This window comes from Oncorhynchus gorbuscha, linkage group LG08 (genome assembly GCF_021184085.1).
Source record: "Oncorhynchus gorbuscha isolate QuinsamMale2020 ecotype Even-year linkage group LG08, OgorEven_v1.0, whole genome shotgun sequence".
Lineage (NCBI taxonomy): Eukaryota > Metazoa > Chordata > Actinopteri > Salmoniformes > Salmonidae > Oncorhynchus > Oncorhynchus gorbuscha.
Window position 1 is genome coordinate 40,776,681 of NC_060180.1, and position 144,179 is coordinate 40,920,859.

At 44.3% G+C, this 144,179-nt stretch overlaps 4 protein-coding genes across 10 annotated transcripts in view; 3 read left to right on the plus strand and 1 right to left on the minus strand.

The window, feature by feature from the left end:
* The first annotated feature begins 3,452 nt into the window (after window positions 1-3,452).
* On the plus strand, window positions 3,453-73,215 carry LOC124041659 (calmodulin-regulated spectrin-associated protein 2-like). 5 transcript variants are annotated; one of them, XM_046359490.1, is made up of 23 exons: window positions 3,453-3,836; window positions 3,997-4,160; window positions 18,992-19,251; window positions 40,762-40,944; window positions 41,886-41,975; window positions 46,354-46,386; window positions 47,707-47,848; window positions 52,102-52,241; window positions 59,405-59,495; window positions 59,651-59,738; window positions 59,891-59,913; window positions 60,051-60,411; window positions 60,542-61,178; window positions 61,361-61,501; window positions 61,849-62,077; window positions 62,336-62,516; window positions 62,737-63,400; window positions 64,536-64,672; window positions 64,882-65,090; window positions 66,864-66,957; window positions 70,444-70,583; window positions 70,747-70,865; window positions 70,967-73,215. In XM_046359490.1, the coding sequence occupies exons 2-23, from the start codon at window positions 4,022-4,024 to the stop codon at window positions 71,267-71,269; spliced, it is 4,404 nt and encodes a 1,467-aa protein (XP_046215446.1). In that variant the 5' UTR covers window positions 3,453-3,836; window positions 3,997-4,021; the 3' UTR covers window positions 71,270-73,215. The 5 variants fall into 5 exon arrangements, with proteins under 5 accessions (XP_046215446.1, XP_046215445.1, XP_046215447.1 ...); XM_046359489.1 differs by having other exon boundaries at window positions 3,453-4,160; XM_046359491.1 differs by having other exon boundaries at window positions 3,453-4,160; window positions 70,459-70,583.
* Window positions 73,216-74,831: 1,616 nt separating this feature from the next.
* LOC124041660 (WD repeat-containing protein 47-like) lies at window positions 74,832-95,496 on the plus strand. Of its 3 annotated transcripts, none has more exons than XM_046359496.1 (17): window positions 74,832-75,148; window positions 76,978-77,147; window positions 78,133-78,216; window positions 78,579-78,663; window positions 79,694-79,825; window positions 82,407-82,583; window positions 82,749-83,251; window positions 84,993-85,101; window positions 88,049-88,242; window positions 90,043-90,312; window positions 90,438-90,504; window positions 91,315-91,484; window positions 91,599-91,771; window positions 92,006-92,176; window positions 92,298-92,429; window positions 92,557-92,775; window positions 93,103-95,496. In XM_046359496.1, exons 2-17 carry the CDS (start codon window positions 76,990-76,992, stop codon window positions 93,243-93,245), a joined length of 2,787 nt encoding a protein of 928 aa, XP_046215452.1. In that variant the 5' UTR covers window positions 74,832-75,148; window positions 76,978-76,989; the 3' UTR covers window positions 93,246-95,496. The 3 variants fall into 3 exon arrangements, with proteins under 3 accessions (XP_046215452.1, XP_046215453.1, XP_046215451.1); XM_046359497.1 differs by lacking the exon at window positions 74,832-75,148 and adding an exon at window positions 75,381-75,581; XM_046359495.1 differs by lacking the exon at window positions 74,832-75,148 and adding an exon at window positions 75,704-76,635.
* A 4,562-nt stretch (window positions 95,497-100,058) lies between these two features.
* LOC124041662 (G-protein-signaling modulator 2-like) lies at window positions 100,059-125,060 on the minus strand. Its single transcript, XM_046359499.1, is given in 14 exon segments — window positions 100,059-101,166; window positions 101,312-101,514; window positions 101,589-101,748; window positions 102,170-102,349; window positions 102,589-102,801; window positions 102,925-103,189; window positions 103,538-103,653; window positions 104,195-104,318; window positions 106,041-106,087; window positions 106,089-106,181; window positions 106,311-106,446; window positions 107,933-108,154; window positions 121,104-121,414; window positions 124,864-125,060. Coding segments are annotated over 13 exon segments (2,007 nt in total). The 5' UTR covers window positions 121,169-121,414; window positions 124,864-125,060; the 3' UTR covers window positions 100,059-100,983.
* A 220-nt stretch (window positions 125,061-125,280) lies between these two features.
* Window positions 125,281-144,179, plus strand: part of LOC124041661 — a 19,089-nt gene continuing 190 nt past the window's right edge. The window contains exons 1-21 of the mRNA XM_046359498.1: window positions 125,281-125,830; window positions 126,458-126,848; window positions 127,034-128,409; window positions 128,499-128,573; window positions 128,721-128,838; window positions 129,206-129,342; window positions 129,435-129,494; window positions 129,670-129,803; window positions 130,148-130,331; window positions 132,104-132,288; window positions 137,953-138,117; window positions 138,452-138,584; window positions 138,711-138,805; window positions 138,896-139,209; window positions 139,325-139,451; window positions 140,308-140,555; window positions 142,536-142,679; window positions 143,001-143,099; window positions 143,235-143,352; window positions 143,537-143,699; window positions 144,006-144,179. The exon at window positions 144,006-144,179 is cut by the window's right edge and continues 190 nt beyond it. Of these exons, the coding sequence (XP_046215454.1) occupies window positions 126,629-126,848; window positions 127,034-128,409; window positions 128,499-128,573; window positions 128,721-128,838; window positions 129,206-129,342; window positions 129,435-129,494; window positions 129,670-129,803; window positions 130,148-130,331; window positions 132,104-132,288; window positions 137,953-138,117; window positions 138,452-138,584; window positions 138,711-138,805; window positions 138,896-139,209; window positions 139,325-139,451; window positions 140,308-140,555; window positions 142,536-142,679; window positions 143,001-143,099; window positions 143,235-143,352; window positions 143,537-143,699; window positions 144,006-144,176 (4,266 nt within the window). The 5' untranslated portion in view covers window positions 125,281-125,830; window positions 126,458-126,628 and the 3' untranslated portion in view covers window positions 144,177-144,179. The remainder of the gene's footprint in view (window positions 125,831-126,457; window positions 126,849-127,033; window positions 128,410-128,498; window positions 128,574-128,720; window positions 128,839-129,205; window positions 129,343-129,434; window positions 129,495-129,669; window positions 129,804-130,147; window positions 130,332-132,103; window positions 132,289-137,952; window positions 138,118-138,451; window positions 138,585-138,710; window positions 138,806-138,895; window positions 139,210-139,324; window positions 139,452-140,307; window positions 140,556-142,535; window positions 142,680-143,000; window positions 143,100-143,234; window positions 143,353-143,536; window positions 143,700-144,005) is intronic.

A 144,179-nucleotide genomic window follows, 5' to 3' on the forward strand; every position in this document is an offset into this window, starting at 1 on the left:
TAAACCGTAGACACTGCAGCCCAAAGCTCAGTGAAACCAAGGTAAACAGTAGACACTGCAGCCCAAAGCTCAGTGAAACCAAGGTAAACTGTAGACACTGCAGCCCAAAGCTCAGTGAAACCAAGGTAAACCGTAGACACTGCAGCCCAAAGCTCGGTGAAACCAAGGTAAACCGTAGACACTGCCCCTGAACAGGCAGTTAACCCACTGTTCCTAGGCCGTCATTGAAAATAAGAATTTGTTCTTAACTGACTTGCCTAGTTAAATAAAGGTAAAAATTAAAATAAACTGGAGCCCAAAGCTCAGTGAAACCAAGGTAAACTGTAGACACTGCAGCCCAAAGCTCAGTGAAACCAAGGTAACTGTAGACACTGGAGCCCAAAGCTCAGTGAAACCAAGGTAAACCGTAGACACTGGAGCCCAAAGCTCAGTGAAACCAAGGTAAACCGTAGACACTGGGGCCCAAAGCTCAGTGAAACCAAGGTAAACCGTAGACACTGGGGCCCAAAGCTCAGTGAAACCAAGGTAAACCGTAGACACTGCAGCCCAAAGCTCAGTGAAACCAAGGTAAACCGTAAACACTGCAGTCCAAAGCTCAGTGAAACCAGGATAAACCGTAGACACTGCAGCCCAAAGCTCAGTGAAACCAAGGTAAACCGTAGACACTGGAGCCCAAAGCTCAGTGAAACCAAGGTAAACCGTAGACACTGCAGCCCAAAGCTCAGTGAAACCAAGGTCAACCGTAGACACTGCAGCCCAAAGCTCGGTGAAACCAAGGTAAACCGTAGACACTGGAGCCCAAAGCTCAGTGAAACCAAGGTAAACCGTAGACACTGCAGTCCAAAGCTCAGTGAAACCAAGGTAAACCGTAGACACTGCAGCCCAAAGCTCGGTGAAACCAAGGTAAACCGTAGACACTGCAGCCCAAAGCTCAGTGAAACCAAGATAAACTGTAGACACTGCAGCCCAAAGCTCAGTGAAACCAAGGTAAACCGTAGACACTGCAGCCCAAAGCTCAGTGAAACCAAGGTAAACCGTAGACACTGGAGCCCAAAGCTCAGTGAAACCAAGGTAAACCGTAGACACTGCAGCCCAAAGCTCAGTGAAACCAAGGTAAACCGTAGACACTGCAGCCCAAAGCTCAGTGAAACCAAGGTAAACCGTAGACACTGGAGCCCAAAGCTCAGTGAAACCAAGGTAAACCGTAGACACTGCAGCCCAAAGCTCAGTGAAACCAAGGTAAACAGTAGACACTGCAGCCCAAAGCTCAGTGAAACCAAGGTAAACTGTAGACACTGCAGCCCAAAGCTCAGTGAAACCAAGGTAAACCGTAGACACTGCAGCCCAAAGCTCGGTGAAACCAAGGTAAACCGTAGACACTGCCCCTGAACAGGCAGTTAACCCACTGTTCCTAGGCCGTCATTGAAAATAAGAATTTGTTCTTAACTGACTTGCCTAGTTAAATAAAGGTAAAAATTAAAATAAACTGGAGCCCAAAGCTCAGTGAAACCAAGGTAAACTGTAGACACTGCAGCCCAAAGCTCAGTGAAACCAAGGTAACTGTAGACACTGGAGCCCAAAGCTCAGTGAAACCAAGGTAAACCGTAGACACTGGAGCCCAAAGCTCAGTGAAACCAAGGTAAACCGTAGACACTGCAGCCCAAAGCTCAGTGAAACCAAGGTAAACCGTAGACACTGGGGCCCAAAGCTCAGTGAAACCAAGGTAAACCGTAGACACTGGGGCCCAAAGCTCAGTGAAACCAAGGTAAACCGTAGACACTGCAGCCCAAAGCTCAGTGAAACCAAGGTAAACCGTAAACACTGCAGTCCAAAGCTCAGTGAAACCAGGATAAACCGTAGACACTGCAGCCCAAAGCTCAGTGAAACCAAGGTAAACCGTAGACACTGGAGCCCAAAGCTCAGTGAAACCAAGGTAAACCGTAGACACTGCAGCCCAAAGCTCGGTGAAACCAAGGTAAACCGTAGACACTGGAGCCCAAAGCTCAGTGAAACCAAGGTAAACCGTAGACACTGCAGTCCAAAGCTCAGTGAAACCAAGGTAAACCGTAGACACTGCAGCCCAAAGCTCGGTGAAACCAAGGTAAACCGTAGACACTGGAGCCCAAAGCTCAGTGAAACCAAGGTGAACCGTAGACACTGGAGCCCAAAGCTCAGTGAAACCAAGGTAAAATGCACTAACTGACACGTGTGATGGCAGTTACTGCCTTTTTCTTTGGTTTCACTGTAACTTCTTGCATTTACTGAGTGGTGCAGTGGTCTAAGGCACCTCATCTCAGTGTCACTACAGACCCAGGTTCGATTCCAGGCTGTATCACAACTGGCCATGATTGGGAGTCCCATAGGGCGGCATACAATTGACCCAGCGTTGGCCGGGGTAGGCCGTCATTGCAAGTAGGAATCTGTTATTAACTGACTTGCAGAGTTAAATAAAACAATATATAATAATAACACAACACAATGACATTTGTCCACATGATAAAGCATGTATTTAATGTCAATAACTCCTTTTTGACCAAACCAGTTACTGCTCTTTTGCTTGGTAGGGCAGTGCAGTGGTCCTGTGTGGCTCAGTTGGTAGAGCATGGTGCTTGCAAAGCCAGGGTTGTGGGTTTGATTCCCATGGGGGACCAGTATGCAAATGAGGGACCAGTACTCTGGAACAGAGCATCTACTAAAATGGACTATATGTATAGGACAGATGTTGAACTTAAAAGGCAGTGTGTCTTAAAGAAAGAACCCCTTCCTGTCTGAAATGCCTATTGTTTTAACTGTCTTCACCCAAAGCCTTCTCTGCCCTGAACCCAAACCACTGATTCAGGATCAGAACACCTCAAACCTCTCATGTTCTGCTTGCCACATCTCCGACCAGAATCGCCAGTCCTATTCCCAGGGTTTTTAAAAAGATATGTTATCGTGATGAGACTAACATAAGAAAACGTATGCATGCTTTGGATAAAAGTGTCTTCTAAATGGCATATATTATTAGTATAGTAGCAAAAGGTTAAATAAAGATTAGAGATTATAATTTCACAGCACTGAGATTCAACCTACTTTGATTAATACAGTATACCACCCTATATGTCCTCTTTAGGTCATCACACAGTTATTGTAAATAATCCAAGCTCCTAATCACATGGGTTATACGACCAAAAGTAACCATGCTGGCAAACACGTTTCATTCAATGCAGCATAACTACGTCAAAGGTAATTGTTGTAGTAGAAATTTTGGGACATACTGAGCGTAGACCTAGTGGCATTCCAAGTGCAGAGGAAACACGTCAGGCGGGAATTTCACAAGATACTTGATACACTGTATCCACCACTGTATCCACCACTGTATCCAACAGTGTATCCTGCACTGTATCCAGCACTGTGTCTGTGGAACTTCTGGGTGGACCGCTGTGGAACTTCTGGGTGGACCGCGCAGGCGCTCTGGGGGCGCTCGCCTCTGAGGCCAGTGCGGCAGGAAAAGCGCAGGGGAGACGCCGCCGTGATCGAGGGAGAGGAAAAACTAAAAACAGTTATGAAGAACAATTCTGGACAAGGACAACCTTTTCCGTTTACTTATACCCTATAATTCAACTGTTCCAGCGAATAGAATTCGGGCAAATGCGCGACCCGTTTCGTAGATAAACATAGCCACGGTATGCTTGGCAACCCTGAAGATAATGTCAGGGAATCAATGGATGAAAATCCCCAAAACTACTGCAGTTGCCTGGCTGGAATTCTCGTCTCGTACTGAGAGTATCGGACACTTGGAAATAAAAACGGTGAACGTATAAGGACCACGGGAAGGAGCCACAACATATCTGAGTGTGGGTAATTATAACGGTGTCCAGTCGGTATTTGGCTTGATAACGCATTTAAAGTTTGAACGGAAAGAACGGTTTTGCTGCATCGAATTCCTTTGGACGGGATGTCATCTGCCGCCGGTAGAATTCCACGAGCTAACCGACCATCTCCCTCTCTGTAAAGGAGGCCGAGCGCGCCAGCGGTGAAGATGAGCGGTGCGGCAGATACCAAGGGGTTGAGGCGGACCTTTATCGTGCCCTCGATCAAGGCTTTTGATCACTATGATTTCACAAGGGCCAAAATATACTGTAGTTTGACATGGCTTGTGGCCAAAGCCTTCGGCTCAGGTAGGTGGCGCCCTTTTTTTCTTCTGAATATTGGGGTGGAAATGTGTCAAATGTGATGCAACATTTGGACAAATTGTGTCAGTGCGCGCATCTTCAGAGGGTTTATCATAATTAACCTCGGTATTTCCGATGGGCCAAGAGAGCATGTCTTATCTGTGTTAAGAATGTGTTATTTGGCCTCAATATAGCCTTGTTGAAACATCATCTTCACCCCGAGCGACAATTAAACATGCTAATTAGTCATTGTATTAGTCCCACCAGGGCTCTCTAATTGACGGTCTGTGTCCGAGGAGAAGTGCAGGGGATGGACAGACTAACTGTTGCACGTTTGTCCAATATCTCCGGTTTTTCTGTTATGAACACGACAGAGGACGCTGTTGCTGTTGTTGATCATGTACTTATTCTCCCATCTGCATTGATGTCTGTGGCATTTGATTGATCAGTAACTGCAGCTGGTTCCTGATGTTCACAGTAATGGCCATATACAGGTTGATGGAACATCTAAACAGTATTGTAATCTGGGTGGTTTGATCCCTGAATGCTGATTGTCTGAACGCCGTGGTATATCAGACTGTATAGCATGGGTATGACAAACAAACTTTTTACTATTCTAATTACGTTGTTAACCAGTTTATAATAGCAATAAGGCACCTCGGGGGGTTCGGGTATATGGCCAATATACCACGGCTACGGGCTGTATCCAGGCTCTCCGTGATGCGTCGTGCGTAAGAACATCCCTTAGCAGTTGTACATTTATTGGCCACATACATGGTTAGAGCGTTGGACTAGTAACCGCAAGGTTGCAAGATCAAATACCCGACAAGGTACAAATCTGTCGTTCTACCCCAGAACAAGGCAGTTGACCCACTGTTCCTAGGCCATCGTTGAAAATACGAATTTGTTTTTAACTGACTTGCCTTGTTAAATAAATATACCTCAGGCCTTATTGGATCATTCCATGTGACTTGACAATAACACAGTTGTTACTTCACCGGGTGGTTGAAATTAGAATGTGAACAGAAAACATTCAGAGTAGAGTTTCTGGATGACAGGCAACACTTAGCCTATATTAAAATCTGCTACCAGTGTAGCTGGGGGGAGGCTTGGGCTTGGCCTTGGCCAGTAGGCAGCAGCAGTCCTATGAAGTCAGTCATTCCAGCTGGCTTTGGGCTTGGAGGTTGACTGACTCCAGCTCTCTACGGAAGTTTTTTAATGAGGCTACACTCTTAACTACCATCTGCTCGATCTGTGTATGGTAATAATGGACAGAGAGAGGGGGGGTTATGCTGCAGCTAGCCTTGGGAGCCAAGGATTCTCACGTTCAATGGCCACAGACACTATGCTAAGCACATAGACGAGGTAGCTCCTCCTATAGTTTCCAGCATGTACGCTTTTCTCAAGTGTATAAAATGGTGGAAAGCCATGTCCACTGCTCCCCTCCCCTCACTACTCTGTCATAGAGAACTGCAGGCTATTAGCATACCAGGACTGGGTTCTTTTCCTGTCCCTCCTGGTGACACACATTACTGCTTCCTTCCAGCACCATGAGAACAGTGGCCCAATTCATCAACCAAGTCTTAGTTTACACACAAAGCCACGTTTGGTCTACTTACTATGGTTCTGACAGTAGTTTGACCCACGTAATGCAGACAATTCCAAAAACAATCTCTCCCATTCAAAATGCATGCTGATCACTGCTGTAGATCAACTGAAATATAGCCTAGACACAGGAAAGGACTATAAGCGTGACCATAAGAGCATGTACGGACACATACACACTCACTAGATGTTTTCCTCTATTATGACACATTTTGACCAAAGGCATCTGTGTTTTCTGCTTTCCTGTCTGGTACTGGATCCCTGACTAGGTCCCAATGCTCTCTCTCGCTCGCCCGCTATCTCTTTCTCATCTCGCTCTCTCTTTGCAACAAGATCTCACGGTCTAACTTCAGTGTTCAACGTTTGTCGGGGGGGGGGGGGTCTAAACCGCTTTGTGAGCAGCTGTTGTATTTGGTGCTCTCCTCAGACCCTACTCTTCTCTCCTGTCTCTGTAACATCTGTGGTGTGTTGACGTCGTGGAGACCCAGTCTAGAGTGGCAGCATTTGTCTCAGTTACATCACAATGCAGGGGCCTCCGGGCTGGAGACTGGGCCCAATGGAAGGACCAACAGAAGATGCTTCAGCTTTACATACTGGCTCTGAGCACTAATGTTAATTAGACTAGTAACGTGTGAATTCATTAGCCACAATCAATGTGAGTGACAACATTTCTGGTATACTTTGGTCTGACTTAATTGATGTTCGTACTGCATTGGAAAATAAGTAGTCCAACATGAATTGGCATAGTGAGCAACTGAACAAAAATGTTACCTCTGAAAACCACTGCTAAAATATATCTAGTTATTTCTCAGCGAAGTAACCCAGTGTTTTGAATCAGACATTATCAACTGCCGATATAGGCTACACAGGTTTCTAAGAAAGTAATAACAGACAAGTAATGTTGCTGACTGGTGTACATTCTTTAATGTTCCCTCCCTGTGCTGTGCTCCGATTGGACGACTCCTGTGGTCGGCACGGTAACGGTCGGTATTCCAGGTCTCGTGTTTGGACTTCCTGCGACAGCTACTTCCTGTCTATTTCCTGTTTGATGGCAGACACAAAGGAGATGGGTTTTCCTTGACGCGGCAGCGTTTGATGAACCTGGGGAAAACGAAAGCCCACTTACTCTGTGAAGGTTGTATCTGCACTCCACACTGTTAAAAAGAAGGGTGCTTTGTTGGTCTTATAGAACATTTTTGAGGGCCATATGAACCAAGCCATAGAACCCCCTGTTTGGTTCTTTATAGCAACATTTCTTCTAGCAGCACTTACATGGCAAGACTCTGTTAACATTGTACAGCATAAGGTACCGTCCAGATAAAGATGTGTAGTAGACTGTGTTACTACTGTATTTGGCATTGGTGCTGTTTTAGGAGGCTATGTGAGGTCATAGGAGCTTTTGTCCACCCTCTCAGGGTTATGAGGGGATGTTATAGTGGGGACAGTATAGGGACTTTATAGTGGGGACAGACCGTTATTGTGACTAGCTGCTGAAGTGACTGGCTGTTAAGTGGGTGTTGGAATGGTAAACACCCGCCATTGTCGGAAATAGCCCACTTTCGTCTCTGTGGGTAACAACACACTTTCCAAATTAGCTTCTGAACCCTGCTTGGAAGAAATGTAATCTGCTGATAGAGGATGAAGAGTCCTCACTTATGTCGGAAATGATACACTATAACCTATACCTCCTGTAAAAATACATTGTACACGTCTGCCTTTCCTACAAGTAGGCCACAGTGTCCGCTGTAAATCCCGATCCTTTTCGCCAGCCCACCATCCAGGCCGAGTAGCCCACGTCTTCGGAAGTGTCTGCCTGCCTAGCTCTCTGACCTCTCCATTCACTAGGCTAATAGCACTCTCGCTTTACCAAGTCGTACAGTATGATCACGATACTTACATTTACATTTACATTTAAGTCATTTAGCAGACGCTCTTATCCAGAGCGACTTACAAATTGGTGCATTCACCTTATGACATCCAGTGGAACAGCCACTTTACAATAGTGCATCTAAATATTTTAAGGGGGGGGTGAGAAGGATTACTTTATCCTATCCTAGGTATTCCTTAAAGAGGTGGGGTTTCAGGTGTCTCCGGAAGGTGGTGATTGACTCCGCTGTCCTGGCGTCGTGAGGGAGTTTGTTCCACCATTGGGGAGCCAGAGCAGCGAACAGTTTTGACTGGGCTGAGCGGGAACTGTACTTCCTCAGTGGTAGGGAGGCGAGCAGGCCAGAGGTGGATGAACGCAGTGCCCTTATTTGGGTGTAGGGCCTGATCAGAGCCTGGAGGTACTGAGGTGCCTTTCCCCTCACAGCTCCGTAGGCAAGCACCATGGTCTTGTAGCGGATGCGAGCTTCAACTGGAAGCCAGTGGAGAGAGCGGAGGAGCGGGGTGACGTGAGAGAACTTGGGAAGGTTGAACACTAGACGGGCTGCGGCGTTCTGGATGAGTTGTAGGGGTTTAATGGCACAGGCAGGGAGCCCAGCCAACAGCGAGTTGCAGTAATCCAGACGGGAGATGACAAGTGCCTGGATTAGGACCTGCGCCGCTTCCTGTGTGAGGCAGGGTCGTACTCTGCGGATGTTGTAGAGCATGAACCTACAGGAACGGGCCACCGCCTTGATGTTATTTGAGAACGACAGGGTGTTGTCCAGGATCACGCCAAGGTTCTTAGCGCTCTGGGAGGAGGACACAATGGAGTTGTCAACCGTGATGGCGAGATCATGGAACGGGCAGTCCTTCCCCGGGAGGAAGAGCAGCTCCGTCTTGCAGAAGTTCAGCTTGAGGTGGTGATCCGTCATCCACACTGATATGTCTGCCAGACATGCAGAGATGCGATTCGCCACCTGGTCATCAGAAGGGAGAAAGGAGAAGATTAATTGTGTGTCGTCTGCATAGCAATGATAGGAGAGACCATGTGAGGTTATGACAGAGCCAAGTGACTTGGTGTATAGTGAGAATAGGAGAGGGCCTAGAACAGAGCCCTGGGGGACACCAGTGGTGAGAGCGCGTGGTGAGGAGACAGATTCTCGCCACGCCACCTGGTAGGAGCGACCTGTCAGGTAGGACGCAATCCAAGAGTGGGCCGCGCCGGAGATGCCCAACTCGGAGAGGGTGGAGAGGAGGATCTGATGGTTCACAGTATCGAAGGCAGCCGATAGGTCTAGAAGGATGAGAGCAGAGGAGAGAGAGTTAGCTTTAGCGGTGCGGAGCGCCTCCGTGATACAGAGAAGAGCAGTCTCAGTTGAATGACTAGTCTTGAAACCTGACTGATTTGGATCAAGAAGGTCATTCTGAGAGAGATAGCGGGAGAGCTGACCAAGGACGGCACGTTCAAGAGTTTTGGAGAGAAAAGAAAGAAGGGATACTGGTCTGTAGTTGTTGACATCGGAGGGATCGAGTGTAGGTTTTTTCAGAAGGGGTGCAACTCTCGCTCTCTTGAAGACGGAAGGGACGTAGCCAGCGGTCAGGGATAAGTTGATGAGCGAGGTGAGGTAAGGGAGAAGGTCTCCGGAAATGGTCTGGAGAAGAGAGGAGGGGATAGGGTCGAGCGGGCAGGTTGTTGGGCGGCCGGCCGTCACAAGACGCGAGATTTCATCTGGAGAGAGAGGGAGAAAGAGGTCAGAGCACAGGGTAGGGCAGTGTGAGCAGAACCAGTGGTGTCGTTTGACTTAGCAAACGAGGATCGGATGTCGTCGACCTTCTTTTCAAAATGGTTGACGAAGTCATCTGCAGAGAGGGAGGAGGGGGGAGGAGGATTCAGGAGGGAGGAGAAGGTGGCAAAGAGCTTCCTAGGGTTAGAGGCAGATGCTTGGAATTTAGAGTGGTAGAAAGTGGCTTTAGCAGCAGAGACAGAGGAGGAAAATGTAGAGAGGAGGGAGTGAAAGGATACCAGGTCCGCAGGGAGGCGAGTTTTCCTCCATTTCCGCTCGGCTGCCCGGAGCCCTGTTCTGTGAGCTCGCAATGAGTCGTCAAGCCACGGAGCGGGAGGGGAGGACCGAGCCGGCCTGGAAGATAGGGGACATAGAGAGTCAAAGGATGCAGAAAGGGAGGAGAGGAGGGTTGAGGAGGCAGAATCAGGAGATAGGTTGGAGAAGGTTTGAGCAGAGGGAAGAGATGATAGGATGGAAGAGGAGAGAGTAGCGGGGGAGAGAGAGCGAAGGTGGGGACGGCGCGATACCATCCGAGTAGGGGCAGTGTGGGAAGTGTTGGATGAGAGCGAGAGGGAAAAGGATACAAGGTAGTGGTCGGAGACTTGGAGGGGAGTCGCAATGAGGTTAGTGGAAAAACAGCATCTAGTAAAGATGAGGTCGAGCGTATTGCCTGCCTTGTGAGTAGGGGGGGAAGGTGAGAGGGTGAGGTCAAAAGAGGAGAGGAGTGGAAAGAAGGAGGCAGAGAGGAATGAGTCAAAGGTAGACGTGGGGAGGTTAAAGTCGCCCAGAACTGTGAGAGGTGAGCCGTCCTCAGGAAAGTAGCTTATCAAGGCATCAAGCTCATTGATGAACTCTCCGAGGGGACCTGGAGGGCGATAAATGATAAGGATGTTAAGCTTGAAGGGGCTGGTAACTGTGACAGCATGAAATTCAAAGGAGGCGATAGACAGATGGGTAAGGGGAGAAAGAGAGAATGACCACTTGGGAGAGATAAGGATCCCGATGCCACCACCCCGCTGACCAGAAGCTCTCGGGGTGTGCGAGAACACGTGGGCGGACGAAGAGAGAGCAGTAGGAGTAGCAGTGTTATCTGTGGTGATCCATGTTTCTGTCAGTGCTAAGAAGTCGAGGGACTGGAGGGAGGCATAGGCTGAGATGAACTCTGCCTTGTTGGCTGCAGATCAGCAGTTCCAGAGGCTACCGGAGACCTGGAACTCCACGTGGGTCGTGCGCGCTGGGACCACCAGATTAGGGTGGCAGCGGCCACGCGGTGTGGAGCGTTTGTATGGTCTGTGCAGAGAGGAGAGAACAGGGATAGACAGACACATAGTTGACAGGCTACAGAAGAGGCTACGCTAATGCAAGGAGATTGGAATGACAAGTGGACTACACGTCTCAAATGTTCAGAAAGTTAAGCTTACGTAGCAAGAATCTTATTGACTAAAATGATTAAAATGATACAGTACTGCTGAAGTAGGCTAGCTGGCAGTGGCTGCGTTGTTGACTTTGTAGGCTAGCTGGCAGTGGCTGCGTTGTTGACACTACACTAATCAAGTCGTTCCGTTGAGTGTAATAGTTTCTACAGTGCTGCTATTCGGGGCTAGCTGGCTAGCTAGCAGTGTTGATTACGTTACGTTGCGTTAAAAGAACGACAATAGCTGGCTAGCTAACCTAGAAAATCGCTCTAGACTACACAATTATCTTTGATACACAGACGGCTATGTAGCTAGCTATGTAGCTAGCTACGATCAAACAAATCAAACCGTTGTGCTGTAATGAAATGAAATGAAAAATGTGATACTACCTGTGGAGCGAAGCGGAATGCGACCGGGTTGTTGAGTGCGGAAGTTCTATTCAGTAGATGTTGGCTAGCTGTTGGCTAGCTAGCAGTGTCTCCTACGTTAAGGACGACAAATAGCTGGCTAGCTAACCTCGGTAAATTAAGATAATCACTCTAAGATTACACGCTCTAAACTACACAATTATATTGGATACGAAGACAGCAAAGACAACTATGTAGCTAGCTAACACTACACTAATCAAGTCGTTCAGTTGAGTGTAATAGTTTCTACAGTGCTGCTATTCGGTAGACGGTGGACGTATGCTAGCTGGCTAGCTGCTGGGCAGATAGCAGTGTAGACTACGTTAGGACGACGAAATACGAAGTTGCAATAGAAGTGCTGACTGTTTCACTTTGTTGTCCTCTTTCTTTTCCTTTTTCTTCTGTCCTTCTTTTGTCCTTATTTTGTCTTCCTTTCTTCTGTTAACTAGATATTTTTTGTTGTTATTCTTTGTACTTAGGTGTCCAGATGCAGTGCTATTCTATATGTATCACGATTTATCACGATTGATACTTGGAGTCATAGAATCGATATAATATCGTAAAAATGGTATTGTGAATACATTGCAGAATACATTTTCAATCGGGCAAAACCAAATTAAGTCTATTGGACTAACCTTAATCGGTCGCCCCAGTGTGAGTTAACCTACGCTGCCTCAAACCAAGGCTGCCTGCTAATTATCTACAGGCTATGTTTCAACTTGTCCATTTCAAAGGATTTTTTAACAAGTTTTATTTTCTAACAACAGTTTGAATTGAGGTGTGCTCTGCCTCCTCATTAATTCACAAAGAAGAAGCCCATTTCCCTGTGGCGGACAATTTATGTTTGAGGCTTTTCCCCAGATCAAGTATGCAGGCATTTGCACATCCCCAGTCAGAAAATAACTTTTTGCCCCCAGTACATTTTTCGGCTGGCACCCGCATTGCCTTCAATGTTGTTTTCCTTACTAATAATAACTTTGGACGTGTGAGTTCCTATCAAAGTAAGTGCCTTATTACGTTATCATTATAGTTTCTGTATGTCGTGTTATCGTTTCTACTGTAGCACACAGTATGTAAGTACAGTGCATTCGGATAGTATTCAGACCCCTTGACCTTTTCCACATTTTGTTAAGTTACAGACTTATTCTAATTTTTTATTTATTTTTATACCCATCAATCTACTACACACAATACACCAGAATGACAAAGCAAAAAAAGGTTTTTAGTTTTTAAAAACAAATGTATAAAAAAATAAATGAATAATAACACATTAACATAAGTATTCAGACCCTTTATTTAGTACTTTGTTGAAGCACCTTTGGCAGCATTTACAGCCTTAAGTCTTCTGGGTATGACGCTACAAGTTTGGCACACCTGCATTTGGGGAGTCTCTCCCATTCTTCTCTGCAGATCCTCTCAAGCTCTGTCAGGTGGAGGGGGAGCGTTTCTGCACAGCTATTTTCAGGTCTCTCCAGAGATGTTAGATCGGGTTCAAGTCCGGGCTCTGCCTGAGTCACTCAAGGACATTCAGGGACTTGTCCCGATGCCACTCCTGCATTGTCTTGGCTGTGTGCTTAGGGTCGTTGTCCTGTTAGAAGGTGAGCCTTCGCCCCAGTCTGAGGTCCTGAGTGCTCTGGAGCAGGTTTTCATTTAAAGATCTCTCTGTACTATTCTCCGTTTATCTTTCCCTCGATCCTGACTAGTCTCTCAGTCCCTGCTGCTGAAAAACATCTCTACAGCCTGATGCTGCCACCACCATGCTTCACTGTAGGGATGGTGTCAGGTTTTCTCCAGATGTGATGCTTGGCATTCAGGCCAAAGATTTCAATCTTGGTTTCATCAGACCAGAGAATCTTGTTTCTCATGGTCTGAGAGTAATTTAGGTGCCTTTTGGCAAACTCCAAGCAGGCTGTCATGTGCGTTTTACTGAGGAGTGGCTTCCGTCTGGCCACTCTACCATAAAGGCCTGATTGGTGGTGCTGTAGAGATAGTTGTCCTTCTGGAAGGTTCTCCCATCTCCACAGAGGAACACTGGAGCTCTGTCAGAGTGACCATCAGGTTCTTGGTTGCCTCCCTGACCAAGGCTCTTCTTCCCATATTGCTTCATTTGGCTGGGCGTCCAGTTCTAGGAAGAGTCTCGGTGGTTCCAAACTTCTTCCATTTCAGAATGATGGAGTCCACTGTGTTCTTAGAGACCTTCAATGCTGCAGAAAGGTTTTGGTACCCTTCCCCAGATCTGTGCCTCGACACAATCCTGTCTTGGAGCTCTACGGACAATTCATTCGACCTTGGTTTTTGCTCTGACATGCACTGTCAACTGTGGGACTTATATAGACAGGTGTATGCCTTTCCAAATCATGTCCAATCAATTGAATTTACCACAGGTGGACTTCAATCAAGTTGTAGAAAACATCTCAAGGATGATCAATGGAAACAGGATGCACCTGAGCTCCAATTTCGAGTCTCATAGCAAAGGGTCTAAATACTTATGTAAATAAGGCATCTCAGATTTTTTTTAAATATCACAAAAATGTCTGAACTTGTTTTCACTTAGTCATTGTGGGATATTGTGTGCAGATTGAGGATAAAAAATGATTTAATCTATTTTAGAATAAGGCTGGAATGTAACAAAATGTGGAAAAAGTCAAGGGGTCTGAATACTTTCTCTGAATGCACTGTATGGGGCATAATGTATTTACTGTTTTATTCGCATGTTTTCGATTGTAATGATGTGTGTAAAATATATTTTGTAAGGTTATACTAATTATGATGAGCTAAAGTTAAGCTAAATGCCAGCTATGTGTGGCGCCATGTTTGTTGACATCATACAATGCATTCTGGTTGTCACGTAAACGTCTGTCAGACCAAAGATGTTATAACAAACAAAGTGAAGGGATGGTTCAATCGACTGATTTAGATTGTAACTATCATTACTCGGTGTTGCCCGAGTATCAGGGGTTTTATTTAGCTTATAAACTTCCGCTGTGTTTGCCCCCCCATCACAGTAATATTTCCTGCATCATAACCCCCCACGATACCTTCCTACCCCCCCATGGACTTGAAATCCCCCACAAATGAAATAACCCCCCCCTTTCCAAGCCCACCTAAAATAGTTTCATCCAAATCTGGCAACCCTGTTTAGCTTTCGCGCTAACGGTTAGGCTAGGCAGTAGGCTTGTATTTGGTGTGATGATCTGCGAGGTGATAGCATTTTATTTGCTTTGTGATTAGTCAAAAACTGTCAATTACTAGTTAAGTTAAGCGATCCGGTTATTGTATATACTGTAACAAGTACATAGAAGATTTGTAAAATTCTGAAAAGTGGCCAAACTAAGTTCATATTTTTCGGGAAATGGGCACAGCCATCTTTTACTTTATTTATTTGTGTTTTATAGTGAATGGAATTGTGGGATTAGGGAGTTATCGCTTGTCAAACATAAACAAACATGGCTGCCATCATAAAGAATGTAGCTGTTGTTAGCTTAGCTGACACGCGTCTCTTTTCTGAACAATAAAAGGTGAAATTGAGAAATAAAGTTGTATAGACCGTACAAACAATTGTTTAGGCGCTTTTCAGACAACAATGCTGTTTAGACACGTTTGTTACATCAAATGTTCTGTTACTACTGTTTCAATCACATATTTGCGATGGTACGCTGTAGGTGTAACAGTATAATTTTAAACCGTCCCCTCGCCCATACCCGGGCGCGAACCAGGGACCTTCTGCACACATCAACAACAGTCACCCACGAAGCATCGTTACCCATCGCTCCACAAAAGCCACGGCCCTTGCAGAGCAAGGGGAACTACTACTTCAAGGTCTCAGAGCAAGTGACGTAACCGTTTGAAATGCTATTTAGCGCACACCGCTAACTAAGCTAGCCGTTTCACATCCGTTACATAGGGACCACTCAGAAATGATCAGAAATATGTAATAATACACGTTTAAGATGCCTGCCCTGTCTCCTGTTTCCCCCTGTTTGTGCCTGTGATTCACAGCCATGGCGAGGGGAAATGACCTCACGCACACCAGGTATGCACACACACAATCACACCACACACGCCCTCATTACCCCATATGCACCCTTTCAACTAGGGATGGTGGGAAATCGATACAGTTACAGACAATATTATATCGATTAGTCAAAAAATTATAATAACATATATATATATAATATATATTTTTCTCGCTAGGTAGCGTTAGCTAGCGCTAGTTTGGCTGTAGCTGTGTCAAAATGCTGGTATTTTTCATCCTATAGCTCATTCTTCGTCTTTTTAAAGTGGAACTGACAGAGTTTTAATTACTTTGCAGTTATGAAAGAAACAGTCATAATATCAGTAAAACATCAAATTCCAAATTGATGCAACAAAACCAACATTATAAGAGGTTTTAAAAATATATGTTCTATTTGACTCAACATTCCATGGTGTACACAAAGGTATTGTTGCCAGAGTACATGGATGCGGTTCAATGCATGACTGATATAATTCACCAATACATTTCTTGATAGTCCAAAAAGCATTGCTATGAGGTTGTAAATCACAGCTGGCCTGGTACATTGTTGCTGCCTCCATTCAGGGTGCACTGTTTCAGTGTCAATGGCTCAATATTTTGGACAAAATGGACAAATTTAACTAAGACTGGAAATGTGAATACAAGGGCAAAGATCACAAGTCAGTCATAGCGTAGCTAATAGGCTAGCACATCTATTTATGTAGCAAGTTAAAAACATGGACCCTAACGATAGCTAGCTAGCTGCTAGGAGGATGTCATTCATGTCATTGGAGTGGGTGAGTGACTGACTTTTTCCCCTAATATTGTTTTTTGGTGGCTATACTTTACACAGCTAGAGATGCAGTGTCATTTCCAGCTCAGCCCAGTCAAAACTGTTCGCTGCTCTGGCCCCCCCAATGGTGGAACAAATTCCCTCACGACGCCAGGACAGCGGAGTCAATCACCACCTTCCGGAGACACCTGAAACCCCACCTCTTTAAGGAATACCTAGGATAGGATAAGTAATCCCTCTCACCCCCCCCCCCCCCCTTTAAGATTTAGATGCACTATTGTAAAGTGACTGTTCCACTGGATGTCATAAGGTGAATGCACCAATTTGTAAGTCGCTCTGGATAAGAGCGTCTGCTAAATGACTTAAATGTAAATGTAATGTAAATGTTAGCTAGCAAGAACCTGAACGACTGTTATCCAGTTAGCATATGGCTAACTGGATAACACAAATTCACTCTCGCTATCTACTCCAATTTCAGAGTACTCTCATCTGAGTGTGCCAGAGCGCAGAATAACTGATGAATTTACTAACGTAACACCCACTGAATATGACTGACCGGTGTCAGTTAACGTAGGCAAAGAAAGTAATAGTTAGTCACAAACGATCTAGATAACATGTAAACAGCCTAACCAGCTCTGCTAGGGCGAGTAAAATGGTCAGAGTGGGGTGTTCTCTCATTTGTGTCTGGAAGTAGCTAGCCAATTAGCTTTGGGTGCTTGGTGGGGACAAGCATGCATTGTTGGCAGGCAAGCTGCAGAAGGACGAGGAGGCTACAATTCCCCATCGTTTATCAGTGCAATTTTGACGGCCAACAAATTGAAAAAGTTTGAGAGGGTTTACCTGCCTGTAAACACACAGTCCAGTTCAAAGTGAATGATGGCAGGTCCTACTGCCTGTAAACACACAGTCCAGTTCAAAGTGAATGATGACAGGCCCTACTGCCTGTAAACACACAGTCCAGTTCAAAGTGGAATGATGGCAGGCCTGTGTGGCAAATAAAGGCCTACTGTATCTCTGACTGGCTTTGGTGCACCGGTCTGCATCGACTCTGGTCCTGGACAAGACAGATGGTTCAGGTTTTATTTAATGCAGTTAATTGTCCAAACGCACAGCTGCTTCCCCAGTCTGTATTGCTATAGAGTTTTCACAAATGCCTTAGTACAGTGTACGTCATTCCCAAACATTCTATGAATTGATGAAAATGTCTAAATACTTGCTTGACAGAAAATGTTTTTAAAAGTCATATTCTTCCTGGGGGTGTATATATATATATGAATTAAATAATAATATTTAATTTAGCTACAATGCTGTCTGTTTCACTTTAAATAGTGAGAATGTTTTCAGCACTTATTTCCATGACTGATCAAAACAAATGTTCTCTGCAGAAAATGTGTCTCTCATCAAGGCTATATATTTGGAACGTGAAATCGCAATAGAATTGCAGTATCGAATCGTAATACATATAGAATCATGAGAATCGCAATACATATTGTATCGGCACCCAAGTATGGTGATAAAATAGCATGGTAAGGTCCCTGGCAATTCCCAGCCCAACTTTCAACCCCTTCCGTCCCTTTCTCAGCCTCAAAAACACTCTCGGGACCCCTTGACACATCATGTGATGGCACACACCAGAGAAGAGCAGAAAGTGGTGTACTCTTTGCCCCTGAGTGCAGACAAGTCTGGTGTGTGTGTGTGTGTGTGTGTGTGTGTGTGTGTGTGTGTGTGTGTGTGTGTGTGTGTGTGTGTGTGTGTGTGTGTGTGTGTGTGTGTGTGTGTGTGTGTGTGTGTGTGTGTGTGTGTGTGTGTGTGTGTGTGTGTGTGTGTGTGGCTATTTTGAAGATAAAGATCAAGTAAATCAGATTTAGCATGTGAGTCAACAGACAAAGAATAACCTCTCTCTCTGTCTCACACACACCATTCCTGTACCATACCGGTGTATACGTTATATGTTACCGTCAGTGCACACAAAGGGTGCTATTTCTTTACAAATGTAACAAATAAATAGAATAAAAAAACTCAATCTTGATCCAGGAGGTTGATTGTCTCTGCTGTAAGCAAGAAGCCACTTAGCTAGAGCAAATGAGATGCGTAGCTAGAGCCCTCTGCTGGAGATAAACGATATACCGCCCAAGCCTAATGTATACACACACACACACACACACACACACACACACACACACACACACACACACACACACACACACACACACACACACACACACACACACACACACACACACACACTCTTAAGCACGCCGTCAATGGAGAAGGTCTAAGATCCGTGTGTGAGAGAAGCATGTGTGCAATGGGAGAGTGGGGCTCGCACAGGCCCGCCTGTTGCCATCATGGTGGACTCATTCTGCAGGGGCCAGTACAGTCATGTCAGTTATTGTTTCACCAAAGTAACCTGTTTCCTCTCTCCACGGACAGCCCAAAATGAGCTGACTATAATGTTACTTATGTAGCCCACCCATCCTCACGTCCTCCCAGAGAAACTCTGTTTATCATATGTCCACACTAACCCGTAGCTAGAGCTGGGCGACATGGACAAAAATCCATATCGAGATAAATTGCCTGAATTGATACGATAGCAATAAATAGAATGAGAAGTTTACAAGGTTAATGTGCACCACAATTTAAAAAAAGTGTCCTTTAAACTACTACTACTAGTCTGATGGTTGTAGCAATCAATTGTCCCATTAACAATCACCCATATTAGCAAACTTCTTTCAAACTTGACATTTCTCTAGTATAGGCTACTTATCATAATGCCTATGATAAGTGATTGGTATGGTGTTGATAATGTGTTGATAATTTGGGGTTTATCATCCCAGCTCTACCTGTACCCGATCCCTCCACAGACACATCCCCAGATGACAGTTATCATATCCCAAACTAATCCGGCCCCCTCTTTCAGAGAACCTATGTTCATCGTATCACCACACTAACCCCTCTTCTCTCCCTTCACAGATGCGGTCCCGGAGGAGCTGGTGGACCCTTTCTACAGGGACCAGTACAGTCAGGAGCACCTGAAGCCCCCGGTGGCATGCCTGCTGCTGTCTGCAGAACTCTACTGCCGGGCGGGGAGCCTCATCCTCCGCAGCGATGCTGTCAAACCTCTGCTGGGACACAACGCCATCATCCAGGCCCTGGCACAGAAGGGACTGTACGTCACTGACCAGGACCGACTGGTCACAGAGAGGGACCTGACCAGCACACCCATACACATGGTGAGGATGAAGAGCTGTCTGGACACACACACACACACACATACACATTTACACACACACACACATACACACACACACACACACACACACACACACACACACACACACACACACACACACACACACACACACACACACACACACACACACACACACACACACACACACACACACACACACACACACACACATGCAGACATACAGATTGTAAAGAGTAATATTAGGGTTTGTGCGCTTCCTTCTCCTTCTCTCTTTTTACTCACTCACTCACTCACTCACTCATCCTCTGTCTCTTTGTGTGTGCTCTAAGGTAGGGCTCTGTGAGTACAGTATTCTCAGCGGTGTCTCTTGGAAAGGACACAAACAAGCCTAATGACAGGTTTCCAAGATAAACCACTTACAGACAGACAGACAGACGGTACTGTTATGTCACACAGTACAAGGTAAAAATGCCTTTCTTCTAAAAAGTTGTTTTGATGTGTAAAGGAAAGGCTTAAAAGTCAGCCCTTTTAAATCTACAGTCCTTTTCAATTGATCGTCTGTTGAAGAATGTATTATAGCTAGATATGAGGGGAATGCCGTGAGCTTCCCGAGAGGGAATGAGTCAACAGTTACGAAATAGTTATTCTAATCCAATACTGTGTGGCTGAGGATCATGAGTTCAGAGACTGAACATAGCTGCTGACGAAATGGGAACCTGCGTTGCAGTTCTCTCTCTCTCTCTCTCTCTCTCTCTCTCTGTCTCTGTCGCTCTCTTTCTGGGAGAATTGGAATCTGCTGTGGCACACAGGCTCTTTCCTTCCCTAATCTCGCTCTCCTTCCCTCCATATCTCACCATCAGTTATTTCTGTCCTTCTCAATCTCTCTTCTTTTCTTTCTATCTCTTCAACATCACTTTCTTGCTCACTCCCTTGGTCTTTCATTCTTTCTCTCTCTCTCCCCCGTCTTTCTCTCCCCCCTCCCTCTCTCTGGCCGTGTCTAGACTTGACAGTTAATTAATGCAGTATTGTATTATGATCATGAAGGTCTGATCATGGAATTTCAAATACATCATGTGTCTACACCCATTTTTTGTGACCCCCACCCAAAATCTAATGACACAAATTGTTATTAAAAAAATTACATCAACAAATAACCTTAAATGTATTTAATTTTAGTCTCTTATCGAAAAGAAAATAAACCAATAAATACATTTACTCAATCAAAATGTTTTTTCAAGTTATCTTTCTCCAAACGTTTGTATATTGATCCCATACAATAATCAGTAATCTTTTAAAAAGTATGAATAGTTTAACAACTTGATGGCAGAGCATGTTTTGAGACCCACCTTTCTAGCAAAAAAGATAATATATTTTTTTGTGGGGATGCCTGTTTTGCATGTTATTTTGTCATTAATACGTGTCACATATCAGTTTGCAAACAATGTAAAAAATATTTGACAAAATTTTAGTTAATTAAGTCGCATACAAACGTTGTCTCTTTTTTGCTTTCTTGCATAAGGCAGCTCCAAAATGCAGGTGTTTTAGCCTACTGCAGCTCAGTCCTTTCTGTGGTGGTGGGGCAGCCAGTGGAAAAGACAGAGCGTAGGGGGTTCTCTAGTTGCGCCGTGATTGGCTCAGTATTCTGTCACTCATGGGGACACTACGTCACCTCCAAATGTAAGGGTAGAGCTCGAAAATGCAAGCCCCTTGGGTGCTGCCATAGAGTTACATTAGAAGTGCCTATCCAAGATGGCTCAAGGTCATTGGCCACAGATAAAATTACATTAAATCACGTTATATCTACAGCAGCTTTCATTGAACTGATCATGTCAACGTCATACTTTCAACATCTTAGCTAGCATGCAAGCAGTCATCATCCTGAATCAAGTCGACAATCTACTGGCAAATCCTTTTTAATCCTTGTCATATGAAGAGAAATTATAGATAAAACGTATCGGTGCTCATCGGCCATTGGACATAAACATTACACAAAAAGTTGGAAGTCGCAAATTCAACAATGAGTGGTTTTGAAGGAATCAGTGGCTAACTGCAAGCATTGCAAAGCAATCACTAGACTGCTATTCATTGGAGTGAGTGTGTGGTCCCAATTCTGGGTTAAAGCGTTTCAAAGATTAACATTCAACATTGGCCATAGTGTCAAGCCATCATGATTTATGCCGCGCTCAAAACAACTGGAAACTCAGAACTGGGAAATCTGATTTCAATGGGTTCAAGACAACTGGGAACTTGGGAAAAAACTAGCTCCGACTGGGAAAATACATTTTGAACGGTCATCCAACTCGGAATTGCAAGTCGGGAACTCTGGCCTCTTTCTAGAGCTCCAACCTGAAGAACCCTGACGTCATCATGATTCGACCTTGTATTTTTCCAAGTTGCCAGTTGTCTTGAAAGCACCATAAATCCAGAGAATACCAGACTTTGATGACAAAGTTTGATGACAAAATTTGCCCACGAAGGACTGCCACGCCACCTTTCTGTTCAAGTGAGTACAGCACAACAAGGTGAGCCCAAAAATGTATTGTATGCTGTTGCATAAATTATGTAATATGCCAGGGATATATGTAAGCTGTAGCTAAGAAAGTAATACTGTATGTTGTGTGTTGTTCACACAACATACAGTATTACAGAACATACAGCTGTTCACCTCCTAATAAGCTCACCCTAATAATTTGGTCCCGTTTCCCCTCCTAATTTTGCCTACTGTTCTGACTTGGTGGTGCACATGTAGTCTATAGTCTGTTTTAGAGAAATGTTATCATCAAATATTGTAAGAGCTTTCATTGTCTGCTTATATGCCCCCTTTATTAATCTTACAGTTCTGACTTGGTAGATAATACTGTAAGAACAGCCCATGTTCTGAATTCTGTTGCTGTACATTTCAAAAGGACTGAACAAATAGTTTTATTGACTACGTCCGTCCTAGCTCACTTAATCGAAATTATGGATTGCCTCTTATCTGCTCATCGTCCCCTTATGCCATAGTTTGTACATCTCAATTGTCAGTAGAAACCACATTTGTTTAAACAAGTCAGCCATATAAGCTATGTGGCAGTGGTATGGTGTTGGGACTGCTGTTGGGACTCTGCTGCTTTAAGTAGGCCCTAACAGTGTGTGGTAAAGTGTTGGGACTCTGCTGTTTTATCTAGGCCCTAACAGTGTGTGGTAAGGTGTTGGGTCTCTGCTGCTTTATCTAGGCCCTAACAGTGTGTGGTAAAGTGTTGGGACTCTGCTGTTTTATCTAGGCCCTAACAGTGTGTAGTAAAGTGTTGGGACTCTGCTGCTTTATCTAGGCCCTAACAGTGTGTGGTAAGGTGTTGGGTCTCTGCTGTTTTATCTAGGCCCTAACAGTTGTGGTAAGGTGTTGGGACTCTGCTGTTTTATCTAGGCCCTAAAAACAATGTTTTTTTGTTTGCCCCACCAAGATTTACATTCTAAAATTGCCACTGTTTATAACATTTAAAAAAAATAGGTTATGCAGGCTATAGCGAAGAAATAGGCCACTTGTCATGGCCTTGCTGTGGGCTGCCCAGTCAGCTCTTTACTGTGTGGTGCCAGTCAACGATGGCTGTCAATCATCTTCGATATCCTATACTATCGGTATATTGCCCAACCCTATAGCTAACTAGCCAGCTAACCTACTGATGTAGCTAGCCAGCAAGCTAACAAGCAAAGCGAAAGGGATTGCAAATGGATTAGCATAACTCTATTTTTCTAACTATTAGCTAGCTTTTATGAGGCCAGCAAACACGTTCCCCACACGCTAGTTGGAATTTCCTTCAACGTTTTTATAAAAAGGTGCCTCTTGGTCCCAAAACACATGTTTTCCCGGAGACTTGTTGGCGGAGTACTGATGACTTCGCCCACTGTATGACCTTTTGGTAGCTTAATTGCATCAAGACTGAGGATAAATTTGCACACAATGCGTACCTGACCACCTTCTGTGGTGGTCAGCCGAATGTGAACACAATCAGACCACAAAGCAACTTTTGTGCGTCTAGACCCGTCTTTTCAATGCGATCTTATATATTCTGATAGCAGAAGTTGCATGTAAGTGTCAAGTGTAGACACGGCCTCTGTCTCTAACACACATGTCTAGAGGACAACACAAAGTCACTAGTTCACTATGTTGAGGATTTGATCAATTGAAGTAGTCGCTCAAGTGTGATGAGGGGGCGAGATGGAGGGGGGACTCTTAGTTTGACCTATTCCTATGGTATCCAAGGACAGCGTGGGTCTCTCTCTTTCTGTGTGTGTGTGTGTGTGTGTGTGTGTGTGTGTGTGTGTGTGTGTGTGTGTGTGTGTGTGTGTGTGTGTGTGTGTGTGTGTGTGTGTGTGTGTGTGTGTGTGTGTGTGTGTGTGTGTGTGTGTGTGTGTGTGTGTGTGCTTGCGTGTGTGTATAGGTGGTGATCTGATTAAGCAGGCAGCTTTAGTCGATATGTTTAAGCAGACAAATGGAGCCTATACTGTATGTGTAAAGCGGGTGTAAACAGGAAATGACCTTCATCGGCAACAAAGCCTACAGCCAGTTAATTTACTAGCCTGTAGATCTTTCCTGACACACGCAGGGACTGACACACACAGATACAGTATATCGTATACACCCCCATTGTCCGTTACAAAATGCACAACCTCTTCAGTATAGGTGGGTTCCCCATAGGAGTTGAGAGTGTGTACGTGTCGACTCAGCAGTCTGTGAAGTTTAGTGCAGATACATTCGCCCAGAGAATTTCTGTATTGGGTTTATGGAGCATATGAGGAGAAATTATGACCTCAATGTTTTTTTCACGCACCGCTACTTGGCACAGGTCCATGTCGGAATGCGGGATGACAGTATGTCAAAGAGGAGGACAGCAGGAGGAGGAGCGGAGAGAGGGAGCACGTGGCAGACTGTCAGGGGATGAATAGAGAGGGGGAGTGAAGGAATGGAGGGGTAGAGGGGCTGTCTCTTGGCTGGGGTCCAGGGAGGAAGGAGGGAAGGACTGTGCTTGAAGAGAGAGGGCGAGGAAGGGGGATTGTGGAGGTCTGTCAGATGAAAGGAAAAGAGGAGTGGTTTGAGGAGTAAGGGCTACTACTTGGTTAGGCTCCAGGTAGAGGAGGGAGGGAGGGAGGGAGGGAGGGAGGGAGGGAGGGAGGGAGGGAGGGAGGGAGGGAGGGAGGGGGAGGGAGGGAGGGAGGGAGGGAGGGAGGGAGGGAGGGAGGGAGGGAGGGAGGGAATATAATGTCATCAGAGGATATAATATACTGTATCTGTATATGGGGGTGAGAGGACAGGTCGAGTATGACAGTGTGTTGGAAGTAGATCGGAGAGGGGATTACATCTGTGCTCCAGAGAAGGAGAGGAAATGGGGAATGGGTATGTGACCATCTGTGATGGGTGGGGGGGGGGAGAATAGGGGGTTGTAGAGTAGAAGAGAGGATAGTGTAAAGGGGGATGGAAGAGTGGAGAAGGGGAATACGTGCTGGTGCTCCACTGCAGTAGGATAGAGGGTGTGGTCTCAGACCAAGTCTAGGCACGTATATGGCAGCCTTTATACACAAACACATGTACACACACCCACACCACTTCCTCTCTCTCTTTCTCTCTCTCTCTCTCTCTCTCTCTCTCTCTCTCTCTCTCTCTCTCTCTCTCTCTCTCTCTCTCTCTCTCTCTCTCTCTCTCTCAGCTGCTTTACCTCTTTCTGCCCATCTGCCTCTCTTCCCCATGTATTTCTCCCTCTCCTTTCCCATCTCTCCTTCCCTTCCCTTCCCTTCCCTTCTCTCTCTCTCTCTCTCTCTCTCTCTCTCTCTCTCTCTCTCTCTCTCTCTCGGCCTCTGTCTGAGACACAGGGTGTTTCTCAATATGCATACTACCGTGCTCCACATTCTCATGCTCCGAGAGCATTCTCCAAGGACGTTCTCTTGAGTCTGTTCTTGTGAGGATGAGAGTGTGGAGAATACATACAACCTTTAATTTGACAAGCACTCACACTCCCCCTACTGTATTACCTCACGCTGCATCTCCCCCTACTGTATTACCTCACGGTGCATCTCCCCCTACTGTATTACCTCACGCTGCATCTCCCCCTACTGTATTACCTCACGCTGCATCTCCCCCTTACTGTATTACCTCACTCTGCATCTCCCTCTACTGTATTACCTCACGCTGCATCACCCCTTACTATATTACCTCACTCTGCATCTCCCTCTACTGTATTACCTCACAGTGCATCTCCCCGTACTGTATAACCTCACACTGCATCTCCCCCTACTGTATTACCTCACGCTGCATCTCCCCCTACTGTATTACCTCACGCTGCATCTCCCCTTACTGTATTACCTCACTCTGTATCTCCCCCTACTGTATTACCTCACGCTGCACCTCCCCTACTGTATTACCTTACGCTGCATCTCCCCCTACTGTATTACCTCACGCTGCATCTCCCCCTACTGTATTACCTCACGTTGCATCTTCCCCTACTGTATAACCTCACGCTGCATCTCTCCCTACTGTATTACCTCACGCTGCATCGCCCCCTACTGTATTACCTCACGCTGCATCTCCCCCTACTGTATTACCTCACGGTGCATCTCCCCCTACTGTATTACCTCACGCTGCATCTCCCCATACTGTATTACCTCACAGTGCATCTCCCCCTACTGTATTACCTCACGCTGCATCTCCCCCTACTGTATTACCTCACGCTGCATCTCCCCCTACTGTATTACCTCACGCTGCATCACCCCTTACTGTATTACCTCACTCTGCATCTCCCTCTACTGTATTACCTCACAGTGCATCTCCCCGTACTATATTACCTCACTCTGCATATCCCCCTACTGTATTACCTCACGCTGCATCTCCCCCTACTGTATTACCTCACGCTGCATCTCCCCCTACTGTATTACCTCACGCTGCATCTCCCCCTACTGTATTACCTCACGCTGCATCTCCCCCTACTGTATTACCTCACACTGCATCTCCCCCTTGTTGGCAATCACAGAGGTCAGACATTTCTTGTAGTTTGTACACACCTCAGGAGGGATTTTGTCCCACTCGTAGTGTGTTACTGGCTAGGCCACTCCAGGACCTTAATGTGCTTCTTCTTCAGCCACTCCTTTGTTGTCTTGGCCGTGAGTTTTGGGTCCTTGTCATGCTGGAATACCCATCCATGACCCATTTTCAATGCCCTGGCTGAGGGAAGGAGGTTTTCACCCAAGATTTGACAGTACATGGCCCCGTCCATCGTCCCTTTGATGCGGTGAAGTTGTCCTGTCCCCTTAGCAGAAAAACACCCCCAGTGCCAAATGTTTCCAACTCCATGATTGACGGTGGGGATGGTGTTCTTGGGATCATATGCAGCATTCCTCCTCCTCCAAACACGGCAAGTTGAGTTGATGCCAAAGAGCTCCATTTTGGTCTCATCTGACCACAACACTTTCATCCAGTTGTCCTCTGAATCATTCAGATGTTCATTGGCAAACTTCAGACGGGCATGTATATGTGCTTTCTTGAGCAGGGGGACCTTGTGAGGCGCTGCAGGATTTCAGTCCTTCACGGCGTAGTGTGTTACCAATTGTTTTCTTGGTGACTATGGTCCCAGCTGCCTTGAGATCATTGACAAGATCCTCCCCTGTAGTTTTGAGCTGATTCCTCACCGTTCTCATGATCATTGCAACTCCACGAGGTGAGATCTTGCATGGAGCCCCAGGCCGAGGGAGATTGACAGTTCTTTTGTGTTTCTTCCATTGCAAATAATCGCACCAACTGTTGTCACCTTCTCACCAAGCTGCTTGGCGGTGGTCTTGTAGCCCATTCCAGCCTTGTTTAGGTCTACAATCTTGTCCCTGACATCCTTGGAGAGCTCTTTGGTCTTGGCCATGGTGGAGAGTTTGGAATCTGATTGATTGATTGATTGCTTCTGTGGACAGGTGTTTTTTATACAGGTAACAAGCTCCCTTTAAGAGTGTGCTTCTAATCTCAGCTCGTTACCTGTATAAAATACACCTGGGAGCCAGAAATCTTTCTGATTGAGAGGGGGTCAAATACTTATTTCCCTCATTAAAATGCAAATCAATTTATAACATTTTTGACATATTTTTCTAGATTTTTTTGTTTGTTGTTATTCTGTCTCTCAGTGTTCAAATAAATTTACCATTAAAATTATAGACTGATCATTTCTTTGTCAGTGGGCTAAATCAGCAGGGGATAAAATACTTTTTTTCCATCACTGTAGCTATATGTGAATCGCAATAATCTAGCTAGTCAGCTAGTTAAGCAGAAGTTAGTTATCCAATTATTTGTGGCTAGCTAGCTAGCTAACAGTAGTAGCTAGCCAGTTTGTCCTATTGACTTACTATGGGCTTGCAATCTACGCACACTACAGTGGGTAATGTAAGCAGGTAAACATAGCTAAATTAACACAGAATGTAATTATTAACGTTTTCAAGATAAAATATTGTAGTCAGGCAACATACTGTATGAGATGTGAATGGGCAATATTTAATTCCGAAGTTTGAGTTTTTCTCTCGCTTCAGCTCAAATAATTGATTGATTTCAAGAAATTGGTTGCCTCATATTTCTACTCCATAATTTTCATCCAAGCTTGCACCGATGCATGCTTCTAAATGTGTACGAACGGAGTACGTGTCCTAGAAGTCCCCTCCGTGCTCTGTTTCGCATACTTTGATTTGGACACAAGCTCCGGTGCTCGGAGCACTGCAGTGCTCGGAGCACTGCAGTATGCATATTGAGAAACACTGACTGTGTTCCATCCACAACCCTCTGTATGTGCTGAAAGACGTCTATGAGACCAGGGAGCAGGACTGCATAGGGAGGAAAGGAGATGCAATTGGATTTGTCTGCTGAGGCAGCGTTTTCAGTATGTGTGTGAAAAGCCATCTGTGGAATGACATTAGCATAGGAGGCGTGCATAAGTGACAGTCCCACTACTTACGAGCATAGCAATAGAATGTATAAACTGTAGGCTAAGGAACAAAGAGCATCCATCTCTCTGACCTTCATCCATCTCTGTCCTTGTGAAGTTCAGGGGCACATCTCAATAGTCTAAAGGCCCTCCTCTATTTGTCTCCTTCACCTGCGCTGATCTGAAAACCAGTAATAGGTGAAGTCATTATGTGGAAAGAATGCCTACTTTTGAATAAGCTTTGATCCTCGTCTTAGAAGTAGTGGAAACAGAGACAGAGGGTACACATTTCCAGACTTTTGAGCTGCAGCCCCCCGTGTGTCTTAAAGCTCAGAGTGAGAGCTGTAACCAGGAGAACGGATATGGCTATAGTCATAGATGCAATACAGTGCATCATATGTCACCCTGACCTCTGTGGATCTCCGCAGTTGTGGCTGTTTTTATTGTCAATATATATCTTTGTCTCTGACGGTGAATCTTTGTCTTTGACAGTGTATCTTTGTCTCTGACGGTGAATCTTTGTCTCTGAGGGTGTATCTTTGTCTCTGACGGTGTATCTTTGTCTCTGACGGTGTATCTTTGTCTCTGACGGTGTATCTTTGTCTCTGACGGTGTATCTTTGTCTCTGACGGTGTGTCTTTGTCTCTGACGGTGTATCTTTGTCTCTGACGGTGTATCTTTGTCTCTGACGGTGTGTCTTTGTCTCTGACGGTGTATCTTTGTCTCTGACGGTGTATCTTTGTCTCTGACGGTGTATCTTTGTCTCTGAGGGTGAATTTTTTTCTCTGACGGTGTGTCTTTGTCTCTGACGGTGAATCTTTGTCTCTGACGGTGTGTCTTTGTCTCTGACGGTGAATCTTTGTCTCTGACGGTGTATCTTTGTCTCTGACGGTGTATCTTTGTCTCTGACGGTGTATCTTTGTCTCTGACGGTGAATCTTTGTATCTGACGGTGAATCTTTGTATCTGACGGTGAATCTTTGCTGAGCAGACACTGGTGACTCAGGGAGCGGTAGGTGTCTGTCGGTCACTACTGGTATTATCTGTATGTTCAGCTGAAGTGGCCTTTCCTCTGAGTGTCTTTGATCAAGGGCACGCACGCACACACACACACACACGCACGCACGCACACACACACACAGCCTTAGTTGCTGAATAACAGGAAATAAAAGCTGAATGTTTGCTTTACACCACATTAATAACAGTTTTTCTTTCGTGTTGATAACCTAATGAGAGTGGATGGGGATGTCAATGTAAATATGTGTCCTCCTCATGCAATGACAATGTTTTAGCTGTGAGATGAGATGAGAGTACAGCTCCCACTATGACCAATAATATCTGTGTCGGGTCAAATCAAAGCCTTTTTAGGTGCTACTGTCACCAGTCAATGGTTTAGTGCCATTGGAGCTGACTCTGAAGACATACACACACATGGCAGATCTCTTTATGAGGGGATCTAAGGCTTTTAAGTCCATGCTTTACTATCAACACCAGCACTGTTTTTATTCCAGAGGAGATCCCAGCTACTGTAAACAGCCTAATACCCACAGTTTAAAACTCATCCCTCCTGAGCGATCTAGCATGACAGTACCATTCCTCAGCAACAATGTAAAGCCTTGAAAACAACCCTTTGAAATTGTTATTCAATAGTACAGAAAAGGTCAAATACTATAGAAGATTTTGCTGTAATATTATCATCATCATGTTGTAGCAAACAACCTTTTCAACAAGGACTCACGGTCCGGAATGGCTGTCCCTACTATTTTCATAAGGATGTGGTGAATGGAAAACAAGGACTCACGGTCCGGAATGGCTGTCCCTACTATTTTCATAAGGATGTGGTGAATGGAAAACAAGGACTCATGGTCCGGAATGGCTGTCCCTACTATTTTCATAAGGATGTGGTGAATGGAAAACAAGGACTCATGGTCCGGAATGGCTGTCCCTACTATTTTCATAAGGATGTGGTGAATGGAAAACAAGGACTCACGGTCCGGAATGGCTGTCCCTACTATTTTCATAAGGATGTGGTGAATGGAAAACAAGGACTCACGGTCCGGAATGGCTGTCCCTACTATTTTCATAAGGATGTGGTGAATGGAAAACAAGGACTCATGGTCCGGAATGGCTGTCCCTACTATTTTCATAAGGATGTGGTGAATGGAAAACAAGGACTCACGGTCCGGAATGGCTGTCCCTACTATTTTCATAAGGATGTGATGAATGGAAAACAAGGACTCATGGTCCGGAATGGCTGTCCCTACTATTTTCATAAGGATGTGGTGAATGGAAAACAAGGACTCACGGTCCGGAATGGCTGTCCCTACTATTTTCATAAGGATGTGGTGAATGGAAAACAAGGACTCATGGTCCGGAATGGCTGTCCCTACTATTTTCATAAGGATGTGGTGAATGGAAAACAAGGACTCACGGTCCGGAATGGCTGTCCCTACTATTTTCATAAGGATGTGGTGAATGGAAAACAAGGACTCATGGTCCGGAATGGCTGTCCCTACTATTTTCATAAGGATGTGGTGAATGGAAAACAAGGACTCACGGTCCGGAATGGCTGTCCCTACTATTTTCATAAGGATGTGGTGAATGGAAAACAAGGACTCATGGTCCGGAATGGCTGTCCCTACTATTTTCATAAGGATGTGGTGAATGGAAAACAAGGACTCATGGTCCGGAATGGCTGTCCCTACTATTTTCATAAGGATGTGGTGAATGGAAAAGGGAAACTCTTAGTACAACACTCCAAACTGCTAACACTTTTTAAACCTTTCACTTTGTTTGTAGACATCTTTCACCACACAACCACTGATCCAAAATAGAGGTTTACAGTGAAATATAATGAGTACATTCATTTTAACACCAAAATATAAAATAATGACATCTTCTCAATGTAGTTATTTTAACAATCAGTTAATCCAATAGCAGAAAAAGCCGACTTATTCCACATTTTGTTGTGTTACAGATGGAGTTTCAAAGAAATGAAATCATTTTATTGGTCATATACACGTGATTAGCAGATGTTATTACCGGTGGAGCGAAATGCTTGTGCTTCTAGCTCCGACAGTGCAGTAATATCTAACAAGGAATATCTGACAAATTACACAACATATACCCAATACACACATCAAAGTAGGAATGAATTAAGACTAATACATATGGAAGAGTGATGTCAGAGTGGAACGGACTAAGATACAGTAGAATAGTAGAGAATACAGAATATACATATGATGAGTAATGCCAGATATGTAAACATTATTAAGTGAATGCGATACCGTAGAATAGTGTAGAATACAGTATATACATATACAGTTGAAGTCGGAAGTTTACATACACCTTAGCCAACTACATTTAAACTGAGTTTTTCAAAATTTCTGACATTTAATCGTAGTAAAATTTCCCTGTCTTAGGTCAGTTAGAATCACCACTTTATTTTAAGAGTGTAAAATGTCAGAATAATAGTAGAGATAATGATTTATTTCAGTTTTTATTTCTTGCATCACATTCCTAGTGGGTCAGAAGTTTACATACACTCAATTAGTATTTGGTAACATTGCATTTAAATTGTTTAACTTGGGTCAAACATTTCGGTTAGTCTTCCACACGCTTCCCACAATAAGTTGGGTGAATTTTGTCCCATTCCTCCTGACAGAGCTGGTGTAACTGAGTCATTTTTGTAGGCCTCCTTGCTCGCACACACTTTTTCAGTTCTGCCAACAAATTTTCTATAGGATTGAGGTCAGGGATTTGTGATGGCCACTCCGATACCTGGACTTTGTTATCCTTAAGCCATTTTGCCACAACTTGGAAGTATGCTTGGGGCCATTGTTCATTTGGAAGACCCATTTGCGACCAAGCTTAACTTCCTGACTGATGTTTTGAGATGTTGCTTCAATATATCTACATCATTTTCCAACCTCATGATGCCATCTATTTTGTGAAGTGTACCAGTCCCTCCTGCAGCAAAGCACCCCCGCAACGTGATGCTGCCACCTCGCAACGTGATGCTGCCACCTCCGTGCTTCACGGTTGGGATGGTATTCTTCGGGTTGCAAGCCTCCCCTTTTTTCCTCCAAACATAACGATGGTCATTATGGCCAAACAGTTCTATTTTTGTTTCATCAGACCAGAAGGAAGACATTTCTCCAAAAATTACGATCTTTGTCCCAATGTGTAGTTGCAAACCGTAGTCTGGCTTTTTTATGGCGGTTTTGAAGCAGTGGCTTCTTCCTTGCTGAGCGGCCTTTCAGGTTATGTCGATATAGGACTCGTTTTACTGTGGATATAGATACTTTAGTATCCTCCAGCATCTTCACAAGGTCTTTTGCTGTTGTTCTGGGATTGATTTGTACTTTTCGCATCAAAGTACGTTCATCTCTAGGAGACATAAAGCTTCTCCTTCCTGCGCGGTATGACGGCTGCGTTGTCCCATGGTGCTTATACTTGCGTACTATTGTTTGTACAGATGAATGTGGTATCTTCAGGCGTTTGGAAATTGCTCCCAAGGTTGAACCAGACTTGTGGAGGTCTACTACTAACCCTTGGCAGATTTCTTTTGATTTTCCCATGATGTCAAGCAAAGAGGCACTGAGCTTGACGGTAGGTCTTGAAATACATCCACAGGTACACCTCCAATTGACTGAAATTATGTCAATTAGCCTCATAAGCTTCTAAAGCCATGACATCATTTTCTGGAATTTTCCAAGCTGTTTAAAGGCACAGTCGACTTAGTGTATGTGAAATAATCTGTCTGTAAATCATTTTTGGAAAAATGACTTGTGTCATGCACAAAGTAGACGTCCTAACCGACTTGCCAAAACTATAGTTTGTTAACAAGAAATTTGTGGAGTGTTTGAAAAACGAGTTTTAATGATTTCAACCCAAGTGTATGTAAACTTCTAACTTCAACTGTTTGAGATGAGTAATGCAAGATATGTAAGCATTATTAGGTCAATAAGTTATCATAGAATAGTATAGAATACAGTGTATACACATGAGATGAGTAATGCCAGATATGTGAACATTAAGTGACTAAGATACCGTAGAATACAGTATATACATATGAGATGAGTAATGCCAGATGTAAACATTATTACAGTGACTAGTGTTCCATTCCTTAAAGTGGCCAGTGATTCTATGCCTATAGGCAGCAGCCTCTAATGTGCTAGTGATGGCTGTTTAACAGTCTGATGGCCTTGAGATAGAACTGTTTTTCAGTCTCTTGGTCCCAGCTTTGATTGGTTGCAGTAACAAATTGAGATTTGTCGCTGGCCTACACACAATACCCCATAATGCCAAAGTGGAATTATGTTTTTCGAAATTGTTACAAATTAATTGAAAATGAAAAGCTGAAATGTCTTGAGTCAATAATTATTCATCCCCTTTGTTATGGACAGCCTAGATAAGTTCAGGAGTAAAAATGTCCTTAACAAGTCACATAATAAGTTGCATGGACTCACTCTGTAGTGCAATAATAGTGTTTAACATGATTTTTGAATGACTACCTCATCTCTGTATCTCACACATACAATTACCTGTCAGTCGAGCAGTGAATTTCAAACACAGATTCAACCGCTAAGACCAGGGAGGTTTTCCAATGAATCGCGAAGAAGGGCTACTACTGGTAAGATGGGTACATATTTATTTTGTTGGATGGTGTATCAATTCACCCAGTCACCACAAAGATACAGGAGTCCTTCCTAACTCAGTTGCCGGAGAGGAAGGAAACCGCGCAGGGATTCACCGTGAGGCCAATGGTGACTTTAAAACAGTTACAGAATTGAATGGCTTTGATAGGAGAAATCTGAGGATGGATCAACAACATTGTAGTTACTCCACAATAATAACCTAATTGACATAGTGAAAAACCTGTACAGAATACAAATATTCCAAAACATGCATTCGAAAGTAAAGGCACTAAAGTAAAATTGCAAAAAATGTGGGAAAGCAATTAACTTTTTGTCCTGAATACAAAGTCTTATGCTTGGGGAAAATCCAATACAACACATTACTGAGTACCACTCTCCATATTTTAAAGCATAGTGGTGGCTGCATCATGTTATGGGTATGCTTGTAATCGTTAATAAGGAATGGCAAGTTTTTCAGGATAAAAAAATCTACAGAATGGAGCACATACAAAATCCTAAAGGAAAACTTAGTTCAGTCTGCTTTCCACCAGACACTGGGAGATTAATTCAACTTTCATCAGGACACCTAAAACACAAGGCCAAATCTATACTGAAGTTGCATACCAAGAAGACAGTGACTGAGTTACAGTTTTGACTTAAATCAGCTTGAAAATCTATGGCAAGACTTGAAAATAGTTGTCTAACATGATCAACAACCAATTTGACAGAGCTTGAAGAATTTTGAATAACATAATGGGCAAATACAGTATTGTACAATCCAGGTGTGTAAAGCTCTTAGAGACTTACCCAGAAAGACTCACAGCTGTAATCGCTGCCAAAGGTGATACTAACAGGAATTAACTCAGGGGTGTGAATACTTACAGTATTATGCAAATGAGATATTTCTGTATCTGTGAAAGCATGTTTTGACTTTGTCATTATGGGGTATTGTGTAGATGGGTAAGATTTGTTTGGTTGAATCCATTTTGAATTCAGGCTGTAACACAACAAATGAATACTTCCCGAAGGTACATGTCTCAAAATGTCCCTTGGAATGTAACATGCTAGAGTGCTGTAAGTTACAATACATTACACTGTTTTCACATTAGGCAATACACGTTACTCATTAAGATGTACTGAACATCACATTTCCATCATTGCTGTCCCCTGTGTGATCAAAGGTGTGATCATTGAAGACATCTTTCACAACGTAATCAAATGAAATAAATGAAACAAACAAAGTTTAGCAGGCGCTAGTTTGTATCAAGCCTGTCAAAATCACAGTAAATATCCTCATTGTTCATGTACCTGGGGGGAACCTTTTGGCATGGTGAATCCAATCCTGACATACAGTGCCAGTCAAACGTTTGGGCACACCTACTCATTGCAGGGTTTTTCTTAATTTGTTTAAATTTTCTACATTGTAGAATAGTAGTGAAGACTGCAAAACTATGAATAACACATATGTAATCATGTAGTAACCAAAAAAGTGTTCAACAAATCAAATTATATTTTATATCTGAGATTCTTCAAAGTAGCCATCTTGATGACAGCTTTGCACACTCTTTGCATTTTCTCAACCAGCTTCATGAGTTAGTCACCTGGAATGCGTTTCAATGAAGAGGTGTGCCTTGTTAAAAGATCATTTGTGGAATTAATTAATGTGTTTGAGCCAATCAGTTGTCTTGTGACGAGGTAGGGGTGGTATACAGAAGATAGCCCTATTTGGTGAAAGACCAAGTCCATATTGTGGTAAGAACAGTTCAAATAAGCAAAGAGAAGTGACAGTCCATCATTACATTAAGAAATGAAGGTCAGGCAATCTGTAAAATGTCAAAGACTTTGAAAGTTTCTTCAAGTGCAGTTGGAAAAACCATCAAGCGCTATGATGAAACTGGCTCTCATGAGGACTGCCACAGGAAAGGAAGACCCAGAGTTACCTCTGCTGCAGAGTTCATCAGAGTTAACTGCACCTCAGATTGCAGCCCAAATAAATGCTTCACAGAGTTCAAGTAACAGACACATCTCAACAGCAACTGTTTAGAGGAGACTGCGTGAATCAGGCCTTCGTGGTCGAATTGCTGCAAAGAAACCACTACTAAAGAACACCAATAAGAAGACGAGACTAACTTGGGCCAAGAAATACGAGCAATGGATTTTAGACCAGTGGAAATCTGTCCTTTGGTCTGATGAATCCAAATTTGAGATATTTGGTTCCAACCGCTGTGTCTTTGTGAGACGCAGAGGAGGTGAACAGAGGATCTCCGCATGTGTGGTTCCCACTGTGAAGCATGGAGGAGGAGGTGTGATGGTGTGGGGGTGCTTTGCTGGTGACACTGTCAGTGTTTTATTTAGAATTCAAGGCACACTTAACCAGCATGGCTACCACAGCATTCTGCAGCGATACACCATCCCGTCAGGTTTTCACTTAGTGGGACTATCATTTGTTTTTTCAACAAGACAATGACCCAACACACCTCCAGGCTGTGTAATGGTTATTTGGACCGCAGAGTCCAAATAAGTGCTGAGCATATGTGGGAACTCCTTCAAGACTGTTGGAAAAGCATTCAGGTGAAGCTGGTTGAGAGAATGTCAAAAGTGTGCAAAGCTGTCATCAAGGCAATGGGTGGATACTTTGAAGAATCTCAATTTTATTTTGATTTGTTGAACACTTTTGTGGTTACTACATGATTCCATATGTGCTATTTCATAGTTTTGATGTCTTCACTATTATTCCACAATGTAGAAAATAGTCAAAACAAGGAAAAACCCTTGAATGAGTAGGGTCTTCTTTTAGGGCCTTCCTCTGACACCGCCTGTTGTAGAGGTCCAGGATGGCAGGCAGCTTAGCCCCAGTGATGTACTGTGCCGTACACACTACCCTCTGTAGTGCCTTACGGTCAGAGGCCAAGCAATTGCCATACCAGGCAGTGATGCAACCAATCCTCTCGATGTTGCAGCTGTAGAACCTTTTGAGGATCTCAGGACCCATGCCAAATCTTTTTTGTTTCCTGAGGGGGAGTAGGCTTTGTCGTGCCCTCTTCACGACTGTCTTGGTGTGTTTGGACCATTCTAGTTTTTTGTTGATGTGGACACCAACGAACTTGAAGCTCTCAACCTGCTCCACTACAGCCCCGTCGGTGAGAATGGGGGTGTGCTCGGTCCTCAATTTCCTGTAGTCCACAATCATCTCTATAGTCTTGGTTACGTTGAGGGATAGTTGAGGGATAGGTTGTTATTCTGGCACCACCCGGCCAGGTCTCTGACCTCCTCCCTATAGGCTGTCTCGTCGTTGTCGGTGATCAGGCCTACCACTGTTGTGTCGTCTGCAAACTTAATGATGGTGTTGGAGTTGTGCCTGGCCATGCAGTCATGGGTGAACAGGGAATACAGGAGGGGACTGAGCATGCACCCCTGTGGCGCTCCAGTGTTGAGGATCAGCGTGGCAGATGTGTTGCTGCCTACCCTCAGCACCTGGGGGCGACCCGTCAGAAAGTCCAGGATCCAGTTGCAGAGGGAGGTGTTTGGTCCCAGGATCCTTAGCTTAGTGATGAGCTTTGAGGGCACAATGGTGGTGAACGCTGAGCTGTAGTCAATGAATAGCATTCTCATTCTCTTCCTTTTGTCCAGGTGGGAAAGGGCACTGTGGAGTGCAATAGAGACTGCATCATCTGTGGATCTGTTTGGGCGGTATGCAAATTGGAGTGGGTCTAGGGTTTCTGGGACAATGGTGTTGATATGAGCCATTACCAGCCTTTCAAAGTACTTCATGGCTACAGATGTGAGTGCTACGGGTCTGTAGTCATTTAGGCAGGTTACCTTTGTGTTCTTGGGCACAGGGACTATAGTGGTCTGCTTGCAACATGTTGGTATTACAGACTCAATCAGGGACATGTTGAAAATGTCAGTGAAGACACCTGCCAGTTGGTCAGCACATGCCTGGAGCACACGTCTTTTTGATGATCTGTTTTGAATTTTGTACTAAGAGTTGTGAAAATGTACCACATACTTGCACCAAAGTGATTTTTTTTTAAACACCAGGTGCACGGCGTTTCCTCCAACACATTGGTGCGGCTGGCTTCCGGGTTAGATGCGCGATGTGTTAAGAAGCAGTGCGGCTTGATTGGGTTGTGTATCGGAGGACGCATGACTTTCAACCTTCGTCTCTCCTGAGCACGTACAGGAGTTGTAGCAATGAGACAAGATAGTAACTACTAACAATTGGATACTACGAAAAAGGGGGTAAAATAAATCAAATAAATGTAAAGAACAACTTAAAAACATTTACGATTTGTGGATTTATGTAAATAAAGTCAGTGGGTTCAGAAGGGATTAGGACTAAAATCTCACAGCTGCACTTCTAGTCTATAAGGCTATTGGTTTAAATCCAGACTGGATTTCTGGAAAGTAAAACTCTTGGACTGTCAGTCAGAACAGAAGAGCCTGACTCCCCGTACCTGCTTCGTCTCTCCAGCATCATCCCATGTGACAGAATTCAGAAGCCATCACACGAAGCATCGCTTGGCGTTCCGGTTGGTGTGGTGGCATCGGCTCTGGGTCGCCACCGATGGAAACGGGGGTGCCTAGCCAGCTCGTCGGGCTTCCACACCCTAGCTGGCGCGAGAGGTTAGGGAAACTGGTCAGAATTAAAGGAATGATGGATGGCGCTAAATACAGGGAAAATATTGAGGGAAACCTGTTTTCAGTTTTCCAAAGATTTGAGACTGGGATGGAGGTTCACCTTCCAGCAGGACAATCACCCTAAGCATACTACTAAAGCAACACTCGAGTGGTTTAAGGGGAAAGATTTAAATGTCTAGGAATGGCCTAGTCAAAGCCCCGACCTCAATCCAATTGAGAATCTGTGGTATGACTTCAAGATTTCTATACATTAGCGGAACCCATCCAACTTGAAGGAGCTGGAGTAGTTTTGCCTTGAAGAATGGGCAAAAATTGCAGTGGCTAGATGTGCCAAGCTTATAGAGACATACCCCAAGAGACTTGCAGCTGTAATAGCTGCAAAAGGTGGCTCTACAAACTATTGACTTTGGGGGGGGTGAATAGTTAAGCATGCTCAAGTTCTGTTTTTTTTGTCTTATTTCTTGTTTGTTTCACAGTAAAATATATTTTGCATCTTCAAAGTGGTAGACATGTTGTTTAAATCAAATGATACAAACCCCCCCCCCCCCCCAAAAAAAAATATATATATATATTATTATTTTTTTAATTCCAGGCTGTAAGGCAACAAAATAGGAAAAATGCCAAAGTGGGTGAAAAAAAAATCAAAAAACATAATTCCACTTTGACATTATAGGGTATTTTGTGTGGGCCAGTGAAGGAAAAAGTGAATCCGTTTGAAATTCCGTCTATAACACAACAAATGTGGACTAAGTGGAGGGATGTGAATACTTTCTGAAGGCTCTGCATTATGATGCATCAGATGAAGCAGTTCTTCATTCTTGAAAGGGTAATGTTAGAAAATGCATCCGATTTTGGATCATTTTTTGAGATACTGAAACCTATAAAATAGTAATCAGAATATCTATTTAATTTATAGCTTTCACCAAATTCAAGCTCTATGTTAAATGTGTAATGTTCCATGAGGACTTGGTCTGTAGTGACACTGTACAAAACCTACTATATTTGCTGGCAGTGGAGTAGAGGAAATGGGATGGGCTTTAAAGAACAGGGAGAGAAAGCACTGAAAGGTTGGTCAGTTGGATTCTGTCTTTCTCTGTCTCTGTCAGTCTCTCTCTTTCTCTCACCCTCTCTCTCTCTGTCAGTCTCTCTCTCTGTCAGTCTGTCTCCCCCTCTCCCTCCCTCTCTTTCTCTCTCTCTCTCTATCTCTCTGTCAGTCTCTCTCTCTCTCTCTCTCTCTCTCACTCTCTATGTCAGTCTGTCTCCCCCTCTCCCTCTCTCTCTCACTCTCTCTCTTTCTCTCTCTTTCTCTCTCTCTCTCTGTCAGTCTGTCTCCCCCTCTCCTCTCTCTGTCAGTCTCTCTCTCTCTCTCTCTCTCTCTCTCTCTCTCTCTCTCTCTCTCTCTCTCTCTCTCTCTGTCAGTCTCTCTCTCTCTCACTCTCTCTGTCAGTCTGTCTCCCCCTCTCTGTCAGTCTGTCTCCCCCTCCCCTCTCCCTCTCTCTCTCTCTCTCTCTCTCTCTCTCTCTCTCTCTCTCTCTCTCTCTCTCTCTCTCTCTCTTTGGAAACACAGGGCCACACTACGTGTAAACAGTCTCTTATATAAGCGTCTCTATGGGGTCATGAATAGAGAGGTCTGTTGTGTTTTTGTGTTTCTCTGTTTTGTTGCTTGGTGCCGTTAGTTGTGCTTCAGTAGTTTAAAGCATAGTATTTTTGGAATAACAGAGTGCCGTCTTTAATAAACTGATTGGAGAGCAGCTCTTCTTACCACAGTAGTAACCATCTGAATCCGTGTTGAACGGCAGAGCTGACCTGTGTCACACCAGGAAGTAAACACACACATTAGAAGATGTTAGAGTGGGCCAGACCCCTGAAGAGGCAGGAAGAGGAAGGGGAGGGAGAGCTGCTAGCTGTTCTGACCGCCCTGGAATGGGATTGGAAAGGCCAGCAGAATGTCATGCTTCGTACTGTTCTAGGACTAACACACACTAAGATACACATTTACACGGTTCCCCATTTAGAACTCAGAATGTCATGCTTCGTACTGTTCTAGGACTAACACACACTAAGACACACATTTACACGGTTCCCCATTTATGACATCCGTTAATGTTTTCATAAATACTGAACACGCCCGGGGTTTTTATGTGACCTGCATTTGACCTTAGATGGGAATCTATTACCTTTTTATTTTGGTGTGACTGGAAGAGGGATGTAAATGTTTTCTGTGAAACATTGATGATGGTGTCCTCTCTGAACATCCATTCTATCACCCGTCTCTGAGAAAACATGGACCAACACGGACCATTCTAACACCGTCTCCCTTCCCCAGAGTTCCCACCTGGCCCTAATAGACACTCTGATGATGGCGTACACAGTGGAGATGGTGAGTGTGGAGCGGGTGATGGCCTGCGTCCACCGCTTCTCCTCCCCTCCCAATGACCTCTCCTCCCACCCCGACGTCAGGGACCTGCCCTACGACACAGAGGACGCAGTCACCACCTGGATCAACAAGGTAGGGTACACACACGCTCGCACACACGCACACACACACACACACACACACACACACACACCATTAGTATTGATGCTAATGTTGTTAGCGTACCTCCCGTCGGCATCCTAGTAATGTCCCAGCATCCTACATCCTAAAGAGTACACACTCTGGCTCCGTGTTGTCGGCTACCATCTGAGCTTGTTGACAACATTCCTCCCTGCTGCGAGCCCAAGGCCAGACTGATACACACATGCAGACACGCATGTACACACACGTATGCTTCACACACAGATTCACACGCTTACAAATATAGTCACGGAAAAATGCACACTCATGCAGACATATGAGGATGGACGAACACACATATTGACATGAATACACATGCCCACAGATGTGGGATCTTAATTTGACTAGTTTCCTCTCAGGAGTAAGATTTAATTATTTAAAAAATATATATATATTTTTTTTTTACCGGAAATGTGTTTTGATAGGCTACCGTAGGCGACAGTTTAGGTGTCAGATCGAGTGAGAGTGAGAACTATTTTATTTCCCTCATGAAGTTTGGTTTATGTTTGTTGTACATGTACAACTTCACAACAAGGCTTAGAGCTTGAGCTCATCGTTTATGAAGTTATGAGTGGTTGCAATGTTTTCATGGGCTGAATGATGGAAGTCATAGGACTGTTTTTTAAAAACTACATTATGGTCAATTTAATCTTGCCACCAAGAATATTTAGTCTGTCACGAGAGACTGTAGTCGGTCTCTTTCTTTCTCACTTGCACACACAAAAACAAAACATCTGCATTCATTCCCCCTTATTCATTATTGGTAATGTGACCTTCATTAATATCCATTCTCTTTCTCCAATCTCTCTCTCTCTCTCTCTCTCTCTCTCTCTCTCTCTCTCTCTCTCTCTCTCTCTCTCTCTCTCTCTCTCTCACTCTCTCACTCTCATTAGGTGAATGAGCACCTCAGGGAGATTCTGGTGGAGGAGCAGAGGTTGAGAGAGAGCTCCTGCCCTGAGAGCACAGCTACTGCATCACAGAGGGTGAGTACTGACAAGCACACACACACACTGACACACACGCTCTGACTTCTCTCCCTCGTTGCCCTCTGTTGACATGGTCTGATATAACAGTCTGGACAGGGTCTCCCAGGCCCAACAGCAAGGGTCCCTCTCCAACCTCTCCAACTCCACAAGTACGAACTGAACATACAGATGCAGAATATTGTTATCTTTCCGTCTCTCTCTTGCTTTCTCTCTCTCTCTCGCTCTTGCCACTTTCACTCCTCTCTTTCTCGCTCTCGTTTTCTCTTTGACACAAACAAACACACACACATTTCCCCTGCTAACAGAAGAACAGATGAGCTCAGTGTCATGTCAGCTGTATAGAGATATTGGCAAGAGACTCTGCTGCACAACTATTAGAGAGAGAGAGAGAGAGAGAGAGAGAGAGAGAGAGAGAGAGAGAGAGAGAGAGAGAGAGAGAGAGAGAGAGAGAGAGAGAGAGAGAGAGAGAGAGAGAGAGAGAGAGAGAGAGAGAGAGAGAGAGAGAGAGAGAGAGAGAGAGAGAGAGAGAGGAGCAGAGACCCACACAACACAGAGCAAGCAAGAAAGAGAAAGGGGAGAGAGAGAGAGAGCAAAATATAGGGCAACAAATAGTGGGATAGGGGAAAAAAGTGGAACAGAGCAAGACTGGGGGCAAGACCGAGAGAGCATCAGACAGAGAGAAAGACAGAGAGAGCATCAGACAGACAGATAGAAAGACAGAGAGAGCACCAGACAGACGGAGAGAAAGACAGAGAGAGCATCAGACAGACAGAGAGAAAGACAGAGAGAGCATCAGGCAGACAGAGAGAAAGACAGAGAGAGCATCAGACAGACAGAGAGAGCATCAGACAGACAGAGAGAGCATCAGACAGACAGAAAGACAGAGAGAGCATCAGACAGACAGAGAGAAAGACAGAGAGAGCATCAGACAGACAGAGAGAAAGACAGAGAGAGCATCAGACAGACAGAGAGAAAGACAGAGAGAGCATCAGACAGACAGAGAGAAAGACAGAGAGAGCATCAGACAGACAGAGAGAAAGACAGAGAGAGCATCAGACAGACAGAGAGAAAGACAGAGAGCATCAGACAGACAGAGAGAAAGACAGAGAGAGCATCAGACAGACAGAGAGAAAGACAGAGAGAGGGCAACAGAGATCGAGTGGGACAGACTGCACTGAAGGGACATTAGTTATGTAAGGCCTATGTGACATTCTGAGTCATCCCTCTGGTCTACTGCTGACAGTACAAAGAGACACGAGAGTCCTCATCTCACCCACAGTGACCTGTGTCAAGTCACGACCCTGTCTGAGAGGTCAAAGATCAAACCTAAAATGCTCTTTAGTGGCCAGATCAAATCTCCTCATTGAAAAACAGTCAACTCACTGTGATAACAAAGAATATAATCACAAAAAAGGTGGTAACCCAGCTAGCACGTTTCCTGATTAGAAATGCGGTATTTAAAAAATACCGCATTCATTAACATCAGGTAGGGCCAATTAGGGGGCGCAGCCAACACACCTGAACACACTTAACAAGAGTGTGTTCAAGATGCTGAGAACGGAATGTATCTGTTTTAAATAACTTTCTTGGAGCATTCTTCGAATGTTACTAAAAGTAACAAAAAAAAGTTTTCATGTTTTGAGAACGAAATGTTTTAAATGTTTTAAATTTTAAAAAAATAAACATTCTCTGAACTTAAATGTTCTTGTGTTTTTTATGGAAAATGTTCCTAATATTCTCGGAACAATTTGAGAACATTAAATAAAACCAAGAGGAAACCTGTACAAAAGGTTATGGTGAAGTACTGAAATGTACTTCACCATAACAAAATGTAATTTAAATGTAACTATGTTTTAACTTTTAGTAAACATTCTTTTAAAAGAATGAAATACCAAGAAAAGTATGTTTTTTTGTTAAGTTCCTTAAATGTGTTGAGAATGTTCCAAAGCCAAACCCCGATCAGTTCATTAAGAGTTGCCTGTTTGTTCGTTCTCCTGCCAACCCCCAAAAAAACCTAATGTGAAAAAGTTGGTTTTCAGTCCGGGCCTGATATTCTAAGAGTTGATTTGGGCTGGGTCGGCCCGGGCTTATGGTTTGCGCAACATTGCAACCTACGTTTGAGATCACCGCCTGGCCGTGGCTGTGTGAGAAGCGAGCCTGTATCTCTGAATGAGAACGAGATTCACTTTATACGATCTCTCTCCCTCTCTCTGCTCTGATAGACGAGTCTACAACTCTCATCTCTCCAGCGTTGGTCATTTATTTCCTTATAGAATCAGAGCTTCAGCACCCCTGATAAATTGAAATGAATTTTCTAAAGTTATAGAATAACTACTGTCTGGTCAGAAAGAAATGAAGTAATTCAGAATAGCCTACTACACCATGAGAAGGCCTGTAATTTAGCCACAGAGGATCAAAAATGTATATTTTCTAAAGCCTGGCTGTGGATTGTGTGCAGCCCAATAACAAGGCATGGCCTACAGTTCGGAACACACTGCAAATCTGTCAGTAAACAGCATGCAGACAAAACAGGCCTTTCCCAATATTTCAGATACAATTGCGAGAAAAAACACAGGTTGGAAAGCAAATAGCTCCTGCTGAAAAGTGAAGACTAATCTGTCTGCTACCAAAATATTTGATCAACTTCCAAATATTGTTTTACAATGTAAAACAAGCGAAAGATAGGCTTTTGGCACGAACGCCATAGGCCATCACCGGCGAGTGATCTGCGCATCATTGGGTGAGTCAGTGAAACTGTAAAGCATTTGTAGGACTATAACTTCCTCCTCATATTGCAGCCTACAAAATGTGTCTCCACAAAATGTGTCTCCACAAGACACGGCCGTTTTATTGATCTCAGATGTTCAGTTTGTCAGTGTCATAGTAGCCTGTCATTTCCATCATTCTGGGCGGTATAAAAGATTCTGCCAAAGTCTCCAGTCATGTGAAATGACGCAAAACTGCATGAAATGCGTTTATAAAAGGACACATTTCCCCTGACCCTGGGCTATTAACAATGGTCCCCATGTGTGCAAGTTCTGGAAGCGCCTCTTACTGCTCTATGCAAATGCATGATATGCATGCAGTGCTTTATTATAAAGGGGATTTTTCTTTTATGCGTTCCGGTCACCCCCTCTGGCACTCACTTTTTGTTCTGGCACCTCCCGAATTTACAACTGAACCACGGCTCACACCAAGCTCAACATATGGTTCTCAGAACTTTTTCCCTGTAAAAAAATCATTTGACTTACCTGGCTAAATAAAGGGTGAACAAACAATACATTTCCTTTGATTGTTTCCTTTGGCAAATGTTGTAAGCATCTTGTGATCAGAGCTTAACTCCGCCGCACAATTACATCAGGAGCTAAATCACATCAGACGACCTTTTATCAAAAAGTTACTACTGTGCCTATGATATAATAAGAGATAGATCGTATCACACACACACACACACACACACACACACACACACACACACACACACACACACACACACACACACACACACACACACACACACACACACACACACACACACACACGCACACACGCACACACACACCGATACCTTCCGTCCCACACATACTACCCTTTTCAAAGTAAAAAATGAAGGGAGGCCTTGACGTGCTTGTTAGCCTCAGCCAGAGAAGAACTGTATGCTCCTAATAAACTGCTGGAGCACATGCTCTGTCAGAACCAACTCTCTCTATCACTGCCTTTATCAGGGTCAACACAGACAGGGCTGTCTGTTCACTGAACAGACCACACTGTAAAGAGGGGCTAGGTTCCAAATGACACCCTTTTTTACCTACATAGAGTACTACTTTTGACCTGAGCCTTTATGAGCCCTGGTCAAAAGTAGTGCAATAGATAGGGAATAGGGTGCCGTTTGGGAAGCGGACGAGGGCGTCGATTTAGTGTCACAGCTTGAATACAGACAACAATCCCTTTCTCAGACGAAAGCCTCAGACCGTCTCAATTTAAGGGCCGTGTGTGTGTGACTGTGAAGAGTCTTTGAACTTGATCTGATGACAGAGAGTGTGTTGTGAAGTGTTTGGGGGGTGGGTTCTTTCAGTTGTGAAAGGAGACACTCACAGTAGCTGCTGGGTAATTTGATATTGAGTAGGATGCATAGGGAGTCTATCAGCTGCAGCTCCATACCTCCCGTTGGTCTGGATGGAGAAGAGTCACTGTGACCACTGTGGGAAGTTAATTGACACGTGAACCAATGATTTAAATCAAATAAAAAAGTCAAAAAGACATAAACATGTCCCACAGGATGATGTGTGTGGATACAGTAGACCTGAGCCTTCCTAGGCCTAATGACTTTCCCCTCTCTTCCTCTTGTTGGCATCGTGTCCATTGTTATCTCAAGGCTCCAGACAAATGGTATTGGAGACTGGTACCTGTAAGTCCATCTATCAGCCTCTCCCTCTCCCCCATACCTTACCACTACCCTAACCCACGTGCAGCCCCTAACCCACCCCTACCCTCCAATGATGCTCCGCCCTGCTCCTTCCCTCTTACCTCCCATGTTGTGTGTTAGACCGGCTGTAAAACGTCTGTATATAGATGCTCATACTGCACCTCAATGCTAGTACAGTGCAAGCATACGTAAACAACCCACTATATCACACAAAATGCTGAATCACACACCAGACAAAACGCAACTTAAGCTCTCCTCTCTCTGTTTGAAAAATGGGACCTCTCTTTCTTCTAGTAAAGTAGAGGATGCCCGGCCTGTTCCTTTTATGAAAGGTGAGACTGGGAGCAGAGAGGGGAACCAGTTGTTGTACTGGTGTGGCACCAGTGTGTTTTATAGGCTCTGAGAGAAACAAATCTACAACTATAACGTATTCCCTCTGTCAGAACAGCTTATTAAACTGTAAATCATCACCCTGCCCGTATCCTTACCAAAATCATTAAGGGAGAAAACACAAAGTGACCCTGGATCAGATCAGCGAACCTAATCTTACCTCCATCCAGTCAACACTGCAGGACACCATAGCACAGGAGATTTATATTGGTTGGATACTGTAGCACAGGAGATTTATCTGGTCGTAACAGTTCATGTAGGAACATGAGACTAGTGTAAATCACTAGATGATATAGGGACATTCAGACTCAGTCACACCTTAGTGTAATTACGGTACACAAACTCCAAACCCAGTGGAAGTGTAGCCTTGGGGCCGACTGTTTCTTTGCATTCGACAACGATACAGGATCTTTACCGTAGAGGACAATGTCAGCCTCTCCCTCTCCCCTATAAAGATGGCGTTGGTCGATCTGTCAAAGTCTCCACAGTCTGTTTTCTTTGCATGCAGCGACACCCCACTACCTGTTTAGTTGAGTCTGAACCCTCCAATGCTTGAATAACCCCAGACTAAACTTGTGTGTGTGTGTGTGTGTGTGTGTGTGTGTGTGTGTGTGTGTGTGTGTGTGTGTGTGTGTGTGTGTGTGTGTGTGTGTGTGTGTGTGTGTGTGTGTGTGTGTGTGTGTGTGTGTGTGTGTGTGTGTGTGTGTGTGTGTGTGTGTGTGTGTGTGTGTGTGTGTGTGAGAGAGAGAGGGCGTGACTGTGCATCTATGCAAAGACAAAGACCGCTTGTGTACATTTGTGTGTGAGGAGCCCATGTATACATCCCCATACATCCCTCTCCTCGCTCTGATTGCATAGATTAACTGTATATCACTGAGCTGTAATCTCTCTCTGTTGTTGCCATGGCTGCAGGCGCGCTATAGGAGGGAGCATGAGAAGCAGAGGTCAGCTCCCTCCCTCCCCCTGGTGGACAATCTGCTAAAGGACAACACAGACGGTTGTGCCCTGGCTGCACTCGTCCACTTCTACTGCCCAACGTCTGTCAGACTGGAAGGTACCACTTCATACCTGTAGCCTTCTCTGGTTGGCCTACTTTATACTAATAGTTTGCAGTAACAGCATCTGTTATAGCTCACACTCACTCAGAATGGTAAGTACATTAGGCTGCCGTTACACAAGGGATTGACCAGAATCTGATGAGCATAGGGGCATTCATTCACAGCAAACTATATATTTTCTAGAAACATGGTAGCTACATTATGCATAAGTATTACAGAGGGACTCTTTGGGCACAGAATCATCCTCGGGCTCAACAAATGATTGTAAATGGAAACAATGACCAGTAGTATCAACAGCTATATTGTTTTAACCATTAGACATGCAGTACCAGTCCAACGTTTGGACACACCTACTTATTGCAGGGTTTTCCTTTATTTTTTACTATTTTCTACCTGGTATGATAATAGTGAAGACATCAAAACTATGAAATTATACATATGGAATCATGAAGTAACCAAAAAAGTGTTGATGACAGATTTACACACTCTTGGCATTCTCTCAACCAGCTTTGTGAGGTAGTCACCGGGAATGCATTTCAATTAACAGGTGTCCCTTGTTAAAAGTTCATTTGTGAAATTTCTTTGAGCCAATCAGTTGTGTTGTGACAAGGTAGGGTTGGTATACAGAAGATAGCCCTATTTGGTAAAATACCAAGTCCATATTATGGCAAGAACAGCTCAAATAAGCAAAGAGAAATGACAGTCTATCATTACTTTAAGACATGAAGGTCAGTCATTGCGAAAAATTTCAAGAACTTTGAATGTTTCTTCAAGTGCAGTCGCAAAAACCATCAAGCGCTATGATGAAACTGGTTCTCATGAGGACCGCCACAGGAAAGGAATACCCAGAGTTACCTCTGCTGCAGAGGATAAGTTCATTAGAGTTACCAAATTGCAGCCAAAATAAATTCTTCACAGAGTTCAATTAACAGGCTGCATCACACCCGGCCGTGATTGGGAGTCCCATAGGGTGGCGCACAATTGGCCCAGTGTCGTCCGGGTTTGGCCGGGGTAGGCTGTCATTGTAAATAAGAATTTGTTCTTAACTGACTTGCCTAGTTAAATAAAGGTAACCCCCCCCTCCCCCCCAAAAAACAGACATCTCAACATCAACTGTTCAGAGGAGACTGCGTGAATCAGGCCTCTTACACCAGGAATGCACAATCCCTCCATCGGTGCTCAGACTGTCCGCAATAGGCTGAGAGAGGCTGGACTGAGGGCTTGTAGGCCTGTTGTAAGGCAGGTCCTCGCCAGACATCAATGGCAACAACACTGCTTATGGGCACAAACCCACCGTCGCTGGACCAGACAGGACTGGCAAAAAGTGCTCTTCACTGACGAGTCACAGTTTTGTCTCACCAGGGGTGATGTTCGGATTCGCGTTTATCGTCAAAGGAATGAGCGTTACACCGAGGCCTGTACTCTGGATTGGGATCGATTTGGAGGTGGAGGGTCTGTCATGATCTGGGGCGGTGTGTCACAGCATGATAGGATTGAGCTTGTTGTCATTGCAGGCAGTCTCAACGCTGTGCGTTACAGGGAAGACATCCTCCTCCCTCATGTGGTACCCTTCCTGCAGACTCATCCTGACATGACCCTCAAGCATGACGATGCCACCAGCCATACTGCTCGTTCTGTGCATGATTTTATTTAAGACAGGAATGTCAGTGTTCTGCCATGGCCAGCGAAGAGCCCGGATCTCAATCCCATTGAGCATGTCTGTGACCTGTTGGATCGGAGGGTGAGGGCTAGGGCCATTCTCCCCAGAAATGTCCGGGAACTTGCAGGTGCCTTGGTGGAAGAGTGGGGTAACATCTATCAGCAAGAACTGGCAAATCTGGTGCAGTCCATGAGGAGAAGATGCACTGCAGTACTTAATGCAGCTGGTGGCCACACCAGATACTGACAGTTACTTTTGATTTTGACCCCGCATTATTCCATTTCTGTTAGTCACATGTCTGTGGAACTTGTTCAGTTTATGTCTCAGTTGTTGAATCTTGTTATGTTCATACAAATATGGACACATGTTAAGTTTGCTGAAAATAAACGCAGTTGACAGTGAGAGGACGTTTCTTTTTTTGCTGAGTTTATAAATATATGGATGAGCAATGTTAGAGCGGCATAGACTAAGGTACAGTAAAATGGTATAGAATACAGTATATACATATGAGATAATAATGGATGATAGTGGGGTGAACATCTATTTGGCCTTCCTGTGACATCGGGTGCTGTAGGTGACCTGGAGAGCAGATAGTTTGCCCCCGGTGATGCGTTGTGCAGACTGCACCACCCTCTGGTGAGCCCTGCGGTTGTGGGTGGTGCAGTTGCCGTACCATTTGCGGTACCAGGCTGTTTGTGTGGGTTTTAGGTGACAAGCCAAATTTCTTCAGCCTCCATTTCAGTTTCTCGGTGATGTGTACGCCTAGGAACTTAAAACTTTCCACCTTCTCCACCGCTGTCCCGTCGATGTGGATAGGGGGTGCTCCCTCTGCTGAAGTCCACGATAATCTCCTTTGTTTAGTTGACGTTGAGTGTGAGGTTATTTTCCTGGGACCACACTCCCAGAGCTCTCACCTCCTCCCTGTAGGCCGTCTCATCGTTGTTGGTAATCAAGCCTACTACTTTGTCGTCTGCAAAGGGTGGCTACTTTGAAGAATCTAAATCTAAATGAATGTAAATGTGTTCATTTGTTTAACACTTTTTTGGTTATTACATGATTCCATATGTGTTATTTCATAGTTTTGATGTCTTCACTGTTCAAACTTTTGACTGGTACTGTACATACAACTGAACAGTGATTTTTCCGACAGTTTGACCTCCCGATCCGTTCCGAGACAATGACCCCTGACCCTGATATGACTCCAACTGACAGGAATACCCCTTATCACCATGACTGCAGTCTATCAGACTAGCTTAGACTAGCTACAACACAGAATAGTTAACACACACAAATGAGCAAGAGTGTTCATCAGTTTCTTGATGACTGCACAGTCTCTTGTGTAGACTGGATGAATCTCTGTGCGTCCCAAATGGCACCCTATTCCCTTTATAGTGCACTACGTTTGACTGGGGCGCACACACACACACACACACACACACACACACACACACACACACACACACACACACACACACACACACACACACACACACACACACACACACACACATACAGAGAGAGAATAGCTTATCCACTATCCTGCCCAGTAGATATGATGTGAAAAAATGCTGTTGGGAAGAAGATTATCCCCTAGTGATGAAGTTGATGTTTACCATTTCATCAATACTGTCAAAAGGGTCCATAAGGTTCAGGTTTATTCCATGACACATGTTATTCAATGGTAATGGTGTCAATAGAAGACGCCAAGTGTAGTGGGTTTTGAATCCTGCTGGGGCTACCCATACGTACAAAAATATGTGTAAGTCTCTTTGGATAAAAGTGTCTGCTAAATATTATTATTAAAGGATTAAACCTGAGGGATTTCCATAACATGAGAGGGAGAAGGAGTCTGTTGAGACAGTACCCAGTGATCCAGCCTCCACCCACTGTTCTAAAAATGCCCCAGGGCCAGGCGAAGATGTGATTGGTCAGTAATGTGACAGCAGCACAGTCCTTTAGACAGAGGACAACCGTTGACTGTTATTTTTTAAACATAAACATTGCCACTCCCCTTCTGTGAGTGCCTAGTCATATATGGATGTCTGTGTGTGCTAGAATGAGATACTGTAAAGAAGGATTGGATAGTGAGGGAATATTCTAGAACACAGCCATTTTTAACAGTACATGTGACCCAGCTGTGACAATCGTTTCATTCAGTTCCATTTCAATGAAAGCTCCATTTGGCTCCCATTGTGGAAATGCTGTACTTCCTGAAGAATCTGGTAGACTGATGACATCACTGTCCAATCCTTCTTCAGCTCCTTCTAGTCTGCGTGGGCTCTCCCCATCATGACATCACCATCCCTGTTATTCTGTGTACTCTCCCCTGCCTTCCAACCTTGCCTCCTCAGACCATTATTCTGGCTAAACACTACAAATAATACTACGTATTTTATAAAAGGAACATTTATAATAAAATAACAATCATAAAAATAAATAAAAGGTCTGACCAGTGCACTTGTCAATTGCATAAAAAACAGAAAAGCCATTGATGCACAGCTGAAGCTTTTCAAATCCATGCGAATCCAACCCCTGAAGATGGAAACACTAACCCCGCCCCTATGCTCTCTCCTCTCCCCGCCCCTCCAGATATCTGTCTGAAGGAGACCATGTCGCTGGCTGACAGTCTGTACAACCTGCAGCTGGTGCAGGAGTTCGGTAGGGACAACCTCAACCACTGCTGCCACTTCTCCCTGGAGGACATGCTCTATGCCCACTCTTCCATCAAGGTAGGACCATGGGGAACAGAGGGGGGACTGGGGGGGGACAGGGTAGGGGCATGGGGGAATAGGAAGGGAGGGAGGCTGTGGGCGACGAGGGAAGAGGTCTGGGAGGACATGGAGGCTGTGTGGGACAGCGGTCTGGGGGACAGGAGGGGAGGCTGGGGGGGACATGGAAATGGGGTGTTGACTATGGAGGTAGAATATACATTTGAAGTCGGAAGTTTACATACACTTAGGTTGGAGTCATTAAAACTAATTTTTCAACCACTCCATAAATGTCTTGTTAACAAACTATAGTTTTGGCAGTTAGGACATCTACTTTGTGCATGAGATAAGTCATTTTTTTCCAACAATTGTTGACAGACAAATTATTACACTTATAATTCACTGTATCACAATTCCAGTGGGTCAGACGTTTACATCCACTAAGTTGACTGTGCCTTTAAACAGCTTGGAAATTTCAGATAGACTAATTGGCATCATTTGAGTCGATTGGAGGTGCACCTCTGGATGTATTTCAAGGCCGACCTTCAACCTCAGTGCCTCCTTGCTTGACATCATCGGAAAATCAAAAGAAATCATCCAAGACCTCCACAAGTCTGGTTCATCCTTGGGAGCAATTTCCAAACTGAAAAACAATAGTATGCACGTATAAACACCATGGGACCACGCAGCCGTCATACCGCTCAGGAAGGAGACTCGTTCTGTCTCCTAGAGAAAAGTGCAAATCAATCCCAGAACAACAGCAACGGACCTTGTGAAGATGCTGGAGGAAACAGGTACAAAAGTATCTATATCCACAGTAAAACGAGTCCTATATCGACAACCTGAAAGGTAGCACAGCAAGGAAGAAGCCACTGCTCCAAAACCGCCATAAAAAAAGCCAGACTACGGTTTGAAACTGCACATGGGGACAAAGATTGTACTTTTTGGAGAAATGTCCTCTAGTCTGATGAAACAAAAATAGAACTGCTTGGCCATAATGACCATCGTTATGTTTGGAGGAAAAAGGGGGAGGCTTGCAAACCGAAGAACACCATCCCAACCGTGAAGCACGGAGGTGGAAGCATCATGTTGTGGGGGTGCTTTGCTGCAGGAGGGACTGGTGCACTTCACAAAATAGATGGCATCATGAGAGCGAAAAATAATGTGGATATATTGAAGCAACATCTCAAGACATCAGTCAGGAAGTTAAAGCTTGGTCGCAAATGGTTCTTCCAAATGGACAATGACCCCAAGCATACTTCCAAAGTTGTGGCAAAATGGCTTAAGGACAACAAAGTCAAAGCATTGGAGTGACCATCACAAAGCCCTGACCTCAATCCTATAGTACATTTGTGGGCAGAACTGAAAAAGTGTGTGCGAGCAAGGAGGCCTACAAAAATGACTGTTACACCAGCTCTGTCAGGAGGAATGGGACAAAATTCACCCAACTTATTGTGGGAAGCTTGTGGAAGGCTACCCGAAACGTTTGACCCAAGTTAAACAATTTAAATGCAATGCTGCCAAATACGAATTGAGTGTATAAAACATTCTGAACCACTGGGAATGTGATGAAAGAAATACAATCTGAAATAAATCATTCTCTCTACTATTATTCTGACATTTCACATTCCTAAAAAAAAGTGATGATCTTAACTGACAGGGAATTTTTGCTAGGATTAAATGTTGACTCCAATGCTTCCCACAGTTGTATCAAGTTGACGAGCTGTCGTTTGGTTGGTGGACCATTCTTGATACACACAGGAAACTGTTGAGTGTGAAAAACCCAGCAGCGTTACAGCTCTTGACACAAACCGGTGCGCCTGGCACCTACTACCATACCCCTTTCAAAGGCACTTAAATATTTTGTCTTGCCTATTCACACTCTGAATGACACACATACAAAATCCATGTCTCAATTGTCTCAAGGCTTAAAAATCCTTCTTTAACCTGTCTCCTCCCCTTCATCTACACTGATTTGAAGTTGATTTAACACGTGGCATCAATAAGGGGTCATATCTTATTTTCAAATGGGGTAATGATGCATAGTGGGGCATAAGAGGACAGGGAGGGTAGATGTTTTAAATTACTTTTTGGAAAGAATAACTCATGAAGAATATATTAGTCATTGGTGTTCAACCGGTGTGCCTTGAGGAACTCTCAGGTGTGTGAAAATCATTAGCAAAGGAAAGTCTGATTAGGATTTATTTATAAATATATGGCTCTGGGCTTAGCTATACCACAGCCTCTGGTACTGTATGGCTCTGGGCGTAACTATACCACAGCCTCTGGTACTGTATGGCTCTAGGCTTAGCTATACCGCAGCCTCTGGTACTGTATGGCTCTAGGCTTAGCTATACCGCAGCCTCTGGTACTGTATGGCTCTAGGCTTAGCTATACCGCAGCCTCTGGTACTGTATGGCTCTGGGCTTAGCTATACCACAGCCTCTGGTAGTGTATGGCTCTAGGCTTAGCTATACCGCAGCCTCTGGTACTGTATGGCTCTAGGCTTAGCTATACCGCAGCCTCTGGTACTGTATGGCTCTGGGCTTAGCTATACCACAGCCTCTGGTACTGTTTGGCTCTGGGCTTAGCTATACCACAGCCACTGGTACTGTATGGCTCTGATCTTAGCTGAACCACAGCCCCTGGTACTGTATGGCTCTGGGCTTAGCTATACCACAGCCTCTGGTACTGTATGGCTCTGGGCTTAGCTATACCACAGCCGCTGGTACTGTATGGCTCTGGGCGTAACTATACCACAGCCTCTGGTACTGTATGGCTCTGGGCTTAGCTGAACCACAGCCCCTGGTACTGTATGGCTCTGGGCTTAGCTATACCACAGCCTCTGGTACTGTATGGCTCTGGGCTTAGCTATACCACAGCCTCTGGTACTGTATGGCTCTGGGCTTAGCTATACCACAGCCTCTGGTACTCTATGGCTCTGGGCTTAGCTATACCACAGCCTCTGGTACTGTATGGCTCTGGGCTTAGCTATACCACAGCCTCTGGTACTGTATGGCTCTGGGCTTAGCTTTACCACAGCCTCTGGTACTGTATGGCTCTGGGCTTAGCTATACCACAGCCTCTGGTACTGTATGGCTCTGGGCTTAGCTTTACCACAGCCTCTGGTACTGTATGGCTCTGGGCTTAGCTATACCACAGCCTCTGGTACTGTATGGCTCTGGGCTTAGCTATACCACAGCCTCTGGTACTGTATGGCTCTGGGCTTAGCTTTACCACAGCCTCTGGTACTGTATGGCTCTGGGCTTAGCTATACCACAGCCTCTGCCATAGAAACAAACGGAGCATGGCTTTGTGTCCGTGGTTGCACCTTTACAAGGCAGAAAACCTTGTCTGTAGCCCAAAGCGTTTTTTTACCGGAGATACATTTTCTTCTTTCTGGTGCAGATTTGCGGGACGCTTTTAAAGGGGTACACACAAATTAGTAAAACTGAAAATATTTCAAATGATCCTGTCACGTTCTGACCATCGTTCGTGTGTATTTTCCTTGTTTTAGTGTTGGTCAGGATGTGATCTGGCTGGGCATTCTATGTTGTGTATCTGGTTTGTCTATTTCTATGTTTGGCCTGATATGGTTCTCAATCAGAGGCAGGTGTTAGTCATTATCTCTGATTGGGAACCATATTTAGGTAGCCTGTTTTGTGTTGGGTTTTGTGGGTGATTGTTCCTGTCTCTGTTCCACCAGATAGGGCTGTTTTGGTTTTTTCACATTTCTTGTTTTGTAGATTGTTCATCTTTATTAAAGATGTTTACAAGTAACCACGCTACGTTTTGGTACGCCTCTCTTTCCCCAGAAGAAAATAATTACAGAACCCTATTTAATCTAATAGAAAATAGATGGTTTTCAGTATGGATCAGATGAGATGGCGGCCATTGCCACTAAATAAATGAATAGGGAAATTGTCGATGAGCTTCATTTTATATCCCATCAAGGTGTGCCGCGGTTCAAAAAAGGTTGTGAACCACTGTATTAGTGTACTGTACTCTGTGGGTAGAGGAGATTTGGGTGTGCGTGTTTGTGTAGGAGGGGTCAATTTTGTCACACTGACTGTTCTGCCAAGTCAAATGAGAGTATGAGTCAGTGTGTGTGCGTGTGTGTGTGTGTGTGTGTGCGTGCGTGCTTGTATTGGGTTATTCCAGAACAGAAGGGCCAAAGTGGGCCAAAGTCTCCCCCTCAGACAAACAGAGGCTGCTTAGAGAGAAGTGTCATGCTACTTTCTCTGTGCCTGCCTCTCCCTGCCTCTCTTGTTCTGTTGTTTTGACATTTTCTATCAAAGGAAGACAGAACTGTCAGTAAAGAACTGTTGATTCTTTGTGCTACAAAGAATACTGAATGGGGTTCTGATTTACTAATCATACACAGAATTGATCACTTAACTGAGATGTTTTCAATGTGAGGCAGGACAAAACAGATAGAAAACCATGTGATCTGGCTATAGACTCCCAGAATGCATAGCATGCAGTATAGGACAGTGGAGGTTGCTGAGGGGAGTACAGCTCATAATAATGGCTGGAATGGTATCAAACGTGTGGTTTCCATGTGGTTGATAACCATTATTAAGTTCCTATACCAGCAGCCTCCACTGGTATAGGAACATTAGTCAGAACCAATTAGGATTCTGGTCCTCCCCCTGACCGTTGGCACACTGTGTCTTTTCCATAGACTGCTTGTTGCTTGTGTGAAGCAGTGCTACTTGTGAGTGCCTCAGGCAGGGACAGAGAGTGAGAGAACGGCTCCTGAAGAGCAGCCAGAAGCTGGCATAGAGCCAACTCCCAACTGGCCAAACCTCCAGAACCCCTAACCAACCAGCCACAGTGTGTGTGTGTGTGGGCGTGTGTGAAAAGGAACACTGTTCACACCCGTTATTTGTGGAGGAGTTTGTTCTAGACTCAAAACTCGACTTGATGTCCAAGAACTATAACAATACAAAGAGAATATCCAAGCAACCATGTTGGGAATCTAATGTCCAGTCTTAGTTTTGTGGTCAATGGAGAGCATCTTTTCCGTAGAGAGAGAGAAGCCCAGTCAAAATGTGGTTTAAAAGGCTCTCAACAAATGGATGGCTCTTCTATGGAGGTCTCCAGAGTCTGTTTTTACCATTAAATCATAAAAAGCATAACATCTTATTTGGGTTACACTCTATGGGGTGTGTATTGCACACTAAACTATACCAGATGGTATTTAGTCAGTTCTTCCACTACACACTAGAAGCTGAGGTAACATAGCTATATGAGGCTGCCAATAATGCACGTATACACACACACACACACACACACACACACACACACACACACACACACACACACACACACACACACACACACACACACACACACACACACACACACACACACACACACACACACACACACACACACACACACACACAATCAGTTACCTAGCAACAAAGGCAGCTCAGAGGCAGCTTGACCTGCTATCCCTGGCCTCAGTCACAGTGTCTTCAGTAGGTACTCATACCCCTTGACTTATTTCACATTTTGTTGTGTTACAGCCTGCATTCAAAATGGATTAAATCAACAACAAGAAGTCTCTCACCCATCTACACACAGTACCCCATAATGACAAAGTGAAAACATGTTTTTAGAAATTTTAGCAAATGTATTGAACATGAAATACAGAAATATCTCATTTACATAAGTATTCACACCCCTGAGTCAATAGATGTTAGAATCACCTCTGGAATCACCTCTGGAATCACCTCTGGAATCACCTCTGGAATCACCTCTGGAATCACCTCTGGAATCACCTTTTTTAAATTCCTCAAGCTTTGTCAAGTTGGTTGTTGATCTTTGCTAGACAGCCATTTTGAAGACTTGCCATAGATTTTCAAGACGATTTAAGTCAAAACTGTGACTAGACCACTCAGGGACATTCAATGTTATCTTGGTAAGCAACTCCAGTGTATATTTGGCCATGTGTTTTTGGTTATTGTCCTGCTGAAAGGTGAATTTGTCTCCCAGTCTGGTGGAAAGTAGACCGAACAAGCTTTTCCTCCAGGATTTTGTCTGTGCTTTACCCCCTTCCGTTTCATTTTTATCCTGATAAATATGAAGAGTGGTACTCAGTAATGTGTTGTTTTGGATTTGCCCAATTGGATTTGCCCAAGAAATGTGGAAAAACAATTAACTTTTTGTCCTGAATACATAGTGTTATACTTTGTATTCAGGACAAAAAGTTAATTGTTTTTCCACATTGTTTTGCAGTATTACTTTAGTGCCTTGTGGCAAACAGGATGCATGTTTTGGACTGATTTAGTCTGTTCAGGCTTCCTTCTTTTCACTCTGTCAAATAGATTGGTATTGTGGAGCAACTACAATGTTGTTGATCCAGTCTCAGTTTTCTCCTATCACAGCCATTCAACTCTATCACTAAACGCTGTAACTATTTTAAAATCACCATTGGCCTGATAATGAAATCACTGAGCAGTTTCCGTCCTCTGAGTTAGGAAGGATGCCTGTAAGAACTTGTTCTTAACTGCTATATCTTTGTAGTGACTGGGTGTATTGACACATCATTCAAAGTGTAGTTAATAACTTCACCATGCTCAAAGGAATAGTCTATGTTTTTGTATCTATCAATAGGTGCCCTTCTTTGCGAGGCATTGGAAAACCTCCCTGGTCTTTGTGGTTGAATCTGTGTTTGAAATGCACTGCTCGACTGAGATAATATGTATGTGTGGGATACAGAGATGAGGTAGTCATTCAAAAATCATGTTAAACACTATTATTGCACTACAGAGTGAGTCCATGCAACTGTTTATATGACTTGTTAAGCAAATCTGTACTCATTAACTTATATAGGCCCATCATAACAAAGGGGTTGAATACTTATTGACTCAAGACATTTCCGATTTTCATTTCCTATTAATTTGCAAGCATTTCCGATAATCATAATTCCACTTTGACGTGATGGGCTATTGTGTGTAGGCCAGTGACACAACATCGACATTTAATCCATTTCAAATTCAGGCTGTACTACAGCAATGTGTGGGAAAAGTCCAGGGGTATGAACACTTTATGAACACTGTATTTTGCCTCCTATGTGTCTTAACAGAGGCACCTTGTGGACACATGTTTGGTATTTGGTTGTATTACATCTTCTTTGCCCTTCTCTAACTCGTGTGTGTTTTGCCCTGTTGCAGAATAACTACCTGGTGTTCATGGCAGAGCTGTTCTGGTGGTTTGAAGTGGTCAAGCCTTCGTTTGTACAGCCCAGAGTCTTTGACCCACAAGGTAAGACAAAAAGGGTGACTCTGAAGATGATGATGGGGATAATGAAGATAATCAACTGCATTGACATAGTATATTTCAGTTTTCACCAGAATTCAGACCACGTCAACTACCTTTATTGACTTGAGTATCCTGACTGATTGGTGTTTGTTTGTCAGCCTGGGATCGAGCCCCGTCAGCAAGGGCTATGGCTCCTATCTGTAGCCCAGCCAAACAGGACTTTGGGGACAACCCAGAACACAAAAGGTATGATCTAATATTGAGTGGACAAATGTACTAACCCGGAGTTATTTAATGTTCCCTTATTGAGCAAGCTTGGGAAAGGTCGAGCGTAGTTCAACTTGGCAGTTACAGGAGGCGTGATTTTGAGCTTTATCGTAATTCTCTCTCTGTCTCAGGCTTCAACCAGACTCTGCTTCAGGTAAGAACACAGGAACTACCCCTTTCCTCAGAATCACAAACACGTATCTGTCAGAAGACTTTGAACTACTATTGGTTCTCTTTGATTTAGTCTCTGTGCGTGTGGAACTAACCTTTTTTCTCCCCTGTTTCGGGCAGGTGTGATAAAGAGGACCATGTCCTATGTAGACGGCTGTGTGGGGACGTGGCCTAAGGAAAGACGGTCTAGGGGCATCTCCTTTGAGATTCCTTTGGACGGGGATCCTAACGTCCCTCCCTGTTGGGGTCCCTCACTCCGGGGCATGACCCGCTCTGCCAGCACCGAGGGCCTGGGGGTGTTCAAAGTTCACCACGCACCCCAGGGGGACATGAGGCGCCACCTCTCCTTTCAGCCGGTCAGCGTCAACGGTCCTAGCAGCACCGCAGGGCACATAACTGAGGAGGACTACAACACGGACTCACCAAACCCCCACAAAGCACTGGGGCGCGGGCAGACTCAGCCACACAAGAACCGGAACAGGTACTTATGATGGCTCTGACGGTAGGACACCTGAGTTGTGTGTACAAGGGATACATATGCTGAATATAAATATGTTACTAACTGTTAGTTTCTTTTGATAAAAGTGTTTAATAAATGTCTGTCAATCTAGATATTCCAATGGTGTTCTCAAAGAGAACGGCAATGACGGCCGCGGCCCCGTCAGCCCATCGAGCCCCCCTAGCATCGAGGAGGCTCTGAAGATTATCCACCACACAGAGAGGCCCCACGGCAGTCTGGGGCCCGGGGCCAACGGCTTCTTCCTCCACGATGGAGCTGAACCATCAGACCCAGGGGACGACCCTGATGACTACCCAGGATCGGCTAAGGCCCGGGCAGACGAGGCCGACCCCTACTCAGCCTCTACGGAGGAAGTGGACACAGGGATCCACGTGAGGTCGGAGGACATCCAGGAGAGTTTGGACGAGGACAATTCTTCCCTCAGGGACTACTCTGATATGGACCCTGACTATGAGGCTATGACCCGATCCTGTCCCTTACCAGAGGGGGATGGAGAGAGGGGGGTGAGGAGCAGCCCATACCCCAGCTCGGTGTCCCCAGCCCCTATGTCTCATGCTCCCAGCCCTGCCTCGTCCTCGGGTGGTTCTGGCGGCGGACTGGTTCGCATGACCAGCTTCGCTGAGCAGAAGTTCCGTAAACTGGAGGGGCGGAGCAGTGGAGGGACCACCCCCGAGAGCGCTGAACTCTACGTTCCCAACACGCCCCCCACACGAACTGCCACGCTCGAGGTCAGTAGAGAAACTCTCTCTCTCTCTCCATGTTAATGTCTCTTGGACTCTCGCTCTTTCTCTCCTCTCTCTCCATTGATCTTTCAACACTTTTTGGTCCTACTCCGCATTTCTCTTTTGCTTTTTCTCTTACCCCTCTCGCCCTCTTCTTCCCACCCTCTCTCTCCCTCTCTCCTTCTCAGATCTCCAGCCCCACCCACCCAGCCCAGACCCCGGCCACGCCCTCTCCCAGAGACCACACCCACCTGCTGCCGTCAGATATGGTGCACCTGAAGATGAAGCTGGAGGAGAAACGCAGAGCCATCGAGGCCCAGAAGAAGAAGGTATAGGCTTAATAACGCTTCAGAGAGCTTCTCGTCTTTGGCAGCGTCTCAAACGGCATCCTATTCCCTATTTCCATAGGGCTCTAGTCAGAAGTAGTGCACTATGTAGGGAATTGGGTGCCATATCAATGTACAATCCAAAACGAAAGAAAAATAACAAAACTCTGGTCTTCAAGCACTACTGCAGGTTTTCTAAAAGAGCCGTCCAGTCAAATTATGCCAGTTAGTAATCAAACCTAATCAAACATAAATCATTTGCACCATCATCTTGTTGGATAATTTGGTATGTTCATTGGTTCCCCCCAAAAAATTTGCTGAAATAATAAGAGATTTTTCCTCTGTTTCAGGTTGAGGCAGCGTTCACTCGGCATCGTCAGAAGATGGGCCGGACAGCCTTCCTCAACGTGGTGCGAAGGAAAGGGGTGACCCCCTCCCCCACCAGCCCCGTCCCTGGGGGCCACGACCTGGACAAGCCCTCCCCAGATCGCTTCTTCACTCCTTCGGAAAGCCTGGGCCAGGCGGAGAGGTGCAAGCCCGACGGAGCAGCACCCAAGTCCCCCTGTGAGGAGGGTGCAGGTAGTCACCACTGTAGCTTCAGATGAAACCAACCTTTGTTTTCTACTTTTGCTTCCCTACTTTTTGGAGCAAATAGCCTGGTCCCAGCTCTGTTTGTGCTGCGTTGCCAACGTTGGCTTGACAATTACCAATTAGCAAGACCGCACAAAATGATAGAGGGCCAGGCTAGGGGGCACGTGTACTGTTTTATGTGTAGTGTTTTCTGCATGTGTAATAGCCACCTTATGGACGAGAGGTGTCTGCTGTGTCACACTCCAGGTGTCGGGGTTGGAGAGGTGGACCTGGGCGAGTACACTCGCTCCATCGAGAGGCTGAACACGTCCCTGGGGTTCCTGCAGACAGAGATGCAGCGGCTGGCCCAGCAGCAGGACAGGATCATGGCCATGAGGGAACAGCAACAGGCCTGGGTCATACCTCCTCCAGCACCCTCGCCACACAGGTATGGTCATCAATATCACATAAATGTTACCCAAGACTGGCATGATAATTGATAATGCAGACTAAAAATAGGTGCGTATAATATCGGATGAAGTTAAGATATTTCACCTAAAACCATTTATCACCGTACTATTATCCCTAATTTATTGTGAGAAAAGCAGTTGTCACAACACTATTATTGCTTAGTTAGTTATCATTGTACATTTAAACTCTCTCGACAGGCAGCTCCGGGAGCTCCGCAGCAACAGTGTAACCGGCCGGGGGTCCGTGGGGTCCTTGTCCCCAATCTTGTCCTCTGCGGGTGGTTCCCCCCGCGCCGCCCACCGTTCCCCCGGCGGCCTCAAGCGCCGCCCGGCCTCCTTCCATGCCAGCACCCCTCACACCCCACGCACCCCACGCCCCACCGAGCTGAAGGTAACCCCCTTTAGACGGATGCTCAACACCCCCACGTCCGTGGACAGTCTGCCCAGGCTGAGACGCTTCTCACCCAGCCAGACCCAGGTCACCTCCTTTGCCTACCTGGGACACGATGAAGGACCTGGGGCCACTGAGGGCAAGGAGAGAGGGGCCCCAGGGGGAACAGAGGAGCCTCAAAACCAAACCAAACCACCTGAAACAGAGGTGGCGGGGATAAGGAGTGCCGGCGCTCGTCCCTCCTCGCCCACTACAGAGCCAGCCAAAGAGAGACAGATGGAGAGGAGAGATGAAGGGAAAACGGAGAAGTTGGCAGAGGTGCTGTCTCAGCCAGTGAGAGACCTGATGGAGGTGCCTCTGTCGTTGCTGAAGCCTTTGGATGGACAGGGTCTAGAGACAAGTGGAGAGGGGGAGAAAAGAGGAGAGCTATACGGAGAGGACCAGAAAATGTGCTGTGGGTTCTTCTTCAAGGTAACAATGGGCTACACTGTACATTTCAGAATTGTGAGAGGACGGTACAAGTACTGTATGTAGCATGTCATGAGAATGGTTCATTGATCCATAGGTACTGTAAGAGCAACACATGAACTATGCGAAGACTCATTAACTATGACTTCAAATGTGTCTGGGACAGTAATTGTGTGTACAGTATCTAGGATAAAGGGTGAAACAGCTCACATACTAATGCTAGAACAGTAGACTAACGAGCCATGATAGGAGAATGGAGCCAACAGAGCTACCATATGCCACTACACTGGAACATACTATCAGCGTCAACAGACACACATGTTATTATCCCAGTCAAAATATATCTGGACATGAAGCCAACACTGTACAACATTCAAATGGGTCATATACACTGAGTATACCTAACATTAGGAACACCTTCCTAATATTGTGTTGCACGATGTGTCGGAAGCGTCCCACGGGGATGCTGGCCCATGTTGACTCCAATGCACAGTGGTGTCAAGTTGGCTGGATGTTCTTTGGGAGGTGGACCATTCTTCATACACATGGGAAACTGTTGAGCGTGTAAAACCCAGCAGCGTAGAAGTTCTTAACACGAACTGGTGCACCTGACACCTACTACCACAGCCCGTTCAAAGGCATTTCAATCTTTTGTCTTGCCTATTCACCCTCTGAATGACACACGTGCACATTCCATGCCTCAATTGTCTCAAGGGTTAAAAATCCTTCTTTAACCTGTCTCCTCCCCTTCATCTACGCTGATTGAAGTGGATTTAACACGTGACATCAATAAGGGATCATATCTTTCACCTTGATTCACCTGCTCAGTGCAGGTCATGGAATGAGCAGGTGTTCTTAATGTTTGGTATACTCCTCCGCCATGAATTCCCTCTGACATAGATTTGACCAATCAGAGCTGAGGATGAGTGTTGATCTTTGAAGTGAGAGGATGTGACAGGGCTGTCTGATGTCATTTTGTCCCGCAAACTAGCCTTCATGTTGGCACCAAACGTTCCATGACAACAAGATTACAATTTCCAATCTAACGTGGCAGCCATTCAAATTCTAAACGTCAAAAACACAGTCTGCCAACCTATTTCTATATATCTGACTCCGTCTCCACCCCACACACCTCCAGGACGATGGGAAGGGAGAGGAGGACATGGCGGTGAAGAGGGCTGCTCTGCTGGAGAAGAGGGTGAGGAGAGAGAAGGAGACGCAGGAGAAGAAACAGCAGCAGGAGCTGGAGCAGGAGCAGAGGAAGGAGGAAGCACGGTCAGTCTGGACCTCAAGGGACCTGTACCTTTTCCACTGTTATGCTTGGTCTGAACACTACCAGCAGGGGCGAATCCTTACTCCCACTTCAAATTTAGTCATGCATTATTGTCAATGGGTGACTAAGTGAAAATGTGCCTCTTGGTAACTTCTCTTTGATTGGGTAATAAGTATTGAAGCTTCTCGTCTCTTCTGTCCCTCTTCCCTAGGCTGAAAGCGGAGGAGGAGCAGCAGAAGCGAGAGGACGACAAGCAGAGGAAAGATTACATAAAGAACGAGTACATGAGGAGGAAGCATTTGAAGCAGGTGGAGGATATGGATGTCAGGCCCCGCCATGGAAGTCTCAAAAAGAAGCCCCGGCCCAAATCCATGCACAGGGACGTCATGGAGTCACCCATGCCACCCGCCAGAGCCACAGGTAACACACACACTCTTAGACACACACACATACACTACACATGCTCATGTTACACATATATCAGTGGAGGCAGCTGTGGGGAGGACGGCTCATAATAATGGTCGGAACGGAGCGAATGGAACAAGCATCAAACACCTGGAAACCATGGAAACCATGAGTCTATTCCGCTCCAGACATTATCACGAGCCCGTCCTCCCCAATTAAGGTGCCACAAAACTCCTGTGACAAACATCCTCTCACTGTCTTCTGCATTTATTCTCTGCAAACTTAACATGTGTAAATATTTGTATGAACATAACAAGATTCAACAACTGAGACATAAACTGAACAAGTTCCACAGACATGTGACTAACAGAAATATAATAGTGTGTCCCTGAACAAAGGGGGGGGGTCAAAATCAAAAGTAGCAGTCAGTATCTGGTGTGGCCACCAGCTGCATTAAGTACTGCAGTACATCTCCTCCTCATGGACTGCGCCAGATTTGCCCGTTCTTGCTGTGAGATGTTACCCCACTCTTCCACCAAGGCACCTGCAAGTTCCCGGACATTTCTGGGGGGAATGGCCCTAGCCTTCACCCTCCGATCCAACAGGTCCCAGACGTGGTCAAAGGGATTGAGATCCGGGCTCTTCGCTGGCCATGGCAGAACACTGACATTCCTGCCTTGCAGGAAATCACGCACAGAACGAGCAGTATGGCTGGTGGCATTGTCATGTTGGAGGGTCATGTCAAGATGAGCCTGCAGGAAGGGTACCACATGAGGGAGGAGGTCTTCCCTGTAACGCACAGCATTGAGATTGCCTGCAATGACATCATCAGTCAGATGATGCTGTGACACACCGCCCCAGACCATGACGGACACTCCACCTCCAAATCGATCCCGCTCCAGAGTACAGGCCTCGGTGAAACACTCATTCCTTCGACAATAAACGCAAATCTACACGACCTTCACTCCTGGTGAGACAAAACCACGACTCGTCAGTGAAGAGCACTTTTTGCCAGTCCTGTCTGGTCCAGCAAAGGTGGGTTTGTGCCCAAAGACAACGTTGTTGCCGGTGATGTCTGGTGAGGACCTTCCTTAGAACAGGTCTACAAGCCCTCAATTCAGCCTCTCTCAGCTCATTACGGACAGTCTGAGCACTGATAGAGGGATTGTGCGTTCCTGGTGTAACTTGGACAGTTGTTGCCTTCCTGTACCTGTCCCGCAAGTGTGATGTTCGGATGTACTGATACTGTGCAAGTGTCGTTTACATGTGGTCTGCCACTGCAAGGACGATCAGCTGTCCGTCCTGTCTCCCTGTAGTGCTGTCTTAGGTGTCTCACATTACGGACATTGCAATTTATTGCTCTGTTCACATCTGCAGTCCTCATGCCTCCTTGCAGCATGCCTAATGCCCGTTCACACAGATGAGCAGGGACCCTAGGCATCTTTCTTTTGGTGTTTTTCCAGAGTCAGTAGAAAGGCCTCTTTAGTGTCCTACGTTTTCATAACTGTGACCTTAATTGCCTACCGTCTGTAAGCTGTTAGTGTCGTAACGGTCGTTTCACAGGTGCATGTTCATTAATTATTTATGGTTCATTGAACCAAGCATGGGAAACAGTGTTTAAACCCTTTACAATGAAGATCTGTGAAGTTTTGGGGATTTTTTGAACGACAGGGTCCTGAAAAAGGGACATTTCTTTTTTTTTGCTGAGTTTAGGCTGTTTATGTGTATTTAGTACACGCATATATTCACACACACACACTCAAACATGTCTTCTGTATTTACCCCCAGGTACTCGACCGCGTGGGTTCTCAGTCTCCAGCATGTCCCTGGCCTCCCTCAGCCTTGACAACGACAGCAACGCCGGAGATAAGAGGATCCGCAGGTGAGGCCAGAAATTACCTGATTACATATTTTCTCAATCGCGTACAAGCAATTTTTGGATCTGTGTTGAAACGTATCTATCGCAGAACAGCAATGATCAAATGCTTAAATACATTTAAAGAACTTCTGATACAAAATGTGCCTTTGTACCTGACTTGCATAGCTTAGACCGCCTTTTGAAAAACTTTAAATGCCAATGTCATCAGTGAGTACAAAATTCACTGTTAGGTGTTTTGTTCACAGAACATTAACACATTGTTTAACATTTGAAATGACCCCCATCAGTGTCATACATGTAAATGTTTTGGACATTTACATTTACATTTACATTTAAGTCATTTAGCAGATGCTCTTATCCAGAGCGACTTACAAATTGGTGCATTCACCTTATGACATGAAGTGAATGAAGTTGGGTTACTCCTCTAAGTCAACATCTCCAACATTGTGACCTTCATATAAGAGCTTTGCTTTGGTGTGGATGGAGGCATACAGTGCATTCAGAAAGAATTCAGACCCTTGACTCTTTCCACATTTTGTTATGTTACAGCCTGTATGACACTACAAGCTTGGCACACCTGTATTTGGGGAGTTTCTCTCATTCTTCTCTGCAGATCCTCTCAAGCTCTGTCAGGTTGGATGGGAAGCGTCGCTGCACAGCTATTTTCAGGTCTCTCCAGAGATGTTCGATTGGGTTTAAGTCCGGGCTCTGGCTGGGCCACTCAAGGACATTCAGAGACTTGTCCCGAAGCCACTCCTGCATTGTCTTGGCTGTGGAGGCCACTGTGTTCTTGGGGACCTTCAATGCTGCAGAGATTTTTTGGTACCCTTCCCCAGATCTGTGCCTCGACACAACCCTGTCTCTGAGCTCTACGGGACAATCCCTTCGACCTCATGGCTTGGTTTTTGCTCTAACATGCACTGTCAACTGTGGGACCTTTTATTTAGACAGGTGTGTGCCTTTCCAAAACGTGTCCAATCAATTAAATTTACCGCAGGTGGACTCCAATCAACACAGAACTAGTGTTGTTACCCTAGAGCTACAAGCATCCTGCTCTACCAACTGAGTCACCCAGGACCAGTGTTGTTAGCCTAGCGCTACAAGCACCCTGCTCTACCAACTGAGCCACACAGAACTAGTGTTGTTAGCCTAGTGCTTGTTAGCCTAGCGCTACAAGCACCCTGCTCTACCAACTGAGTCACCCAGGACGAGTGTTGTTAGCCTAGTGCTTGTTAGCCTAGCGCTACAAGCACCCTGCTCTACCAACTGAGTCACCCAGGACCAGTGTTGTTCTTCCATTGTATTCACCTTCACTTATTTCTGTTGTGGATTGTGTTTGTGCACCAATGGAAAGTCTATAAAACTATGAGCGAACCAGCCTATGTATTAAATACATGGATTTGGATTGGGATGATACTGATAAATGAATCCTTCACACTTATTTTGTGGGCTTTTTTTATATACATTTTTTTTTAAATTAGGAATCCTATTTAATTTGATATGTATGAAATTGTTTTGTGAAATATGAATAAAAGGACAGTAATTGCCCATAATTCTGCAACTTTGGATAGTTACACTTCCAATTTTGATCATCATTATATAGTGACTGCAAAGAAAGTCCCACTGGGCACAGATGTCAATTCAACATCTAGTTTGGATTTACATGTGGTTGAGTTGTCAACTAACGGGAATTCAACAACAAATGTCACCATGTCATTGGACTTAGGTTGGGTGAATAACAATTCCCTTAGGTTGATTACTTTTTGCAAATCCAATCAATTTTCCACGCTGAGTCAACATCATCACGTTGAATTTTTTTGTTGAAATGACGTGGAACCAATGTTGATTCAGCCAGTTTTTGCCCAGTGGTGTACTTGGACTGTTTTTTCTGCTTGGACTCGAGAGATAAGTATGGTAGCATTCATCTGTTTGCAGGCAGTCGTGTTCTATTGTATGTATTTGCAATTGATACGGTATAATATAGTTTTGATTCATGTATTTATGTTTCGAGAAGGTAATTATGTTTTGAAAACACATTTACTGTTTTTCAAAAGGCCACAGAGTTCTGTGTCTTGTTTTGAACTCGACAATATTGTTCCAAGAAAATACTTGTACGCGATTGAGAAAATCTGTAAAAAAGGACAAACAGTTTAGCCAACTCCTTTAGCATGACCACGTCAAAAGAGTTGACTAAAGCACAAACAGGCTGGCTACGATACAAAAAAAAGGATTTACAGAGCATCAAAAGTCTAGGTATTGCAACCAAAACGGTTTTCGCTCTCTTGATCTTCTCTCCCTCCTCGCTCTCTGTTTTTCCCCTCTGTTTTGCACGGACCTCCCGGAAGCAGTAAACTAGGCACTGTGAAGGGCCATATCTCTTTCTTTTTAAGCTCTCCCAAAGACAGAAAGGGAAGGTTAGTAACTCCCCTCCCTAGACCAGCCGAGGGCCAAGCCTTTCATCTAGACTTTCATCTCAGTGCATCACAGTCCAGATTGATCAATCAATCTGCTTTTACTTGAGGTAATATCTTTGAGAACAATTCCCTGTAGCCATACCTAACAGAATCTAAATATCCCATGTGCAGACATATATTTATGAATCATGTTTGAGCAAGCCACATACAGTACACCAACATTCATTCAGAGTATGACCTGAGACATAGAGGACACATCCATATGTTTTTAATAGATGTGTTATTTCACGGTCATGCTGTAGTGTTGGCCAATTACCTCCTTTAAAACAGACAGAGAAAATTCCGCTCAGTACCGCAGCTGCTTCTGCCTCATTTCATACATGCCCAGCCTCCTGCCTCCACTCCTGCCTCACCGACTCTGCCCTTTCTCTGCTCCGAGGCTGCTCCACGCTAGCTGCTCCATGCTAGCTGCTCTACGTTAAGCTGCTGTCCGTGGTGGTTACCTCTAGATTAGACCTGGCGTCAGAGCCATACAAGCTGCAGCAGACGGGCGCTCTCCCGTCCCAGGCACGGTAACTTCCACAGCCATGCTGGCTCACATGGAGCCACAGGCCCTTTGTTTTGTATGTAGAGACTTCAAACTAGGGTACACACTAACCCTAACCCCAATTAGGACATGAATGAGCCTGGGCCTGGGACATGAGTGTGGCTGCTGCAGTTGTATGCTTTCTTGTCACTGTACAGTTGCCTAAAGCTGCTGTTGCATACTGCAGTGTTTCTTCTCCATATCCTAGCAGCCATAATGATTGGACTGTACAATAGCTTTGCTCTACTGCACATGCCTCTGATCTGATCCAGGGACACAGAGATCACTGGGGATGATTTAATATGAGGGAACAGGGAAGGCTGCCTGGGAGAACTGTGTCCATCTCTGACCCTGTTTCTCTGTATGTGTCTGTGTATACGTGGTGTATATGTCTATGTCTGTTTTTTGTGTGAATGTGTATCTGTTATTGTGTGTGTGTCCATGCATGTGTCACTCGTACTGTATATATGTGTGTGTGTACATCCCTAGGCCAGACTCTGCTAGGCCAGACTCTGCTAGGCCAGACTCTGCGGAGGGCAATCTGTCGTCCTGCCCGTCTCATAACGGAGAGAAGGACTGGGAGAACGAGTCCACAACCTCCTCCACTCCCTCCAACCAAGAGTACACAGGTACGGACCGCTCCACTGCAATCACGGTATTCTGCTTTCAAAAGGAGACCAAACTCTTGCAGTATACCAGAGCTATGTAGCCCATGTGTAGAACAGGCTGTGTTGTGAGTGTCTGTTTGTTTGTTACTGCATTCCTTATGCTGGTATTCGCTTCTTCCCTCAGGGCCAAAGCTCTACAAGGAGCCCAGTGCTAAGTCCAACAAGCATATCATCCAGAATGCCCTGGCCCACTGCTGCCTGGCGGGCAAGGTCAACGAAGGACAGAAGAATAAGATAATAGATGTAGGTCATTTGCTGTACACAATATGTTTCTTTCTCTCTAATTTTACTTCACTCTTTTACCTCACATTTGTTCCATTCTTTTCCTCCACTATCTCTTTCAGGAAATGGAGAGGTCGGGGGCCAACAACTTCCTGGTTTTGTTCCGAGACACGGGTTGCCAGTTCCGCTCGGTGTACACCTACTGCCCTGAGACGGAGGAAATCACCAAGCTGGCGGGCATCGGGCCCAAGAGCATCACAGCCAAGATGATCGAGGGCCTGTATAAATATAACTCAGATAGGAAGCAGTTCAGCCACATCCCTGCCAAGACAATGTCAGCTAGTGTAGACGCCATCACCATCGCCGCTCACCTGTGGCAGACCAAGAAACAGGGCACGCCCAAGAAACTGGGTAGTCTCAAGTAGTCACAGCAACAACCCCTTTCATACCAAACCCAGGATATTGTTGCTAGGTGTCCTGAGTTATAGTTGAGGACTAAGGGGAGGCTTTGCGGGTGTTGTGACCTGGGATATTACAGGGTCTGCTTTGGTGTGACAGTGCTAAAGAGTACATCTTTCTAATCTTCTTTCCCATTCAGATATTTAATGAACACTTACACTTGGCATTCATCTGGCTCTGATATCTGATGTACAGTTTCATTTGATGAATATGTGGTAGGGGATTTTCTTCTAAACAGGACACTATTGACTTTATGCACAACTGGAATGTAGGGGAAAAACATCAACACAAGCCTCAAGGGACATTGTTGTTGTTATGCAAGACTGTGTGCGTGTGTGTGTGGGACCCAGAGTCATTCTAATGGTGCACATGTGTGTGTGTTCGTCAGCATGCGTGGGTGCCCATGTTCTCGTGTGCCAAAAAAAGGGGGCTGATGAAAGCCTTACTGAATCGGACCACTGAAGCACTGAATGTCATTCCTTTTGAAATAGATCGAGTGTGAGTTCCCTATGTTCATCATGTGTGGCCTTATGCTTGTTTTGTGAAAGCGCAGTGATTAGGTCATATTTAAGCGCCAATGTGATGTTTTGGTGAGTACAAGATGATATGAGAGCTTGTTGAGAGTGGCTGTGTGTGAGGCTTGCTTTTCTCTGTGGCTGAAAGATGAGACTGAGAAGGTGGGTTTACATAATGTGTCAATAGTTAAGTAGGTTGTCATAACTTCCGATAAGAACTAGATTGTAAAGTCATTGATTAAGTATAATCTAGTTCACAGGAATGTCAGCAACTGACTCTTAATTTATTGAATGTTTTTGATAAGGCTTTGGAAGTTTTTTAAAGGTCCAATGCAGATGTTTTTATCTCAATATCAAAGAATTTCTGGGTAACAATTAAGTACCGTATTGTGACTGTTTTAAATGGTCAAAAAGAAACAAAAATAGCTTATTAGCAAAGAGGAATAATTTTGCTAGGACAGTCTGGGAATGGGCTGTTATTGACAGAGAGGTTAGGAACTCTTTCTTATTGGTCTAATAACTAATTTACTGCATGGGGATGTCACTATAGAAGGCCAAATCCCCTCCCACCAAAACAGGCTGAAATTTCAGGATGGTCTTTTCAAACAGCTCTTACACTAGAAGGCCATTACCATCATTTTCACTATTTCCCAGTATTATTCCAACATCATAGTGTGGAAATATATATCAAACACAGGACAATTATGCTTTTAACTGCACTGGGACTTTAAAGGCTTTTAAAGTTTCATCAACAGAGGTGTGTACCATACTTTAAGACAATATATACTGTATAAGTTCATTTCGTTTGTATATAATGGTTATTCCATTCAAAATGAATGAGTGAAACTAGCATTTATCATTTAATATGGACGTATATAAACGTACTATACTGTATATGGGGCCTTCTATTGTTTAAAAAAGATGCAAGTGTGTGATCCCTTTTCAATGTCACTGGCAGGACAATTTCAAGCTTTAGAATAGAAGCAAGTTCCACAAATTGTGAGCCTGTGCAATTCCGAGAAAATATCTTATAAAAATCCTTGTTGGCATACAATACCAGTCAAAAGTTTGGACACACCTACTCTTTCCCACCGTGAAGTATGGAGGAGGAGGTGTGGTGGTACTTTGCTGATGACACTGTCAGTGTCCAGCATGGCTACCACAGCATTTTGCAGCGATACGCCATCCCATCGGGTTTGCTCTTAGTGGGACTATCATTTATTTTTCAAGAGGACAATAACCCAACACCCCTCCAGGCTGTGGAAGGGAAATTTGACCAAGGAGAGTGATGGAGTGCTGCACCAGATGACATGGCCTCCACAATCACCCGACCTCAACTCAATTGAGATGGCTTGGGATGAGTTGGACCGCAGAGTGAAGGAAAAGCATCCAACAAGTGCTCAGTATATGTGGGAACTCCTTCAAGACTGTTGGAAAAGCATTCCTCATGAAGCTGGTTGAGTGAATGCCAAGATTGTGCAAAGCTGTCATCGAGGCTAAGAGTGGCTACTTTGAAGAATCTTTGTTTAACAATTTTTTGATTACTACATGATTCAATATATGGTATTTCATAGTTTTGATGTCTTCACTATTATTCTACTGTAATGTAGAAAATAGTCCAAATTAAGAAAAACCCTTGAATGAGCTGTGTCCAAACTTTTGACTGGTACTGTATATGTTTGGACCTCACAGATATTCAAACGCATTTGACTTTGTGGATAGTAATCTTTACTGTTGAATTCCTATTACACTTAAAGTAGTCCACAATACCTATGTGTACATATTCAATAGAGAGTAAGGAATATAATTTCATGACTCTGTCCCACTGTAGATTGCAGTATTTGTAGTTGATTTAACTGCGTACTTACATAAATGAAGTAAAATACAGATCACAAAAAACATAAAACATAGTTTTTAGGACTTTCAAAACATCTGTTACATTATGCTTCAACATGTTACATTGTTCTAACCTTTGAAAGGAAACTGACATTTATGTTTATTTTATTTTGGAGCAAAGCAGTGTTTACGCTGTACATGTATTTTGTCGTATAAAGTATTTTTTGTAAACCATTTTGAGGTTTCATATGAGCAGCATATCTGTTGCAAAAGGAAATGTAAAACCATGAGAGGGTACAATATGTCTTGTATGAGTGACGGGCAGGAAACGGAGAGAGAAGTGATTGCAAACGGTTTCCACTGCATACTCTATTGTAGTGGATAATCAGATATGTGGGAGATACCATTCTGTGTTTTTTCCCCATCTACATCTGTTTTATTTGAACCTTGTCAATATGTTCATGTATTTGTTATTTTTTATAAATTCCTTTGAACAATATTAAAATGCAGATGTTCATCAACACCTGTGACTGGTGTTTTTGAAGCCTGGTTATCCACTTAAATCTAATTTTAGGCTGGTTCAGATTTGGATTCTTTGTTGTGCTAAATGTTCACATTCCTACAGCACAATATCCAGTTAATTACAGAACAAGTGGGTCTTGAATCTGCAACCTGAGGCCACAGGGGAAACAAACGCAGATTCTGTGCCATGAAGGTCAACACCTTATGGAAGAGGCATAGGCTTACATACAGGGATGAACATACCAGTGGTAAAATATCAAGATAAACCGTTTGTCATTTTGTTACAGAATTTCTCATAAAAATGCTGGTCCTTTGAATGCACCTTTATTAATACCACTAGGTATCACCTAATGATTGAGAAGTAATGCACTAGTCGTCCCCTCTTGCATTCAACCGGAAGGCTACCAAACAGATTTACTTCTTATCACTGTCTGTCTTAATCCTCTTAAAGCCTTTTCAGGGGGCCATGTTCTTCAAGCATTTAATCAGTTTTGAACTTTCCACTGTGATTCTGCGATTAGCCGACACGCAAACGGAACACACCATCTAGTCTGAGCAGTGAAGGCATGAGGATTAGGCCTAGCCATCCACCATCAAGTATTCTCTTGGAAGCGTCATACACCCAGACAAGTCATTATCTCATTGAAAGTGGCATAATTGGACTTTAATGACAACTTGATGCGCGTACTCAATGGATGGTAGTAGCCAGGAATGTTGATCCGTAGCCAAAAGCTGTGTGGTTTTGACTTGCAAGACAAGAGATGCTTGGAGCGCCCTTGTGAAAATGCTGGGGTGTGATTGGTGGACGAAGCGGTGCGCTTGACAAGCGAAGGGGCTGGGTAGCAGCAGCAGCGGACTCGAGGCAAGAAAGGAAGGAGAAACCAATCGAAGCAGGATCGCGGTGACAGCTACGCTTTTTCAACAACATAGAAACAAATCCAGTGTTTTCAGACCATGTCTTTTTAGACCAAGGTGCGCTTTAAATTGCATTTGGGAGCGTGTTGGTTAATTATGCGTGAGAAGTATCGCCCCACCTATCCCGCCTGTGCTGCTTGACCCGGGGGTGTATTCATTACGCCGTGTGTTGCAAAACGTTTTGCTACACAAACCGTTTACTCCAAACGCTGTTGACTTTTGTTTTTAAACGAAAGTTGTAGTTCAGTGGTGTCTCGCTTCAAAAAATAAATACGCGGCTGGAAGAAATTGTAACGCCACTTGAGAGCATGGAATAGTCAGTCAACAGATTGTACGTGCCGTTGAAGAGCGTTCGGAGCCGTTCCTGTTGCTAAACGTTTTGCGATAGAATCGACGTAATGAATACACCCTCAACCAGCCGCTCTCCTGTCGGCTGGCTATCATCTGAATCTGTTAGTGGCTTTGGGTGTCTGACTACTTACTCTTCGTGGTATGTAGCTACCAGCTAACATGGGCTGCTAGCTAGCTAGATAGATAGCTAATGTCTCTGAGACATAGCTTGTGTTGGCGTTCATTTTATAACATAGGACAAGAACAGCTTGGGGTGAAGTAGCTAGCTAGTTATCTAGCAGTTAGCTAGCTAATTTGCTGGGTTTGAACCCCACCCATAGCTGCAGTGCCTAGCTTCATAGCTAACTAGGTAGTTATAGATTGTAAATATATGTTTATTGGGACCCTTCCGTACAAGTAATACTTAACTCATCCGTTGTTTAGGTGATACGCATAGTTTATTTGCTGCTAAATTGTTGCCGTCATTGTCACCAGCAGTGCATCTGGCATGATCTGCATGCAGCTTGTTTGTTCTTTTTCTCTTCTGAATGGCCTGTTCTGTTGATTGCCAGATATCTAACCATGTTCTTTGTTGACCTCACCAAGGTCTATTTAAAAGCAGAATGATGTAACGTTAGCATCCGTATGTTTTGAGCAACCAATGCTTTGGACACCCTGTCAACAATGCAGGTTGCAGTGTAACACCAAGATAGGCTAACTAGCTATGTCAATAGTCATGCTAACACCCCATCATAATAAATACAAATGTAACCTTCTATTTAACTAGGCAAGTCAGTTAAGAACAAATTCTTATTTCCAATGACGGCCTACCGGGGAACAGTACCGTGTTCAGGGGCAGAACGAAACCCTTTCGGTTACTGGCCCAATGCTCTAGCCACTAGGCTACCTGCCGCCCCAAATGAAATGAAAATCAAAGCAATTCTAGTCCATAATGTGTTACTGTTTGTTACTACTTAATTAACAGCACAGCTGTGTGTGTGATTGGTTTAACTCTCTACTGCAGACGTTGTACGGACACTGTCCTGCTGTTACAGTAGCCAGAGAGTTGGGGCTTGATTCCATTAGGCACAACTGAGGCTTTTGTCATTTTGTCCACATTAAGCAGAGAAGTACCTATGTTTCCGGTGCTTGTTTGCAGGAAGGAATGGAAATGAATTATGCTAGACTTCTTGAAAGCCTATTCAAAAACAAAGGTCAGTTGTAACAATTGTTGGCCAAGCAAAAATATTGGGAACAAAAACATAATTGGTTGAACAGTGTGGCAATAAAGTGACATTGTTACATTAGAAATGGATTGTTTACCAGACAGACGGTCAGATGAAAATATCAGTTTTTCACAGATATAGTATCTTCAACCTAGCTTCCTTTTCCTTTGAAAACCGGATGTGGGGACCTGTTCAGAGGTTTCTTTATGCCCGCTACGTTAGGTTAACCAGACAGATACTAGGCTGCCTTTCTAGGATCACCAAGAGAGCCTCCGTTTGTGGTTTGTATACTCACTCTTGAGTTTTGTTGCTGGTCTACGTGTGTGTTAGCCCGCCGTCACCATGACAGCAGAGGAGATCATCAATGTGAAGGAGGTGGAGATCATCAAGGTGATCCTGGACTTCCTCAACTCCAGGAAACTTCACATCAGCATGCTGGCCCTGGAGAAAGAGAGCGGAGTCATCAACGGACTCTATTCTGACGACATGCTGTTCCTCAGGTACACCTGGGTCGTATTCGATAGGCACCAACAAAAACAAAACACAAGATTAAAACAGGGAGGGACTACATGGATTTATCCAACAAGGAACTTTTCAGTTTCAAAATGTTTTGCTACGGTGTGCCCTAGTGAATATGACCATGACATTACTGTTTGGGTCTTACTACATGGCTAGGTTTGGAATGACAAAGGTCTGGCTCGCCCATAGCTTATCAGGACACCTCCATAAGTGTTTGCTGCAATACAACAGTTGACAGACTAATTAGACAAGATTCCTGCAGTTCAGCATTTTCATCAACTTCATGCAGGTTATTTTTCAGTCGCCTATGAATAGATCACTGGTTGCTAAACTAATGCTGAAACACTAACAATGTTCAGAAAGTGTAGCATCATTTCCTTTGTTTTTCCAATAATGATCTAGACCTCTTCTATGCTGGATTGGAGTGGACATTTGAATGTCAGCCAGCAGTGGAGACCTCTGGCATTTCACTCAGTTTGGTGTGTGAAATGCCTGATGGGATTGGAGTTGGACCCCTTTCACACAGAGGGCCCCACTGTTACCTGGTGACCATTCACTGCCTGTCTTTCATCTGCCAATAAAAAACCAATCTGTTCTGTTACCATAAGACATGGCGTAGCAGGGAAGTCGAATAGAGAACCCTTTGTTTATTTTGTTTCTGTTGTTCTGAAATGATCTGGTTAGTGTGAATAGGCTCAGAGCACTCTAATGGGTGTTGCGATACACAAAGCAGATTTAACCTCTTTAGGAAAACAGCCTTAATTTTGGAAACAAACATATGTTGTCATCCAGAGTCACATGCATTTATTTTCCAGGCTATAGCACACAATATACAGCAGGCTTTTAAAGGACCAAAGAGTTTGGTCTGCTTTGTGTTTTCATTTTTGACATGGAAAAAACATTGCGATACTGGTATCAATCCGGGCCAATAACTGACTTGTTTGTGCATGGTTTATCTCTGTCCAGACAGCTGGTGTTGGATGGGCAGTGGGACGAGGTGCTCCAGTTCATTCAGCCGTTGGAGTGCATGGACACGTTTGACAGGAAAAGGTGAGGCATTGATACAACACTAAACTCTGTGGTCAGAAATGAATGTACGTAGTCTGACTATGCCTGACCATTTCTGCAGTTAGCAATGCTATTATTGCCTTGTCAAACAACAACAACACGTTAGGAAACTGACACCCAGGCTAGAATGTTCAGGCAGATCCTGGGCTTGAATTACTTTACTGACACATGCATATACTGTAGGATGAGACAACCCAGCACTGGGGCTATATTATATTGTTGTGTTGTGCTGTCATAGGTTCAGGCAGATCCTGGGCTTGAATTACTTATCTGACACAAGCATATACTGTAGGATGAGACAACCCAGCACTGGGGCTATATTATATTGTTGTGTGCTGTCATAGGTTCCGTTACATCGTCCTGAAGCAGAAGTTTCTGGAGGCCCTGTGTGTGAACAACGCCATGTCTGCTGAGGACGAGCCACAGCATGTGAGTCAACAGACAAAGAATAGCCCCCCCCACCCCACACACACACTTTGTTCTAGTGCCTGTCTCTGCCCTCACATTTTCCATCTCCCTGTCTTTGTTTGTCTGTTTCCTTTCCTCTGTCTTCTTCTGAATGAGCAAACAAATGAGCAATGAATCCTGAAACAGTCCCTCTTTATTTTTCCATCTAATTATTTTCTATTTGTCGCTGCTTCTTATTCTCCTAGCCCACACACATTCATCGAGCTTTCTCTACCCTTCCTATATTAGCTTAGTCACAGACAGTGTAGATGTGAATCCAGCTTGTGTAGCCTGGCTGGATTAGTCTGGGCTCCTCAAGCCAGCTGTGTCTGTGTGTATAAGTGTGTTCGGTTGTCAGCCCAGCTCTTCATGAGTTGGTGTGTAACTGTGTGTGACATATGAGTCAGATTTAGGTCTAGGTTAGATCTCGTGAACATCTCTTTTGCACAATGATTGAAAGCAGTTCAAAGCAACACGGACATTATCTTATTTCTGAAGTTTCTCCTTGGACATGATAAAGATCTAAGCCCTTCTACCCTGACATTTAGAATCCAAGGGTGGGTTGCACCAACATGGTTTAAATTAATCTAGGTTTTAAAGTGAAAATTCAATTTAGATTAGAGGAAGGATTTAATTGAACTAGGATTAATTTAAAACTAGGTTTAACATTTGGGGCAACAAGATTAATATATAAACCTTGATTTAACCCAGTTTAATAGATAATCCATGTTGGTGCAACCCAACCTAAGCCTTAGAGAGCGATAACAGGTAGCTGCTTTTCTACAGGATCTACAGACATTCTGGGTTTATATGTTCAAAACATAATTTTTCATCCCCGCTCTGTCTCTGAGGGAATGTTGAGTCTGGAGGGAATGGGAATGGTAGTGCTACATTGCCTCTAAAAATGAATAACGTGTGAGCTTAACATGAGGGAATCTGATGTGGCCCAAAATCCACTCTTTCTCTCTCTCCCCCTCTACTGCTCTCTCCTCTTCATCCCTCTCTCCCTCAGTTGGAGTTCACCATGCAGGAGGCAGTGAAGTGTCTTCATGCTCTGGAGGAGGTCTGTCCCTCTAAAGATGACTACAGCAAGCTATGTCTGCTCCTCACCCTGCCTCGTCTCACCAACCACGCTGAGTTCAAGGCATGACACATTTTTATATTTATGGCATACTATATCGTCTTATAATAAAAATATATTTATTATTATATGGCATCTGACCTTATGATTTATACTGTTATTCTAGCACAGTGATTGATTCTACAACTTACTTTTAAGAAGGTTTGGTAACAGTTTACTGAAAGCAGGTATCAAAAGGAATGGAACACTAGTCACTTAATAATGTTCACATATCTGGCATTACTCATCTCATATGTGTATACTGTATTCTATACTATTCTACTGTATCTTAGTCACTTAATAATGTTCACATATCTGGCATTACTCATCTCATATGTACAGTGGGGAGAACAAGTATTTGGTACACTGCCGATTTTGCAGGTTTTCCTACTTATAAAGCATGTAGAGGTCTGTAATTTTTATCATAGGTACACATCAACTGAGAGACAGAATCTAAAACAAAAATCCAGAAAATCACATTGTATGATTTTTAAGTAATTTGCATTTTATTGCATGACATAAGTATTTGATACATCAGAAAAGTAGAACTTAATATTTGGTACAGAAACCTTTGTTTGCAATTACAGAGATCATACATTTCCTGTAGTTCTTGACCAGGTTTGCTCACACTGCAGCAGGGATTTTGGCCCACTCCTTCATACAGACCTTCTTCAGATCCTTCAGGTTTCGGGGCTGTCACTGGGCAATACGAACTTTCAGCTCCCTCCAAATATTTTCTATTGGGTTCAGGTCTGGAGACTGGCTAGGCCACTCCAGGACCTTGAGATGCTTCTTATGGAGCCACTCCTTAGTTGCCCTGGCTGTGTGTTTCAGGTCGTTGTCATGCTGGAAGACCCAGCCACGATCCATCTTCAATGCTCTTACTGAGGGATGGAGGTTGTTGGCCAAGATCTCGCGATACATGGCCCCATCCATCCTCCCCTCAATATGGTGCAGTCGTCCTGTCCCCTTTGCAGAAAAGCATCCCCAAAGAATGATGTTTCCACCTCCATGCTTCACGGTTGGGATGGTGTTCTTGGGGTTGTACTCATCCTTTTTCTTCCTCCAAACACAGCGAGTGGAGTTTAGACCAAAAAAACTATACTTTTGTCTCATCAGACCACATGACCTTATCCCATTCCTCCTCTGGATCATCCAGATGGTCATTGGCAAACTTCAGATGGACCTGGACACGTGCTGGCTTGAGCAGGGTGACCTTGCGTGCGCTGCAGGATTTTAATCCATGACGGCGTAGTGTGTTACTAATGGTTTTCTATGAGACTGTGGTCCCAGCTCTCTTCAGGTCATTGACCAGGTCCTGCGTGTAGTTCTGGGCCGATCCCTCACCATCCTCATGATCATTGATGCCACACTAGGTGAGATCTTGCATGGAGCCCCAGACCGAGGGTGATTGAACGTCATCTAGAACTTTTTCCATTTTTTAATAACTGCGCCAACAGTTGTTGCATTCTCACCAAACTGCTTGCCTATTGTCCTGTAGCCCATCCCAGCCTTGTGCAGGTCTACAATTTTATCCCTGATGTCCTTACACAGCTCCCTGGTCTTTGCCATTGTGGAGAGGTTGGAGTCTGTTTGATTGAGTGTGTGGACAGGTGTCTTTTATACAGGTAACGAGTTCAAACAGGTGCAGTTAATACAGGTAATGAGTGGAGAACAGGAGGAATTCTCAAAGAAAAACTAACAGGTCATACGTTGTATGATTTTTAAGTAATTAATTTGCATTTGATTGCATGACATAAGTATTTGATCACCTACCAACCAGTAAGAATTCTGGCTCTCACAGACCTGTTAGTTTTTCTTTAAGAAGCCCTCCTGTTCAAGAACTACAGGAAACGTGGAATGGGCCAAAATCCCTGCTGCAGTGTGTGCAAACCTGGTCAAGAACTACAGGAAATGTATGATCTCTGTAATTGCAAACAAAGGTTTCTGTACCAAATATTACGTTCTGCTTTTCTGATGTATCAAATACTTATGTCATGCAATAAAATGCAAATTACTTAAAAATCATACAATGTGATTTTCTGGATTTTTGTTTTAGATTCCGTCTCTCACAGTTGAAGTGTACCTATGATAAAAAATTACAGACCTCTACATGCTTTGTCAGTAGGAAACACTGCCGATTTTGCAGGTTATCAAATACTTGTATATACTGTATTCTACACTATTCTACGGTATCGCATTCACTTAATAATGTTTACATATCTGGCATTACTCATCATATGTATATTCTGTATTCTCTACTATTCTACTGTATCTTAGTCCGTTCCACTCTGACATCACTCGTCCATATGTATTAGTCTTAATTCATTCCTACTTACATGTGTGTATTGGGTATATGTTGTGTAATTTGTTAGATATTCCTTGTTAGATATTACTGCACTGTCGGAGCTAGAAGCACAAGCATTTCGCTCCACCGGTAATAACATCTGCTAATCACGTGTATATGACCAATAAACTTTGATTTGAAAAGGAATTATTACATTGTTCATTGTTCTAAGCATGTATGAGCCCTTGTGGTTTATTATTCTCTCATAATGTTTGGGTTTTAGCTAAATGACTAAACAGTATAATGTTTCCCCTCCAGGACTGGAACCCCAGCACGGCGCGGGTGCACTGTTTTGAAGAGGCGTGCACCATGGTGGCAGAGTTCATCCCCGCAGACAGGAAGCTAAGCGAAGCTGGGTTCAGGGCCTCAGGGAACCGCCTCTTCCAACTCCTCATTAAAGGAGTTCTGTATGAGTGCTGCGTCGAGTTCTGCCAGGTACTTACAAAGTACCTATACCATTCTATCGATCACTTGATATTACTGTTTTAGTTTAATATGATGTTATGATTTCATTGCTTGCTTGATTATATTAATTAACCATTGATTCATGCCATGCTTGATTGGCTGATAGATTGATGGATTGACTACCTCTGTCTCCAGAGCAAGGCGACAGGCGAGGAGATTACGGAGGGCGAGGTGCTCCTGGGGGTGGACATGCTGTGTGGCAACGGCTGTGATGACCTGGACCTGTCCTTACTGTCCTGGATGCAGAACCTGTCACACAGCGTCTTCTCCTGCGCCTTCGAGCAGAAGCTGCTCCAGATCCACGTGGACCGCCTGGTCAAGCCCGCCAAGGCCGGCTACGCAGACCTCCTCACCCCGCTAATCAGCAAGCTGTCTCCCTACCCCTCCTCGCCCCTCCGCCGCCCCCAGTCCGCCGATGCCTACATGTCCCGCTCCCTGAACCCGGCCCTGGACGGGCTCTCCTATGGTCTGTCTGGCCAGGAGAAGAGGGGCCCAGGGGGGGACATGGCGGGGGGGAAGGGGGTGTCCCCCATGTCTCATTCCTTCGCTAACTACCACACGGGGGGCCAGAGTCTGAGCAGGAGTCTGATGCTGGAGAGCTCCGACTGCCACAGCATCTTTGAGGAGTCGCCTGAGAGGTGAGAGGAGGATGGGTTGGATTCATGTAGCGCTTTTCAATATGGAGGTGTAAAAGAGTTTTCCATTGTAAGTGGGGAATTTAACTCGTCTACCATTAATGTGGAGTACCCACCTGGGTGATGCGCTCTACCTAGTCATTTCCCCTCTAGAATAATCCCCAACCATTGGCTAAGTAGGCCAAGTAATTACATGAATTAACCTGTTTGATTTAGCCTAGACACTGGAGTAGACTGTTGATTAGCCTGCGTGGTAGAAAACACTTGAGACTCTACTGTTGAAGGAGAAGCTCAGTGATTATCTTGAAGTTTTCTACTGCTCAATAACACCCACTTATGTGGACGCCGTGACAGTAGGGCGTAGCTGAGTGACAGTAGGGATGATCGGAGTTGTGTCTGGTACATCTGTTTGTACTCTGCAACCCTCTCTCTGCACTTGCATTTCACTGCACCGTTTACACCTGCTGTATCCTGTGCTCGTGATGAATACACTTGGATTTGATTTTATGTCTTGCTAACTTCATTGCTGTGATTGGTGTTGGCAAGAAAGCACAAACGGATGTGGGGCTCAAATCAAATGTTATTTGTCACATGCAGGGGGCAGTGCAAATAGTCCGGGTAGCCATTTGATTAGATGTTCAGGAGTCTTATGGCTTGAGGGTAGAAGCTGTTTAGAATCCTCTTGGTCCTAGACTTGGCGCTCCGGTACTGCTTACCATGCAGTAGCAGAGAGAACAGTCTATGACTAGGGTGGCTGGAGTCTTTGACAATTTCTAGGGCCTTCCTCTGACACCGCCTGGTATAGAGGTCCTGGATGGCAAAAAGCTTGGCCCCAGTGATGTACTGGGCCGTACGCACTACACTCTGTAGTGCCTTGCGGTCGGAGGCCGAGCAGTTGCCATACCAGGCAGTGATGCATCCCGTCAGGATGCCCTCGATGGTGCAGCTGTAGAACCTTTTAAGGATCTGAGGACCCATGACAAATCTTTTCAGTCTCCTGAGGGGGAATAGGTTTTTTTGTGCCCTCTTCATGACTGTCTTGGTGTGTTTGGACCATGTTAGTTTGTTGGTGATGTGGACGCCAAGTAACTTGAAGCTCTCAACCTGCTCCACTACAGCCCAGTCGATGAGAATGGGGGTGTGCTCGGGTTTTTTTCTGTAGTCCACAATCATCTCCTTTGTCTTGATCACGTTGAGGGAGAGGTTGTTTTCCTGGCCCCACACAGCCAGGTCTCTGACCTCCCAATAGGCTGTCTTGTTGGTGATCAGGCCTACCACTGTTGTGTCAATATGGTGTTTAACACTGAGCTGTAATCAATGAATAACATTCCGCACATAGGTGTTCCTTTTGTCCAGGTGGGAAAGGACAGTGTGGAGTGCAATAGAGATTGCATCATCTGTGGTTCTGTTGGGGTGGTATGCACATTTGAGTGGGTCTTGCACCACTAGGAGCACCGCCTCTGGATGAGCGTTTTCCTGTTTGCTTATGGCGGTATACAGCTCATTGAGTGCGGTTTTAGTGGTGGTATGTAGGCAGCTACGAAAAATACAGATAAACTCTCTAGGTAGATAGTGTGGTCTACAGCTTATCATGAGATACTCTACCTCAGGTGAGCAAAACCTCGAGACTTCCTTAAAATCGTGCACCAGCTGTTGTTTACAAATATACATAGACCGCCACCCCTTGTCTTACCAGAAGCTAGTCCATAGAGCAGAAGTTAATCTCTCTGGTTCTTCTTCCTAGCTCCAGGACGGACACGCCTGTGGATAAGATGATGAGTTCGGGCACCCTGCGCCCTGAATCAGCCCCTGGAGAGGACGCCCCGTCACCAGGCTCTACAGAGAGGAACGAGGTAAAACACCTGATGGAGGAAGATGAGATGTAACCACGTCTGTCTTGCAAAATATACAGATTTCTAGAAAATACATTTGAAGTCGGAAGTTTACATAGACTTAGGTTGGGAGTCAGTAAAACTTGTTTTTCAACCCCTCCACAAATTTCTTGTTAACAAACTATAGTTTTGGCAAGTTGGTTAAGACATCTACTTTGTGCATGACACAAGTAATTTTTTCCAACAATTTTTTACAGACAGATTATTTCACTTATAATTTACGGTATCACAATTCTAGTGGGTCAGAAGTTTACATACACTAAGTTGACTGTGCCTTTAAACAGCTTGGAAAATTCCAGAAAATGATGTCATGGCTTTAGAAGTTTCTGATAGGCTAATTGACATAATTTGTCAATTGGAGGTGTACCTGTGGATGTTTTTCAAGGTTTACCTTCAAACTTAGTGCCTCTTTGCTTGACATCATGGGAAAATCAAAGAAATCAGCCAAGAACCCAGGAAAATAATTATCTGGTTCATCCTTGGGAGCAATTTCCACAAGCCTGAAGGTACCACGTAAATCTGTACAAACAATCGTACGCAAGTATAAACACCATGGGACCATGCAGCCGTCATACCGCTCAGGAAGGAGACGTGTTCTGTCGCCTAGAGATGAACGTACTTTGGTGGGAAAAGTGCAGATCAATCCCAGAACTACAGCAAAGGACCTTTGGAAGATGCTGGAGGAAACGGGTATAAAAGTATCTATATCCACAGTAAAACTTGTCCTATATCGTCATAACCTGAAAGGCCGCTCAGCAAGGAAGAAGCCACTGCTCCAAAACCACCATAAAAAAGCCAGACTACGGTTTGCAACTGCACATAGGGACAAAGATCGTACTTTCTGGAGAAATGTCCTCTGGTCTGATGAAACAAAAATAGAACTGTTTGGCCATAATTACCATCATTATGTTTGAAGGAAAAAGGGGGGAGCTTGCAAGCCGAAGAACACCATCCCAACCGTGAAGCACGTGGGTGGCAGCATCATGCTGTGGGGGGTGCCTTGCTGCAGGAGGGACTGGTGCACTTCACAAAATAGATGGCGTCATGAGGGAGGAAAATTATAATAATAATAATATATGCCATTTAGCAGACGCTTTTATCCAAAGCGACTTACAGTCACATGTGTGCATACATTCTACGTATGGGTGGTCCCGGGAATCGAACCCACTACCCTGGCGTTACAAGCGCCATGCTCTACCAACTGAGCTACAGAAGGACCATGTAGATATATTGAAGCAACATCTCAAGACATCAATCAGGAAGTTAAAGCTTGGTTGCAAATGGGTCTTCCAAATGGACAATGACCCCAAGCATACTTCCAAAGTTGTGGCAAAATGGCTTAAGGACAACAAAGTCAAGGTATTGGAGTGGCCATCACAAAACCCTGACCTCAATTCTATCCTATGGGCAGAACTGAAAAAGTGTGTGCGAGCAAGGAGGCCTACAAACCTGACTCAGTTACCCCAGCTCTGTCAGGAGGAATGGGCCAGAATTCACCCAATTTATTGTGGGAAGCTTGTGGAAGGCTACCCAAAATATTTGACCCAAGTTAAACAATTTAAAGGCAATGCTGCCAAATACTAATTGAGTGTATGTAAACTTCTGACCCACTGGGAATGTGATGGAAAAAATAAAAGCTGAAATAACTCATTCTCTCTCCTATTATTCTGACATTTCACATTCTTCAAATAAAGTGGTGATCCTAACTGACCTAAGACAGGGACTTTTTACTAGGACTAAATGTCAGGAATTGTGAAACGGAGTTTAAATGTATTTGGCTAAAGTGTATGATATCTTCTGACTTCAACTGTAAGTGCATGAGATGGAAACCATTTTTACCCAGTTCCAACAAACTCTGGAGTCTCTGCTGATGTGTATGGGTTGGGGTTGTGGAGAGGATTACTTTCAAAGATGGTGGCCTTCTCCCTCAGTCTAAATATAGGCCGGACTTAGTTGAATGTGTGTGGTATGTATGAGACTCACTGAGTCATCGACCGTCTGGGGCGTACAGGGCCTGAATTACAGCCAAGAGACATGTCACCTGGCCTGCTCTCTCTGTCTGTGTGTGTGTGTGTGTCTGGCTCACACACACACACACACACACACACACACACACACACACACACACACACACATGAGTTACAGTACAGCCCAAAGGACACTAGTCCCCTGACTCCAACTCTAGGCTTCGTGGAGATCAGACTGTGTGAATTAACAGCCCTGCCATCTGGGAGACTGATCAACAGACCAGGAGCAGAATGGGAAATCAGACTGTGTGATTTCACCTTCAGATGAGACTCTGGTTTGTGGGTCCCTCTGCCACACCGTGTGTGTGGTTATTGGATTTCACACTGGCTGTGGTCCCTGTGTCAACGAGGGATGGCAAAGCATGTCATGAACAGCTCATTTCTTGCATCTCTCTCTCTCGCTCGCTCTCGCTCTCTCTCTCGTCTGTGGCATGCTGGCCCCTGGTCAGTGTGTAAGTTAATGCCTATCAGAGGGCACAGTAGGGGAAGTAGCCTTTGACACACCGTCTTCTCCCTCTCTCTGAAGTTCCAGAGGGAAGGGGTGTGTGGTCAGTGCTGGCTTTGAATGTGAATGGCAGTATGTAAGAAGTTGGCTGTACTTCAAACTATTTCTGAATTTGGTTTAATTTAGTATGGCGTGTGTGTGTGACTACTGAGATGTTGGAATGGTTTTACCAGCAGTGTGTGTCGGTGGATGTACAGTGCGTTCAGAAAGTATTCAGACCCCTTGACTTTTTTCCACATGTTGTTACTTTACAGCCTTATTCTAAAATGGATTACAAAAAGTACTCGGCAATCTACACACAATACCACATAATGACAAAGTGAAAACAGGTGGTATGTGTGACGTTATGTTCACTGTGTGTCTCTTACCACCTCAGCTGCATGACTCGACAGAGAAGTTTGAGGAGTTTTACCGCCAGCGTCTGAGAGTGCAGCAGCACCTGGAACAGAAGCAGCAGCAGAGACAACTCTACCAGCAGATGCTTCTGGAGGGAGGGGTACAACACAGTGACCAGCCAGCCCCCGGGACAGACGCCATGCAGCACAGCCTCACTGAAACGTTCCTCAACAGGTTAGAGATTGGAATGTGGACACACACACACACACACACACACCCTGACACACACAGCACAGGACTTCAGGTCCTCAACAGGTCAGTTCACCCATCACTGCACAGCACAAAGTCTGAAACCAACATAACAAACATGAGGTTGCCTTGATTTTCTGTGGTTTGATGAGTTGCCATTTCGTCCCAAACCTTGTAATGCCTCTCCTGTTGGACTGCTCTATCTGTGGCAGACCACATTCTGTCAGACGTTAAATTATGTCATGCAGTTAGTAGTTCCTTCATGCGGTGAATGGAATATGGGTTGTTGCTAAACATATTGATTAAATCAAGCACGATTGCCTCAACCATTTGCAAAAAAACAAAACTTGGCAGATTTTAGAAGACACAGACCCCTCCCTGTACAGCCCATAGCTTCGACCTAACATGAGGCAATGGAAAGACACGTGTTAAATCACCAAAATTCAGGACAGTCTGGTTTCAGCGTGATACCAAAATATGGGAACATTTTGAATCTAGTTAAAGTAGGAAAGGACAAAGAAAGGTCCCAAGAGAACTGTGGAGACACTCAAGATGTCATTATGCCCTGACCTTATAAATAATGCAGGGGGGGTTAGATAGGGGGGAGATCAAAAGGGCTTTGTCCTACTGATGCACACCGCAGTCTAGAAGGGAGAGCATTAGTGATGGGTCGCTCGCGAACAAACAGATATTTTTGGTGATCGCCTGGAACAGAACCGCATCTGTGAAGGCACCGTTCATGAGGCTCCCTGATTTGTGTTTAAAATTAAAATAAAAAGCATCCTTTTCTTTGTTGCAAGAGATGTAATTTCGTGAGGTACAATGTATTTGAACTCCGGTATACAATCTGACATAATGTTTGGCAACCTTTTTCTGCTTACATTAGAAACGTGATATTTTTCAGTGTTTAGATTTTACATTTTTTATTAACTACTGAATGAAGAGCCGTTTTGGAGCCAAATGAACAGCTCATTTAGATGAGCGGAGCCAAAAGATTTGGACTGCCAATCACTGGAGAGCATGGCCTGACCCTATGATGTCATCTCGACTATCGTGAAACCACAGTTCAATGAGAGAATCTAGCCTCAGCCTGGATGTGACTGTTGTATTGTCCTGTTGGACAAAACTGCTGACTAAATGCTTAGAGACACACGACTTGACATACTGGTGTTTTTCTCAGTAACAGGTTGTGAAAGGGGACGTTGGTTTGTGTGTGTTGGGGGGAGGTGCTGATGGTGGTGGTGTTGTGGGTTGGTGGTGATTAATGATTGGGTGTATAGTGGAGCCTGGTACTCCAGATGGAGCAGGCTGTGCCTAGGGTTTGGGCTGGGCAGGGGGAGGCTGGAGTGGAGGAAGCCACAGGGGACCCCTCATTGTCACCCCCCGCCGCCTGCTGCTCCTCTCTTTTCTTTATGAATGGTCTTTAATGTCCTGAGGACCAGCTGCTCCTGTGGTACCTGCTCCATGTGTGTCTCTGTAGCAGAGCCAGACTCCGACTGTCATAATCCAACATATTTATAATGTCCTGAGCACCAGCTGCTCCTGTGGTACCTGCTCCGTGTGTCTCTGGAGCAGAGCCAGACTCCGACTGTCATAATCCAACATATTTATAATGTCCTGAGCACCAGCTGCTCCTGCGGTACCTGCTCTGTGTGTCTCTGGAGCAGAGCCAGACTCCGACTGTCATAATCCAACATATTTAACCTACTGACACTATTAAAAAGACAGAGGTGTCTCTGTCTCTGTCCTGTCCTGTGTATTAACCTGTGTGTTCTGTCTACCCAGGTCTATTCAGAAGCTGGAGGAGTTGAACGTTGGGATGGAGAGTCTAGATGAGGATGTCCAGTCTCTGGCCCAGCAGTGCAATGGTACCGGCCCCTCTCCCGAGAACAACAATATCGGTGACCCTGTAGGCTTGACCCCTGACCCCGCCGTGACCCTGACCCCCGAGCAGGGCCAGCCCCATGGAGGAGGGGTGGTCAGCAGCACGCCACAACGCACCGCAGCGGGTCGGGGGGTACACCCACCGAACGAATCCCCAGTGGTCTGCCAGAGGTGAGCTACGGGTGGGTGTTTGTGTCACACACATATGTCTGTGTGGCAGGTTTGTATACATTTTGTTTGTCTTTGTGTACATACACGAGTAATGTACTAATGTGTTGTATCTGTGTGTGGTCTAGTCCTCAAGTAGCCGGACAGCCTTCCGCATTAGACGACTCACCAGGAGCCCTAACCCGAAGTAAGGAGGTAGGTTCCTATCCCCCTTCTCTTTCGTCCATATACACACACAGTAGAACTCTTTAGGAGTGAGAGGCATTGGGGCAGCAGGTGTCCTAGTGGTTAGAGCGTTGGGCCAGTAACCGAAAGGTTGCTGGATCGAATCCCCGAGCTGACAGGGTAAAAGTCTGTCGTTCTGCCCCTAAACAAGGCAGTTAACTCCCTGTTCCCGGTAGGCCGTTATTGTAGAATAAGAATTTGTTCTTAACTGACTTGCCTAGTTAAATACATCAAATAAAAAAATGAGTATCAATTCAGTGTACCCACTGAGGTCATGCACAGTAATCCTAGATTATGCACTGTGATGAGTGGAGATTGAATCCATCAGATTATAGTTAGACCAGCATGAAGGGTGTTCCATGTTGACATGAGCTGTTGGCTCTATTTCAGAATAATGGCATAAAGATCAACCCAGATTACACTGGTAATTATGTTAAACCCATTGCCACTGTACATGAGCTGTTGGCTCTATTTCAGAATAATGGCATAAAGATCAACCCAGATTACACTGGTAATTATGTTATTGCCACTTTATATGTGCGGGCAGTTCTGTGTGTGTGTGAAAGACATTTATTTTTTTACAATGTTTATTTAACTAGGCAAGTCATTTCAGAACAAATGTTTATTTACAATGACAGCCTACACCGGCCAAACCCGGACGACTCTGGACCCGCGCTATGGGACTCCCAATCACGTCCGGATGTGATACAGCCTGGACCTTCTTAACTCTGCTGACGGCTAAAAAGCACTTGCCCGAATGTTTGTTTGTGTGTGTTGCAGGGGGACAACGGAGACAAGCCCAAGGCCCTGTTTGTAGCTGTGAACACCTTGGAGGACACTCAGGCAGTGCGCGCTGTAGCCTTCCACCCCACGGGGGCGCTATACGCTGTGGGCTCCAACTCTAAGACGCTACGCGTGTGTGCCTACCCAGATGCACCGCTGGACACCAGGTGACACACACACACAGCCTAATAACTAATCATTCCTGAAATTGTTGATATCTACTGTTTAATTCCTTTGCGAGGTATTCTGCTGTGATGAGACTTTATCTTTCCCTCCCTCAGTGGGGTGTCGGGTATGACCAAGCAGCCGGAGGTTCGCTTTAAGAGGAATAAGCACCATAAAGGTTCTATCTACTGTGTGGCCTGGAGTCACTGTGGAAAGCTACTAGCCACCGGCTCCAATGACAAATACGTCAAAGTCCTGCCCTTCAGTGCCGAGACCTGCAACGCCACAGGTCAACTCAATACACAGTTTCAAATCCGTTAGAAATCCTTTCCATTCAAAGGGATCTATAACATTTAAATCCACTCTATACTCGGGATCAATTCAGTTTAAATCCTTAAATGTAATTCATCTCCTGAAATTCAATTGGAATTGACTCAATATACACCTGACAATGAAAGTTCCAGTTGTCTTGATTTCAGTTGGGTACACGCTCTTTCCGTTAAAGTTTGAGTCTCTCTCTCAGGTCCAGACCTGGAGTTCAGTATGCACGACGGTACCATCAGAGACCTGGCGTTCATGGAGGGACCAGAGAGTGGAGGGGCCATCCTGATCAGCGCCGGAGCCGGAGACTGTAACATCTACACCACTGACTGCCAGAGAGGACAGGGCCTACACGCTCTCAGCGGACACACAGGTACACACACTCATTTTTACATTCCACTCATGTTCTACTTAGTTCGTCATCGTTATTCCTATATGGAAAATAAAGGCTTCCATGAGAGAGAGAGACTGATGGTCCGTGTGTTTATCCTCAGGTCACGTTCTGTCTCTGTATACGTGGGGAGGGTGGATGATAGCGTCAGGCTCTCAGGACAAGACTGTGAGGTTCTGGGACCTGAGGATACCCACTTGTGTTAGAGTGGTGGGCACTGCCTTCCATGGATCAGGTTGGTACTGCTACCCTACGCACCAAGAAACAGACCCACACACATTTATGAGACCGACTTATTAGTCTTTCTCCCTCTTCCCCTCCGTCTAATATTCTCTCTTTCTTTTCTTCTCTCCTCCTCTCAGGCAGTCCCGTTGCCTCGGTAGCGGTTGACCCTAGCGGTCGTCTCCTAGCGACGGGACAGGAGGACAGCGGCTGTATGCTCTATGACATCAGAGGGGGACGCGTTGTGCAGACGTACCGGCCCCACTCCAGCGACGTGCGCTCCGTTAGGTTCTCCCCCGGGGCACACTACCTGCTCACTGGTTCCTACGACACCAAGGTCATGATCAGCAACCTGCAAGGTAAGGAAGACATCTAGGGAAGATCTCAATTCAATGCCCATTAGAGGAGAAGGTCACAGGGATGGGGCCGTGGCTTTTTCACCCAATAGGTTTTGAGAAGGGGACAAAAAGAGGGCACGAGGAGTAGGCTATTGAGTTCTTCCCCTTGTCACTGAATAGTCTCTGATGGGTGTGTTCTTCAACTGTGTAACTGCGCGTTAGCAGTCTTACCAAAGCACAAAGAAGCGAGTGAAGTATTTATTTGTTTAAGCTGCTATCAATGACTTGGACGTCCAAGCATGTGTTATTTGGGCCCTTTGTACTCACAATGTGTGTTTGTCTCTGTAGGTGACTTGACGAAGCCGTTGCCCCTGACTCTGGTAGGGGAGCACGGTGACAAGGTGATCCAGTGCAGGTGGCATACTCACGACCTGTCCTTCCTCTCCTCCTCCGCTGACCGTACCGTCACACTCTGGACCCACAACCCCTAACAGACACACACTCACGCAACACAACCCCTAACAGACACACACGACCTGTCCTTCCTCTCCTCCTCCGCTGACCGTACCGTCACACTCTGGACCCACAACCCCTAACAGACACACACTCACGCAACACAACCCCTAACAGACACACACGACCTGTCCTTCCTCTCCTCCTCCGCTGACCGTACCGTCACACTCTGGACACACAACCCCTAACAGACACACACTCATGCAACACAACCCCGAACAGACACACACGACCTGTCCTTCCTCTCCTCCTCCGCTGACCGTACCGTCACACTCTGGACCCACAACCCCTAACAGACACACACTCATGCAACACAACCCCTAACAGACACACACGACCTGTCCTTCCTCTCCTCCTCCGCTGACCGTACCGTCACACTCTGGACCCACAACCCCTAACAGACACACACTCACGCAACACAACCCCTAACAGACACACACGACCTGTCCTTCCTCTCCTCCTCCGCTGACCGTACCGTCACACTCTGGACACACAACCCCTAACAGACACACACTCACGCAACACAACCCCTAACAGACACACATGACCTGTCCTTCCTCTGCTGACCATGCCGTCACACTCTGGACACACAACCCCTAACAGACACACACTCACGCAACACAACCCCTAACATGCACATAGCTTGTGAACACACACAAATATAGACACACAAACACAACCCCTAAGTCACATATAGTGGACATGCCTAACCTGTAATACACAACCTGGACACACATGCATCCTTTTCCTGACACTCTTTTTCCTCTTGCAGCAACCAGGACAGTTTGTCCCGCTGTACATTTGGTTGTGTGGCTGTCTGTGGGTATCGTTTAGCCGTATTTAGGTTTGATTTCGTATCTTGCTCAGCTCCCCTCAACATCACTGCTTCTGTGAACAACTCTCACTTTAGCAAATGCATCTCCTAGTTGTGTGTGTGTGTGTGTGTGTGAGTGAGTGAAATGGAGAGTGAAAAAGTGCACCGACTGACCCTGACCCTTCCCTTCGCTCTATCACGCCATTCCTCCACTCGCCCATGACTCTTCACATATTCATCTACAAATGATACATCTACTCCATCATGTTTTGAATAAGGAGAGGGATGTTTTGCTACAGTGCATTGTTTCATATGGTGTCTTGAGTTATCTAGTCTCCCAATACAGAAACCCATGTGGGTCCCTCTCCATTTCAGGTCAAAAAGTTAAGTTTCTGTGAAAAGTTAAGATCTGTGAGATCTTTCCAAGAACAAATTGACATTCCTAATTAGTTTGCACAGTCAGTGTTTTTGTTACAGCGTGTGTTACTATGCTGCTATTATTTGAGAAGAAACCAAGGCAACGATGTTGCGATCTAAACTGCTGACCATATGTCAGTGTGTGACTCAGTACATCAGGTCCTCCTTGCCGGAGTTGAATCTGTTGCATAAGTCGATCAATTAGCTTTCGGTTGCTTAGCTGTTGTCAATACTACTACTGTGGGAGTTTCCGATGCCTAACGTTACTGTGCAAGTCTGCCCACCGTATTTCTGCTTTAGGCTTTTGTAAATATCGGAGTCAAAAATGTGTACGTTTTTCATGCTGAATCAGTGTTTGGTGCAAAATGCTCTCTTCAGACAGTTGTTGTGGTGTTTCTTGCTATGGCTTGCCTCCAAATAGGAAAAATACAAGTTGTTTTATATCGACTTAGAAGGGAATAACAGATCTACTTGTTGGCTTGGCCAGCTTCAGCGTACGGTTAAGCAACACTCCCTGTGTAGTGTAGCTTTGCTTTCATCTGCAATGTTACTGGTTGCTACCTAGATGGCAGGCTCTGCCTATTTCGAAAAGGGAGTAGCTTGTGCACAATATCTTCTAAAACGATCAACCGTATTAAGGGTGTTTTGCGTTTCTTACTTTCAGCTTCTGTATTTTGCACTTTGTCACTAGACACACCATTTAATACGGTTTTGTTTGATTTAGCAAAATGCAGGCTTGAGTTTTAGGCTTTGTTCTTTGTACAGTTTCTCATTTTAAATTAAAAGGCCAAACTAATAAATAGATGTATTTTATTTATCTTTTATTATTTTAAAATGTTCTTGTAATATAGGCATCCTGTTCTGTTGATATGAAATTAGATAGTGGTTCCGGTATGTAGCTTTTCTAAACCTTGTTTTAAGTGACTAAGAGAAATGAATAGAGCTTATTGAAGTGTGATCGCTGCTGTGGTATCTAAATAAAATCCTCTTTGACATTTCATACTGAACTTGTGTGGTCTGTGATGTCCTTCGAAATACAGTGAAATCATGATATCATATACTCAGCAAAAAAAGAAACATCCCTTTTTCAGGACTCTGTCTTTTAAAGATCATTTGTAAAAATCCAAATAACTTCACAGATCTTCATTGTAAAGGGTTTAAACACCGTTTCCCGTGTTTGTTCAATGAACCATAAACAATTAATGAACATACACCTGTGGAACGGTCATTAAGACACTAACAGCTTATAGACAGTAGGCAATTAAGGTCATAGTTATGAAAACGTAGGACACTAAAGGGGCCTTTCTACTGACTGAAAAACACCAAAAGAAAGATGCCCAGGGTCCCTGCTCATCTGCGAGAGCGTTCCTTAGGCATGCTGCAAGGAGACATGAGAACCTCTGAGGACTGCAGATGTGGCCATGGGCAATAAATTGCAATGTCCGTACTGCGAGACACCTAAGACATAGCTACAGGGAGACAGGATGGACAGTTGATCGTCCTCGCAGTGGCAGACCACGTGTTACAACACCTGCACAGGATCGGTACATCCGAACATCACACCTGCGGGACAGGTACAGGATGGCAACAACTGCCCGAGTTACACCAGGAACACACAATCCCTCCATCAATGCTCAGACTGTCCGCAATATCCTGAGAGATGCTGGACTGAGGGCTTTTAGGCCTGTTGTAAGGCAGGTCCTCACCAGACATCACCGGCAACAACGTCGCCTATGGGCACAAACCCACCGTCACTGGACCAGACAGAACTGGCAAAAAGTGCTCTTCACTGACAAGTTATGGTTTTGTCTCACCAGGGGTGACGGTCGGATTCTCGTTTATCGTCGAAGGAATGAGCGTTACACCGAGGCCAGAAATGTCCGGGAACTTGCAGGTGCCTTGGTGGAAGAGCAGGGTAACATCTCACAGCAAGAACTGGCAAATCTGGTGCAGTCCATGAGGAGGAGATGCACTGCAGTACTTAGTATCTGGTGTGGCCACCAGCTGCATTGACTGTTACTTTTGATTTTGACCCCCGCTTTGTTCAGGGACACATTATGTAATTTCTGTTCTGGAACTTGTTCAGTTTCTCATTTGCTGAATCTTGTTATGTTCATACAAATATGTACACATGTTAAGTTTGCTGGAAATAAACACAGTTGACAGTGAGAGGACGTTTCTTTTTTGCTGAGTTGATAATGTGCAATGGCATTTTGATGCAAATAAAGCCTTTAAGTCCGGGAAATCTCCAGGGCTGGATGTTATACCAGTTGAGATATACCAAACCTTTTGTAATGTACTCAGAGGACTGTTATTAGCATGTTTTAACCACTCCTATGAAAATGGTAGTTTATCAGATACTCAACAAGTAGGTCTAATTTCATTATTACTAAAACAGGATACAAGGGGTAAATAAAGATCCAGACCATTTAAAAAATCTGAGGCACAGTGTTGTGATGCAAAAAGAAAATGTTTTAAATACGCAAAGAAATGAAAAGATATTGTCTGATATTATTCATCTTTATCAGTTTTTTTGTACATGGAAGATGCATTGGAGATAATATAAGACAAGTACTGGAACTAATAGAACACTAAGGGAAACCAGGCCTGGTAGTCATAGCTGACTTTGAAAAGGCATAAAGTATGATAAGAAATTATATATAAATGCCTGGAATGTTTCCATTTTGGAGAATATCTTATACAATGTGTTATGTGTAGTAACCCCAGGTGTAAACTATTAAATAGTGGCTACTTCTCAGAAAGTATTAAACTGTCAAGAGGAGTAAAACAAGGTTGTCCACTATCGGCATTTCTATTTATTATTGCCATTGAAATGTCAGCTATTAAAATCAGATCCAACAATAATATCAAGGGGCTAGAAATCCAGGGCTTAAAAACAAAGGTGTCATTGTACACTGATGATTCATGTTTTTTTTTAAATCCACAATTTGGATCCATAGAGGATTTAGATACTTTTTCTGTCCTGTCTTGATTAAAACCAAATTATGATAAGTGTGCTATATTACGTATTGGATCACAAAAAAATACAACTTTTACATGACCATGGACTTTACCAATAACATGGTCTGACAGTGATGTGGACATACTCGATATATACAGTTGAAGTAGGAAGTTTACATACACTTAGGTTGGAGTGATTAAGACTGTGCCTTTAAACAGGTTGGAAAATTCCAGAAAATTATGTCATGGCTTTAGAATAATGGACCGCGCAGTCGTCATACCGCTCAGGAAGCAGGCGCATTCTGTCTTCTAGAGATTAACGTATTTTGGTGTGAAAAGTGCAAATCAATCCCAGAACAACAGCAAAGGACCCTGTGAAGATGCTGGAGGAAGCAGGTACAAGGTATCTATATCTACAGTAAAACAAGTCCTATATCGACATAACCTGAAAGGCCGCTCAGCAAGGAAGAAGCCACCGCTCCAAAACCGCCATAAAAAAGCCAGACTATGGTTTGCAACTGCAAATGGGTACAAAGATCGTACTTTTTGGTGAAATGTCCTCTGGTCTGATGAAACAAAAATAGAACTGTTGGCCAGAATGACCATCGTTATGTTTGGAGGAAAAAGGGGGATGCTTGCAAGCTGAAGAACACCATCCCAACCTTAAAGCACGGAGGTTCCAGCATCATGTTGTGGGGGTGATGTGCTGCGGGAGGGACCGATGCACCTCACAAAATAGATGGCGTCATAAGGAAGTAAAATTATGTGGATATATTGAAGGAACATCTCAAAATATCAAGTTAAACTTGGTCGCAAATGGGTCTTCCAAATGGACAATGACCCCAAGCATACTTCCAAAGTTGTGGCAAAATGGCTTAAGGACAACAAAGTCAAGGTATTGGAGTGGCCATCACAAAGCCCTGACCTCAATCCTATAGAAAATGTGTGGGCAGAACTGAAAAAGCGTGTGCGAGCAAGGAGGCCTACAAACCTGACTCAGTTACACCAGCTCTGTCAGAAGGAATGGGCTAAAATTCACCCAACTTATTGTGGAAAACTACCCAAAAACGTTTGACCCACGTTAAACAATTTAAATGCAATGCTACCAAATACACTCAATTTGTATGTAAACTTCTGACCCACTGGGAATGTGATGAAAGAAATAAAAACTGAAATAAATCATTCTCTCTACTATTATTCTGACATTTCCCATTCTTAAAATAAAGTGGTGATCCTAACTGACCTGAGACAGGCAATTGTTATTAGGATTAAAGAAAAGTTAAGTAGTTAAATTAAGAAGTAATCTGAAAGATGGGTCAAATATATTGCCACCATTTGCAATACTCCAGCACCCTCCCCTTGCAAGGATAAAAACACAGGCCCTTTTTATAAAATGCTCTGAGTTGGAGAACACGGTGGGAGGTTGCTTGGGCCATTCCTCCATACAGATCCTTGATATCCTGTTTTTTCCTATGGTCTGCTCTCTACAATTCAAACAGTTATTCAATGGGGTTCATGTCAAGAGACTGAGATGGCAATTTGCAAAATGTTGATTTTGATTAGTGCTTGGGGTTATTGTCTTACTGGAAGATCCACTTGCAGTCCTGGGGCCTCATTTATAAAAATGTTCTTACATTTATACTTGAACTTAAGTCGTAAGATCATTTCTGACAGTGTGCTTACATTCGATTCATAAAAAATACCGAGCATAAATAAAATCTTGTTTACGCAGGTTCTAAGAAGCCCATTTGTAACTTACGCACTTGTGATCAATAAATCTCTTTTTAACTTCACATTGACGGCACCTGAACGTGCCTTACAATCAGCGATTTCCCATTATAGAATGCTCGCACAAATGAGGGTGTTGTCAGGAATAGCCATGAATCATCGTGCGCAAGTCATTCCGGTCTCTGAAAACTCCCCCTTCTAAAAGCACGGTTTTCTGTCTTCCAAAAAGAACAGCCATGGTTACTTTTTAATAATTTGACACTATTTATAGAACATCGCATCCCGTTTTTAATTCAAAACACCTTGCATCTGGCAATTAATTCCTCGCACATTTAATTGATAATTGCTAAAAAATGCAAAGTTCACCACATGCTTGGACGCATATGCATCCCAAACTGAAATGCCCCTACCTCACAGGAAAATAATTTTGCGTAAATATAAGATCATTTCCACGTCAACGTAAGGTAAAATCGATCGTAAATCCGCTTTATAAAGTACTTGGTAAAGTTCATGATGCCGTTGACCTATTTTGCTTCCAGCATGGCCAGGAGGCTCTATGTTCATGTCATCTGACCATAGCGAAGCCTGGAGTTTGTTAAACAGCATCTAATTTGGACTAATAAGTTTGATTGTATCTTACTTAGGCCCATCATTCCATGAAGAACATAGCCCAACACCTCACCAGCGAACTGGGCAGTCATTAATTCCAGGAGTAGCAGATCCTTCTGTGCTTTGGTGTGCCATCTCCATGTGTCAAGCTGCACTGAGGATAAAGAAAGCACACTGGCTTTGGTGTGCCATCTCCATGTGTCAAGCTGCACTGAATATAAAGAAAGCACACTGGCTTCTTGCTGTTTTGCAAATAAGAACAGTGGGAAAAGAACACACACACAACTTTTTGATAGCACATTTTAAAATAAAACATAAGACATGATTTCTATACTAAATAAACAAGTGTTCATTGCTCTGATCTCATAAAAACAAATATAGGAAGTACAAAATAGCATCAGCGACAAAACACACCAATGGGTGTATTCATTATTTTATCAAAGATGGTTTAGGCTAAAAGAGCATTTCTTGTTTAATTCCTTACCTAAATGAGGTATCCTCACAACGCCTAACATACACATATAGACAATTCAAAAACACATGGAAAGATAGTGCTGTACTGGTCTTTGAGTCTACATCAGAAAAAGATGGTGCAAAATCAAACCAACCACTTCAAGCCACAAGGGGAAGTAAAACGGCAGCACGTAAGCACTTGATAAAACAAAATCATTACCAAAAAGGTACAATAAATACACGAGTCATGACTGCAGTTGTTTGTATCTAAAGATACATTTTCAGGTTGTAGTGAGTACATAATCATAGAAAAGAATGCCCTGGACCGACTCGTTTGATATGTTAGCTCATGTTCGTCTGCGTAGTTTTACAGGTCCAGTACAGTTTCAGACAGAGTACAAGGTAAAATTGAGAACAGTTGATTTCATAGTCTATAACCCTCAGTGGGTTAGTTTTTGAATGTTGCAGTGTTCCCTATAGGCTACTACATTAATGCTGGCAGTGCTTTCAACTGGGAAATGAGGCTTCTGGATCCGAACAACAACCACCATTATTGGTCTATGTTATGAAGAGAAAATACCATTGAAAAGTTCTGGTCTATGTCAAATAGCCCCATCCACTGTTGAGTACAGTACCAACGTCCTCATCTCCACAAGTGGACGAAACTTCCACACCGTTTTCCTCCAGAAGCCCAGTCTCCTGGGTTTTCACCCGTCGCGGTACATGGGCAGGGCTCAGTTGGAGCAGGGCCGTGCTGCGGAGCCTGCTGCGGAGCCTGCTGCGGAGGGCAGGGTGACCCGCTGCTCATCCATGCGTTTGGCCTGGGACCTCGTGATGAGGCTGAAGAAGTCCTCGTCTGGGACGGTGGGGCCACGGGCCGGGGGAGGGGCGCAGCGCTGGTCATCCAGACGAGAACCCTGAGGGGAAGGAGGGTATAGGAGGTAAAAAAAGTGGACGAAAAGGAAGACTTTTTCCCCCTTTCAATATAAAGTACTGAGATGTAGCACAACATTTTGCTCTACTGAACACCACTCCAATGAAAAGTTGAGTCTATTTAAACACCTGGCATTTGACAAGCATGTCGAAGAAGTCATCATCAGGCTCCGTGTTGCCTGTGTTAGCCATCAGGTGGCTGAGGACAGCCTGGCTGCTGTGCCTGTTGAGCCGAAGGCCGGGCAAACTACCCCCAGCACCTCCACCTTCTTCTAACCGGCGACCCTGGGCACCAGACCCAGAGCCCAGGCCTGCTACTGCCTCGGACACTGCTGGAGGAGAGGGAGAGAGGTCAGAGCGAGAGACCAAGGCGATCACAGAGAAATGTTGATGTGTGTATACTCACATTTCCTCATGGCTCTGGGTGGAGAGTCAGAGGAGCTGGTACTGACTGACAGACGGCTCTTTTCTTGTATGGAACAGCGCTGGTCGTCCATCCGGTTACTCTGGAAACGACTTAGCAGGTCAAAGAAGCCCTCGTCCCCGAGCATGTCTGGACTGGCCCTCTGAGTGAGACATATTTGAATCAGTGGAGGCTCCTCAGAGGAAGGGAAGAACCATCCTACTCGGAATTTCATTAAAAAAATGTAAATAGTGAAACAAAAAATAAATGTATACAAGACTATACAAAATATATTCACGCCACTGAATATATTGAAGGTCTACAGTAGCCTCAACAGCACGCTCTTGGGTAATATATGCTGCAATAGAAATAAGGCACAAAAAAAAACATTTGTCCTCCCTAATCTTAAAACAGCATCAACCACCACCGATTTCAATACTTTATTCCAATCCACAACGAGATAAGTACAAGAGGTCACGTCAATCTCACGCCCTCTCTCGTGGGCACGCATGCATACACAGGCACACAAACCCATAGAAAAACACACGCTAGGTGGATACCTGAAACGCCGGTTTCCCTCTTACCTTCTGTGGTCCCTGTGCAGGGTTCTGGGAGGTGTTACTGGTGTCCTGCAGGACTTTACTGGAGCCCCCAGCCCTGGTCTTCTTCCCCCGCAGGCGGCTGATGAAGAACAGCTTGGAGGAGCTCTTAGCCAGGGTGGGTTTAGACTGCTTGGTCAGGATGTCACTGGTCCACTTCTGAGCCTGGAGACAAGAGGGAGAGGACACACACGTCAAAAACCAGACTTTATACAAATCACATCTAACTCCGGTGTCAAAATACACAAACAGTTAAGAGTTGTTATAAAGACAAAACAGTACATTTTATAAAGGTGCCATGTGTAATTAATTTCACCCACTTCAGGTTAATAGTGCACTTTGAATTGCCACTAGGGCTAGGGAAGATAAAGTCTCAGAATGAACATTTAAACCCAGTGACTTACATTGATCTTGTCGGGGGTGAGTTTCATGAGCTCCAGGTTTTCCATGCTGTTTCTCCGTCCCATCCGGGGCCTTGCTCCGTGCAGGTTGAGGTCCATGTCCTTGATGGGGTTCTCAAACAGGGTGGAGTTGTTGGTGCTGTAGCTCAGCCCCAGCACCATCTGCAGGTCTGACACGTTCATACGGGCCGTCAGCTCCCCGCTCCGGTCACCAGTCTGGAACACACACACACACGGGATTGATCATGCTGCATTTTCAGATGAACTCCTCTTTCTTGATCAGGTTCTTGAAGGTTGTGTCCTGAACTGTATATCTATAGGGGATAAGGGAGGTGGTACCTCTTTGGAGATCTCCAGGTGTTTCTCAGCAAAGTGCATGGCCTGGTCATGGTTCCCCAGGGCGGTGTGAGCGTTCCCTAAACTCCAGCACGCCCGGCCCTCACCAATCCGGTCGTTGAGGTCCTGTGCTATGATCAGGTGTTTGAGGTGGTAGTCTATGGCCCTCTCGTAGTCCTGGAGGAGTGTGTAGGTGTTGCCCAGACTGTAACAGGCCTGAGCCTCTACAGCCCGGTCTTTCAGCTGTCTGGCCAGCTGCAGAGTCCTCCTGACAACCACAATACAACCACATAAGATCACTGGCTGTCATGCATAGTGACACACAAAGGCTACTCTGGTCCTGAAATTAAGTTCAGTATATGAATTCACACACACACACACACACACACACACACACACACACACACACACACACACACACACAAGTTTGCTAGCCCTCTTGACATTATAGCGGCTGCCATTTCACTCCTGAAAACCCTTACGGCCTCTTAACTGTGTGAAAACCTCCAGGGTCCAGACAGAAAGAAGAGTTGTTTTAACAGCTGGACTTCGAGACAGAGGGAGTGAACGTCATTGAGAGAAGATGAATGACTGGGCTGGGGAGGGTTTTGCTCACTTGTAATGCTCGGCTGCCACTTCAAATTCACCCAGGAATATATACGCGTTCCCCAGGTTGCAGTAGGCCCTTCTCTCTGCTGAGCGGTCGCCAAACTCCTTGGCAATCTGGAGGCGCTGGGAAAGGAAAACGAATTGATGAACACACACTGACACCGGGCCAGAATTGCACCCACCCACCCCAACACCTTGGTATCGGAACAGCCAGCCAGCGACTCTACCCGCCCCAACACCTTGGTATCGGAACAGCCAGCCAGCGACTCTACCCGCCCCCACACCTTGGTATCGGAACAGCCAGCCAGCGACGCTAGTCTTCCATTATGTGGTGTTTACCTAGTCTTTCTGTTGACTGTACTGAGCCATACAGGACATTAGAATTAACTACAGAGAACCATTGAAAAAGGAAATCTCTGACAAAAGACTTAACTGGATTTAAATCAAACTTGCCTTTTGCAATGTTTATGCAGTTGATTTGTGTACAAGCTATTATTAATCATCCAGTGAAATGAGTTTAACTGGTATTTCTACTATAGAACGCAAAACCACTATTCCATATTGTCATAGGATAAAAATTTTGCGTTTCATATGCTACAACAGTGCAGTTTATTGAATCGAGCAGTAAATGTCACACTATAAACTTTGATAAGATTTTCATTACCTGTTCATGTGACGCCACTGCATTCTGGAAGTTACCTAACAGGTAGTGTGTGTTGCCAAGGTTACCATATGTTCGGCCTTGGGCGGCCGGGTCTCCAAGCTCCTTCACTATGGATAAGTTTGCTCTGGATATAGACAAACCATTGAATGAGTGATGGAAAACAAAGTCAAGGTTTTGGAGTGGCCATCAAAGCCCTGACCTCAATCCTATAGAAAATGTGTGGGCAGAACTGAAAAAGCATGTGCGAGCAAGGAGGCCGACAAACCTGACTCAGTTACACCAGCTCAGTCAGGAGAAATGGGCCAAAATTTACCCAGCTTATTGTGGGAAGCATGTGGAAGGCTACCCGAAACGTTTGACCCAAGTTAAACAATTTAAAGGCAATGCTACCAAATACTATTTGAGTGTATGTAAACTTCTGACCCACTGGGAATGTGATGAAAGAAATAATATATATAAATAAAACAAGTCAAAAGTTTGGACACACCTACTGATTTAACAGTTTCTTAATATTTACTATTTTCTACATTGTAGAATAATAGTGAAGACATAAACTATGAAATAACACATATGGAATCATGTAGTGACCGAAAAAGTGAATATTTGTAAAGTAGCCACCCTTTGCCTTGACAGTTTTGCACACTCTCAACGAGCTTCATGAGGTAGTCACCTGGAATGCATTTCAATTAACAGGTGTGCCTTGTTATTTTTGGGGGGAATTTCTTTCCTTCTTAATGCATTTGAGCCAATCAGTTGGGTTGTGACAAGGTAGGGTTGGTATACAGAAGATAGCCCTATTTGGTTAAAGACCAGGTCCATATTATGGCAAGAACAGCTCAAATAAGCAAAGAGAAACGACAGTCCATCATTACTTTAAGACATGAAGGTCAGTCAATCCAGAACATTTCAAGAACTTTGAAAGTTTTTTTCAAGTGCAGTCGCACTTGAACCATCACCAGCGCTATGATGAAACCAGCTCATGAGAACCGCCACAGGAAAGGAAGACCCACAGTTACCTCTGCTGCAGAGGAGAAGTTCATTAGAGTTACCAACCTCAGAAATCAGCAATCAACTGCACCTCAGAAAGCAGCCCAAATAAATGCATCAAAGTTCAAGTAACAAACACATCAACATCAACTGTTTAGAGGAGACTGTGTGAATCAGGCCTTCATGGTCAAATTTCTGCTAAGAAACCAAAGGACACCAATAAGAGACTTGATTGAGTCAAACAAAAGCAATTTACATTAGACTGGTGGAAATCTGTCCTTTGGTAAAAACACAGCATTCTGCAGTGATACGTCATCCCATCTGGTTTGCGCTTAGTGAGACTATCCTTTATTTCTCAACAGAACAATGACCCAAAACACACCTCCAGGCTGTGTAAGGGGTTTTTGACCAAGGAGGGTGATGGAGTGCTGGGGCCTACATAATCACCTGACCTCAACCTAATTGAGATGGTTTGGGATGAGTTGGACCACAGAGTGAAGGAAAAGCAGCCAACAAATGTTCAGCATATGTGGGAACTCCTTCAAGACTGTTGGAAAAGCATTCCTCATGAAGATGTCAAAGCAAAGGGAGGCTACTTTGAAGAATATAAAATCTATTTATTTGTTTAACACTTTTTTGGTTACTACATGATTCCATGTGTTATTTTATCATTTCGACATCTTCACTATTTTTCTACAATGTAGAAAATAATAAATATAAAGAAAAACCATTGAATGAGTAGGTCCAAACTTTTGACTGATACTGTATGTACATTTACCCTATGGTATCTTACTTACAAGATGCAAAATGTACCGAACACACATGAATGCAATGCTTGCACACAAACACACCAACTTACTGGTAATATTCCGCTGCTTTCCTAAGTGCAGTAGTGACCTCCTCGGGGGAACTCTCCTGGCTCCGCCCCGCTCCAGCAGATGCTCTTTCCTTTTGCATGATACACGTTCCCAAAGTTATACAGCGCCCTCGCCTGTCCCACCTAACAGATACCAAAAAAAACAGGGCCAATGTCAACTCCACAACAGGGAAAAAAGCATTTAAAACACCAGAATAAACAGCAAATTAGTTTCAGGAGGCCTAATAACCATCATTCATGAATCAATCTCACCTTGTCGTTCAGGTCCATGGCAATGTCTAAGTGCCTCTGACAGCAGACCACAGCCTCATCAAACCTACCCAACACCTTCAATGTGTTGCCTAGGTTACCGCTGGATTTAGCCTCTCCCATCTGGTCCCCGATGGTCCTGAGAATGGGATTTTATTCAAACAGAAAAACGCACACATGAGCTTGACCAATAAAAGGTTAAATTAAACAAATGAAAAGGGTTATAGTCTTACCCATTATATATTTCTGATGTGACAATGAATCATTAGCTCTCTCTCCAACACCTATTGTTTCTGCAGTGAGGATTCACCATCTTCATCGTATATTTCATAATTTATCTGCAGATTATCAGCAAAAAGCCTACCAATATGCCAACAAGGGAGCCAAATGAACAGCTCTCACCAATGCGATTCGGTAGGCTACACTGACGAGTCACTCACTGAAACGTCACTCTCTGGCAAGTCACAACATTGGCTTCCATATCCTAAGGAAATACAAGCGAGATCTATGGTTTACCTGTCCCGGTGCGATGCCATTGACTTATAACTACGGTGTAGGATTTATGAATGGCAAAGGGATATAGGAGATTGACTTTATTCAGTTAATTTGAGACATTTGATAACTAATTAACACATGCTGTTCGGTTGTCAATCAAAGCACCGTAAATGGCCTACGCGCCTTGGCTCTATAGCTGGCTACAGGAAATAATTAGGCTAGATTAAGTGGATTTCGACTTATTGTTACATGGGATGTGCAGATTCACAGAGACGATTGAAGGAGCATCACGTGCCCTCCATCCTCCGTGTACATGTTTTGGATTGCAACCAACCACAGCGCACACAAATCACACGGGAGAGACAGCATACTGTCAAACTAGCAGTGTTTCTGTCATCACTCACCATGTGACTGACATGCACCTGTCCCATCAATAGATCGCTATTAGATTCATATTGATCATTCTAGCCGAGGAGGGCTAGACTGACTATTGGGACGACCAAATTGAAACGTTTAAACAAAAAGTAGCAGTTAGATTTTTCAAGTGGTCAAAATATATTTTGGTGGGACAAATATAAAGAGACGAAGTAGCAATCAAACATTGATACATAACCATAACAGCTGCTAGTTGACTACATTTACCGTCAGCAGTAGTCTATACCGAAGATGTTTATCTAAGCGTTTCGCAAAAATAGTGGGCGTATTTATAAATATGACGGCCAGCGCATAGGGAAAACACTACAGACATAGGAGTTGTGTGGTGAGGTCATGCTGATAAGAGGGGACAATGGTCCTACTCTGAGAAACATTATGAATAGGAGCCCTGGGTCACGGCGTGTTCCTTCCTACCTGGTCACGGCGTGTTCCTTCCTTACCTGGTCACGGCGTGTTCCTTCCTTACCTGGTCACGGCGTGTTCCTTCCTTACCTGGTCACGGCGTGTTCCTTCCTTACCTGGTCACGGCGTGTTCCTTCCTTACCTGGTCACGGCGTGTTCCTTCCTTACCTGGTCACGGCGTGTTCCTTCCTACCTGGTCACGGCGTGTTCCTTCCTACCTGGTCACGGCGTGTTCCTTCCTACCTGGTCACGGCGTGTTCCTTCCTACCTGGTCACGGCGTGTTCCTTCCTACCTGGTCAAGGTGAGGTCGTGGTGGTGGAACTCCAACGCCTTGGCGTAGTCATGCAGATGGAAGTATGCATTGCCCAGCTGGCTGTAAATGGCACTCAGCACCTGCAGGTCCTCTGTGCCAACCTGGATGGCTGTTTCGAAGAAGGACACTCCAGCGTGGTAGTCACCCACTTTACAGAGCCGCTCACCCTCCAGGGCCAGCTCCAGGCAGGATGCATCCATCCTACAAGGAGGCAGCAGAAAGGGTTTAGGTAGAAGATAGGAACAGAGGTCTCTTGTTGATCCAAGATGCTCAGTAGGCACAGACAGGAGAAGTTGTTTTGGACCAGAACATTCTCTTGCCCCTTCCACTAACACTCAAAAGAACTACAAGTGTATCTAGTCTTAACATTCCAAAGTGGCCACAGTTTGAATAAACTAGAAACCAAAAGTTAGATTGGTTTTCCCCATCTCAAAACCCAGGACTAGCTTCCCTCTCACTCCATCAGACTGTGAATGTTTGTCTGGCTACTTCCTTCCACCTAAGAAAAACAGCCTTGGTTTATCAGTGGGTTTGTTATGGTAGGACGGATCTACCTACATGGTCTCTACAGTACAATACACAGATTTCTGACTGCTCTTCTGAAGACTAGGCTATTCAGTGGGCTTCAATGTTTCCAGAACATTCAGACAAATGTATTGTCTGCTGTGTAGAATGGAGATTGTGCAAGCTGGTGACGATTACATTTCTATCTGAAACGTTCTGGATGTTTGACCCTGAACATAGCCTACTCCTGGTCACTTTAACCCCAGATAGGGTCAGAGAGGAGTCTCCACAAGGGATTATTCACAGCGACGGGTGGATTAACAGATTAGTCACTTTCATGCAACCTGGCTTCGATTGTTACGCCCTCGTTGACATCTTTTTGTGTTCTACAGCAAAAGCACCCACCACTTTGTTGAAGAGGAGATGACCTGTGTTCATGCATGCATGTTTTCGACTTCAGGTACTCTATTAAATCAAGTGCCCACCCAGTGGTTTTTTTGAAAGCCCTCAAAAAGAATATTGGCATTAGACATAGCCTACTAAAAGACATCTTATGCATTATAAAACATTATATACACACACTGAACAGAAATATAAATGCAACATGTAAAGTGTTGGCCCCATTTTTCATGAGCTAAAACAAAAGATTGGAGTATTTCTGTCTGTAATAAATCCCTTCTGTGGGGAAAAACTCATTCTGATTGGCTGGGCCTGGGGGGGGGGCACCCCCGCCCAGTATGTGAAATCCATATGTTATTTTTAAAAAACGACTGGATTTTCATCTATGAACTGTAACTCAGTCAAATCTGTCATTTTTGCATGTTACATTCAGCAAAATATATCAACAGGTATGTTTACTGTATATATTTTTACTTTAGTCATCTCCAATTACAGACTATAAAACAACATTACATCTTGCAGACGAAATGACAATAAATTGTACTCCACATACTGGATCGAGGTTGCTTTGTTTATTTTAACACACCAAGACCCTACCTGGGTTTCTTTCTCCTTCACAACAGCATCACATGACACATCTAAAGAGGCTTCCACTGGGTTGGTTTGAAAGAGGATTCCTGTGCAGCAACACACTGAACGGTCCAGAGCTAGACTAAACTCATTACGGATCCGGACACAGGCCTAGGTAGCCTATTGTTTTCAATGTCTCACTGAGATACTTTCACCAAAGAGGTTTTATCCACGTCCCACAAACTAGAATAACCCCTAACGTCATCAACGAACCAAATCAATTCAAATCAAATCTTATTGGTCACATACAGATGGTTAGCAGATGTTAACGCAAGTGTAGCGAAATGCTTGTGCTTCTCGTTCCGACAGTGCAGTAATATCTAACAATTCCACAACAACTACCTTATACACACACAAATCCAAAGGGGTGAATGAGAATATGTATACAAGTATATGTACAAGTATATACAAGCCTATGTGCAATAGATGGTATAAGGTACAGTATATACAAACATATGGGATGAGTAATGTAAGATATGGAAACATTATTAAACTGACTAGTGACTCATTTTTTAAAGTGGCCAGGGTCTCAATGTAGGCAGCAGAATCTCTGAGTTAGTGGTTGCTGTTTAGCGGTCAGATGGTCTTGAGATTGAAAAACAGCTTCCATCTCTCGGTCCCAGCTTTGATGCACCTGTACAGTGTACAGGTGGATCACACCTCGCCTTCTGGATGGTAGTGGTGTGAACAGGCAGTGGCTCGGGTGGTTGTTGTCCTTGATCTTTTTGGCCTTCCTGTGACATCGGGTGGTGTAGGTGTCGTGGAGAGCAGGTAGTTTGCCCCCGGTGATGCGTTGTGCAGACCGCACCACCCTCTGGAGAGCCTTGCGGTTGAGGGCGGTGCAGTTGCTGTACCAGGCTATGATACAGCCCGATAGGATGCTCTCGATCGTGCATCTGTAAAGGTTGGTCAGGGTTTTGGGTGACAAGCCAAATTTCTTCAGCCTCTTGAGGTTGAAGAGGCGCTGTTGTGCCTTCTTCACGACACTGTCTGTGTGGGTGGACCATTTCAGTTTGTCTGTGATGTGTACGCAGAGGATCTTAAAACTTTCCACCTTCACTGCTGTCCCATCGATGTGGATAGGTGGGTGCTCCCTCCGCTGTTTCCTGAAGTCCACGATAATCTCCTTTGTTTTGTTGAGTGAGAGGTTGTTTTCGTGACACCACACTCCGAGAGCCATCACCTCCTCCCTGTAGGCCGTCTCATCGTTGTTGGTAATCAAGCCTACTTCGGTTGTATCATCTGCAAACTTGATGATTGAGTTGGAGGTGTGCATGGAGATCCTTGATGAAAACCTGCTCCAGAGCACTCAGGACCTCATACTGGGGCGAAGGTTCACCTTCCAACAGGACAACGACTCTAAGCACACAGCCAAGACACAGGAGTGGCATCGGAACAAGTCTCTGAATCTCCTCGAGTTGTCCAGCAAGAGCCCGGACTTGAACCAGCCCAAACATGTCTGGAGAGACCTGAAAATAGCTGTGCAGCAACGCTCCCCATCCAACCTGACAGAGCTTGAGAGGATCTGCAGAGAAGAATGGGAGAAACTCCCCAAATACAGGTGTGCCAAGCTTGTAGTGTCGTACCCAAGAAGACTCGATGCTGTATTCCCTGCCAAAGGTGCTGCAACAAAGTACTGAGTAAAGAGTCTGAATACTTATGGAAATGTGGTAAGTTTTTTTTTATTTTTACAGAAATTGATAAAAACCTGGTTTTGCGTTGTCATTAAGGGGTATTGTATGTAGATGAGGGGGAGAAACGATTTAATCAATTTTATAATAAGACTGTATCGTAACAACGTGGGGAAAGTCTGAAGACGTGTTCTGTGAATAAAAAGAAAAGCTCCTAAAAAGTCCTACTCTGTGACATCCTTGAGAAGGATAAAAATTTAAAAAAATTGCAAAACCTGCACCGAGTTTCTAGCCAGGGGGAGAGCATTTTCCTGTTCTCTGCGATCTGGGTTTCAAAATCACCGTTTAATGTTTTTACTTTTGATGACAAAAAAATTGCACTTTCTAATTTGATATTTGTACTACAAAACATAGAAGTGTGTCAATTATACATATGTAGGCCATGGTATGGTGCTGGATATAATGAATATGAGATTAAAAAGTGGTGGAAATGCCCTTCAAGTACTCTACCGATAATGAATCTACAAGAAGTATTTAGAGGTGGATACCCGATTTAAGAGTTAGTATCTGGTATCTCCTCCACAGGTGCATCTCCAGTTGGCCTCTCGGGCCTTCCTCCTGACAGAGGTCTACTCTGACTGTATCCAGATCCCCCTACAGCCTCCACCGCAGCAGCTTCAGCCCCCCCTTCCGCTGCACCTCCCCCAACAATCCCCTCCACCACGCGCCCAACTGGTACCCCCCTCCACCACCACTACCAAGCCTCCTAGTCTCCATCACCACACCTCTACTGGTACCAAGCCCTTGGGTGGCCCCCATACCCCTGACGACCCTCCACTAATCCTGGACCCCCGACTCTGCAGGAGACACTTCGCCGACCGGTGCCAAGAGCCCCTGACGACCCTCCCCGACCCCCTTAGCTCCGAGGAAGGCTCTCCTGACACAACAGGTGGTGTAAAAACTCCAGTAACAGTAACAATCAAGTAACAGTCAATGCAGCTGGTGGCCACACCAGTTACTAAGTACTGCAGTGTACCTCGTGGAATGCACCAGATTTGCGCCGTTTTTGCTGTGAGATGTTATCCCACTCTTCCACCAATTATAGGGGGGTGGGGTAGCCCTCACCCTCCGATCCAACAGGTCCCAGACGTGAGATCCGGGCCATGGAAGAACTGACATTCCTGTCTTGCAGGAAATCGCACACAGAACGAGCAGTGCGGCTGGTGGCATTGTCATGCTGGAGGGTCATGTCAGGATGAGACTACAGAAAGGGTACCACAGGGAGAAGGATGACTTCCCTGCAACGCACAGCGTTGCGATTGCCTGCAATGACAACAAGCTCAGTCTGATGATGCTGTGACGCACCGCCCCAGAACATGTCGGACCCTCCACCTCCAAATCGATCCCGCTCCAGAGTACAGGCCGACAAGGCCAACAACAAGCCTACAAGCCCTCAGTCCAGCATCTCTCAGCCTGTTACGGACAGTCTGAGCACTGATGGAGGGATTGTGTGTTCCGGTGTAACTCGGGCAGTTGCCATCCTGTACCTGTCCTGCAGGTGTGATATTCGGATGTACCGATCCTGTGCAAGTGTTGTTACACGTGGTCTCCCACATGTCCATCCTGTCTCCCTGTAGCGCTGTCTTAGGCCTGTCACAGCACAGACATTGCAATGTATTGCCCTGGCCACATCTGCAGTCCTCATGCCTCCTTGCAGCATGCCTAAGGCAGGTTCTTGCAGATGAGCAGGGATCCTGAGTATCTGTGTTTTTCAGAGTCAGTAGAAAGGCCTCTTTAGTGTCCTAAGTTTTCATAACTGACCTTAATTGCCTTCCGTCTGTAAGCTGTTAGTGTCTTAACGACCATTCCACAGATGCATGTTCATTCATTGTTTATGGGTCATTGAACAAGCATGGGAAACAGTGTTTAAATCATTTACAATGAAGATCAGAAGTTATTTGAATTTTTACGAATTATCTTTGAAAGACAGGGTCCTTTCTTTTTTTGCTGAGTTCACATGTGATATGAGTAAGATATGATAAACATGATTAAAGTGGCATTATTTAAAGTGTCGTTGTTTAAAGTGACTAGAGATCCATTTATTAAAGTGGCCATTGATTGAGTCTCAATTTAGGCAGCAGCCTCTTGAGTTAGTGATTGTTGTTTAGCAGTCTGACGGCATTGAGATTGAAAAACGGCTTCTGTCTCTCGGTCCCAGCTTTGATCCACCTGTACTGACCTCGCCTTCTGAATGGTAGCAGGGCGAAAAGGCAGTGGCTCGGGTGGTTGTGGTCTTTGATGATCTTTTTGGCCTTCCTGTGACATTGTGTGATGTAGGTGTCATGCAGGGCAGGTAGTTTGCCCACAGTGATGCATTGTGCAGACCGCACCCCCTGGAGAGCCCTGAGGTGTAGGGCAGTGCAGTTGTCATACCAGGCTGTGATACAGCCTGACAGGATGCTCTCGATTGTGCATCTGTAAAAGTTTGTCAGGGTTTTGGGTGACAAGCCAAATTCCTTCAGCCTCCTGGAGGTTGAAGAGGCACTGTTGCGCCTTCACCAAAAGGCGTGAGTGGACCACTTCAGTTTGTCTGTGATGTGTACGCAGAGGAACTTAACTTTCCACCTTCTCCACTGCTGTCCCTTGGATGTGGATAGGGGGGGGGGGGTGCTCCCTCTGATGTTTCCTGAAGTCCACAATCATCTTTGTTTTGTTGACGGTGAGTGAGAGGTTGTTTTCCTGACACCACACTCCAAGTGCCCTCACCTCCTCCCTATAGGCGGTCTCGTCGTTGTTGGTAATCAAGCCCACTACCGTTGTGTCATCTGAAATCTTGATGATTGAGTTGGAGGTGTGCATGGCCACGCAGTCGTGGGTGAACAGGGAGTACAGGAGGAGGCTGAGCACGCACACTTGTGGGGCCCCAGTGTTGAGGGCAGCCAGTCAAAGTCCAGGACCCAATTGCACAGCGTGGGCTTGAGAACCAGGGCCTCCAGCTTGCTGACGAGCTTGGAGGGAACCGTGGCTGGTTCTTTTTCTAGTCTGATTTCCTGTAGACCTTGCCACATACGTCATGTCTGAGCCGTTGAATTGCAACTCCACCATGTCACTGTACCGGCATTTCGCTTGTTTGATTGGAGGGAACAACTACATTGGGAATATGGCTGAATATAAACAGACCTTTATCGTTAAATGTGGTGGTTAGCGCTTTCAGTTTTGCGTGAATGCTGCCACCCATCCACGGTTTCGGGTTAGGGTAGGTTTTAATAGTCAGTGGTTACATCATCTCCAATGCACTTCTTTATAAACTCACTGAGTCAGCGTATAGGTTTATGTTGATCTCTGTGGCTAACCAGAACATATTCCAGTCCACGTGATCAAAACAATCTTGAAGCGTGGTTTCAGATTGGTCAGACCAGCGTTGAGTTGTTCTCATCACTGGTACATCCTGTTTGAGTTTCTGCCTATAAGACGGCAGGAGCAAGATGGCGTCTTGGTCGGATTTGCTGAAGGGAGGGCGGGGGAGGTCTGTGTGCATTGCGGAAGGTAGAGTAGCAGTGGGCGAGTGTATTACCCCTGTACGTAGTGCAATCAATATGCTGATAGAATTTAGGTAGTCTTGTTCTCAAATTTGCTTTGTTGAAATCCCCAGCTACAACCTCGGGATATATAGTTTCCAGTGAAGTTCCTTGAGGGACATCTTGGTGTCTGTTTGAGGGGGAATGCACACAGCTGTGACTATCTGACGAGAATGATCTTGGTGGGTAAAATGGCAAGCATTTGATTGTAAGGAATTCTAGGTTGGGTGAGCAGAAGGACTTGAGTTCCTGTATGTTGTTATGATTACACCATGATTCGTTAATCATGAAGTATACACCCCCGCGTTTCCGCTTCCCAGAGAGGTGTTTATCTGTTGGCGCGATGCATGGAGAAGCCCAGTGGCTGAACAGATTGACAAATCCCGAGAGAGCCATATTTCCGAGAAACAGAGAATGTTACAATCTCTGGAAGGCAACCCTTGCTCAAATGTTGTCTACACTCGCCAATGTCGACTCAGGAGCGGTGGGCGATGTGCTCTTCTACGGAGCCTGACCAAGAGGCCACTCAGTCTGCGGCGCCGTTGTTTTAGGTTGGCTACTGGGATTAGATCCATTATCCCGGTTGGTGGTCCGAAAAGAGGACTCACTTCGGGAAAGTCATATTCCTGGTCGTAGTGTTGGTAGTTGACGTTGCTCTTGTATCCAATAGTTCTTCCCGGCTGAATGTAATAAGACTTAAGATTTCCTGGGGTTACAATGTAAGAAATAATACCAACAAAAAAAGTATAAATACTGCATCGTTTCCTAAGAACTCGAAACGAGGTGACCATCTGTCGGCGCCATCTTGCAGTAACCAGTTTTTTTTGCATGCCACACAATACGGTCAACCAGTAAAGTCCATGATATTGCTACAGTATTAGCCTAACCCTAAGCATAGGACAGAGGTTTAACATCTCAGCATTATCAGACAAGATCTCTCTCGCCTCTGGCCTTGTCACCTGGGATTACTACAGTTGGCCCGACAGTGATTAGAAAGGCCCTGCTTATAGAGCTGCTGGGCCGCATTAGAAAGCTTTGTTAAAGGTGTCTAGTCAGATTCAGGTGGCCGAGAGGTTAATTCAATTTAAAACGTACAAGTTTTGATTAGGAGTGAGATACATTCTTGCTTAATTCAACACTAAAATGTAAGCCTGCCATAATTGTCAATGCGCAAATGCAATTTAATGGTTGACCAGAAAAATGCTTAAATTCTATACGCAGGGATGAACATGGTTGAAAATCCAACGATGGTGCCTTCTACCAAACAAATGTCTTCCACTCCTTTCAAAGTTGAATAAACAAATTTTAAAACTGCAAATACAAAACAAATCATGAATGTTTGAGGGGCTTGTTAAATATTGATATAATCACAGTACCAGTCAAACGTTAGGACACACATACTCATTCAAGTGTTTTTTTTCCTACATTGTAGAATAGTGAAGACATAAAAACTATGAAATAACACATATGGAATCATGTAATAACCCAAAAAAAAGTGTTAAATCAAATATATTTTATATTCCTCAAAGTAGCCACTCTGCCTTGATGACAGCTTTGCACACTTTTGGCATTCTCTCAACCAACTTCACCTGGAATGCCTTTCCAACAGTCTTGAAGGAGTTCCCAGATATGCTGAGCACTTGGCTGCTTTTCCTTCACTCTGCAGTCCAACTCATCCCAAACCTCAATTGGGTTGAGGTCAGGTGATTGTGGAGGCCTTGGTCAAATAGCCCTTACACAGCCTGGAGGTGTATGGAGTCATTGTTCTGTTGAAAAACAAATGATAGTGCAAACCCGATGGGATGCTGTATCGCTGCAGAATGCTGTGGTAGCCATGCTAGCTTACAAAGACACGGCGGTTGGAACCAAAAATCCAAAATTTGGACTCATTAGACCAAAAGGACAGATTTCTACCGGTCTAATGTCCATTGCTCATGTTTCTTGGCCCTAGCAAATCTCTTGTTCCGATTAGTGTTCTTTAGTAGTGGATTCTTTGCAGCAATTCAACAGTGGTGTTTAAATAACTCAATTGTCATACTTGAGTAAAAGTAAAGATACCTTCATAGAAAATGACTCAAGTCACCTAGTAAAATACTTGAATAAAAGTATTTGGTTTTTAAAAAATACTTGAGTATCAAAAAGTAAATGGAATCGCTAAAATGTACTTAAGTATCAAAAGTATAATTAATTTCAAATTCCTTCTATTAAGCAAACCAGAGAGCATTTTCTCTTTTTTATTGATGGATAGCAAGGGATGCAAACTGGTGAGGGCCCAAAAAAGTTGACACTTTTTTTGCACTGAAACATGCATCACAAAAACCCTGCTAGAGAGAAATGCGTGTTTTAACTATTTAAACAAAGAATATGATCTACATGATCAGGCTCTGTATGTAAAATAAAAAGTGTTTCATGTGAACCTAACCCACACCTAAAAAAAGTTTTATTAAAGCAATCCAATGTAAAAGTCCAGGCAATATCTGTTGCCTAGACTTTCCTGTAAATGACACTCAAGGCTTGGGGGGGGGGGGACAATACATCGCATTGCAGTTCGCCATGACAGCCTTCTAAATATTGCACTTCTGAAAAAAACATCTAAAGTAGAAACAGAATGAAACAGGCATTCTATTTTTGCTCTATTATAAATGGCCACTATAGTAGACATCGATCAAGTGCACATGGCTACATGCATGCAAAAATAATGTTCACTGAGTAAAAATTGTAATAATCCCCCCACACACACACACACACACACACACACACACACACACACACACACACACACACACACACACGTTACTGTCAAGTTCAACAAGCAAAATCTTTGGGCTACACTGCACATTACTACAGTTGTACACTTTCTGCCTGTGGACATCTGTTCTACAATGTGCCAGCAGAGCATGATACCCTTTGTTGGCATAATTGATCTCTTACAGGCAGAGAGTACACATGGCATACCCCTTTTAATGCACTGTATTGAAAATGTGAGAAAGAGAAAGTGTGTGGTGTTCCGTTCACCTCAATTGTAGCATCCAGGCTTAAGCCATGCCCAGCTACACTTGGTCGCTGAATGCACTTAAAACGTCTTAGGGCTAGGCGTCCCGTCAGCAGGACACCCGTCGACAATTTCCGGTGAAATTGGAGGGCGTGCAATATTCAAGTAAACAATCTGGAAAATTATGGATATTAAACATCTAGGTACATACAAGTGTCTTATATCAGCTAAAAGCTTAGATTCTTGTTAACCTAACTGCATTGTCTGAATTACAATGGGCTTTACAGAGAGAGCATGCCATGTGATTGTTTGAGGACGGCACCCCACAACATATTTTCAACCAGCAGGCTTCATAAAAATCACAAATAGCAATTCAATAATCACTTTTCGAAAATCTTCCTCTGATTTGCAATCCAAAGCGTCCCGGCTACAACATACATGGTCCTTTTGTTAGATAAAATCCTTCTTTATATCCCAAAAAGTCTTTAGTTGGCGCCATCGATTTGAGTTCAACATGCAGACAAAGGAATCCAAAAAGCTACCGCTAAAGTTTGTTAAAATAAGTCAAACGACATGTCGATTCAATCCTCAGGCACCCTAAAATGTAATTAAACTATAATATTTCATACAGAAAGAAGTATGTTCAATAGAAAAGTAAAATTAGCAAGTGCGCGTCCTCTTCGTCGCCGATTTCCAACTCCCTGTACCAAAACTAAAAATTCTTACTCGTTTTGGAAGAAACAAGCTTGAAACCTTAAAACAAAGAGTGTTGACATCTAGTTGAAGCCATAGGAATTGCAATCTGGGAGCTGGAATTGCATAGGACCCATAGCTTGGAAGAGCATGGGATTTTTTAAATTATTTTTTTAAGAGAAAAATATCCAGTTGGTTTTTCATTAGATTGTCTCCTACCATATCAATTGTGTTAGTCTCATATATTATTTTTTATATTTCTACAAACTTCAAAGTGTTTTCTATCCAATGGTACCAACTATATGCATATCCTGGCTTCTGGGCCTGAATAACAGGCAGTTTACTTTGGGCATGTCAGTCAGGCGGACCCTAGCCCTAACAAGATTATTGTCACGCAACGCCTCATTTTCACCCAATTCTCTCATTCTGAAAATTAACCACATACCTTAGAGGGAAAACATTAGTTTGTTAGCTAGTTAACATTTCACACAGATTGCTTACTGGACCCTGGCAACTAACGCATTATAACTTGAACGTCAAGGAGTCGTATACCAGTTAATACTACAGCGAATTGGTTAGGTTACTAACATTTACTCATCTGATCTTGTAACATTAGCTACCTAACGTTAGCCGTCTTGACTTTACTAACCAGCTAATTTTCACACCATGAACTAAATTATTTTATCAATTAAGTTGGCCAGTGTTGTTCAACATTTCTGGCTAACCAATGGAGAATTCAATTCGCCAGCAAGATACTTAACAATGCTAACAATACTTGTTCCATCACACTTTCTCCCTCACCTCAAACTTTCCAAATGCCAGTTGTTTTTTGGTTACAGCTCATGAAGTACGCTTCATCACCTTACCACTCCCGTCTCAGTGGTCAGGCTTCTCACCTACCTCTCCTCTATCGTCCAGGGGGCGTGCTGCTGTAACTGACAAACTGCCTTTCTACTCTCTGCAGTCTTTCTAGGGCGCACGCACGCCAATGCTGTAACTAGCAAATTGGTTGTCTCGTCTCTCTTCAGTCATGTGCTACATTCTATTGTTATGTGAACGACTGGCTGAGCCTCGGATACAACCAGTATTGTTCCAAACGCGCATCACTCGTAGTAGTGAACCAACCCACCACCCATACTTTTCTCATCGGATCTTCACGAATCACGTAGGTCACCTATTTTGGATTCAAAACAGTGAATTTCGCCGAAAGGTGACTAGTTTGCATCCCTGTCCAACACTGACATAATTTAAACAAAGCATGTGTTTAGTGAATCTACCAGATCAGAGGCAGTTGGGATGACCAGGGATGTTCTCTTGATAAGTGTGTGAATTAGAGCATGTTCCTGTCAAAATGTAACAAGTACTTTTGGGTGTCAGGGAAAATGTATGGAGTAAAAAGTATATTATTTTCTTTAGGAATGTAGTGAAGTAAAAATGTAAAAGTACATACACCCAGTACTTTAAAATATTTTTACTTAGGTACTTTACACCACTGCAATTCAACCATGAAGGCCTGATTCACGCAGTCTCCTCTGAACAGTTGATGTTGAAATGTGTCTGTTACTTTCACTCTGTGAAGTATTTATTTGTGCTGCAATTTGAGGTGCAGTTAACTCTAATGAAATTCTCTGCAGCAGAGGTAACTCTGGGATTTCCTTTCCTGTGGTGGTCCTCATGAGAGCCAGTTTCATCATAGCGCTTGAGGGTTTTTGCGACTGCACTTGAAGAAACTTTTAAAGTTCTTGAAATGTTCCGTATTGACTGACCTTCATGTCTTAAAGTAATGATGGACTGTCGTTACTCTTTGCTTATTTGAGCTGTTCTAGCCCTAATATGGACTTGGTAAATAGTCTGGGTAGCCATTTGACTAGATGTTCAGGCATCTTATGGCTTGGGGGTAGAAACCATGTAGGGGTGTAGACCACCCCTATCTTGTCACAACACAACTGATTGGCTCAAACCCATTAAGAAGGAAAGAAATTTCACAAATTAACAAGGCACACCTGTTAATTGAAATGCATTCTAGGTGACTACCTCATGAAGCTGGTTGAGATAATGCCAAGAGTGTGCAAAGCTGTCATCAAGGCAAAGGGTGGCTACTTTGAAGAATCTCAAATATATTTACAATTTTTTGGTTACTACATGATTCCATGTGTTATTTCATAGTTTGATGTCTTCACTATTAGAAAAATAAAGAAAACCCCTTGAATGAGTAGGTGTGTCCAAACTTTTGACTGGCTCTGTATATTTCGTTTTTTTGGGGGGTGGGGGGTTAAAAGTTTTCAATATAAACGACTAGAGCCAGCTATAAAGCATTAGCTTTAAACAGACATTTCCATGGGAACATGGTTTACAATTGCAGGAAATTAGCATTTTTGTCTCTGCGTCCAAGAGAGTCTCTAAAACCACACCATTGGCCACAGCTACTACCCCAATCCTCTTTAACAACTTCAGTTAAATGGAAGGGGAAATCTAGCCTAGCAATTCACACCTGAAAGCTGATCTCATCCCGTGCGACAGACTTATGAGACACCAGTATGAGATATAGGCCACTTGGTCTATTGTGTACATGTATAAATTCCTACACATCAGTTCTGTTCAACACTTTTTTTCACTAGTATGAAGGAAAGTTTAAAGCACCCGTTCTAGGCCGTACATTAAACAAAATGTTGACCAAAGATTGAGAGAGTAATGTATGGGGGTATGAGTAGGTTCATGCCTACCTGTAGCGGACATGATAGGACTGGTCCTCATCAACAATGCTAACCAAAGAGCCAATGGAATCCATTGAATATTTATAAGTGGGACAATCTCAGTTTAAATCCCAAAAATTGTGATGAAAAACCAAAAAGTGAAAAACATTGATGGTCCAGGAGAACTAGTCCTACAATTCCCCTTGCGCTCGCCTTTGAATCCTCTTAAGCTGACACGTAGCTCCAGGAATGACAGAGAGAGATCTTCAGACAGTGTTGTCAGTCAGGCTACAGTTCGAGCTTGGCTTGGAAGTGCCAGCACAGCTCTCCCCAGCAGCCCTCTGTGAAGAGAACACAAGATGCTGTGTGTAAAGCCTCCTTCTGACTACACGACACTACAGCAACACCCACTAAACAGCGTGCACAAGAAAGGCAGGTGGGGGGTGTGAGAGAGGAGTGGATAGGCGATGGATGGGTTCAGTGGCAGCCAAACCACACACAAGCTGTCAATCACTGACTCAACCATGAGTGCTCGGAGGTGCGCTAGGCTCTACCGGAGGGTGAGTGTGAGGATACAGCTAGGCAAGCAGAGAAGCAGAGAAGGATTTTCACCAATCACAACAGATACATTTAATGCTTTATGCAAATCATTGGTAAGCAAAATAGAACAGAATAAAAATATTCACCACAGCAAAGATAATTGTAGATGGATTGAAATCATATTATTTAGTGAGAAATAGGGAAAGTAGCCTGGCCGCAGACTCAAAACATGACCTGTACAGTGAAGACTTGTGGAAATTCCATTGTAAGTACAATGATAAGTCTAGTAGGTAAGGTACAGCACCAGAGCAAGACCAACTGCCACCTCGTTCCCACATGCGGTCAAGTAGGCCCCCTCTTTACCTATGCACACATTTTAGTAGTAAACAGGTTTTCCCAAACCCAATTTAGGCTACTACTACACATCAAGAGCAGATTATTACAAATGTAAAGGACAGACAGTATTCAAATGTATGTTGCAGGTGCATATTAAATTATGCATTTTAAAATGGTTTATTTATTGGTGGATAATAGAGGGATATTCTCATAGTAGATTAGCAAAAACAGCTTGTAACCAAATGACATTCACAAAGACTATTGAAAGACTTGAGCCAGTCATCACTTTCTTAACCCAGGAGTAATCAACTTTCAACCTGGTTGGGGATGGTCCACCATAAACCTCCCCTTTGTTGATCTGCTCATTGGATACAGCTTCATAAAAACCAATGCATCATCACATTTTGAAGCAAAATTGAAAGACCTCAGTGGTCACATGAAGATCAGAGGTCACAGAGAGCAGCAGGGCATTGAATTCACTCCAGAAAACCACCGTCCTCAGTTTAACACCCACACCACTAAAACCCCGGCAGGCAGCAGAGCAGACATGAGAAAGATTTGCACCCCTCAGCCAAGAAGGATAGGAGGTTATAGCAACAACTGTGATCAGTAAAAACCTCTTACATTAGGATAACTCTTCTGGAAACAACTATGTTAATAAGGCTGATGCACACAAATATCATGTAATTAGATGGAATTATATAGTGCCAAGCCTTCCCTTTCATTAGGGATTGAGGCTTGCACAGATGCCTCCTGGTGTATGCAGAATTTACACAAGTGATGTCGGCATGGAAATGGGTTTGGCAGCTTGACTTTAGATCGCTTTTGATTACAGTGAGTAACATAACTTTGGGGTACTTGTGAGCTCTCTCTTTAACTGTATTAGGGCCTAGCCTACATGATGACCTGCAGAAAGTGTTTGGGAGTTCTCTTCGTGGACAACCTAGATTCAGGGACCGGCCGGCAGCCATCCATGCCACAGAGCAGAACTGTAACCAAAAAGCACTGGTTGTCACATCAGGGGGAGGCCAGAATCTGACAGCCACGCCAAGATGGAGGTTATTTCAGCACAGTTTTATATTTCACTCCACAATCCCATATCGTAGCCACAAGGAGTATGCAGAAAATCTCATTTTGGGAAAGTTGTAGACAGCTTATCTTTGGAGCAACTATTTGTAGCAAGCTTATCATTGCATCTATTTGGGGCATTGCATAAATCAATGATCTCCAAATCTTGGAGAACAAAGCTATGAGAACTAAGTCAGCTCTGCTCTGCTGTTTAGCGGCCAGGTTAATGTGAACTACTTTAATCCAAAGTGGAGCCTGCTTGTGTTTCGGGAATCTGTTCCCAAACTACATACAGTACATGCGCGTTCATATGCTTATGCATGAGGCCTTTTCCAGTAGTGTGCACCAAATGGAAAAGGGAGATACCTAATCAGTCGTCCAACTGAATGTATTCAACAGAAATGAGTCTTCCGCATTTAACCCAACCTCTCTGAATCAGAGAGGTGCGGGGGGCTGCATATCGACATCCACGCCGTCAGAGCCCGGGGAACAGTGGATTAACTGCCTTGCTCAGGGGAAGGAGGACAGATTTTCACCTTGTCAGCTCTGGGATTCGATCCAGCAACCTTCCTCTTACTGGCCCAACGCTCTGAACCTGCCACCCCTGGTGACAAAGCTGCACTCTGTATGAAGTAGTGGTTAAAAGGACAAGTGATCTACTAATACAGCGCAGCTGCGGTAACAAAAGCAGTCATTTGAAAGGCCAGCTTCACCGGAAGCTCCCACATCACACACTGGAGTGTCACCATGACCTCATCTTTAATGTACTCACAGGGTGATCTATTGTGTCTTTGTGTCCACATCCTCTTATTAGCCAAGCAAACACAGAAACACCAAAGCAGCATAATGCCTGATAGCAGGGATACAGCCAGCAAGGATACAGCCAGCAAATCACCATCAAAACAAAAGGGACCGATCTAGAAAGAGAAACACTCCTCACCTGAAATTATTCAGTGCTGGGATTGGGACTATGAGAAACCTGGTAAAAAAAAAAGATAGTGACATAGCTAGATTATTTTCAATAGTTGAATATTCTTCTAGTTCTACTGGTTTCTTTCAGGCATAGATCTTGCTAGCCTAGTGTCCTAATTCATTTCCAAAATGAGATTAAGTCATACCATGATTTCCCAGTAAAAAGAATTTCAATTGCACTTTTACAGTAACTCATTTAGTAAACTGTAGGTGTTTTGTACGAGACATACAGGCAATTCCACGATAACGGAATGATGCGGAGAATGATTTAAAAGTAATGTCAAACAAAAAAACAATTGCAAACCATATAACTACGCACAAAGACTACTTTTAGCAATTTCCAATTAGAATTTTACAAAAACACATTTACCCGAAGAACAGTGCAGAATCAAAGTCTGGTAACAGAATGGCAGAACAAACCGCACAACCCGTCATTCTGTTACAAAACTTTGCATACGTAAAAATACATATATATATATATATATATATATATATATATATATAATCAGATTAACTGAAATTGGAGCCTTATCACCTTCACTGTTACCGTGGATTTGCAAATAATGACATAGGAAATATTTATTTTGACTAAAATAAGGCGTTCCCCAAATGGTGAACTCGGTTCTTTTGAAGACTTCAGTCACCATCTGACAGATGATTATCAAATCAGGTGAGAAAGCCACCTAACTGTTAACGTTAGCAAGTTAACAAGCCAGTTCTAACCATATTGCAAGCTACAACCAAAACCATAGCAATATTTTCTATTTACCTTATAACTAAAAGGGCTACACAACCAGAGAACCTTTACAACCTGTTAGCAAGCTAGCTAACGTTACTGTAATTAGCTAACTGGGTAGGCTAGCAGTCCACTTACTTTAGGCGGTCCAGTTCGAACAATGGTTTTACTCCCCTTTTCAATACTTCGACGGTAAATAAAAATTCAGTTTTATTCTACAACAACAAAACCTCACTTAGCTATAAATTCGGCACTTTGCTAACCTAACTAGTTATAAAGTTTTGGCTAGCTGGCTAACTTGGATGAGTGGGTGGGGAATTTAGCTACGGTTACTCTGTGTTGTCGGTTCAGTAGCCAATCAGCGGAGCAGATTCAAAGGTAGCCACGCCCCAAATAACCGTCTCTTGGGCGGTACAGCCATCACTCTGGACCAATGACATTTGAATAATGAACGTGTCCACTGTACGATTAGTCATTCATGTCATCTTCATGCAGCTGCAAAGTGTCAAATAGGTCAGCAAAAATGATGCTATCATCAGCAAACTAAAACAAAGAGAGTCGTTTTTCACTGTAACGGCATCTACTAATGCAAACATCTCCGTTTTGGGGCTGGAAATTAGTAAGTAAAGTTACCAGCATCGACTGCCTCTCTAGCTAACGTGAGTTGCACTGTTGAAGAAAGTTAGCTGATAATGTTGAGGCTAGCAAACTAACAAGCTAACGTTAAGTTACTTACTTTAAATAAATTGAGAGGTGGTCAAAACACACAAGTGTTTTCAAAAGCTCTGCGTTTGTCAGCAGCAGGGGGAGAAGAGTGAAGTGCTCCCCCATGCTTTTTTGAGACGTTTTCAAGAGTTACCGAAGCAACCAAAACCCCTCCCCTCGCGTCAAGTCCAGACGTTCAGCGATACAATGTACATTATTGATGAATCCACAGGTATTAACCTGCCCTAGAGCTTGAAACAATGTGACATGCGAAATTGGAACTGGTGTGTCGTGTCAGAACTTAAAGATCACATACGAATCAATTATGTGCAGGATAAAAACACATTCTAAACAGATGAGATTGTTAAAGCTGAAGTTGGACTGCTAAGGGCCAGGTCAGGTGAGTTTCAGTAGGTACAGGACAGACAAATGCCGATAAGCAGGGGTATAGGTAGTCTTATAAATAGAAGCGTTACTCCACGTTCATGACATATTAACCTAATAACATTTACATTTGGATATTGTCTTTTTTATTCATTACATAAATAAAAAATGTCAATATTCGTATATAAATGTTTATTATTAACATCATGAATTTGGCATACTATTTATAGGGTTAGTGTAGAGATTGTTTTAAGAGGTTGCATCGACTTTATGAGACCTTTGAGAGAAAGATTAGTTATCCTAATAGAATTGTACTTATACTGGCTTAGTAAGTGCTTGTGAACTTATGACATAATTGTTATGTTGAAGAGCAAGTTTATATAGTCTCTCACATTACTCATACATGCACCCACAGACACATACCGTAGGTTAGGCTACTCTCTCACTCATATGCACAGATACTCTCATACTGACATACAAACCTACACTCAAACACACATCACTCACACCTACACAATGCATACAGATTCTTGAATAATTGAGATGAACTCATCTTGATCTATTGTTGTCAGTTCACCCGTCTGCGTTGCTAAGGAATGAACACGGCCATTGTCCTCCTCTTCCCTTTTCCCTCTATCTGCAGACCGAGGCAGACGGGAACCGGGAGACCAGAGTCAAGGCATCGGTGAAAAACTGGGCCAGAGAAAGGGCTCCTTTTAAGGAGGGGGCCATTTTGAGGGAGGAGATCAGCATTGGGGAAGTTGTTGAAGCCGTGGGCTAGCACAGCGCCAGGATAGTTCTGAGTGACGAGCACATGGAAGGGGATCCCCAAGATCAAGAGGAGGATTCTGAAGCACAGAGGAGAGCCTCTTCCCCTCAGTCCTCTGTGCTATGGGAGAAGTGTATCCAGCAGAGTATCTTTGTGGACCTGAGTGAGGATGAGAGTCTCCACTTCAGTGACCTGGAGGGCTCCTTCACGGTGCATCTCTCCCAGGCAGAGTCGGCTATCTCAGGGAACAGCATTCATCTCAGTGGTAAGACTCATGCTGTCAACTTGCAATTACTCTAGAAACACCATTGTTATACTTCAGCAATTTCATTGTAAAAAATATATATAACAGCTGTAGGCTATGTAATAATATAATGCCAATCTATAAAATGACTGTAGCATACTGTTCGTATGAATACTTCACAACTTCTTACTCTCTGCCATTCATAGAGAACTTAGAGCTGTCAGTGTCTGACTCTGGGGAGTCCTCCACAGAGAGCAGTAGCTGTGTCAGTGGCCAGAGTAAGAGAGTGGTGGAGGGTAAGACCAAGAGCAGTGGGATGTGGGTGTCTGTCCAGAGACCCAACACTGAGCTGGAGCAGACCATCTGGGAGACACCTCCGATGAAGACCATCGCAGGAGACACCTCCGATGAAGAACAGGAGGACCTTCCACATGACGGGGACCTAGGAAGCCAGTACATTAAGCCCTCAACCAATGACAGTCACAAGTCTGAGGAGAATTGCAAAATAGCTGATGTTCTATCAAAAGACCAAGCTGGAGCATTGGATTCAAGACACAATGTTAGAGATCATTTTGATTTGCCAGCAATGGTTGGAGAGGTCAATATCATACAAGGTCACATGCAAATTGAAGTCAACACTATGAACCATGTATCTATAACTCCACCCGAGGGAGAGGGTAAAGGAGCTTTTTTTGACTCAACAAAACCAGAGGCTGTTCCCACATGCAGTAGTCCTGTCCGTAAAGTCCCACACCCAGACATCACCCAGCTGCTGCTCCGTCACTTTTCCCAGAATGAGCTGTTCTGCTCAGGCAGTCTGATCGAGGCAGAGACCCTGCCGGAGGTGTCCCTTCTGGAGAGCATGGACGAGACAGTGCTGAGCAGGGGCCCATTGCACAGGAGCACAGGGAGCCCCAATAATAATAATAATAATGGAGGAGCTCCACGACGCAGCAGCGCAGGGGGACCCAGCAGCGAGAGTGAGAAGAGTCAGAGCCTACAGGAAGAAGAGGAAGGGAAAAGTGTTCAAATGAGTCCAAGAAAAAACCTGGAGGAGAAAAATGGAAGAAGGACTGCCTCAGAGGGAAAGAACACACGGAGTGCTGAGTCTTACAGCAGTGACGTCAACTCTCCTCAAAATAGTGGCATATCAACCAGTAAAAGGGAAGTCCCTGAACAGGACAGTAATGGTAGCAATGGTTCAGACCTAACCAAAGAGGAAGATGAGAATGATGAAGATGAGGAGGAATACCAAATCTGTAGAGGTCCCCTGGTCAGAACCAGGTCTTTCAGCGAATTAAAGTATGGACAGGGCCAAGTCCACTACCCACTCCCTGACTTCTCCAAGGTGGCTCCCAAAGTGAAAATCCCGAAGAGTACCAGTGTTCCGGTGAGACCTGTCAGCCAGTCTCCCAGCTTCCTCAGAGCTCAGTCCTCGCCAGGCATGCTGGGTAAGTCCTCTGCTTTGGAGGTGATCCACAGAGTGATGGAGGACTCTATTCAGCCCTCAGAGAGACCCTATGTGTTTCGAGACCAGGACAAGCAGACAGAAACCTCCCCAGGACTGGTGCGTCACCTACAGGTGAGTCATCATGTTCAGTAGTTTAGCTCACACACCGCTATACAAATGCGTCATACATCCTTCATCCAGAAGACATCTTTCTGTTTTAGGCTGAATACGATAAACTAATGACTAAGTATGCAGAGGCTGAGAACCTCCTTGATCAGATGAGACTGGGGACAAAAGTAAGCCTTCAGAATGTTTTCTCTTTTTAAATAATTCTTTCTCTATGGTCTTTCTGTTCTTTCATCTAATTAAATATAGTCTTAAGACAGCCTTCTAATTCTTGTCAATTTGGACTGAATTTATCTCAAAATGTGTCAACAAATTAGAATCAAGCGCCCTCTGACCTTACCCTGGATTTTGACTGTGGTGACCAACAAGACCTTCCGGGTCCTGGTGGAAGCCATTTTGGATCTATGCTCTTCCCCAACCCCCCATCTCCTACAGGCAAGATGACATCTGATATTATGACGGGTCCTCTCCCTGTTACAAATTACCTGGCCAAGAGCCACCGGTTTCCTTAGTGGCAAATGGGCTCGGATGACATAAGATTCTGGTTACACTCAGTCACAACTAGCCTGTCATAAGAGTGAGGATTCCAGAAAAAAAACACAACACCAATATATTATACAACCAGTTTACATGAGATGATGCAACCTTATCAATGACATTAGTAATTCCTCATTAAATTAAAACAATTTCACACAAAATCATAATCAATTAGAAATAACATACTTTACATTTTCAATGCTGTAGAATTTAGGCCATAACATACATTGGATCTGCATCGTTTCAGCTTTTGTTGTGTTTGCAGGACAATTTACTGATGGCCCAACCCAACAAAACCACTCTAAACAGCCTAGCACTTCTCCGACCCAGACTGACCAACAGAGTGAAGGGGAAAGGATGACCAGGGAGTTGAGAGATGTTATCAGTCAGTTTTTGCAGAAGGTAACCTGGAAAACATACCAAAGCTGTGTAGTGGTGCATTATCACCCATCATTTAAATGGTACTGAATTATAAACACTTATTTTTATTACAGGTGGATGAATTCAAAACGTGTCTGACCACAATGTCAATTGCTATTGAAGAACAAGAAATGGTAAATGGATCTTCGTCACTTTCAGTCTTTTTCTGTTCAGGACTGTATTCTGGGTGATGTGAGTATAAAGATGTTGTAACAATTGTAACTTATAATAAGAGTTTATTCTCATTTCCTTTATTCTATAAGCAGAGTGTGTTGTTATGTAATTTCATAACGTTGTGTTGTTTTCCAGGTGTTTAAAAGTATGATGGATTCCCAGGACCAGCTGGAGAGGCGGTACATCAGTAAGAAGGAGGAGCACAGAACTCTGGAGATGCAGAACTACTTTGGCCTGGCCAGGAACACAGGCCAGTTCGACCCCGAAAGGTTAGATGTCAACTGATAAATCTTATTGTGTGTGAGGAGTTTGAGTTAAACAGTATATCTGCGTGACTCACGCTATAGGGCCACCCAGAACTGTACCGTGCTGGCTCGGCTATTTTCTTGTCACATAGACCTTTCCGTGCGTTTCCAGCAACAATGGTAGATGTGTAACTAGGTCAGCTCAGTAGGTTGCAGCTTTGCTTGGCACAGTTTAGCCCTAAAGTGTGTGAATTAGGCAGTTCTGTCTAAAACCAGAAACAGACTGACACCCAGGCTAGGTTTGTGTAGAATTCAGCATGATGTGAGGGGTATTTTATGCACATTGTCGGTTCTTTTTGTGTGTGAAGGCAGGTGGAGGGGGAGATATTCAGGATAGGGATGCATCTAGAGGACATTAAAGAACTGATTGACAGGAACGTGCGTGAGCAGCAGCTCTCCCCACCCTACTCATCCTCCACACTCCTGTCACTGTGTGGGGGTCCCAGTCTCCCTGGTCTGCTCACCCCCTCACTTCCACCACCCATGCATGAGGTAACACACTCACTTACTCATAGCATAGCTGTTCATTCGCTGCTTTGCCCTTTATTTGCTTGCTCACTCTTTCACTCATGCACTCACTCACTCAAATACCTTAATGATTACTGCATAAATGCATGTACTTACAAGCCTTTTACCAAGTAGTTATATAGATTATTGCACTGTTAGTTACACTGGTATAAGACTCTGTAATAGAGGTTGACCGATTAATCGGAATGGCCGACCAATGACTTTCTTAAAATCAATACACAGAAGTATATATTTTTAAACCTGCATATTTAGCTAAAATAAATCCAGGTTAGCAGACAATATTAACCAGGTGAAATTGTCACTTGCGTTCATTGCACGCAGAGTCAGGGTATATGCAACAGTTTGGGCCGCCTGGCTCATTGCGAACTAATTTGCCAGAATTTTACGTAATTATGACATAACATTGAAGGTTGTACAATGTAACAAGAATATTTAGACTTAGGGATGTCAGCCGTTAGATAAAATACTGAACGGTTCCGTATTTCACTGAAATAATAAAAATTTTGTTTTCAAAATGATAGTTTCCGGATTCGACCATATTAATGACCAAAGGCTCGTATTTCTGTTTGTTATGTTATCATTAAGTCTATGATTTGATATTTGATATAGCAGTCTGACTGAGCGATGATAGGCAGCAGCAGGCTCGTAAGCATTCATTCAAACAGCACTTTCGTGCATTTTGCCAGCAGCTCTTCGCAAGCACAGCGCTGTTTATGACTTCAAGCCTATCAGCCTTATGGCTGGTGTAACCGATGTGAAATGGCTAGCTAGTCAAATGTCACTCGCTCTGAGACTTGGAGTGGTTGTTCCCCTTGCTCTGCATGAGTAACGCTGCTTCGAGGGTGGCTGTTGTCGATGTGTTCCTGCTCGAGCCCAGGGAGGAGCGAGGCGAGGGACGGAAGCTATAATGTTACACTGGCAATACTCAAGTGCCTATAAGAACATCCAATAGTCAAAGGTAAATTAAATAAAAATGGTATAGAGAGAAATAATCCTATAAATACTATAATAACTACAACCTAAAACCTCTTACCTTGGAATATTGAAGTCTCATGTTAAAAGGAAGCACCAACTTTCATGTTCTGAGCAAGGAACTCAAACGTTAGCTTTCTTACATATTGCACTTTTACTTAACTTTGACTTCTTTTGCATTATTTAAACCAAATTGAACATGTTTCATTATCTACTTGAGGCTAAATTGATATTATTGATGTATTATATTAGGTTAAAATAAGTGTTCATTCAGTATTGTTGTAATTGTCATTATTACAAATAAAGAATAAAATAATTGTCTGATTAATCGGTATCGGCGTAATCAACTAAGGGACTAATTGCACCATCTACGTTTCCTCCATCTTAAATGCATGTGAGACGTGTTTGTGTGAGCAACATGAGCTGTGGATGCACGTGTTCTGTGCAGCAGCAGTCCTGATGAACAGGGCTACATTTAATTCCCAAAAATTGCGTCCTCTCCTCGGCCCCCCGTTCACTCCCCCTCACAGATCTGGTAGGACTGAGTAGTTGAAAGCGATATGGTGTAAACTAGGAGGAACAACACCTTATCCCCATCTATGGAGGGGACAACTAAATGCAGCCCAAGTCCTTGTTTTGTAAGTGGAGGCGTGTCCAGCGCTCTAATTGAGCGACAATCATTTCCGATGTCACTCATGTTTCACAGTGAGGACACATTAGCTACTCAAAATGTGTTCTCCTCTTATCAACCTCTCTGTGGTCAGGGTCTCACATTACAGATTCCAGGCCCCTGTTTTTCCATTGGGGGTTATGAGACAGTGGAGAGGGAGGAAGATGAGGAGGAAGAGGCCAGTGAGGTCCATGGACATGATGGTTTAGACCAGAGCTGTGATCTCACACCTGGTGACCCCCAACTGAACAGCACAGGACACAGCAGTGGCAGTCTACGGTACTCATCACGCCTCTGAGTTGCTCAATAGGACTATAAATTCATGGGTTTCTTCAGTGTGCAATACTACACTGTGTACCATCTACATTCCTGCAGTACTACACTGTGTACCATCTACATTCCTGCAATACTACACTGTGTACCATCTACATTCCTGCAATACTACACTGTGTACCATCTACATTCCTGCAGTACTACACTGTGTACCATCTACATTCCTGCAGTACTACACTTTGTACCATCTACATTCCTGCAGTACTACACTTTGTACCATCTACATTCCTGCAATACTACACTGTGTACCATCTACATTCCTGCAATACTACACTGTGTACCATCTACATTCCTGCAGTTCTACACTGTGTACCATCTACATTCCTGCAGTACTACACTGTGTACCATCTACATTCCTGCAGTACTACACTGTGTACCATCTACATTCCTGCAGTACTACACTGTGTACCATCTACATTCCTGCAGTACTACACTGTGTACCATCTACATTCCAGCAGTACTACACTGTGTACCATCTACATTCCTGCAATACTACACTGTGTACCATCTACATTCCTGCAATACTACACTGTGTACCATCTACATTCCTGCAATACTACACTGTGTACCATCTACATTCCTGCAATACTACACTGTGTACCATCTACATTCCTGCAGTACTACACTGTGTACCATCTACATTCCTGCAGTACTACACTGTGTACCATCTACATTCCTGCAATACTACACTGTGTACCATCTACATTCCTGCAGTACTACACTGTGTACCATCTACATTCCTGCAGTACTACACTGTGTACCATCTACATTCCTGCAGTACGACACTGTGTACCATCTACATTCCTGCAATACTACACTGTGTACCATCTACATTCCTGCAGTACTACACTGTGTACCATCTACATTCCTGCAATACTACACTGTGTACCATCTACATTCCTGCAGTACTACACTGTGTACTATCTACATTCCTGCAGTACTACACTGTGTACCATCTACATTCCTGCAGTACTACACTGTACCATCTACATTCCTGCAAAACACTGTGTACCATCTACATTCCTGCAGTTCTGCACTGTGTACCATCTACATTCCTGCAATACTACACTGTGTACCATCTACATTCCTGCAGTACTACACTGTATCATCTACATTCCTGCAGTACTACACTGTGTACCATCTACATTCCTGCAGTACTACACTGTACCATCTACATTCCTGCAATACTACACTGTGTACCATCTACATTCCTGCAGTACAACACTGTGTACCATCTACATTCCTGCAGTACTACACTGTGTACCATCTACATTCCTGCAGTACTACACTTTGTACCATCTACATTCCTGCAATACTACACTGTGTACCATCTACATTCCTGCAATACTACACTGTGTACCATCTACATTCCTGCAATACTACACTGTGTACCATCTACATTCCTACAGTACTACACTGTGTACCATCTACATTCCTGCAGTACTACACTGTACCATCTACATTCCTGCAATACTACACTGTGTACCATCTACATTCCTGCAGTTCTACACTGTGTACCATCTACATTCCTGCAATACTACACTGTGTACCATCTACATTCCTGCAATACTACACTGTGTACCATCTACATTCCTGCAGTACTACACTGTATCATCTACATTCCTGCAGTACTACACTGTGTACCATCTACATTCCTGCAGTACTACACTGTACCATCTACATTCCTGCAATACTACACTGTGTACCATATACATTCCTGCAGTACTACACTGTGTACCATATACATTCCTGCAGTACTACACTGTACCATCTACATTCCTGCAGTACTACACTGTGTACCATCTACATTCCTGCAGTTCTACACTGTGTCCCATCTACATTCCTGCAATACTACACTGTGTACCATCTACATTCCTGCAGTACAACACTGTGTAGCATCTACATTCCTGCAGTACTACACTGTGTACCATCTACTTTCCTGCAATACTACACTGTGTACCATCTACATTCCTGCAGTACTACACTGTGTACCATCTACATTCCTGCAATACTACACTGTGTACCATCTACATTCCTGCAATACTACACTGTGTACCATCTACATTCCTGCAATACTACACTGTGTACCATCTACATTCCTACAGTACTACACTGTGTACCATCTACATTCCTGCAGAACTACACTGTACCATCTACATTCCTGCAATACTACACTGTGTACCATCTACATTCCTGCAGTTCTACACTGTGTACCATCTACATTCCTGCAATACTACACTGTGTACCATCTACATTCCTGCAATACTACACTGTGTACCATCTACATTCCTGCAGTACTACACTGTATCATCTACATTCCTGCAGTACTACACTGTGTACCATCTACATTCCTGCAGTACTACACTGTACCATCTACATTCCTGCAATACTACACTGTGTACCATATACATTCCTGCAGTACTACACTGTGTACCATATACATTCCTGCAGTACTACACTGTACCATCTACATTCCTGCAATACTACACTGTGTACCATCTACATTCCTGCAATACTACACTGTGTACCATCTACATTCCTGCAGTACTACACTGTGTACCATCTACATTCCTGCAGTACTACACTGTGTACCATCTACATTCCTGCAGTACTACACTTTGTACCATCTACATTCCTGCAATACTACACTGTGTACCATCTACATTCCTGCAGTACTACACTGTGTACTATCTACATTCCTGCAGTACTACACTGTGTACCATCTACATTCCTGCAGTACTACACTGTACCATCTACATTCCTGCAAAACACTGTGTACCATCTACATTCCTGCAGTTCTGCACTGTGTACCATCTACATTCCTGCAATACTACACTGTGTACCATCTACATTCCTGCAGTACTACACTGTATCATCTACATTCCTGCAGTACTACACTGTGTACCATCTACATTCCTGCAGTACTACACTGTACCATCTACATTCCTGCAATACTACACTGTGTACCATCTACATTCCTGCAGTACAACACTGTGTACCATCTACATTCCTGCAGTACTACACTGTGTACCATCTACATTCCTGCAGTACTACACTTTGTACCATCTACATTCCTGCAATACTACACTGTGTACCATCTACATTCCTGCAATACTACACTGTGTACCATCTACATTCCTGCAATACTACACTGTGTACCATCTACATTCCTGCAATACTACACTGTGTACCATCTACATTCCTACAGTACTACACTGTGTACCATCTACATTCCTGCAATACTACACTGTGTACCATCTACATTCCTACAGTACTACACTGTGTACCATCTACATTCCTGCAGTACTACACTGCACCATCTACATTCCTGCAATACTACACTGTGTACCATCTACATTCCTGCAGTTCTACACTGTGTACCATCTACATTCCTGCAATACTACACTGTGTACCATCTACATTCCTGCAATACTACACTGTGTACCATCTACATTCCTGCAGTACTACACTGTATCATCTACATTCCTGCAGTACTACACTGTGTACCATCTACATTCCTGCAGTACTACACTGTACCATCTACATTCCTGCAATACTACACTGTGTACCATATACATTCCTGCAGTACTACACTGTGTACCATATACATTCCTGCAGTACTACACTGTACCATCTACATTCCTGCAGTACTACACTGTGTACCATCTACATTCCTGCAGTTCTACACTGTGTACCATCTACATTCCTGCAATACTACACTGTGTACCATCTACATTCCTGCAGTACAACACTGTGTACCATCTACATTCCTGCAGTACTACACTGTGTACCATCTACATTCCTGCAGTACTACACTTTGTACCATCTACATTCCTGCAATACTACACTGTGTACCATCTACATTCCTGCAATACTACACTGTGTACCATCTACATTCCTGCAGTTCTACACTGTGTACCATCTACATTCCTGCAGTACTACACTGTGTACCATCTACATTCCTGCAGTACTACACTGTGTACCATCTACATTCCTGCAGTACTACACTGTGTACCATCTACATTCCTGCAGTACTACACTGTACCATCTACATTCCTGCAGTACTACACTGTGTACCATCTACATTCCTGCAGTACTACACTGTACCATCTACATTCCTGCAATACTACACTGTGTACCATCTACATTCCTGCAGTACTACACTGTGTACCATCTACATTCCTGCAGTACTACACTGTACCATCTACATTCCTGCAATACTACACTGTGTACCATCTACATTCCTGCAGTTCTGCACTGTGTACCATCTACATTCCTGCAATACTACACTGTGTACCATCTACATTCCTGCAGTACTACACTGTATCATCTACATTCCTGCAGTACTACACTGTGTACCATCTACATTCCTGCAGTACTACACTGTACCATCTACATTCCTGCAATACTACACTGTGTACCATCTACATTCCTGCAGTACTACACTGTGTACCATCTACATTCCTGCAATACTACACTGTGTACCATCTACATTCCTGCAATACTACACTGTGTACCATCTACATTCCTGCAATACTACACTGTGTACCATCTACATTCCTGCAATACTACACTGTGTACCATCTACATTCCTACAGTACTACACTGTGTACCATCTACATTCCTGCAGTACTACACTGTGTACCATCTACATTCCTGCAGTACTACACTGTACCATCTACATTCCTGCAATACTACACTGTGTACCATATACATTCCTGCAGTACTACACTGTGTACCATATACATTCCTGCAGTACTACACTGTGTACCATCTACATTCCTGCAGTACTACACTGTGTACCATCTACATTCCTGCAGTTCTACACTGTGTACCATCTACATTCCTGCAATACTACACTGTGTACCATCTACATTCCTGCAGTACAACACTGTGTACCATCTACATTCCTGCAGTACTACACTGTGTACCATCTACATTCCTGCAGTACTACACTTTGTACCATCTACATTCCTGCAGTACTACACTGTGTACCATCTACATTCCTGCAGTTCTACACTGTGTACCATCTACATTCCTGCAGTACTACACTGTGTACCATCTACATTCCTGCAGTACTACACTGTGTACCATCTACATTCCTGCAGTACTACACTGTGTACCATCTACATTCCTGCAGTACTACACTGTGTACCATCTACATTCCTGCAGTACTACACTGTACCATCTACATTCCTGCAGTACTACACTGTGTACCATCTACATTCCTGCAATACTACACTGTGTACCATCTACATTCCTGCAATACTACACTGTGTACCATCTACATTCCTGCAGTACTACACTGTGTACCATCTACATACAGTACTTGTGTTTTTATGCCTTATGACACCAAGTAGAAATCCTGTCTTGGGGAGTGATATTATCTGCCATTTCCATTACATTGACATCAATGGCAGTTATTATACCTGCGGTACATGAATGGCTTTAGATTCAGATATTCAGAAAGTCATGTAGACTGATATCAGGCACACTTCTGGCCCTCCCATGGGGGATAATGTTCCATCCGGGCACAAAGGTGGTGTTGGGTTCCGTTAGCAGTAGGAATAGTTTGTTTTAGTCGCTGTGTTTCTGTCTGTTCCCCCGGAGGCTCTCACAGGGCTCCCTGGAGACAGTGGACATCACAAACACGGAGGAAGAGGAGAGGAGCTGGACCTGCTCGGGCCCATCTGAGCGGATAGCTCGTGATAGTGTTCTGCAGTATTTGGCTCTCCAGAACCCGGGATTTCAAGACAGACTTTTGAGAACTGAAAGGTTAGTGTTTTGGCATTTGAGTGTACTGTACTAGATAAGTAAACAAGCTAACCAATTCAATATTCACCTCAAGACAACTCTTTTCTTTATAATGTAGCAGATGTGGATAATGTATGGACCACACAACTAATCCCCACTCTAGTGTAATTGATACAGTTGTGGTTATTTGATGTGGTGATTTCAGAAATACCATAGTAAGAGATGGTGTGCTGTCTTCTATTGCAAAACTGTCACGCCAAACATTCCTGAAAGGTCTGTGGGTAAAAGTATTTATCAATGAAACCTGTCTTCATCTTTTTATTTTGACTGTGTATTGTTGTCGTTGTTACTGTAGCCTGCAGCAGAGTCCCCTGAGCCCAGACTGTGACCTGGGAGGGAGTGTGAGTCTGGCTGTAGAGGTTTCCTGCTCCTCTTGTCTGAAGAGCCAGTCCCAGAGCATCACAGACCACACTCTCACCACTTCCCAGGTATCTTCTATGACTTATATTAGCTGTCCCATGTTTATTTCTGTATTTACTCTAACTCCCTAGCCAATAGCACAGACTATTGTAATATTGTACAGTAGCTACATGGATGTTACTTTTTTGTTGCAGAGAATAGTGAGTCCAGAGACAGACAGTGGGTTAGGGAGCTCTGACTTGAGTCTCCAAGCCACAGGACTTCCTCAACCAAAACTCCATACAGAAAGGTACAGGCACGCACATCCATACAACTGCTTACAGGCTAACTGAAAAAGTCAATGTTTCATGTTTATTATGTTGTTACGATCCAACCTCAGGCTCCAGCTCCAGCCTGATGGGAATTCCAATCCTATCAGTATGAGTGACAGCGAAGGCTCCTGCACCAACCTGCAGACCACTATGCATCAGCCTGTACAGGTGGGAGAGAGGAGACCCAACCCACAGAGAAATGTCCATTCAGCTGGGCTGACCGGAAAAGCGACACCAAGCCTGCAGTCTACTGTCCATCTGACTAGGGATATTGGAGAGAGGAGACCCAGCCTACAGACACCTGCTGAGCTGCAGCTTTGCACCACTGCGGTGGACCACTGTGTGACCAGCACTACTCAGAGTGTACCTGCCAGATTGCATGGTGAATGATGAGGAATCACAGAGTGCCTGCTGTGGTCGTAGTGAAAGTATAGACGTTATTCAGTAGACAGTACAGCAGAGAAAACACTGAACTAAATGCTCTAATGTACACACAGAGGGTGAATCCCACACTACCAGTCAGCTCAGTCATCACGGCCCTGACTGCCCATTCAAAACCTCCCATAGCATCACCATGGATATGCCACAGAGAGACTGCCACTCCCACACCTGTTCCTGTCACAGGTCAGTCTCAAAGTACTGAGTATTCAAACCCTCCCATAGCATCACCATGGATATGCCACAGAGAGACTGCCACTCCCACACCCGTTCCTGTCACAGGTCAGTCTCAAAGTACTGAGTATTCAAAACCTCCCATAGCATCACCATGGATATGCCACGGAGAGACTGCCACTCCCACACCTGTTCCTGTCACAGGTCAGTCTCAAAGTACTGAGTATTCAAAACCTATAGCATCACCATGGATATGCCACGGAGAGACTGCCACTCCCACACCTGTTCCTGTCACAGGTCAGTCTCAAAGTACTGAGTATTCAACTCAAGAGTCAAACCTCATAGAGGCCAAAACCTATTGTTTTTGAGTCTCCCACAAAATACTGTGGGAATCAATGAATACAACGTGAACCTGACAAACTCTGTACTCCCTACATTGATCCTTCCATCTCTCTCTCTCTCTCTCTCTCTCTCTCTCTCTCTCTCTCTCTCTCTCTCTCTCTCTCTCTCTCTTTCTCTCCCCTCTCTCTCTCTCTCTCTCTCTCTTTCTCTCCCCTCTCTCTCTCTCTCTCTCTCTCTCTTTCTCTCCCTCTCTCTCGCTCTCTCTCTCTTTCTCTCCCCTCTCTCTCTCTCTCTCGCTCTCTCTCTCTTTCTCTCCCCTCTCTCTCTCTCTCTCTCTCTCTCTCTCTCTCTCTCTCTCTCTCTCTCTCTCTCTCTCTCTCTCTTTCTCTCCCCTCTCTCTCTCGCTCTCTCGCTCTCTCTCTCTCTCGCTCTCTCTCTCTCTCTCTCTCTCTCTCTCTCTCTCTCTCTTTCTCTCCCCTCTCTCTCTCTCTCTCTCTCTCTCTCTCTCTCTCTCTCCTCCCCCCAGTTCGGCCATCCAGGCCCTGCAGTCGGAGGTGTCCCAGCTGAAGAGAGACCTGAAGGAGGGTCTGGTCCAGCTGCCACACCTCTCCCAGAGGATGGATTACCTGACCTCCAGATGCAGGCAGAACAGAGACAGAAGACCCAAGACCCGGCCCAGAACACACCACAAACCAGCAGGGAGCAGACAGAGTCTGACCAACACCAAGATAGAAGACTGGATCTCCTCAGATATTTACCCCAGCAAGAGCAAAGGTACCTTACTAACCGGGTTAATGTACTGGGAGTGTAATCAAAACCAAGTTGTTAACAACAATGCTATTTTGCATCAGGGTTGATGCCTGCCTATGTCTATTGCAGTAGTACAGGGTTCCCAAGTTGGCAGCAGATTTGATTTGCCTCCCCTCCCCCAAGTTTTCTGAACAAAAACTAAAAATATAAATATATTTAAGTAAGACTGAAATCAGTTCCAAGTGATTTTAACTTAGGAAGTCTTTGTGATTGTATCCCAATGTAATAAAGGTTTGAATAGCAAAGGTGTATACAGCAGTAGTTACTGTATATACAGAGCATTGGGAAAGTATTCAGACCCCTTGACTTTTTACACATTTTGTTACGTTACAGCCTTATTCTGAAATGGATTAAATACAAATTCTCAGGAATCTACACACAATACCCCATAATGACAAAGCTAAAACTGTTGTTTTTATTTTATTTTTGCAAATGTATAAAATATTTAAACAACTAAATACCTTATTTACATAAGTATTCAGACCCTTTGCTATCAGACTCAAAATTGAGCTCAGGTGCATCCTGTTTCCATTGATCATCCTTGAGATGTTTCTACAACTTGATCCACCTGTGGTAAATTCAATTGATTGGACATGATTTGGAAAGGCACACATCTGTCTATATAAGGTCCCACAGTTGACAGTGCATGTCAGAGCAAAAACCAAGCCATGAAGTCAAAGGAATTGTCCGTAGAGCTCCGAGACAGGATTGTGTTGAGGCACAGATCTGGGGAAGGATACCAAAACATTTCTGCAGCATTGAATGTCCCCAAGAACACAGTGGCCTCCATCATTCTTAAATGGAAGAAGTTTAGAACCACCAAGACTTCCTCGAGCTGGCCGCCCAGCCAAACTGAGCAATCGGGGGAGAAAGGCCTTGGTTAAGGAGGTGACCAAGAACCCGATTGTCAGTCTGACAGAGCTCTAGAGTTTCTCTGGAAATGGGAGAACCTTCCATAAGGACGACCATCTGCAGTACTCCACCAATCAGGCCTTTATAGAAGACGGAAGCCACTCCTCAGTAAAAAGGCACATGACAGCCCACTTGGAGTCTGACAAAAGGCACCTAAAGACTCTCTCAGACCATGCGAAACAAGATTCTTAGGTCTGATGAAACCAAGATTGAACACTTTGGCCTGAATGCCACGCATCACTTGGCACCATCCCTACGGTGAAGCATGGTGGCGGCAGCTTCATGCTGTGGGGATGTTTTTCAGCAGCAGGGACTGGGAGACTAGTCAGGGTTGAGGGAAAGATGGACAGAGCAAAGTACAGAGATTCTTGATGAAAACCTGCTCCAGAGCACTCAGGACCTCATACTGGGGCAAAGGTTCACCTTCTAACAGAACAATGACGCTAAGCACACAGCCAAGACAATGCAGGAGTGGCTTCGTGACAAGTCTCTGAATGTCCTTGAGTGGCCCAGCCAGAGCCCGGACTTGAACCCGATCGAACATCTCTGGAGAGACCTGAAAATAGCTGTGCAGCGACGCTCCCCATCCAACCTGACAGAGCTTGAGAGGATCCGCAGAGAAGAATGGGAGAGACTCCCTAAATACAGGTGCGCCAAGCTGGTAGCATCATACTCAAGAAGACTTGAAGTTGTAATCGCTGCTAAAAGGTGCTTCAACAAAGTACTGAGTAAAGGGTCTGAATACTTATGTAAATGTGATATTTCCATTTTTTATTTGTAATACATTTGCAAACATTTCTAAAATCCAGTTTTTGCTTTGTCATTATGGGGTATTGTGTGGAGATTGATGAGGTAAAAAAAAAACTATTTAATCAATTTTAGAATAACAAAATGTGGGAAAAGTCAAGGGGTCTGAATACTTTCCGAAGGCACCGTATATGTAGGTCATTGAATGTGTATAATGTGCTTTTAATGTCGTACACCACTTGTGAACAAAATTACAATCCCCTTGTATGTGGTCGTTTTCTCTAGGTACAGACGGTGTGGAGTCGGACCGGTCTGGGATCATGCTACCATTCCACAGTACACCACTAGGTGGCAGGAGAGGGAGCAGCAAGCCCTACTCCTGCTCAGATGGACCAGTGAAACCCCAGAGCAGAAAACACTTGAATACAGGTTGGTGGTGCTGGTATTGACTTTCTGCTTATGGGTCTAAAATAAAAGGAACAATTGCAAAAACAAGAGTGATTCTTACATTATATTTAACAAAATATTAAATCAGTTGCTGAGTCAGATTTTGGTCCTTCAACTTGCAGAATTTGCCTTAAAGTTGTATTTGATGGTCATAAAGGCAATTGTGTGTGTTTCTACATGTAATTGTCTGTTGGTGTGATGTATTATGTTATGTTTTATGTGGACCCCAGGAAAGGTAGCTGCAGCTTTGGCTGTAGCTAATTGGGATCCTAATAAAATACTAAATACTAAAATCCCCTTTAGCATCAGAGGAGAACCATTCTCTGGAGACCTCCAATCTCACCCATCCCAGTCCTCCAGCACTCTGGCACTCATACAAGAACTTCAGCTACAGATCTCCACGTAAGGACCAGCAACGAGCCCCTGTGACACTGCCATGGCCGTGTATCATTCTGACTACTTTAGCCATTTTAACATGTAAACATTGGAACAGATTCGTCAGGGTTGTGATGTTGATTTTGTCTTTTTTCATTGTAGCACCACCAGGTGACATGAAGAATGTCTACTCTAAGGGCAGGTATCGTCTCTCCTCTCAGCCTCTACAGAAGCCTCTGTTGCAAGTCAACTATGGCTCCTCCTGCAGTATACCGGCAGGGTAAGATATGGTTTCATCATTTATTGGCATAATCTATTTGCCTTATTTGAATCCATATTTATCCTCCATATTGCTTGAACCTTCATCAGTGAAGGTGAAAGAGAAGAACTGAGATGCTTCCCAGGGTTGCCTAATCCTATACTACTGTACTCATGCTCTCGCTCTTCTCCGTGGGTCTCAACAGTTTCAAAGTGCAAGAGCAGCAGTCTGTCTCCCACCACCGGAGGCGCTCTACCCAGTCAGACTCAGCACTGCTGCCCAGCAACGTGTACTTTCAGCAGACCTTTCCCCCAGCTCTCAGCCCCCCCAGGACTGGGGTCATAGCCAGCAGGCACAAAGCCAGCGGGGTGAGCCTGGCCACATGGAAAACATTCTTTCATATCAATGGGTGCCAGTAATGTTTTACTTGTATTTACTGAGAAATGATTAGTGGTACTGTTAACTTGTAACAATTTAGCACATCTGGTACTCGTACTGCACAGTTTTTTTTGTGTTTGATTTTATTTTACTCAGAATTGTAATCCTAAAAGAACCAAGGAGCTTTTTGTAGGATATTATCATTTCATGTCATAACCGTTTTCTATGCCTTTTGTAAGTAAATTAAAGGTGACTGAGATACAAGCGTAACCTTAAACTGTTGTTGTTTGTTTTAGGATGAGGACATCAACAGGACATTGGACAGGGCTATCGAGGCAGCCCGCATTATGAAGAGGACCACTGATAGGATGGCCAAGAGCCTGTCAGCTGACCTTGCCAAGGTTGAGCTGTACAGGAAGTTGCACGGCCTTCACCCATTGACAGGGAGGAACAATACTGGCTCATAACAC

Coding starts and splice junctions, on each gene's coding strand:
- LOC124041659 (XM_046359489.1), top strand. CDS start 4,022: ATGAGCGGTGCGGCAGATACCAAGGGGTTGAGGCGGACCTTTATCGTG. Junction 46,387..47,706: donor GGTATTGGAGACTGGTACCT/GTAAGTCCATCT, acceptor CCATGGCTGCAG/GCGCGCTATAGGAGGGAGCA. Junction 65,091..66,863: donor GCCACCCGCCAGAGCCACAG/GTAACACACACA, acceptor ATTTACCCCCAG/GTACTCGACCGCGTGGGTTC.
- LOC124041660 (XM_046359495.1), top strand. CDS start 76,600: ATGCTAGACTTCTTGAAAGCCTATTCAAAAACAAAG. Junction 78,664..79,693: donor CTGAGGACGAGCCACAGCAT/GTGAGTCAACAG, acceptor TCTCTCCCTCAG/TTGGAGTTCACCATGCAGGA. Junction 83,252..84,992: donor TTTGAGGAGTCGCCTGAGAG/GTGAGAGGAGGA, acceptor TCTTCTTCCTAG/CTCCAGGACGGACACGCCTG.